We start from the raw sequence: 127984 nt of genomic DNA, 5'->3' as shown, positions 1-127984 counted from the left end.
ACTGTCTACAACTCCTCCGACTTTCGTATCATCCGCAAACTTGCTCACCCAACCTTCTAACCCCTCCTCCAGGTCATTTATAAAAATGACAAACAGCAATGGTCCCAAAACAGATCCTTGCGGAACACCGCTAGTGACGACACTCCAAGATGAACCTTTGCCATCAACTACTACCCTCTGTCTTCTTCCAGCCAGCCAACTCCTAATCCAAACCTCCAACTCACCCTCAATGCCATACCTCCGTATTTTTTGCAGTAGTCTACCATGGGGAACCTTATCAAATGCCTTACTAAAATCCATATACACCACATCTACCGCTTTCCCCTCATCCACCTCCTTAGTCACCTTCTCAAAGAATTCAATAAGGTTTGTGAGGCACGACCTGCCCTTCACAAAACCATGCTGACTATCCTTGATCACATTATTCCTATCCAGATGTTCATAAATCCTATCCCTTACAATTCTCTCTAAGATTTTGCCCACAACAGAAGTGAGACTCACCGGCCTATAGTTACTAGGGTTATCCCTACTCCTCCTCTTGAACAAGGGAACCACATTTGCTAGCCTCCAATCTTCTGGCACTACTCCTGTAGACAACGAGGACATAAAAATCAAGGCCAATGGCTCTGCAATCTCCTCCCTTGCTTCCCAGAGAATCCTAGGATAAATGCCATCAGGCCCAGGGGACTTATCTATTTCCACCCTTTCCAGAATTTCCAACACCTCTTCGCTACATACCTCAAAGCCATCTATTCTACTTAATTGTGACTCAGTACTCACATTGACAACAATGTCCTGTTCCTGATTGAATACTGACGAAAAGTATTCATTCAATCTCTCCCCAATCTCTTCAGCCCCCACACGCAACTTCCCACTACTATCCTTGACTGGACCTATTCCTACCCTAGTCATTCTTTTATTCCTGACATACCTATAGAAAGCCTTAGGGTTTTCCCTAATCCTACCAACGAAGGACCTTTCATGTCCCCTCCTTGCTGCTCTTAGCTCTCTCTTCCGGTCCTTCCTGGCTACCTTATAACTCTCAATCGCCCCAATTGAACCTTCACACCTCATCTTTACATAGGCCGCCCTCTTCCATTTCACAAGGGATTCTGCTTCGGTACTAAGCAGACAACATTTCTGATCCTGCTTACAAAGGATGCTATCTACATCCCTAATTATAGAGTCTCCCATTACTACCACTTCTTTGTTTGCTCCCCGCTCTCAATTGTGATCATTCCGTACCATGTGCAGTGGTCAGTTTGCCTATTCTCCTAATAGTCATTTTTCTCATCGTCACAGGCAGCAAATACCACATATCTGACACTGAGGCTCCTCTAATGCTAAGTTCAGGATCCCTTTACCTACCTGATGTGTAGTCACACACTCCTGTCCCAGAACACTAGCCAAATTTGAAGGACTTAGAGTCATAGAGATGTACAGCATAGAAACAGACCCTTCAGTCCAACCCGTCCTTGCTGACCAGATATCGCAACCCAATCTAGTCCCACTAGCCAGCACCTGGCCCATATCCCTCCAAACCCTTCCTATTCATATACCCATCCAAATGCTTCTTAAATGTTGCAATTGTACCAGCCTCCACCACATCCTCTGGCAGCTCATTCCATACACGTACTACCCTCTGCATGAAAAAGTTGCCCCTTAGGTCTCTTTAATATCTTTCCCCTCTCACCCTAAACCTATGCCCTCTAGTTCTGGACTCCCCGACCCCAGGGAAAAGACTTTGTCTATTTACCCTATCCATGCCCCTCATAATTTTGTAAACCTCTATAAGGTCGCTGCTCGGCTTCCGATGCTCCAGGGAAAACAGCCCCAGCCTGTTCAGCCTCTCCCTGTAGCTCAGATCCTCCAACCCTGGCAACATCCTTGTAAATCTTTTCTGAACCCTTTCAAGTTTCATAACATCTTTCCAATAGGAAGGAGACCAGAATTGCACGCCTAACCAATGTCCTGTACAGCCGCAACATGACCTACTAATTCCTACACTCAATACTCTGACCAATAATGGAAAGCATACCAAAAGCCTTCTTCACTATCCTATCTGCCTGCAACTCCACTTTCAAGGAGCTATGAACCTGTACTCCAAGGTCACTTTGTTCAGCAACACTTCCGAGGGCCTTACCATTAAGCATACAAGTCCTGCTAAAATTTGCGTTCCCAAAATGCAGCACCTCGCATTTGTCTGAATTAAACTCCATCTGCCACTTCTCAGCCCATTGGCTCATCTGGTCCAGATCCTGTTGTAATCTGAGGTAACCCTCTTCGCTGACCACTACACCTCCAATTTTGGTATCATCTGCAAACTTACTAACTGTACCTCTTATGCTTGCATCCAAATCATTTATGTAAATGACAAAAGGTAGAGGGCCCAGCACTGATCATTGTGACACTCCATTGGTCACAGGCCTCCAATCTGAAAAACCACCCTCCACTACCACCCTCTGTCTTCGATCTTTGAGCCAGTTCTGTATCCAAATGGCTAGTTCTCCCTGTATTCCGTGAGATCTAACCTTGCTAATCAGTCTCCCATGGGGAACCTTGTCGAATGCCTTACTGAAGTCCATATAGATCACATCTACTGCTCTGCCCTCATCAATCTTCTTTGTTACTTCTTCAAAAAACTCAATCAAGTTTGTAGGGTCTGACCGCCTCCTGAAACACAGATTGCTAGGCAAAAAGGAGCTCTGTTCCTCCTTTATTCTTGTTTCAAATATACCAAACTGTTCATGTCAAAAGATTTTAAAGACATATTCTGAACGCACATTAACAAAACTTCAGACAACCCTATACCGTCTCAAAACTCAAATATTATACTAAAACTAAGACCTTCCTTTCATAACAATATAAAAATAAATCAAAGTTGAAGCCACACATCACTTCACTAAGGTACCCAAGTTATCAAATATTAATAGCATAACATGAACATTCATCACAAACAACACTCACTAACTGAACCATAGGAGCGGATCCCTCTGTCATACCTTACTTGCGATTCCAGCTCAGTACTCACCCACACAGATATAGTTGCTCCTTGTAGCTGCAATTCCTCGTGCAAACACAGCCTCTGCTGGGAAAAGGAAAAAGGCAAAAAATTGAATTTTCCTCCATCACAGTTTCTTGGGACAGGAACGACCTACTGCAAACAATTGCAGTACATTACATTACATTTCAAATCCATCCAGTGACTGTCAATCCTTCCGTTAGTTCAAAACCTTTTATATCCAATCATTAGGATACTAGGAACTAGTAAAACCAGAGGTGGCATGATAGCTCAGTGGTGAGCACTGTTGCCGCACAGTGCCAGGGATCTAAGTTCAATTATAGCCTCAGGTGAGTGTCTGTGGAGTTTGTACATTCTCCTCATATTTGCATTGGTTTCCTCTGGGTGCTCTGGTTTCCTCCCACAGTCTAAAAATGTACAGATTAGGTGGATTGGCCATGCTAAATTGCCCAGTAGCATCCAGGAATGTGTAGGTTAGGCGGATTAGCCATGGAAAATGCAGGGTTACAGAGATATGGTAAGGGGGGGGTTGTAAGTCTGGGTGGGATGCTCTTCGGAGAATCAGTGTTGGTTTTTTGGGCTGAATGGCCTGCTTCAACACTGTAGGGAATCTGTGATAAGAAAGGAAGATTCAATTGTATTGTTGTAGTATCGTACATTACCTCAAAACATCCCACGTTGTACGATGGAGAAGTGACATTTCAGAGGGGAGTACCGAGGAAACATTGCTCTGGTTGAGAGACAGTATTTTTTTTAAAAATGTCATTTAGGGGATGTAGGTTAGACTGGCAGAGCAAGCATTGTGTGTTATTCACAAATCTATTTGCCCTTGAACTGCTGCACTCCACATGTTGTAGGTTGACCTACAATGTCCTTAGGGAGGGAATTCTAGGAATTTGACCCAGCAACAGTGGAAGAATGGAGACATATTTCCAAGTCAGGATGGGGAATGGCTGGGGGCAGGGAGATGCAGATGGTGGCATTCCAATGTACTTACTGTCCTTGTCGCCCTAGATGGAAGGTACTGTTTAAAGATCTTTGGTGAATTGCTGCAGTACATCTTGTAGCCAGGTCACACTACTGCTTTTGAGGCAATACTGCACTCTTGAAGGTGGAGTCTGTCAACAGCACATAAAAGATTCCAGGGGACTATTTGAAGACGACTCGGGCAATTCAGAAAAACAGAAGAAGCTTATGCCCGAATGCTGCAGAACTTGGAACCAATGCTCAACTGTTCCAATATAATAAGTGCTGTAGCCAAGAGCTTCATTCAGCCCTTCCGTGAGAAATGTATCCAACAACTGAAAATATTGTCAATAAAACCTTGCATAGTGCTCGGCATTGTGATGATGCTGCCCCTTTAACAAGGATGTTGTCCTTGGTTTTTGTTTCAAGAGGGGTTGTAAAGACAGAGGTTCCAATATGTCTGGAATACCTACTTGAAAACAGTGGCAGGGTTGTGGCCAGTTCTCCCAGTTCAGATTTTCTTCTAGTTTGTTTTAGTATTATCTGGGGACCTAGCGAAGCAGCTACTGTGAAAAGAGGTTCTATGCTTCAGCAAAATGATCCCTGACTGACTTTTCTCTGAAATCTTACTGTCTGTAAGAACTATGTTTGAATTTACCTTTTGCCAAGAGGTGTGTTTATGGGATGTTGCAAGGTTTGGAACAGCTTTGTTAAGTTGCGATAGTGTCGTTTGGGTTTTCAACTAAGTTGTTATTCTAAATTCGGTTTCCTTTTGTTTGTGTTTCATCTGTAGTGTTTAAATAAATTGTTTTGCTTCAAGCCAAGTAGTTTGATCATCTGCATCATTCCTGGAATATCCACCTTACATCTGCCTAAAAGAACAAAAAAAGTTAAGGTCTGGACTACCTTCTTAAAATGTTTTGCGGGAGTCTGGCCTAGTCCACAACAGCATAAAGCTTTTACTGGTACCTGTTGGTGCTTCTGGGGTATCCACTGCATGCCAATACACCATGATGGAGCCATCTGACTCATACATCTGTAAAGATATGTGCAGTGAGTTTGCTGGAAACATTTACACATCCATTGCATTAAATATTACATTGCAATGGATCAATCCAACACATAAAAACTGCACAATCACACAATAGCAATGATCAGAATCATGAAGCCTGTTATACGGGATGGCAGTCAGAGAGACACATTGACAAGAAAGAGAGAACAAAAGTTTCAAAGCTAAATTTAATGTACAAGAAGCTTGGTAACCAAAACAACCTATAAAATTCTCTACGACAGAAAGCAGCTGATGTCAAAAATATTGAAAGTTTCAAATGAAGAATTAGATATAATTCTTAGGGCTAAAGGGATCAAAGGGTATAGACAGAAAGCCAGAAGAGGATACTACGTACAATAATCAGCCACGAGCTTATTATAGAATCATACCAGAGATGGGGGGTAAATACCCCAGTGATACAGAGAGCGGGTAAATACACTAGAGAGGAAGGAAGTAAATACCCCAGAGATAGAAGATAAATAACCCAGAGAGTGAGAAAGAGATAGAGGGATAAATACCTCAGAGTGATGGGGGTAAATACCTCAGAGAGAGAGAGAGATAAGGAGATAGAGGGTAAATACCCCAGAAAGAGGGAAAGAGAGGACTAAATACCCCACATAAATAACCCAGAGAGAAAGAGAGAGGGGGTAAATACCTGAGAGAGGGGTAAATACCTGTGAGAGAGAGGTAAATACCCCAGAGAAAGAGAGAAGGTAAATACCCCAGAGAGAGAGGGGGTAATTACACCAGGGAAAGAGAGGCTAAATATTCCAGAGAGAGAGGAATAAAAAACCCTTATAGAGAGAGGGGTAAATACTCCAGACTTAGAGGGTATAAATTCTCCAGATATTGGAGAGACAGGTAAAAAGCCCAGAGATAGAGAGGAGTAAAGTACTAATTATAGATGGAGAGTGGTAAATACTCCAGAGATAGCAAGGGGTAAATGTCCCAGAGTTACAGAGGGATAAATACACCCAAAGTTAAAGAGGGGTGTATCTACTCTTAATAGTGATGAGGGGTAAGTACACCAGAGATTGAGAGATGGGAGTAAATACCTCTTACAAATAGAGGGGTAAATATCCTGAGGCTTAAAGAGGGGTAAATACTCTCTTATAGATAGAGGGGTGTAAATACAACCATTGTGAACAGGAGAGGGGTTAATTACCCCCTTATTGATAGAGAGATGGAATATACTCCCACAGATAAAAAGGGCTAAATACCTCTTAGAGAGGTAAATATCCCCAGAGATAGAGGGGTAAGTGCCCTCTTGTAGAGAGAGTGGTAAACACCCCCAGAGAGTGAGGGTGGTGTAAATACCACAAATAGATAGAGATGTAAATTCCCATCTCCCCCCCCCCCCACCCCGAAGAGAATAACTAACCCTCAGAGACAGTCACCCAAAGCTGGAGTCAAACCCTGGGATTGTGAGACAGCAGTGCTAACCACTGAGCCACCATGCCATCCATACCCCCTCAGATTGATTGACGGGTTCATTTGTGGGCTGTGCATGTTGCTGGCTGAGCCAGCATTAATTCCTGTCTCTGGTTGCCCTTGAGAAGGTGGTGCTGAGCTGCCTTCTTGAACCCAGAGAGATAAATAGGTACATATCCCAGAGCTAGAGAGAGAGAGAGAGAGAGAGACCAAAGGGGTAGCCATGGGCACACGTATGGGCCCCAGCTATGTCTGTCTCTTTGTTGGCTACGTAGAGCAGTTGATCTTCCGTAATTACACCGGCACCACTCCCCACCTCTTCCTCCGCTACATTGATGACTGCATTGGCGCCACCTCGTGCTACCGCGAGGAGGTTGAGCAATTCATCAACTTCACCAACACATTCCACCCTGACCTTAAATTTACCTGGACCATCTCTGACACCTTCCTCCCCTTCCTGGACCTCTCCATCTCCATTAATGACGACCGACTTGACACTGACAATTTTTACAAACCCACCGACTCCCACAGCTACCTGGATTACACCTCTTCCCACCCTACCTCTTGCAAAAATGCCATCCCGTATTCCCAATTCCTCTGCCTCCGCTGGATCTGCTCCCAGGAGGACCAGTCCACCACAGAACACACCAGATGGCCTCCTTCTTTAGAGACCGCAATTTCCCACGTGGTTAAAGATGCCCTTCAACGCATCTCGTCTACATCCCGCACCTCCGCCCTCAGATCCCACCCCTCCAACCATAACAAGGACAGAACGCCCCTGGTCCTCACCTTCCACCTTACCAACCTTCGCATAAACCAAATCATCCGCCGACATTTCTGCCACCTCCAAACAGACCCCACCACCAGGGATATATTTCCCTCCCCACCCCTTTCCGCAAAGGCCGTTCCCTCCGTGACTACCTGGTCAGGTCCACGCCCCCCTACAACCCACCCTCCCATCCTGGCACTTTCTCCTGCCACCGCAGGAACTGTAAAACCTGCGCCCAGACCTCCTCCCTTACCTCTATCCAAAGGCCCTAAAGGAGCCTTCCACATCCATCAAAGTTTTACTTGCACATCCACTAATATCATTTATTGTATCCGTTGCTCCCGATGCAGTCTCCTCTGCATTGGGAAGACTGGGCGCCTCCTAGCAGAGCGCTTTAGGGAACATCTCCGGGACACCCGCGCCAATCAACCACACTGCCCCGTGGCCCAACATTTCAACTCCCCCTCCCACTCTGCCGAGGACATGCAGGTCCTTGGGTAGGGAGGGAAATATATCCCTGGTAGTGGGGTCCGTTTGGAGGTGACAGAAATGTTGGCGGAGGATGCGGTTAATGCGAAGGTTGGTAGGATGGAAGGTGAGGACCAAGGGGGTTCTGTCCTTGTTACAGTTGGAGGGGTGGGGTTTGAGGACGGAGGTGCGGGATGTGGATGAGATGCATTGGAGGGCATCTTTAACCACATAGGAAGGGAAATTGCGATCTGTAAAGAAGGAGGCCATCAGGTGTGTTCCGTGGTGGAACTGGTCCTCCTGGAAGCAGATACAGTGGAAGTGGAAGAATTGGGAATACGGGATAGCATTTTTGCAGGAGGTAGGGTGGGAAGAGGCATAATCCAGGTAGCTGTGGGAGTCGGTGGGATGGTAAAAAATGTCAGTATTAAGTCGGTCGTCGTTGTTGGAGATGGAGAGGTCCGGGAAGGGGAGGGAGGTGTCAGAGGTGTCTATTACTCACTTCTCTCAAGGATATTTACCCTCTCTCTATCTCTGCGGTATCTAAATAGAGGGAAAGAGAGTGAGAAGAGGGCCAATACAAGAGGGAGAGAAGAGGTGGGAAAAATACAAGCGTGAGAGAGAGAGAGGAGAGGGCAGTTCTTGGGGGTATAGGCTGGTGTGATGATGGGGCATTATCAATGAAGTGAGGGGCGGAAGATGTGTGTGTGTGTGTGTGTGTGTGGTACGCACATGAGTACTCGCAGGGGGGCAACACCCACAGACACTGCAATTGGAGAAACTCAGCAGGTCTGGCAACATCTGAAATAAAGAACAGTAAAGCACAGGAATAGGCCCTCCAGACCACAAAATCTGCACCAACGTAGCGCCTTTCTAAATTAAAAACCAAATGCCTCTACGTGGCCTGTATCCTGCTATGCCCAGTGGTGCTGGAAGAGCACAGCAATTCAGGCAGCATCCGAGGACAGGCAAAATCGACGTTTCGGGCAAAAGCCCTTCATCAGGAATAAAGGCAGAGAGCCTGAAGCCCGAAACGTCGACTTTGCCTGTCCTTGGATGCTGCCTGAATTGCTGTGCTCTTCCAGCACCACTGATCCAGAATCTGGTTTCCAGCATCTGCAGTCATTGTTTTTACCTTGTTTTTACCTCCTGCTATGCCCAGCCTATTCATATATCTGTCAATATACCTCTTAAACATTGGATCAAATAATGCCCAAATCTGCAACCTATTTATATCCTGTTGTACCCTCTTTCAATCCATCCTCACTATCTGCAGCCACTCCCCCGCCGCACCCCAAGTATTGTGTTATGTGGAAACTTTACATTTTCTTCTAAATGATGTATACATCATATAACAGGGATCCAGCACTGATTCATGAAAAACATCGCTGGTCACAGATCTCCTTCCACTGCTAATCTCTGACCAAGTTCTGTATTTATCTTACCAGTTCACTATGGATCCCAGGTGACTTCACTTTCTGCATCAGCCTGCCGGGAGGGACCTTGTCAAAGGCCTTACTAAAATCCTTGTAGACGAGATCCACTACCGTGCTCTCATCAATCATCTTTGTTACATTTTCAAACATCTCAATCAAGTTTAGGAGACACGACCTTCCCCATACAAAGCCATGCTACCTATTGCGAATAAGTCCATAATCTTCCAAACGTGAGTAAATCCTATCCCTAAGAATCTTGCCCAATAACATCCCTACCACTGATATAAGGCTCGTCAGCCTGTAACTTCAAGATTATCCCTGTCGCCCTTCTTTAAAAAAAGGAACACCATTGGCTAATCTCTAGTCCTCTGGCATCTCTCTTGTGATTTAAAGATTGCAAATATTTGACACAAAGCCTCAGCAATTTTCTCCCTAGCCTCCCTCAATATTCTGTGACAGATCCCATCAGGTCCTGGGGATGAGTCTATCTTAGTGTTTTTCAAAATACCCAACACTTTTTATTTTGATATGACCCAGTATATCCACATACCCCTCTTTAAAGTCACCATCCACCAAAGGGGCTGCACTGCTGCCTCACAGCACCAAGGACCCAGTGCGTGTATGGAATGAGCTGCCAGAGGAAGTAGTGGAGGCTGGTACAATTGCAACATTTAAGAGGCATCTGAGTGGGTATTTGAATAGCAAAGGTTTAGAGGAATATTGGCCAAGTGCTGGCAAATGGGACTAGATTAGGTTAGGATATCTGGTCAGCATGGACAGGTTGGACAGAAGGACAGAGGTTGGACAGATGCTGTACACCTCTATGACTCTCTAAGTTAAAATCAGCCACCTTAACAACCTGACTGAAAATAACAAATGCTGGAGATCACAGCGGGTCAGACAGCATCCGTGGAGAAAGAGCAAGCTAACATTTCAAATCAAGATGACTCTTCATCAGAGCTAAGTGGGCAGCATTTATAGTATATTTGATATGCTGTTTTTGCTGTAGTTGGCGGGTGGGGTTGCGGAGTGTGGCAGTGGTAGGTGTAGAATGCTGGTAGAGTAAAGATGTTGATAGTTCTGATTAAGTGATCAGAATGTGAGCATGGCAGAACACTGGTGTGTGGAAGTGCCAGACTGGAAAGAGAAGACAGTCCCACTGGGTTGGTGGGGAGCGGAGAGAGGACATGGTGACAAAGAATATAACAAGTAAAGCTAAAAGAATGGGAAGAAATGGGAGTGGGTTCACAACCTGAAGGTGTTGAACTCAGTATTAAGTCCAGAAGGCTGTAAAGTGCCTAGTCTGAAGATGAGATATTGTTCCTTCAGTTTGCACTGTGATTCACTGGAACACTGCAGCATGCTGAGGACAGACAAGTGTGTATGTGACTAGGACACTATGTTAAAATGACATAAATAGGAAGGTCAGGGTCCTGGTTGCACACAGACCAGACGTGTTCTGCAAAGCCATCACCCAGTCTGTGTTTGGTTGCTCCAATGTAGAGTAGGCCACATTGGGTGCAGCAAATACAATACATAAGATTAGAGGAGGTTCGGGTGAAACGCTGCTTCACCTGGAAAGACTGTTTAGGCCCTTGCAAAAGGGAGGAGGTGAAGGGTTGGGGAATTGGAAAGGAGACTGGTGGCGTTGGTGATTGTGGAATGGACTCAGGTGGCCCAGAGAGAATGATCCCTTCAAATGCAGACAGGGGGAGTGTGGGGAAAATGTGTTTGGTTGTGGCGGAATGCTGGAGCTGTCTGAAATGGTGGAGAATGATCCTTTGAATGTGGAGGCTGGTGGGGTGAAAAGTGAGGACAAGGGGTACCTGAGAGTGATGGGAAGGGGCAAAGAGTCCTACAGCATGGAGACAGAGCCTTTGGCCCAAACTGGTCCATGCCAACCAAAATATCCGTCCATGCTAACCTCATTTCCCTGCACTTGGCCCATATCCTTCTAATCCATGTATTTGTCTTTTAAATGTTGTTAATATACCCACCTCAACCACTTCTGCTAGCAGGTCATTCCATGTGCATACCACCCTCTGTTTAAAAACAATGCCCCTAAGGTTCGCTTTTATTCTTTTCTCTAACCTTAGACTGATGCCCTATATTCTGTGATTCCCAACCTTGGGAAAAAGATTGAGTGGATTCACTCTATCCATGCCTCTCATGATCTTATTCGCCTCTCTAAGGTCCCTCCTCAGTCTCCTATGCTGTAAAGAAAAAAGTCCTAACTTGTTCAACCTCTCCATTTAACTCAGACCATTGAGTCCAGGCAACATCCTTGAAAATTTCTTATGCACCCTTTTCCAGTTTAATAACATCCTTCTTATAACAAGGTCATCAAGGGCAGCCTCACCAATGTCCTGTATAGCTGTATCATAACTTCCCAACTTCTATACTCAATGCCCTGACTGATGAAGGCCAGTGTGTCAAAAGCCTTCTTCACTGCCCCGGTCACATGTAACTCCACTTGCAGAGAACTGTGAAACCTGAACTCCATTGTCCACTACACTACCTGTCTGTTCTTCCTCTTAGCCTTATTGAGCTTAGTCTCTAACATCTCAGTCGTTTCACTTGCTGACCTACTGCTCTGATTCCCATCCCCCCACCACAGCAGTTTAAACCCTTCTGAGTGACACGAGCAAAGTTAACTTGAAAGAAAGCAGAGTTAACTTGAAACATTAAACATTAACTCTGCTTTCTTCCCTCAGATACTGCCAGAGCTGCTGAGTTTCTCCAGCAATTTCTGTTTTTGTTTGAGATGTTCAGCATCCGCAGTTCATTGGTTTGTAGGGACAACACCCAGTGGAGAGGAGGGTGCGCTTCCTGGGAGGGTGGTGGAGAAGAGTGAGCCAATACCAGTGAAAAGAAGGAACAATACTAGGTGGGGAGAGTGGGATCATACTCCATTGGCAAATTTGGGGGGCGAAGGTGCATTATCTGAATGAGAGTATGAGCAATTTCCCGGGAGAGAGGGGCAGAGAGTTGAGTAATACCTAGATGACTGCCAGAGGAAATGGTAGATGCAAGCAGTTACTGCCTTTAAAATACATTTGGACAGGTACATGAATAGGAAAGGTTCAGAGTGATATGGAACAAATGCAGGCAAATGGGACTAGTTGAGTTTATGAAAACTTGGTCAACATGGAGGATTTGGACCGAAGAGTCATACAGCTTGGAAACAGACCCTATGACAGTGGACAATACCTGGGGTAGAGAGAAGGTGATACTCCGGAGGGAAGCAATACCTGGGGTAGAGAGGGGCTCAGCAGTGACACAAGGACTGCACACTAAACCAAATCAACCTCATTGTTACTAGATTCGTAACACCAGCAGAAACCTGAACCAACATGCAGCTACAGAGAACAGTAACCTTCTAACTATACTGCCATATACTACAATTTCATTCATTTTTAATACAGACCCCACACCCCACACTGACTTGAATAAGATGCTTTGACCAGTTTGCTCATCCACCCTGCAAACCTTCCCTATGGGCATTGTGGATCTACCTACAGCATGTGGACTGCTGCAGTTCAAGAAGGCAGCTCACCACCACCTTCTCAAGGGCAACTAGGGATGGGTAATAAATGCTGGCCTAGTTAGCAACCACCACGTCCCACAATTGCTTATAAAGAAAATGCTCTCATTCACATAAATTACAAAGACATCAAAGGGAAATGGGCAAAGAGGGAAGACAAATGTAATGTTGGCTTTTATTTTAAGGGCAAAGCGTATAAAAATGTAGTTTTGCTAAAGCGATAGAAAGCACTAGAGTCATACAGCATGGGCACAGGCCCTTTGGTCCAACTCATCCATACCAATCAGGTTTCCTAAACTGAAGTAGTTACATTTGCCTATTCTTGTACCTATGCAAATGTCTTTTAAATAATGAAATTGTTCCTGAATCCACCATTCCCTCTGGCACCTTGTTCCACATACTCACCACCCTCTGCCTGAAAAAGTTGCCCCTACCCCTTCAGGTCTTTGTTAAATCTTGCCACTCTCATCTTAAACCTATACTGTCTCATTTTGGACCCACCGTTGGAATACTGTGAACAGTTTAGGATCCCATATTTAAGGAATGGTATACTAGCATTAGAGGCAGCCCAGAGAAGGTTCACTAGACTAATGTCACATATGGAGGGACTGTCAGAGTAGAAAGGTTTCCCCTTGTGGGACAGTCTAGGAGCAGAGGGTGTAATCTCAGAATAAGGAGTCACACAATGAAGACAGCAGGATTTCTTCTCTCAGAGGGGGAGTGAACCTGTGGAGTTCCTTGTTGCAGAAGGCTGTTGAAGTGGAGTCATTAAGCATATTCAAGGCTGAGCTGCAGGTAATTCTGGGATAACGCTTGTTTCGTCAGCGCGATTTGGCTATACCTTTACCGAAGAACTGGGAACGGTATTTTGGAGAATGCTTACCTCTGTTTGCAGTAGTGTGGTTCCAGAAGGGATTGGTTCACGAGCTTCATTGTGTGCAGCCTCTAATGTCAGCTGCCAACAGAGCAGCTTTCTGTGAGAGGTACTGTACAGAGAGCAGCTTTCTGAGATTTTTTAAAATGTACTATGTAAATTTACTTCTGTTTTGTTAATAAATATGATTTGAACCTTCATTCAGGCTGTGCTATACTTTGTGTTAGACGTTTGGGTGATTTTTGAGCGATCGTGAGAGTTTTGTTTTTGGTGGTCTGCCCCTAACCTCACTTTTCCCATGGGGCGCATTATTTCTATTCAGTGAGGTTTTGCTGGAACGCAACAACGGTTATTGGGGAAAAGCAGGATCTGAGCATTATCAGATCTCCCTGAATAAATGGAAAAGTCGATGTGTGTGGACATTGAAGCATTCTTGGAGGTTTTTAATCAAATTTTTTTTTCTTTCAAACAAAGGGAACGATGTCACGTTCTGCGGCACAGAGGTCTCGTCTAGAGAAAGGCCGGACCGTGTCAGCAGCTGTGAGCACTCCAGCGTCTGTGGTAGAAATCATACCTGGTTGCTTCACGGAAAATGACTGGCTCTCTATGGTTAGCACTGAAGATGCAGAATGTCAAATTGGGGACATCATCGATGACATTGTGAATCAAGTATTGGATGGTTGTTACAGAGTATACATTGAAAAACAGGTAAGGCTGATGGAGGCTAGGGTGAGCGCGGGTCACGGTGTTAATGTGCCTAATGGATAGTCCCTGTGGGATAATCTGTGAGGTGCAGGATGGTGTTAAGGGACTTGGTGGTATAGAAGGGGGTGTGGCGGTGATAGTGATTTGATGTTTGGAGGAACCCAGTGACTTTCAAACTAATGGAGAATGGTCCCAATGTTTGGCTGGGGAGTGAGGATATTCGCAGTGCCTGTCTAGGGAGAGGGGATGGTTAGACCACGTGTTGATGAAGTGGGGATAGTCGCATTGGAGAGAGGAGACTGTCGCAATGTCTGTCCGGGGAGTGAGGATGGTCACAGTGTCTGTCAGGGATTGGGAATGGTTACAGTAACTGGGGAGAGGGGGATGGTCGCAGTGTCTATCTGGGGAATGGAGGATGGTCACAGTGTCTTTCTGGGGAGAGGAAATGGTCGCAGTGGCTGTCTGGGAAGTGAGGATAGTCGCAGTGTCTGTCTGGGGAGAGGGGGATGGTCACAGTGTCTGTCTGGGGAGAGGGGATGGTCACAGTGTCTGTCTGGGGAGAGGGGATGGTCACAGTGTCTGTCTGGGGAGTGAGGATGGTCACAGTGTCAGTCTGGAGAGAGGGGATGGTCACACTGTCTGTCTGGGGAGTGAGGATGGTCACAGTGTCTGTCTGGAGAGAGGGGATGGTCACACTGTCTGTCTGGGGAGTGAGGATGGTCACAGTGTCTGTCTGGAGAGAGGGGATGGTCACAGTGTGTGTCTGGGGAGTGAGGATGGTCACAGTGTCAGTCTGGAGAGAGGGGATGGTCACACTGTCTGTCTGGGGAGTGAGGATGGTCACAGTGTCAGTCTGGGGAGAGGGAATGGTCACAGTGTCTGTCTGGGGTGTGAGGACAGTCGCACTGTCTGTCTGGGGAGTAAGGATGGTCATAGTGTCTGTCTGGGGAGAGGGAATGGTCACACCGTCTGTCTGGGGAGTGAGGATGGTCACAGTGTCTGTCTGGGGAGAGGGAATGGTCACACTGTCTGTCTGGGGAGTGAGGATGGTCACAGTGTCTGTCTGGGGAGAGGGAATGGTCACAGTGTCTGTCTGGGGAGAGGGAATGGTCACACTGTCTGTCTGGGGAGTGAGGATGGTCACAGTGTCTGTCTGGGGAGAGGGAATGGTCACACTGTCTGTCTGGGGAGTGAGGAAGGTCACAGTGTCTGTCTGGGGAGAGGGAATGGTCACACTGTCTGTCTGGGGAGTGAGGATGGTCACAGTGTCTGTCTGGAGAGAGGGGATGGTCACAGTGTCTGTCTGGGGAGTGAGGATGGTCACAGTGTCTGTCTGGAGAGAGGGGATGGTCACAGTGTCTGTCTGGGGAGTGAGGATGGTCACAGTGTCTGTCTGGGGTGTGAGGCTAGTCGCACTGTCTGTCTGGGGAGAGGGGATGGTCACAGTGTCTGGGGAGAGGCGATGGTCACACTGTCTGTCTGGGGAGAGGGGATGGTCACAGTGTCTGTCTGGTGAGAGCGACCCCAGCGAGTTTGGAGGGCCGTTCAATTCAAGTGCTGTCCCCTTGTCTCACTGCCCCATTCATACCGATCCTTCTCATTTCATTGTCCTTTCCTCAGCTGCTGCCATTCACCATCAGTCAGGCGAAGGATGCCATCCTGCGAATTATTGAGTGGCAGTGCCTGATGTATGATCCAGGAGAGCGAAACGTGGCACTGGATCCAAACTGGCAGGAAGATGATGAACCCGTTGCTTATCTCACCGATTCCTGGGCTCAGGGCTCAGTGCCAGTGGTGAGGAAAACTTCAACACCAACTCAGGTGGAACAGGTAGAATAGACCCAGATCAAAGTTGCTGTTCAACAACAATTACATCGTTGTTTTGTTCCTGAACTGACAATGCAAAGAATTTCAGTAAACATGAACATGGAGTTGTTGGGCTGTTGAAACCCAACTGGTTCATTGGTATCTTTTGAGATAGGAATCTCGTGGCTGAAACCTTTAGCTGATCTGGGTCTATGTTATATGTGACTCCGTCCCGGCAGTGTGGTTAAATCTTTACTCTCCTCAGAAATGTTCCTGCAAGGCGTTTACTTGTATGCAAAACCAATACGAGATGTCAGCCATGTCAGTGAGATTTGTATGTGGTGTTTGACTTTCAAAGAATTCCCCTTGAGTTCAACCGATCGTGGAATTAAACTTTGATGTGCTGGAGACTAAAATTATAGCAGCCCATTGGTGGTGTAAGCTGCAGCAAGTTATAGAAGACCCTGCTTTCAGCACCTAGATCTTAATTTGGGAATTTTATCCAAACCCTCATTGCCTCCCTCCTTCTGTTTCTAATATTCCTGCTTCAATTTTTGAAGATCCTTGAACTGGTTTTGTATAATGCAGGCTGCTTAATATGCACAGTCTCTCACATTGCAGGCTTAGCTCAGCATAGCTGATTGTCATTGCTTTTAAAAGACAATGGTCTGGCATGAGGTTTGACTTCAGAGTGAGGGTCCAATTGTGCAGTGTGCCCTGTTGTTTTGAGCATGTATGCAGTGACCTCTCAGTACCTGAAGTTATCATGAACTGGGACAGTTATAGATTCATAGAGTCATAAAGATGTTCAGCACAGAAACAGACCTTTCAAGTCCAACTCATCCATGCCAACCAGATATTCTAAATAAATCTAGTCCCATTTGCCAGCATTTGGCCCATATCCCTCTTAACCCTTCCTATTCATATACTCATCCAGATGCCTTTTAAATGTTTCACTTGTACCAGCCTCTACCACTTCCTCTGGCAGCTCACAGAGTTCAGACTGACCCACCATCCGTCACTCATCAGATCCCCACTCAGCAATATTAACTTCACCCTCTGTGACCCCCCTGCCCCAACTCTCCATGACTCCTTCTCTCCACCCTCAGAAAACTCTGCTCCTAACCTTCAGAACTCCATACACTGAATGCTGTCTTGAGACTCCTATCGACTCTCTCCAAGACTCCCTCAACTCTCAACGTGACTCACTCTGTTCTCCCAGTAACTCCCTCTGCTGTTCCCATGACTCTCTCTGTGAGGGATAGGAAATATTTGCTGTGCCTCGCCAGGACTCCCTCAGTACTGAACCTCCGACAGTGCCGCACTCCCACAGTATTGACCCTTTGACAATGTAGCACTCCCTCAGTACTGACTCTCTGACAGTACAGCACTCCCTCAGTACTGACCCTCTGACAGTGCAGCACTCCTTCAGTACAGACCCTCTGACAATGTAGCACTCCCTCAGTACTGACTCTCTGACAGTACGACACTCCCTCAGTACTGACCCTCTGACAGTGCAGCACTCCCTCAGTACTGACCCTCTGAAAGTGCAGCACTCCCTCAGTACTGACTCTCTGACAGTGAGGCACTCCATCAGTACTGACCCTCTGACAATGTAGCACTCCCTCAGTACTGACTCTCTGACAGTACGACACTCCCTCAGTACTGACCCTCTGACAGTGCGGCACTCCCTCAGTACTGACTCTCTGACAGTGCAGCACTCCCTCAGTACTGACCCTCTGACAGTGCAGCACTCCTTCAGTACTGACCTTCTGACAGTGCGGCACTCCCTCAGTACTGACTCTCTGACAGTACGGCACTCCCTCAATACTGACCCTCTGACAGTGCAGCACTCCCTCAGTACTGACCCTCTGACAATGTAGCACTCCCTCAGTACTGACCCTCTGACAGTGCAGCACTCCTTCAGTACTGACTCTCTGACAGTGCAGCACTCCTTCAGTACTGACTCTCTGACAGTGCGGCACTCCCTCAGTACTGACTCTCTGACAGTGCAGCACTCCTTCAGTACTGACTCTCTGACAGTGCAGCACTCCCTCAGTACTGACTCTCTGACAGTACGGCACTCCCTCAGTACTGACCCACTGACAGTGCAGCACTCCTTCAGTACTGACTCTCTGACCCTCTACATTGCACCTTCTGTTCTGACGTGTCGATAGTGGAACAATCCCTCAATATTGACCCTCTAACACTGAGACACTTCCTCGGTTCTGACCCAGTCCTGACCCTCTGACAGTGAGACACTCCCTCGGTTCTGACCTAGTCCTGACCCTCTGACAGTGAAGAGTTCCATTAGTACTGGTCCTCTAACAGAGCATTGCTCCTCCAGTATTGACCCTCTGACAGTGTATCACTCCCACAGTACTGATCCTCTGACAGTGCGGCACTCCCTCAGAAACAGCCCCCTGACAGTGCACGGCTCCCTCAGTGTTGAACTTCCAACAATGCAGAATTCATTCAGTACTGACATTTGACAGTGTAGAACTCCCACCATCCTCCACTCTGACAGTACGGCACTCCATCAGTACTGACCCTCTGACAGTGCAGCACTCCCTCAGTACTGACCCTCTGACAGTGAGGCACTCCCTCAGTACTGACTCTCTGACAGTGCGGCACTCCCTCAGTACTGACCCTCTGACAGTGCAGCACTCCCTCAGTACTGACCCTCTGACAGTGCAGCACTCCCTCAGTACTGACCCTCTGACAGTGCAGCACTCCCTCAGTATTGACTCTCTGACAGTGCGGCATTCCCTCAGTACTGACCGTCCGACAATGCATCACTCCTTCAGTACTGACCCTCTGACAGTGCAGCACTCCATCAGTACTGTCTCTCTGACAGTACGGCACTCCCTCAATACTGACCCTCCGACAGTACGGCACTCCCACAGTAGTGATCCTCCAATGGTGTGGCACTCCCTCAGTACTGACCCTCTGACAGTGAGGCACTCCCTCAGTACTGACCCTCTGACAGTGAGGCACTCCCTCAGTACTGACTCTCTGACAGTGAGGCACTCCCTCAGTACTGACCGTCCGACAATGCATCACTCCTTCAGTACTGACCCTCTGACAGTGCAGCACTCCATCAGTACTGTCTCTCTGACAGTACGGCACTCCCTCAATACTGACCCTCCGACAGTACGGCACTCCCACAGTAGTGATCCTCCAATGGTGTGGCACTCCCTCAGTACTGACCCTCTGACTGTGAGGCAGTACCTCAGTACTGACCCTCTGACTGTGTGGCACTCCCTCAGTACTGACCCTCTGACTGTGAGGCAGTACCTCAGTAATGACCCTCTGACAGTGTGGCACTCCCTCAGTATTGACCCTCAGATAGTGAGGCACTCCCTCAGTACTAACCCTCTGACAGTGAGGCACTCCCTCAGTACTGACCCTCCAACAGTGCAGGACTCCCTCAGTACTGATCCCCTGATAGTGCAGCACTCCCTCAGTACTGTCTCTCGGACAGTGCAGCACACCGTCAGTACTGACCCTCCAACAGTGCAGCACTCCTTCCGTAATGACCCTCCAACAGTGTAGCAATCCTTCAGTACTGACCCTCCAACAATGTAGCACTCCCTCCTTAATGACCCTCCGACAGTATGGCACTCCTTCAGTACTGATCCTCCGATAGTGCAGCTTACCTCAGTACTGATGCTTCGTGCTGTCTGCTCAAGAATAATGATTACTGATGGCAGTCATATGAAATGACTGGAATTGAGGCAGAGAGATGAAAGTATTTCAACGTCCATATTTGTTTTGAATTAGGAAATCTATGATGAGGCTTCTCGAGATACTATCTGTTTGGTTATGGAGGATCAAGGACACTCTTATGATCAGTTCTTTGGCCGCAATGCTAAATCGGAATGTGGGAGCACTCAGCAGGAAAATGGCGGTGTGCAGCCTCTACCTTCAATCTGCAAAGAGCTAATGGGCTATCACCTGGATTCTGAAAAGGTAATCAAGTGCCAAAACAGAACTCTGTGCTAATTTGCACATTGGTACTGTCAATTCAGTCCTGAAGAATTTTTGACATACTACCTGAACAGTGTGCAAATTAGCATAGGATCAAACAGAGCAAGAATTGAATGCAATGCGCAGAGAGGTGAGCAGAACACTCAGTTCATGTGGCATTGGCATTAGCATCAGAGTGAAGAGAAGCTGTCGATGAGATCCAATTAACAATGTTGTGGGTGGTTTGTGGAGGGAAGGGGAATTTCATAAACCTCAAGTAAAAAGTTAACTCCATAGACTCCAAATGGTATGAAAACTATCAGAGGAAGAAACAAATCATCGAGGGCCGAAGGTACTGCGCTGTCATGTTCAAAGAAATTAACAGTAGTAGCCAGTCAGTGAATTGAGCTATCAGGGAAAATGGTAAAAACTTAAATTTAGTCTATAGAATCATCAGATGTTGGAGCAGAAGGAGGCCAATCAGCCCATTGAGTCTGTACCGCTATTCAGTGAAATCAAGGCTGGTCTGATCACCCTCAACTCCACTTTCCTGACTTTCCCCATAATACTTGATTCCATTCCTGATGAAAAATCTATTTATCGCAGCCTTGAATACACTTAACAAACCAGCCACAACACATCCATGCGGTCACGAATTACACAGCACCTATACATGACCTCACACTGAACTGTGAGCGCAGTAGTGACCTATACACGACCTCACACTGAACTGTGACCGCAACAGTGACCTATACACGACTTCACACTGAACTGTGACCACAACAGTAACCTATGCACGACCTCACACTGAACTGTGACCACAACAGTGACCTATACACGACCTCACAACAAACAGTGACCTATACACGACCTCACACTGAACTGTGACCGCAATAGTGACCTATACACGACCTCACACTGAACTGTGACCGCAACACTGACCTATACACGACTTCACACTGAACTGTGACCGCAATAGTGACCTTACACAACCTCACACTGAACTATGACCTATACATGACCTCACACTGAACTATGACTGCAATAGTGACCTATACACGACCTCACACTGAACTGTGACCGCAATAGTGACCTTACATGACCTCACACTGAACAATGACCTATACATGATCTCACACTGAACTGTGACCGCAATAGTGACCTATTCATGACCTCACACTGAACTGTGACTGCAAGTGACCTATACACGACCTCGCACTGAACTGTGACTGTAACACTGACCTATATACGACTTCACACTGAATTGTGTCCGCAATAGTGACCTATACACAACTTCACACTGAACTGTGACCACAATCGTGACCTTACACGACCTCCCACTGAACAGTGACCTATACAGGACTCACACTACATGACCTCACACTGAACTATGACCGCAATACTGACCTATACACGACCTCACACTGAACTGTGACCGCAATAGTGACCTTACATGACATCACACTGAACAATGACCTATACACGACTTCACACTGAACTGTGACTGCAATAGTGACCTTACACGACCTCACACTGAACAATGACCTATACATGACCTCACACTGAACTGTGACCGCAATAGTGACCTATTCATGACCTCACACTAAACTGTGACTGCAACAGTGACCTATACACGACCTCACACTGAACTGTGACTGTAACACTGACCTATATACGACTTCACACTGAACTGTGACCGCAATAGTGACCTATACACGACTTCACACTCAACTGTGTCCGCAATAGTGACCTATACACAACCGCACACTGAACTGTGACCGCAACAGTGACCTATACACAACCGCACACTGAACTGTAACCGCAATAGTGACCTATACACAACCTCACACTGAACTGTGTCCGCAACAGTGACCTATACACAACCTCACACTGAACTGTGTCCGCAATAGTGACCTATACACAACCTCACACTGAACTGTGTCCGCAATAGTGACCTATACACAACCGCACACTGAACTGTGTCCGCAACAGTGACCTATATACGACCTCACACTGAACTGTGACCGCAATAGTGACCTATACACAACCTCACACTGAACTGTGACCGCAACAGTGACCTATACACAACCTCACACTGAACTGTAACCGCAATAGTGACCTATACACAACCTCACACTGAACTGTGTCCGCAATAGTGACCTATACACAACTACACACTGAACTGTGACTGTAACACTGACCTATACACAACCTCACACTGAACTGTGTCCGCAATAGTGACCTATACACAACCTCACACTGAACTGTGACCGCAACAGTGACCTATACACAACCTCACACTGAACTGTGTCCGCAATAGTGACCTATACACAACCTCACACTGAACTGTGTCCGCAACAGTGACCTATACACAACCTCACACTGAACTGTGGCCGCAACAGTGACCTATACACAACCTCACACTGAACTGTAACCGCAATAATGACCTATACACAACCTCACACTGAACTGTGACCGCAACAGTGACCTATACACAACCTCACACTGAACTGTGTCCGCAATAGTGACCTATACACAACCTCACACTGAACTGTGTCCGCAACAGTGACCTATACACAACCTCACACTGAACTGTGGCCGCAACAGTGACCTATACACAACCTCACACTGAACTGTAACCGCAATAATGACCTATACACAACCTCACACTGAACTGTGACCGCAACAGTGACCTATACACAACCTCACACTGAACTGTGTCCGCAACAGTGACCTATACACAACCTCACACTGAACTGTGTCCGCAATAGTGACCTATACACAACCTCAAACTGAACTGTAACCGCAACAGTGACCTGTACACAACCTCACACTGAACTGTAACCGCAACAGTGACCTATACACAACCTCACACTGAACTGTGTCCGCAACAGTGACCTATACGCAACCGCACACTGAACTGTGACCGCAATAGTGACCTATTCACAACCTCACACTGAACTGTGTCCGCAAGAGTGACCTATACACAACCTCACACTGAACTGTGTCCGCAACAGTGACCTATACACAACCTCACACTGAACTGTGTCCGCAACAGTGACCTATACACAACCGCACACTGAACTGTGACCGCAATAGTGACCTATACACAACCTCACACTGAACTGTGTCCGCAATAGTGACCTATACACAACCTCACACTGAACTGTGTCCGCAATAGTGACCTATACACAACCGCACACTGAACTGTGACCGCAATAGTGACCTATACACAACCTCACACTGAACTGTGTCCGCAATAGTGACCTATACACGACCTCACACTGAACTGTAACCGCAATAGTGACCTATACACAACCTCACACTGAACTGTGGCCGCAACAGTGACCTATACACAACCGCACACTGAACTGTGACCGCAATAGTGACCTATACACAACCTCACACTGAACTGTGTCCGCAATAGTGACCTATACACAACCTCACACTGAACTGTGTCCGCAATAGTGACCTATACACAACCGCACACTGAACTGTGACCGCAATAGTGACCTATACACAACCTCACACTGAACTGTGTCCGCAATATTGACCTATACACGACCTCACACTGAACTGTAACCGCAATAGTGACCTATACACAACCTCACACTGAACTGTGGCCGCAACAGTGACCTATACACAACCTCACACTGAACTGTGTCCGCAATAGTGACCTATACACAACCGCACACTGAACTGTGACCGCAATAGTGACCTATACACAACCTCACACTGAACTGTGTCCGCAATAGTGACCTATACACGACCTCACACTGAACTGTAACCGCAATAGTGACCTATACACAACCTCACACTGAACTGTGGCCGCAACAGTGACCTATACACAACCGCACACTGAACTGTAACCGCAATAGTGACCTATACACAACCTCACACTGAACTGTAACCGCAATAGTGACCTATACACAACCACACACTGAACTGTGTCCGCAATAGTGACCTATACACAACCGCACACTGAACTGTGTCCGCAATAGTGACCTATACACAACCTCACACTGAACTGTGTCCGCAACAGTGACCTATACACAACCTCACACTGAACTGTGTCCGCAACAGTGACCTATACACAACCTCACACTGAACTGTGACCGCAATAGTGACCTATACACAACCGCACACTGAACTGTAACCGCAATAGTGACCTATACACAACCGCACACTGAACTGTGTCCGCAATAGTGACCTATACACAACCGCACACTGAACTGTAACCGCAATAGTGACCTATACACAACCGCACACTGAACTGTAACCGCAATAGTGACCTATACACAACCTCACACTGAACTGTGTCCGCAATAGTGACCTATACACGACCTCACACTGAACTGTAACCGCAATAGTGACCTATACACAACCGCACACTGAACTGTGTCCGCAATAGTGACCTATACACAACCGCACACTGAACTGTGTCCGCAATAGTGACCTATACACAACCTCACACTGAACTGTGTCCGCAACAGTGACCTATACACAACCTCACACTGAACTGTGTCCGCAACAGTGACCTATACACAACCTCACACTGAACTGTGACCGCAATAGTGACCTATACACAACCGCACACTGAACTGTAACCGCAATAGTGACCTATACACAACCGCACACTGAACTGTGACCGCAACAGTGACCTATACACAACCTCACACTGAACTGTAACCGCAATAGTGACCTATACACAACCTCACACTGAACTGTGTCCGCAATAGTGACCTATACACGACCTCACACTGAACTGTAACCGCAATAGTGACCTATACACAACCTCACACTGAACTGTAACCGCAATAGTGACCTATACACAACCGCACACTGAACTGTGTCCGCAATAGTGACCTATACACAACCGCACACTGAACTGTGTCCGCAATAGTGACCTATACACAACCGCACACTGAACTGTGACCGCAACAGTGACCTATACACAACCTCACACTGAACTGTGTCCGCAACAGTGACCTATACACAACCGCACACTGAACTGTGACCGCAACAGTGACCTATACACAACCGCACACTGAACTGTGTCCGCAACAGTGACCTATACACAACCGCACACTGAACTGTGACCGCAACAGTGACCTATACACAACCTCACACTGAACTGTAACCGCAATAGTGACCTATACACAACCGCACACTGAACTGTGTCCGCAATAGTGACCTATACACAACCGCACACTGAACTGTGACCGCAACAGTGACCTATACACAACCGCACACTGAACTGTGTCCGCAATAGTGACCTATACACAACCTCACACTGAACTGTGACCGCAACAGTGACCTATACACAACCGCACACTGAACTGTGACCGCAACAGTGACCTATACACAACCACACACTGAACTGTAACCGCAATAGTGACCTATACACAACCTCACACTGAACTGTGTCCGCAATAGTGACCTATACACAACCGCACACTGAACTGTGTCCGCAACAGTGACCTATACACAACCTCACACTGAACTGTAACCGCAATAGTGACCTATACACAACCGCACACTGAACTGTGTCCGCAATAGTGACCTATACACAACCTCACACTGAACTGTAACCGCAACAGTGACCTATACACAACCTCACACTGAACTGTGTCCGCAACAGTGACCTATACACAACCTCACACTGAACTGTAACCGCAATAGTGACCTATACACAACCTCACACTGAACTGTGTCCGCAATAGTGACCTATACACAACCTCACACTGAACTGTGACCGCAACAGTGACCTATACACAACCTCACACTGAACTGTAACCGCAATAGTGACCTATACACAACCGCACACTGAACTGTAACCGCAATAGTGACCTATACACAACCTCACACTGAACTGTGTCCGCAACAGTGACCTATACACAACCGCACACTGAACTGTAACCGCAATAGTGACCTATACACAACCTCACACTGAACTGTAACCGCAATAGTGACCTATACACAACCTCACACTGAACTGTAACCGCAATAGTGACCTATACACAACCTCACACTGAACTGTAACCGCAATAGTGACCTATACACAACCACACACTGAACTGTGTCCGCAATAGTGACCTATACACAACCTCACACTGAACTGTGACCGCAACAGTGACCTATACACAACCGCACACTGAACTGTGACCGCAACAGTGACATATACACAACCTCACACTGAACTGTAACCGCAATAGTGACCTATACACAACCTCACACTGAACTGTAACCGCAACAGTGACCTATACACAACCGCACACTGAACTGTGTCCGCAATAGTGACCTATACACAACCTCACACTGAACTGTGTCCGCAACAGTGACCTACACACAACCTCACACTGAACTGTAACCGCAACAGTGACCTATACACAACCACACACTGAACTGTGTCCGCAACAGTGACCTATACACAACCGCACACTGAACTGTAACCGCAATAGTGACCTATACACAACCGCACACTGAACTGTGTCCGCAACAGTGACCTATACACAACCTCACACTGAACTGTGACCGCAATAGTGACCTATACACAACCGCACACTGAACTGTGACCGCAATAGTGACCTATACACAACCGCACACTGAACTGTAACCGCAACAGTGACCTATACACAACCGCACACTGAACTGTAACCGCAATACTGACCTATACACAACCGCACACTGAACTGTAACCGCAATAGTGACCTATACACAACCTCACACTGAACTGTAACCGCAATAGTGACCTATACACAACCGCACACTGAACTGTGTCCGCAACAGTGACCTATACACAACCTCACACTGAACTGTAACCGCAACAGTGACCTATACACAACCACACACTGAACTGTGTCCGCAACAGTGACTTATACACAACCTCACACTGAACAGTGACCGCAATAGTGACCTGTACACAACCTCACACTGAACTGTAACCGCAATAGTGACCTATACACAACCGCACACTGAACTGTGTCCGCAATAGTGACCTATACACAACCGCACACTGAACTGTGACCGCAACAGTGACCTATACACAACCGCACACTGAACTGTAACCGCAATAGTGACCTATACACAACCTCACACCGAACTGTGTCCGCAACAGTGACCTACACACAACCTCACACTGAACTGTAACCGCAACAGTGACCTATACACAACCACACACTGAACTGTGTCCGCAACAGTGACCTATACACAACCGCACACTGAACTGTAACCGCAATAGTGACCTATACACAACCGCACACTGAACTGTGTCCGCAACAGTGACCTATACACAACCTCACACTGAACTGTGACCGCAATAGTGACCTATACACAACCGCACACTGAACTGTGACCGCAATAGTGACCTATACACAACCGCACACTGAACTGTAACCGCAACAGTGACCTATACACAACCGCACACTGAACTGTAACCGCAATACTGACCTATACACAACCGCACACTGAACTGTAACCGCAATAGTGACCTATACACAACCTCACACTGAACTGTAACCGCAATAGTGACCTATACACAACCGCACACTGAACTGTGTCCGCAACAGTGACCTATACACAACCTCACACTGAACTGTAACCGCAACAGTGACCTATACACAACCACACACTGAACTGTGTCCGCAACAGTGACCTATACACAACCTCACACTGAACTGTGACCGCAATAGTGACCTGTACACAACCTCACACTGAACTGTAACCGCAATAGTGACCTATACACAACCGCACACTGAACTGTGTCCGCAATAGTGACCTATACACAACCGCACACTGAACTGTGACCGCAACAGTGACCTATACACAACCGCACACTGAACTGTAACCGCAATAGTGACCTATACACAACCGCACACTGAACTGTAACCGCAATAGTGACCTATACACAACCTCACACTGAACTGTAACCGCAATAGTGACCTATACACAACCTCACACTGAACTGTAACCGCAATAGTGACCTATACACAACCTCACACTGAACTGTGTCCGCAACAGTGACCTATACACAACCGCACACTGAACTGTGTCCGCAATAGTGACCTATACACAACCTCACACTGAACTGTAACCGCAATAGTGACCTATACACAACCGCACACTGAACTGTGTCCGCAACAGTGACCTATACACAACCGCACACTGAACTGTGTCCGCAATAGTGACCTATACACAACCTCACACTGAACTGTAACCGCAATAGTGACCTATACACAACCGCACACTGAACTGTGTCCGCAACAGTGACCTATACACAACCGCACACTGAACTGTGTCCGCAATAGTGACCTATACACAACCTCACACTGAACTGTGTCCGCAATAGTGACCTATACACAACCGCACACTGAACTGTAACCGCAATAGTGACCTATACACAACCTCACACTGAACTGTGACCGCAATAGTGACCTATACACAACCGCACACTGAACTGTGTCCGCAATAGTGACCTATACACAACCTCACACTGAACTGTGTCCGCAATAGTGACCTATACACAACCGCACACTGAACTGTAACCGCAATAGTGACCTATACACAACCTCACACTGAACTGTAACCGCAACAGTGACCTATACACAACCGCACACTGAACTGTGTCCGCAACAGTGACCTATACACAACCTCACACTGAACTGTGTCCGCAATAGTGACCTATACACAACCGCACACTGAACTGTGTCCGCAATAGTGACCTATACACAACCTCACACTGAACTGTGTCCGCAACAGTGACCTATACACAACCTCACACTGAACTGTGTCCGCAATAGTGACCTATTCACAACCGCACACTGAACTGTGTCCGCAATAGTGACCTATACACAACCTCACACTGAACTGTGTCCGCAACAGTGACCTATATACGACCTCACACTGAACTGTGTCCGCAATAGTGACCTATACACAACCTCACACTGAACTGTGTCCGCAATAGTGACCTATACACAACCGCACACTGAACTGTGTCCGCAATAGTGACCTATACACAACCACACACTGAACTGTGTCCGCAACAGTGACCTATACACAACCGCACACTGAACTGTAACCGCAATAGTGACCTATACACAACCGCACACTGAACTGTGTCCGCAACAGTGACCTATACACAACCTCACACTGAACTGTGACCGCAATAGTGACCTATACACAACCGCACACTGAACTGTGACCGCAATAGTGACCTATACACAACCGCACACTGAACTGTAACCGCAACAGTGACCTATACACAACCGCACACTGAACTGTAACCGCAATACTGACCTATACACAACCGCACACTGAACTGTAACCGCAATAGTGACCTATACACAACCTCACACTGAACTGTAACCGCAATAGTGACCTATACACAACCGCACACTGAACTGTGTCCGCAACAGTGACCTATACACAACCTCACACTGAACTGTAACCGCAACAGTGACCTATACACAACCACACACTGAACTGTGTCCGCAACAGTGACTTATACACAACCTCACACTGAACAGTGACCGCAATAGTGACCTGTACACAACCTCACACTGAACTGTAACCGCAATAGTGACCTATACACAACCGCACACTGAACTGTGTCCGCAATAGTGACCTATACACAACCGCACACTGAACTGTGACCGCAACAGTGACCTATACACAACCGCACACTGAACTGTAACCGCAATAGTGACCTATACACAACCTCACACTGAACTGTGTCCGCAACAGTGACCTACACACAACCTCACACTGAACTGTAACCGCAACAGTGACCTATACACAACCACACACTGAACTGTGTCCGCAACAGTGACCTATACACAACCGCACACTGAACTGTAACCGCAATAGTGACCTATACACAACCGCACACTGAACTGTGTCCGCAACAGTGACCTATACACAACCTCACACTGAACTGTGACCGCAATAGTGACCTATACACAACCGCACACTGAACTGTGACCGCAATAGTGACCTATACACAACCGCACACTGAACTGTAACCGCAACAGTGACCTATACACAACCGCACACTGAACTGTAACCGCAATACTGACCTATACACAACCGCACACTGAACTGTAACCGCAATAGTGACCTATACACAACCTCACACTGAACTGTAACCGCAATAGTGACCTATACACAACCGCACACTGAACTGTGTCCGCAACAGTGACCTATACACAACCTCACACTGAACTGTAACCGCAACAGTGACCTATACACAACCACACACTGAACTGTGTCCGCAACAGTGACCTATACACAACCTCACACTGAACTGTGACCGCAATAGTGACCTGTACACAACCTCACACTGAACTGTAACCGCAATAGTGACCTATACACAACCGCACACTGAACTGTGTCCGCAATAGTGACCTATACACAACCGCACACTGAACTGTGACCGCAACAGTGACCTATACACAACCGCACACTGAACTGTAACCGCAATAGTGACCTATACACAACCGCACACTGAACTGTAACCGCAATAGTGACCTATACACAACCTCACACTGAACTGTAACCGCAATAGTGACCTATACACAACCTCACACTGAACTGTAACCGCAATAGTGACCTATACACAACCTCACACTGAACTGTGTCCGCAACAGTGACCTATACACAACCGCACACTGAACTGTGTCCGCAATAGTGACCTATACACAACCTCACACTGAACTGTAACCGCAATAGTGACCTATACACAACCGCACACTGAACTGTGTCCGCAACAGTGACCTATACACAACCGCACACTGAACTGTGTCCGCAATAGTGACCTATACACAACCTCACACTGAACTGTAACCGCAATAGTGACCTATACACAACCGCACACTGAACTGTGTCCGCAACAGTGACCTATACACAACCGCACACTGAACTGTGTCCGCAATAGTGACCTATACACAACCTCACACTGAACTGTGTCCGCAATAGTGACCTATACACAACCGCACACTGAACTGTAACCGCAATAGTGACCTATACACAACCTCACACTGAACTGTGACCGCAATAGTGACCTATACACAACCGCACACTGAACTGTGTCCGCAATAGTGACCTATACACAACCTCACACTGAACTGTGTCCGCAATAGTGACCTATACACAACCGCACACTGAACTGTAACCGCAATAGTGACCTATACACAACCTCACACTGAACTGTAACCGCAACAGTGACCTATACACAACCGCACACTGAACTGTGTCCGCAACAGTGACCTATACACAACCTCACACTGAACTGTGTCCGCAATAGTGACCTATACACAACCGCACACTGAACTGTGTCCGCAATAGTGACCTATACACAACCTCACACTGAACTGTGTCCGCAACAGTGACCTATACACAACCTCACACTGAACTGTGTCCGCAATAGTGACCTATTCACAACCGCACACTGAACTGTGTCCGCAATAGTGACCTATACACAACCTCACACTGAACTGTGTCCGCAACAGTGACCTATATACGACCTCACACTGAACTGTGTCCGCAATAGTGACCTATACACAACCTCACACTGAACTGTGTCCGCAATAGTGACCTATACACAACCGCACACTGAACTGTGTCCGCAATAGTGACCTATACACAACCGCACACTGAACTGTAACCGCAATAGTGACCTATACACAACCTCACACTGAACTGTGACCGCAATAGTGACCTATACACAACCTCACACTGAACTGTGTCCGCAATAGTGACCTATACACAACCGCACACTGAACTGTGTCCGCAATAGTGACCTATACACAACCGCACACTGAACTGTGTCCGCAATAGTGACCTATACACAACCACACACTGAACTGTGTCCGCAACAGTGACCTATACACAACCACACACTGAACTGTAACCGCAATAGTGACCTATACACAACCTCACACTGAACTGTGTCCGCAATAGTGACCTATACACAACCTCACACTGAACTGTGTCCGCAATAGTGACCTATACACAACCGCACACTGAACTGTGTCCGCAACAGTGACCTATACACAACCTCACACTGAACTGTGACCGCAATAGTGACCTATACACAACCTCACACTGAACTGTGTCCGCAATAGTGACCTATACACAACCTCACACTGAACTGTGACCGCAATAGTGACCTATACACAACCGCACACTGAACTGTAACCGCAATAGTGACCTATACACAACCGCACACTGAACTGTGTCCGCAATAGTGACCTATACACAACCTCACACTGAACTGTAACCGCAATAGTGACCTATACACAACCGCACACTGAACTGTAACCGCAATAGTGACCTATACACAACCTCACACTGAACTGTGTCCGCAACAGTGACCTATACACAACCTCACACTGAACTGTAACCGCAATAGTGACCTATACACAACCTCACACTGAACTGTGTCCGCAACAGTGACCTATACACAACCGCACACTGAACTGTAACCGCAATAGTGACCTATACACAACCTCACACTGAACTGTGTCCGCAACAGTGACCTATACACAACCTCACACTGAACTGTGTCCGCAACAGTGACCTATACACAACCTCACACTGAACTGTGTCCGCAATAGTGACCTATACACAACCGCACACTGAACTGTGTCCGCAATAGTGACCTATACACAACCTCACACTGAACTGTGTCCGCAATAGTGACCTATACACAACCTCACACTGAACTGTGTCCGCAATAGTGACCTATACACAACCTCACACTGAACTGTGTCCGCAATAGTGACCTATACACAACCTCACACTGAACTGTGTCCGCAATAGTGACCTATACACAACCTCACACTGAACTGTAACCGCAATAGTGACCTATACACAACCGCACACTGAACTGTAACCGCAATAGTGACCTATACACAACCTCACACTGAACTGTGACCGCAATAGTGACCTATACACAACCGCACACTGAACTGTGTCCGCAATAGTGACCTATACACAACCGCACGCTGAACTGTAACCGCAACAGTGACCTATACACAACCTCACACTGAACTGTGACCGCAATAGTGACCTATACACAACCGCACACTGAACTGTGTCCGCAATAGTGACCTATACACAACCTCACACTGAACTGTGTCCGCAATAGTGACCTATACACAACCTCACACTGAACTGTGTCCGCAATAGTGACCTATACACAACCTCACACTGAACTGTAACCGCAATAGTGACCTATACACAACCGCACACTGAACTGTGTCCGCAACAGTGACCTATACACAACCTCACACTGAACTGTGACCGCAATAGTGACCTATACACAACCGCACACTGAACTGTGTCCGCAATAGTGACCTATACACAACCACACACTGAACTGTGACCGCAACAGTGACCTATACACAACCTCACACTGAACTGTGTCCGCAATAGTGACCTATACACAACCTCACACTGAACTGTGTCCGCAATAGTGACCTATACACAACCGCACACTGAACTGTAACCGCAATAGTGACCTATACACAACCTCACACTGAACTGTGTCCGCAATAGTGACCTATACACAACCTCACACTGAACTGTGACCGCAATAGTGACCTATACACAACCTCACACTGAACTGTAACCGCAACAGTGACCTATACACAACCTCACACTGAACTGTGACCGCAATAGTGACCTATACACAACCGCACACTGAACTGTGTCCGCAATAGTGACCTATACACAACCACACACTGAACTGTGACCGCAACAGTGACCTATACACAACCTCACACTGAACTGTGTCCGCAATAGTGACCTATACACAACCTCACACTGAACTGTGTCCGCAATAGTGACCTATACACAACCGCACACTGAACTGTAACCGCAATAGTGACCTATACACAACCTCACACTGAACTGTGACCGCAATAGTGACCTATACACAACCTCACACTGAACTGTGTCCGCAACAGTGACCTATACACAACCTCACACTGAACTGTGTCCGCAATAGTGACCTATACACAACCGCACACTGAACTGTAACCGCAATAGTGACCTATACACAACCTCACACTGAACTGTGTCCGCAACAGTGACCTATACACAACCGCACACTGAACTGTGTCCGCAACAGTGACCTATACACAACCTCACACTGAACTGTGACCGCAATAGTGACCTATACACAACCTCACACTGAACTGTGTCCGCAACAGTGACCTATACACAACCGCACACTGAACTGTGTCCGCAACAGTGACCTATACACAACCTCACACTGAACTGTGTCCGCAACAGTGACCTATACACAACCGCACACTGAACTGTGACCGCAACAGTGACCAATACACAACCTCACACTGAACTGTGACCGCAATAGTGACCTATACACAACCGCACACTGAACTGTAACCGCAATAGTGACCTATACACAACCTCACACTGAACTGTGTCCGCAATAGTGACCTATACACAACCGCACACTGAACTGTCACCGCAATAGTGACCTATACACAACCTCACACTGAACTCTGTCCGCAATAGTGACCTATACACAACCACACACTGAACTGTAACCGCAATAGTGACCTATACACAACTGCACACTGAACTGTGTCCGCAATAGTGACCTATACACAACCGCACACTGAACTGTAACCGCAATAGTGACCTATACACAACCGCACACTGAACTGTGTCCGCAATAGTGACCTATACACAACCTCACACTGAACTGTGTCCGCAATAGTGACCTATACACAACCTCACACTGAACTGTGTCCGCAACAGTGACCTATACACAACCGCACACTGAACTGTAACCGCAATAGTGACCGAAACACAACCGCACACTGAACTGTGTCCGCAATAGTGACCTATACACAACCACACACTGAACTGTGACCGCAACAGTGACCTATACACAACCTCACACTGAACTGTGTCCGCAATAGTGACCTATACACAACCTCACACTGAACTGTGTCCGCAACAGTGACCTATACACAACCGCACACTGAACTGTAACCGCAATAGTGACCTATACACAACCGCACACTGAACTGTGTCCGCAATAGTGACCTATACACAACCTCACACTGAACTGTGTCCGCAATAGTGACCTATACACAACCGCACACTGAACTGTGTCCGCAATAGTGACCTATACACAACCTCACACTGAACTGTGTCCGCAACAGTGACCTATACACAACCGCACACTGAACTGTGTCCGCAATAGTGACCTATACACAACCGCACACTGAACTGTGTCCGCAATAGTGACCTATACACAACCACACACTGAACTGTGACCGCAACAGTGACCTATACACAACCGCACACTGAACTGTGTCCGCAATAGTGACCTATACACAACCGCACACTGAACTGTGTCCGCAATAGTGACCTATACACAACCTCACACTGAACTGTGTCCGCAATAGTGACCTATACACAACCTCACACTGAACTGTGTCCGCAACAGTGACCTATACACAACCGCACACTGAACTGTAACCGCAATAGTGACCTATACACAACCGCACACTGAACTGTGTCCGCAATAGTGACCTATACACAACCGCACACTGAACTGTGTCCGCAATAGTGACCTATACACAACCTCACACTGAACTGTGTCCGCAATAGTGACCTATACACAACCGCACACTGAACTGTGTCCGCAACAGTGACCTATACACAACCTCACACTGAACTGTGTCCGCAATAGTGACCTGTACACAACCTCACACTGAACTGTAACCGCAACAGTGACCTATACACAACCTCACACTGAACTGTGTCCGCAACAGTGACCTATACACAACCGCACACTGAACTGTGACCGCAACAGTGACCTATACACAACCTCACACTGAACTGTGTCCGCAATAGTGACCTATACACAACCTCACACTGAACTGTGTCCGCAACAGTGACCTATACACAACCGCACACTGAACTGTGACCGCAACAGTGACCTGTACACAACCTCACACTGAACTGTGTCCGCAATAGTGACCTATACACAACCTCACACTGAACTGTGTCCGCAATAGTGACCTGTACACAACCTCACACTGAACTGTAACCGCAACAGTGACCTATACACAACCTCACACTGAACTGTGTCCGCAACAGTGACCTATACACAACCGCACACTGAACTGTGACCGCAACAGTGACCTATACACAACCTCACACTGAACTGTGTCCGCAATAGTGACCTATACACAACCTCACACTGAACTGTGTCCGCAACAGTGACCTATACACAACCGCACACTGAACTGTGTCCGCAATAGTGACCTATACACAACCTCACACTGAACTGTGTCCGCAATAGTGACCTATACACAACCGTACACTGAACTGTGACCGCAATAGTGACCTATACACAACCGCACACTGAACTGTGTCCGCAATAGTGACCTATACACAACCTCACACTGAACTGTGTCCGCAACAGTGACCTATACACAACCTCACACTGAACTGTGTCCGCAATAGTGACCTATACACAACCTCACACTGAACTGTGTCCGCAACAGTGACCTATACACAACCGCACACTGAACTGTAACCGCAATAGTGACCTATACACAACCGCACACTGAACTGTGTCCGCAATAGTGACCTATACACAACCGCACACTGAACTGTGTCCGCAATAGTGACCTATACACAACCTCACACTGAACTGTGTCCGCAATAGTGACCTATACACAACCTCACACTGAACTGTGTCCGCAACAGTGACCTATACACAACCTCACACTGAACTGTGTCCGCAACAGTGACCTATACACAACCGCACACTGAACTGTGTCCGCAATAGTGACCTATACACAACCGCACACTGAACTGTGTCCGCAACAGTGACCTATACACAACCTCACACTGAACTGTAACCGCAATAGTGACCTATACACAACCTCACACTGAACTGTGGCCGCAACAGTGACCTGTACACAACCTCACACTGAACTGTAACCGCAATAGTGACCTATACACAACCGCACACTGAACTGTGTCCGCAACAGTGACCTATACACAACCGCACACTGAACTGTGACCGCAACAGTGACCTATACACAACCGCACACTGAACTGTGTCCGCAATAGTGACCTATACACAACCTCACACTGAACTGTGTCCGCAATAGTGACCTATACACAACCTCACACTGAACTGTGTCCGCAACAGTGACCTATACACAACCGCACACTGAACTGTAACCGCAATAGTGACCTATACACAACCGCACACTGAACTGTGTCCGCAATAGTGACCTATACACAACCTCACACTGAACTGTGTCCGCAATAGTGACCTATACACAACCTCACACTGAACTGTGTCCACAACAGTGACCTATACACTACCGCACACTGAACTGTAACCGCAATAGTGACCTATACACAACCGCACACTGAACTGTGTCCGCAATAGTGACCTATACACAACCGCACACTGAACTGTAACCGCAATAGTGACCTATACACAACCACACACTGAACTGTAACCGCAATAGTGACCTATACACAACCTCACACTGAACTGTAACCGCAATAGTGACCTATACACAACCTCACACTGAACTGTAACCGCAATAGTGACCTATACACAACCTCACACTGAACTGTGTCCGCAATAGTGACCTATACACAACCGCACACTGAACTGTGTCCGAAATAGTGACCTATACACAACCTCACACTGAACTGTGTCCGCAACAGTGACCTATACACAACCTCACACTGAACTGTGTCCGCAACAGTGACCTATACACAACCTCACACTGAACTGTGTCCGCAATAGTGACCTATACACAACCTCACACTGAACTGTGTCCGCAATAGTGACCTATACACAACCTCACACTGAACTGTGTCCGCAACAGTGACCTATACACAACCTCACACTGAACTGTGTCCGCAACAGTGACCTATACACAACCGCACACTGAACTGTAACCGCAATAGTGACCTATACACAACCTCACACTGAACTGTGTCCGCAATAGTGACCTATACACAACCTCACACTGAACTGTGTCCGCAATAGTGACCTATACACAACCGCACACTGAACTGTGTCCGCAATAGTGACCTATACACAACCTCACACTGAACTGTGTCCGCAACAGTGACCTATACACAACCGCACACTGAACTGTGACCGCAACAGTGACCTATACACAACCGCACACTGAACTGTGTCCGCAATAGTGACCTATATACAACCTCACACTGAACTGTGTCCGCAATAGTGACCTATACACAACCTCACACTGAACTGTGTCCGCAACAGTGACCTATACACAACCGCACACTGAACTGTAACCGCAATAGTGACCTATACACAACCGCACACAGAACTGTGTCCGCAACACTGACCTATACACAACCGCACACTGAACTGTAACCGCAATAGTGACCTATACACAACCACACACTGAACTGTAACCGCAATAGTGACCTATACACAACCTCACACTGAACTGTAACCGCAATAGTGACCTATACACAACCTCACACTGAACTGTAACCGCAATAGTGACCTATACACAACCTCACACTGAACTGTAACCGCAATAGTGACCTATACACAACCTCACACTGAACTGTGTCCGCAACAGTGACCTATACACAACCGCACACTGAACTGTAACCGCAATAGTGACCTATACACAACCTCACACTGAACTGTAACCGCAATAGTGACCTATACACAACCGCACACTGAACTGTGTCCGCAACAGTGACCTATACACAACCGCACACTGAACTGTAACCGCAATAGTGACCTATACACAACCGCACACTGAACTGTGTCCGCAATAGTGACCTATACACAACCTCACACTGAACTGTAACCGCAATAGTGACCTATACACAACCGCACACTGAACTGTGTCCGCAACAGTGACCTATACACAACCGCACACTGAACTGTGTCCGCAACAGTGACCTATACACAACCGCACACTGAACTGTGACCGCAATAGTGACCTATACACAACCTCACACTGAACTGTGTCCGCAATAGTGACCTATACACAACCTCACACTGAACTGTGTCCGCAACAGTGACCTATACACAACCTCACACTGAACTGTGTCCGCAACAGTGACCTATACACAACCGCACACTGAACTGTGACCGCAATAGTGACCTATACACAACCGCACACTGAACTGTGTCCGCAATAGTGACCTATACACAACCTCACACTGAACTGTGTCCGCAACAGTGACCTATACACAACCTCACACTGAACTGTGACCGCAATAGTGACCTATACACAACCTCACACTGAACTGTGACCGCAACAGTGACCTATACACAACCTCACACTGAACTGTGTCCGCAATAGTGACCTATACACAACCTCACACTGAACTGTGTCCGCAACAGTGACCTATACACAACCGCACACTGAACTGTGACCGCAACAGTGACCTATACACAACCTCACACTGAACTGTGTCCGCAATAGTGACCTATACACAACCTCACACTGAACTGTAACCGCAATAGTGACCTATACACAACCACACACTGAACTGTGTCCGCTATAGTGACCTATACACAACCTCACACTGAACTGTGTCCGCAATAGTGACCTATACACAACCGCACACTGAACTGTGACCGCAATAGTGACCTATACACAACCTCACACTGAACTGTGTCCGCAATAGTGACCTATACACGACCTCACACTGAACTGTAACCGCAATAGTGACCTATACACAACCTCACACTGAACTGTGGCCGCAACAGTGACCTATACACAACCGCACACTGAACTGTAACCGCAATAGTGACCTATACACAACCTCACACTGAACTGTAACCGCAATAGTGACCTATACACAACCACACACTGAACTGTGTCCGCAATAGTGACCTATACACAACCTCACACTGAACTGTGTCCGCAATAGTGACCTATACACAACCGCACACTGAACTGTAACCGCAATAGTGACCTATACACAACCGCACACTGAACTGTAACCGCAACAGTGACCTATACACAACCGCACACTGAACTGTAACCGCAATAGTGACCTATACACAACCTCACACTGAACTGTAACCGCAATAGTGACCTATACACAACCTCACACTGAACTGTGTCCGCAATAGTGACCTATACACAACCGCACACTGAACTGTGTCCGCAACAGTGACCTATACACAACCGCACACTGAACTGTAACCGCAATAGTGACCTATACACAACCGCACACTGAACTGTGACCGCAACAGTGACCTATACACAACCTCACACTGAACTGTAACCGCAATAGTGACCTATACACAACCTCACACTGAACTGTGTCCGCAATAGTGACCTATACACGACCTCACACTGAACTGTAACCGCAATAGTGACCTATACACAACCTCACACTGAACTGTGACCGCAACAGTGACCTATACACAACCGCACACTGAACTGTAACCGCAATAGTGACCTATACACAACCTCACACTGAACTGTGTCCGCAACAGTGACCTATACACAACCTCACACTGAACTGTGTCCGCAACAGTGACCTATACACAACCGCACACTGAACTGTAACCGCAATAGTGACCTATACACAACCTCACACTGAACTGTGTCCGCAACAGTGACCTATACACAACCTCACACTGAACTGTGTCCGCAATAGTGACCTATACACAACCACACACTGAACTGTAACCGCAATAGTGACCTATACACAACCTCACACTGAACTGTGACCGCAACAGTGACCTATACACAACCGCACACTGAACTGTAACCGCAATAGTGACCTATACACAACCTCACACTGAACTGTGTCCGCAACAGTGACCTATACACAACCTCACACTGAACTGTGTCCGCAACAGTGACCTATACACAACCGCACACTGAACTGTAACCGCAATAGTGACCTATACACAACCTCACACTGAACTGTGTCCGCAACAGTGACCTATACACAACCGCACACTGAACTGTAACCGCAATAGTGACCTATACACAACCTCACACTGAACTGTGTCCGCAATAGTGACCTATACACAACCACACACTGAACTGTAACCGCAATAGTGACCTATACACAACCTCACACTGAACTGTGTCCGCAACAGTGACCTATACACAACCTCACACTGAACTGTAACCGCAACAGTGACCGAAACACAACCTCACACTGAACTGTGTCCGCAACAGTGACCTATACACAACCTCACACTGAACTGTGTCCGCAACAGTGACCTATACACAACCGCACACTGAACTGTAACCGCAATAGTGACCTATACACAACCTCACACTGAACTGTGTCCGCAACAGTGACCTATACACAACCTCACACTGAACTGTAACCGCAACAGTGACCGAAACACAACCTCACACTGAACTGTGTCCGCAACAGTGACCTATACACAACCTCACACTGAACTGTAACCGCAACAGTGACCTATACACAACCTCACACTGAACTGTGTCCGCAACAGTGACCTATACACAACCGCACACTGAACTGTGTCCGCAATAGTGACCTATACACAACCTCACACTGAACTGTAACCGCAACAGTGACCGAAACACAACCTCACACTGAACTGTGTCCGCAACAGTGACCTATACAAAACCGCACACTGAACTGTAACCGCAACAGTGACCTATACACAACCTCACACTGAACTGTGTCCGCAACAGTGACCTATACACAACCGCACACTGAACTGTGTCCGCAATAGTGACCTATACACAACCTCACACTGAACTGTAACCGCAATAGTGACCTATACACAACCTCACACTGAACTGTGTCCGCAACAGTGACCTATACACAACCACACACTGAACTGTGTCCGCAATAGTGACCGATACACAACCGCACACTGAACTGTGTCCGCAATAGTGACCTATACACAACCGCACACTGAACTGTGTCCGCAATAGTGACCTATACACAACCTCACACTGAGCTGTGTCCGCAACAGTGACCTATACACAACCGCACACTGAACTGTGACCGCAACAGTGACCTATACACAACCGCACACTGAACTGTAACCGCAATAGTGACCTATACACAACCTCACACTGAACTGTGTCCGCAATAGTGACCTATACACAACCGCACACTGAACTGTGTCCGCAACAGTGACCTATACACAACCACACACTGAACTGTAACCGCAATAGTGACCTATACACAACCACACACTGAACTGTGTCCGCAATAGTGACCTATACACAACCACACACTGAACTGTGACCGCAATAGTGACCTATACACAACCTCACACTGAACTGTGTCCGCAATAGTGACCTATACACAACCGCACACTGAACTGTGACCGCAATAGTGACCTATACACAACCTCACACTGAACTGTGTCCGCAATAGTGACCTATACACGACCTCACACTGAACTGTGTCCGCAATAGTGACCTATACACAACCGCACGCTGAACTGTGTCCGCAATAGTGACCTATACACAACCGCACGCTGAACTGTAACCGCAACAGTGACCTATACACAACCTCACACTGAACTGTGACCGCAATAGTGACCTATACACAACCGCACACTGAACTGTGTCCGCAATAGTGACCTATACACAACCTCACACTGAACTGTGTCCGCAATAGTGACCTATACACAACCTCACACTGAACTGTGTCCGCAATAGTGACCTATACACAACCTCACACTGAACTGTAACCGCAATAGTGACCTATACACAACCGCACACTGAACTGTGTCCGCAACAGTGACCTATACACAACCTCACACTGAACTGTGACCGCAATAGTGACCTATACACAACCGCACACTGAACTGTGTCCGCAATAGTGACCTATACACAACCACACACTGAACTGTGACCGCAACAGTGACCTATACACAACCTCACACTGAACTGTGTCCGCAATAGTGACCTATACACAACCTCACACTGAACTGTGTCCGCAATAGTGACCTATACACAACCGCACACTGAACTGTAACCGCAATAGTGACCTATACACAACCTCACACTGAACTGTGTCCGCAATAGTGACCTATACACAACCTCACACTGAACTGTGACCGCAATAGTGACCTATACACAACCTCACACTGAACTGTAACCGCAACAGTGACCTATACACAACCTCACACTGAACTGTGACCGCAATAGTGACCTATACACAACCGCACACTGAACTGTGTCCGCAATAGTGACCTATACACAACCACACACTGAACTGTGACCGCAACAGTGACCTATACACAACCTCACACTGAACTGTGTCCGCAATAGTGACCTATACACAACCTCACACTGAACTGTGTCCGCAATAGTGACCTATACACAACCGCACACTGAACTGTAACCGCAATAGTGACCTATACACAACCTCACACTGAACTGTGACCGCAATAGTGACCTATACACAACCTCACACTGAACTGTGTCCGCAACAGTGACCTATACACAACCTCACACTGAACTGTGTCCGCAATAGTGACCTATACACAACCGCACACTGAACTGTAACCGCAATAGTGACCTATACACAACCTCACACTGAACTGTGTCCGCAACAGTGACCTATACACAACCGCACACTGAACTGTGTCCGCAACAGTGACCTATACACAACCTCACACTGAACTGTGACCGCAATAGTGACCTATACACAACCTCACACTGAACTGTGTCCGCAACAGTGACCTATACACAACCGCACACTGAACTGTGTCCGCAACAGTGACCTATACACAACCTCACACTGAACTGTGTCCGCAACAGTGACCTATACACAACCTCACACTGAATTGTGACCGCAACAGTGACCTATACACAACCGCACACTGAACTGTGACCGCAACAGTGACCAATACACAACCTCACACTGAACTGTGACCGCAATAGTGACCTATACACAACCGCACACTGAACTGTAACCGCAATAGTGACCTATACACAACCTCACACTGAACTGTGTCCGCAATAGTGACCTATACACAACCGCACACTGAACTGTCACCGCAATAGTGACCTATACACAACCTCACACTGAACTCTGTCCGCAATAGTGACCTATACACAACCACACACTGAACTGTAACCGCAATAGTGACCTATACACAACTGCACACTGAACTGTGTCCGCAATAGTGACCTATACACAACCGCACACTGAACTGTAACCGCAATAGTGACCTATACACAACCGCACACTGAACTGTGTCCGCAATAGTGACCTATACACAACCTCACACTGAACTGTGTCCGCAATAGTGACCTATACACAACCTCACACTGAACTGTGTCCGCAACAGTGACCTATACACAACCGCACACTGAACTGTAACCGCAATAGTGACCGAAACACAACCGCACACTGAACTGTGTCCGCAATAGTGACCTATACACAACCACACACTGAACTGTGACCGCAACAGTGACCTATACACAACCTCACACTGAACTGTGTCCGCAATAGTGACCTATACACAACCTCACACTGAACTGTGTCCGCAACAGTGACCTATACACAACCGCACACTGAACTGTAACCGCAATAGTGACCTATACACAACCGCACACTGAACTGTGTCCGCAATAGTGACCTATACACAACCTCACACTGAACTGTGTCCGCAATAGTGACCTATACACAACCGCACACTGAACTGTGTCCGCAATAGTGACCTATACACAACCTCACACTGAACTGTGTCCGCAACAGTGACCTATACACAACCGCACACTGAACTGTGTCCGCAATAGTGACCTATACACAACCGCACACTGAACTGTGTCCGCAATAGTGACCTATACACAACCACACACTGAACTGTGACCGCAACAGTGACCTATACACAACCGCACACTGAACTGTGTCCGCAATAGTGACCTATACACAACCGCACACTGAACTGTGTCCGCAATAGTGACCTATACACAACCTCACACTGAACTGTGTCCGCAATAGTGACCTATACACAACCTCACACTGAACTGTGTCCGCAACAGTGACCTATACACAACCGCACACTGAACTGTAACCGCAATAGTGACCTATACACAACCGCACACTGAACTGTGTCCGCAATAGTGACCTATACACAACCGCACACTGAACTGTGTCCGCAATAGTGACCTATACACAACCTCACACTGAACTGTGTCCGCAATAGTGACCTATACACAACCGCACACTGAACTGTGTCCGCAACAGTGACCTATACACAACCTCACACTGAACTGTGTCCGCAATAGTGACCTGTACACAACCTCACACTGAACTGTAACCGCAACAGTGACCTATACACAACCTCACACTGAACTGTGTCCGCAACAGTGACCTATACACAACCGCACACTGAACTGTGACCGCAACAGTGACCTATACACAACCTCACACTGAACTGTGTCCGCAATAGTGACCTATACACAACCTCACACTGAACTGTGTCCGCAACAGTGACCTATACACAACCGCACACTGAACTGTGACCGCAACAGTGACCTGTACACAACCTCACACTGAACTGTGTCCGCAATAGTGACCTATACACAACCTCACACTGAACTGTGTCCGCAATAGTGACCTGTACACAACCTCACACTGAACTGTAACCGCAACAGTGACCTATACACAACCTCACACTGAACTGTGTCCGCAACAGTGACCTATACACAACCGCACACTGAACTGTGACCGCAACAGTGACCTATACACAACCTCACACTGAACTGTGTCCGCAATAGTGACCTATACACAACCTCACACTGAACTGTGTCCGCAACAGTGACCTATACACAACCGCACACTGAACTGTGTCCGCAATAGTGACCTATACACAACCTCACACTGAACTGTGTCCGCAATAGTGACCTATACACAACCGCACACTGAACTGTGACCGCAATAGTGACCTATACACAACCGCACACTGAACTGTGTCCGCAATAGTGACCTATACACAACCTCACACTGAACTGTGTCCGCAACAGTGACCTATACACAACCTCACACTGAACTGTGTCCGCAATAGTGACCTATACACAACCTCACACTGAACTGTGTCCGCAACAGTGACCTATACACAACCGCACACTGAACTGTAACCGCAATAGTGACCTATACACAACCGCACACTGAACTGTGTCCGCAATAGTGACCTATACACAACCGCACACTGAACTGTGTCCGCAATAGTGACCTATACACAACCTCACACTGAACTGTGTCCGCAATAGTGACCTATACACAACCTCACACTGAACTGTGTCCGCAACAGTGACCTATACACAACCTCACACTGAACTGTGTCCGCAACAGTGACCTATACACAACCGCACACTGAACTGTGTCCGCAATAGTGACCTATACACAACCGCACACTGAACTGTGTCCGCAACAGTGACCTATACACAACCTCACACTGAACTGTAACCGCAATAGTGACCTATACACAACCTCACACTGAACTGTGGCCGCAACAGTGACCTGTACACAACCTCACACTGAACTGTAACCGCAATAGTGACCTATACACAACCGCACACTGAACTGTGTCCGCAACAGTGACCTATACACAACCGCACACTGAACTGTGACCGCAACAGTGACCTATACACAACCGCACACTGAACTGTGTCCGCAATAGTGACCTATACACAACCTCACACTGAACTGTGTCCGCAATAGTGACCTATACACAACCTCACACTGAACTGTGTCCGCAACAGTGACCTATACACAACCGCACACTGAACTGTAACCGCAATAGTGACCTATACACAACCGCACACTGAACTGTGTCCGCAATAGTGACCTATACACAACCTCACACTGAACTGTGTCCGCAATAGTGACCTATACACAACCTCACACTGAACTGTGTCCACAACAGTGACCTATACACTACCGCACACTGAACTGTAACCGCAATAGTGACCTATACACAACCGCACACTGAACTGTGTCCGCAATAGTGACCTATACACAACCGCACACTGAACTGTAACCGCAATAGTGACCTATACACAACCACACACTGAACTGTAACCGCAATAGTGACCTATACACAACCTCACACTGAACTGTAACCGCAATAGTGACCTATACACAACCTCACACTGAACTGTAACCGCAATAGTGACCTATACACAACCTCACACTGAACTGTGTCCGCAATAGTGACCTATACACAACCGCACACTGAACTGTGTCCGAAATAGTGACCTATACACAACCTCACACTGAACTGTGTCCGCAACAGTGACCTATACACAACCTCACACTGAACTGTGTCCGCAACAGTGACCTATACACAACCTCACACTGAACTGTGTCCGCAATAGTGACCTATACACAACCTCACACTGAACTGTGTCCGCAATAGTGACCTATACACAACCTCACACTGAACTGTGTCCGCAACAGTGACCTATACACAACCTCACACTGAACTGTGTCCGCAACAGTGACCTATACACAACCGCACACTGAACTGTAACCGCAATAGTGACCTATACACAACCTCACACTGAACTGTGTCCGCAATAGTGACCTATACACAACCTCACACTGAACTGTGTCCGCAATAGTGACCTATACACAACCGCACACTGAACTGTGTCCGCAATAGTGACCTATACACAACCTCACACTGAACTGTGTCCGCAACAGTGACCTATACACAACCGCACACTGAACTGTGACCGCAACAGTGACCTATACACAACCGCACACTGAACTGTGTCCGCAATAGTGACCTATATACAACCTCACACTGAACTGTGTCCGCAATAGTGACCTATACACAACCTCACACTGAACTGTGTCCGCAACAGTGACCTATACACAACCGCACACTGAACTGTAACCGCAATAGTGACCTATACACAACCGCACACAGAACTGTGTCCGCAACACTGACCTATACACAACCGCACACTGAACTGTAACCGCAATAGTGACCTATACACAACCACACACTGAACTGTAACCGCAATAGTGACCTATACACAACCTCACACTGAACTGTAACCGCAATAGTGACCTATACACAACCTCACACTGAACTGTAACCGCAATAGTGACCTATACACAACCTCACACTGAACTGTAACCGCAATAGTGACCTATACACAACCTCACACTGAACTGTGTCCGCAACAGTGACCTATACACAACCGCACACTGAACTGTAACCGCAATAGTGACCTATACACAACCTCACACTGAACTGTAACCGCAATAGTGACCTATACACAACCGCACACTGAACTGTGTCCGCAACAGTGACCTATACACAACCGCACACTGAACTGTAACCGCAATAGTGACCTATACACAACCGCACACTGAACTGTGTCCGCAATAGTGACCTATACACAACCTCACACTGAACTGTAACCGCAATAGTGACCTATACACAACCGCACACTGAACTGTGTCCGCAACAGTGACCTATACACAACCGCACACTGAACTGTGTCCGCAACAGTGACCTATACACAACCGCACACTGAACTGTGACCGCAATAGTGACCTATACACAACCTCACACTGAACTGTGTCCGCAATAGTGACCTATACACAACCTCACACTGAACTGTGTCCGCAACAGTGACCTATACACAACCTCACACTGAACTGTGTCCGCAACAGTGACCTATACACAACCGCACACTGAACTGTGACCGCAATAGTGACCTATACACAACCGCACACTGAACTGTGTCCGCAATAGTGACCTATACACAACCTCACACTGAACTGTGTCCGCAACAGTGACCTATACACAACCTCACACTGAACTGTGACCGCAATAGTGACCTATACACAACCTCACACTGAACTGTGACCGCAACAGTGACCTATACACAACCTCACACTGAACTGTGTCCGCAATAGTGACCTATACACAACCTCACACTGAACTGTGTCCGCAACAGTGACCTATACACAACCGCACACTGAACTGTGACCGCAACAGTGACCTATACACAACCTCACACTGAACTGTGTCCGCAATAGTGACCTATACACAACCTCACACTGAACTGTAACCGCAATAGTGACCTATACACAACCACACACTGAACTGTGTCCGCTATAGTGACCTATACACAACCTCACACTGAACTGTGTCCGCAATAGTGACCTATACACAACCGCACACTGAACTGTGACCGCAATAGTGACCTATACACAACCTCACACTGAACTGTGTCCGCAATAGTGACCTATACACGACCTCACACTGAACTGTAACCGCAATAGTGACCTATACACAACCTCACACTGAACTGTGGCCGCAACAGTGACCTATACACAACCGCACACTGAACTGTAACCGCAATAGTGACCTATACACAACCTCACACTGAACTGTAACCGCAATAGTGACCTATACACAACCACACACTGAACTGTGTCCGCAATAGTGACCTATACACAACCTCACACTGAACTGTGTCCGCAATAGTGACCTATACACAACCGCACACTGAACTGTAACCGCAATAGTGACCTATACACAACCGCACACTGAACTGTAACCGCAACAGTGACCTATACACAACCGCACACTGAACTGTAACCGCAATAGTGACCTATACACAACCTCACACTGAACTGTAACCGCAATAGTGACCTATACACAACCTCACACTGAACTGTGTCCGCAATAGTGACCTATACACAACCGCACACTGAACTGTGTCCGCAACAGTGACCTATACACAACCGCACACTGAACTGTAACCGCAATAGTGACCTATACACAACCGCACACTGAACTGTGACCGCAACAGTGACCTATACACAACCTCACACTGAACTGTAACCGCAACAGTGACCTATACACAACCTCACACTGAACTGTAACCGCAATAGTGACCGAAACACAACCTCACACTGAACTGTGTCCGCAACAGTGACCTATACAAAACCGCACACTGAACTGTAACCGCAACAGTGACCTATACACAACCTCACACTGAACTGTGTCCGCAACAGTGACCTATACACAACCGCACACTGAACTGTGTCCGCAATAGTGACCTATACACAACCTCACACTGAACTGTAACCGCAATAGTGACCTATACACAACCTCACACTGAACTGTGTCCGCAACAGTGACCTATACACAACCACACACTGAACTGTGTCCGCAATAGTGACCGATACACAACCGCACACTGAACTGTGTCCGCAATAGTGACCTATACACAACCGCACACTGAACTGTGTCCGCAATAGTGACCTATACACAACCTCACACTGAGCTGTGTCCGCAACAGTGACCTATACACAACCGCACACTGAACTGTGACCGCAACAGTGACCTATACACAACCGCACACTGAACTGTAACCGCAATAGTGACCTATACACAACCTCACACTGAACTGTGTCCGCAATAGTGACCTATACACAACCGCACACTGAACTGTGTCCGCAACAGTGACCTATACACAACCACACACTGAACTGTAACCGCAATAGTGACCTATACACAACCACACACTGAACTGTGTCCGCAATAGTGACCTATACACAACCACACACTGAACTGTGACCGCAATAGTGACCTATACACAACCTCACACTGAACTGTGTCCGCAATAGTGACCTATACACAACCGCACACTGAACTGTGACCGCAATAGTGACCTATACACAACCTCACACTGAACTGTGTCCGCAATAGTGACCTATACACGACCTCACACTGAACTGTAACCGCAATAGTGACCTATACACAACCTCACACTGAACTGTGGCCGCAACAGTGACCTATACACAACCGCACACTGAACTGTAACCGCAATAGTGACCTATACACAACCTCACACTGAACTGTAACCGCAATAGTGACCTATACACAACCACACACTGAACTGTGTCCGCAATAGTGACCTATACACAACCTCACACTGAACTGTGTCCGCAATAGTGACCTATACACAACCGCACACTGAACTGTAACCGCAATAGTGACCTATACACAACCGCACACTGAACTGTAACCGCAATAGTGACCTATACACAACCTCACACTGAACTGTAACCGCAATAGTGACCTATACACAACCTCACACTGAACTGTGTCCGCAATAGTGACCTATACACAACCGCACACTGAACTGTGTCCGCAACAGTGACCTATACACAACCGCACACTGAACTGTAACCGCAATAGTGACCTATACACAACCGCACACTGAACTGTGACCGCAACAGTGACCTATACACAACCTCACACTGAACTGTAACCGCAATAGTGACCTATACACAACCTCACACTGAACTGTGTCCGCAATAGTGACCTATACACGACCTCACACTGAACTGTAACCGCAATAGTGACCTATACACAACCTCACACTGAACTGTGACCGCAACAGTGACCTATACACAACCGCACACTGAACTGTAACCGCAATAGTGACCTATACACAACCTCACACTGAACTGTGTCCGCAACAGTGACCTATACACAACCTCACACTGAACTGTGTCCGCAACAGTGACCTATACACAACCGCACACTGAACTGTAACCGCAATAGTGACCTATACACAACCTCACACTGAACTGTGTCCGCAACAGTGACCTATACACAACCTCACACTAAACTGTGTCCGCAATAGTGACCTATACACAACCACACACTGAACTGTAACCGCAATAGTGACCTATACACAACCTCACACTGAACTGTGACCGCAACAGTGACCTATACACAACAGCACACTGAACTGTAACCGCAATAGTGACCTATACACAACCTCACACTGAACTGTGTCCGCAACAGTGACCTATACACAACCTCACACTGAACTGTGTCCGCAACAGTGACCTATACACAACCGCACACTGAACTGTAACCGCAATAGTGACCTATACACAACCTCACACTGAACTGTGTCCGCAACAGTGACCTATACACAACCGCACACTGAACTGTAACCGCAATAGTGACCTATACACAACCTCACACTGAACTGTGTCCGCAATAGTGACCTATACACAACCACACACTGAACTGTAACCGCAATAGTGACCTATACACAACCTCACACTGAACTGTGTCCGCAACAGTGACCTATACACAACCTCACACTGAACTGTAACCGCAACAGTGACCGAAACACAACCTCACACTGAACTGTGTCCGCAACAGTGACCTATACACAACCTCACACTGAACTGTGTCCGCAACAGTGACCTATACACAACCGCACACTGAACTGTAACCGCAATAGTGACCTATACACAACCTCACACTGAACTGTGTCCGCAACAGTGACCTATACACAACCTCACACTGAACTGTAACCGCAACAGTGACCGAAACACAACCTCACACTGAACTGTGTCCGCAACAGTGACCTATACACAACCTCACACTGAACTGTGTCCGCAACAGTGACCTATACACAACCTCACACTGAACTGTAACCGCAATAGTGACCTATACACAACCTCACACTGAACTGTGTCCGCAACAGTGACCTATACACAACCACACACTGAACTGTGTCCGCAATAGTGACCGATACACAACCGCACACTGAACTGTGTCCGCAATAGTGACCTATACACAACCGCACACTGAACTGTGTCCGCAATAGTGACCTATACACAACCTCACACTGAGCTGTGTCCGCAACAGTGACCTATACACAACCGCACACTGAACTGTGACCGCAACAGTGACCTATACACAACCGCACACTGAACTGTAACCGCAATAGTGACCTATACACAACCTCACACTGAACTGTGTCCGCAATAGTGACCTATACACAACCGCACACTGAACTGTGTCCGCAACAGTAACCTATACACAACCACACACTGAACTGTAACCGCAATAGTGACCTATACACAACCACACACTGAACTGTGTCCGCAATAGTGACCTATACACAACCACACACTGAACTGTGACCGCAATAGTGACCTATACACAACCTCACACTGAACTGTGGCCGCAACAGTGACCTGTACACAACCTCACACTGAACTGTAACCGCAATAGTGACCTATACACAACCGCACACTGAACTGTGTCCGCAACAGTGACCTATACACAACCGCACACTGAACTGTGACCGCAACAGTGACCTATACACAACCGCACACTGAACTGTGTCCGCAATAGTGACCTATACACAACCTCACACTGAACTGTGTCCGCAATAGTGACCTATACACAACCTCACACTGAACTGTGTCCGCAACAGTGACCTATACACAACCGCACACTGAACTGTAACCGCAATAGTGACCTATACACAACCGCACACTGAACTGTGTCCGCAATAGTGACCTATACACAACCTCACACTGAACTGTGTCCGCAATAGTGACCTATACACAACCTCACACTGAACTGTGTCCACAACAGTGACCTATACACTACCGCACACTGAACTGTAACCGCAATAGTGACCTATACACAACCGCACACTGAACTGTGTCCGCAATAGTGACCTATACACAACCGCACACTGAACTGTAACCGCAATAGTGACCTATACACAACCACACACTGAACTGTAACCGCAATAGTGACCTATACACAACCTCACACTGAACTGTAACCGCAATAGTGACCTATACACAACCTCACACTGAACTGTAACCGCAATAGTGACCTATACACAACCTCACACTGAACTGTGTCCGCAATAGTGACCTATACACAACCGCACACTGAACTGTGTCCGAAATAGTGACCTATACACAACCTCACACTGAACTGTGTCCGCAACAGTGACCTATACACAACCTCACACTGAACTGTGTCCGCAACAGTGACCTATACACAACCTCACACTGAACTGTGTCCGCAATAGTGACCTATACACAACCTCACACTGAACTGTGTCCGCAATAGTGACCTATACACAACCTCACACTGAACTGTGTCCGCAACAGTGACCTATACACAACCTCACACTGAACTGTGTCCGCAACAGTGACCTATACACAACCGCACACTGAACTGTAACCGCAATAGTGACCTATACACAACCTCACACTGAACTGTGTCCGCAATAGTGACCTATACACAACCTCACACTGAACTGTGTCCGCAATAGTGACCTATACACAACCTCACACTGAACTGTGTCCGCAACAGTGACCTATACACAACCGCACACTGAACTGTGTCCGCAATAGTGACCTATACACAACCTCACACTGAACTGTGTCCGCAACAGTGACCTATACACAACCGCACACTGAACTGTGACCGCAACAGTGACCTATACACAACCGCACACTGAACTGTGTCCGCAATAGTGACCTATACACAACCTCACACTGAACTGTGTACGCAATAGTGACCTATACACAACCTCACACTGAACTGTGTCCGCAACAGTGACCTATACACAACCGCACACTGAACTGTAACCGCAATAGTGACCTATACACAACCGCACACAGAACTGTGTCCGCAACACTGACCTATACACAACCGCACACTGAACTGTAACCGCAATAGTGACCTATACACAACCACACACTGAACTGTGTCCGCAATAGTGACCTATACACAACCTCACACTGAACTGTAACCGCAATAGTGACCTATACACAACCTCACACTGAACTGTAACCGCAATAGTGACCTATACACAACCTCACACTGAACTGTAACCGCAATAGTGACCTATACACAACCTCACACTGAACTGTGTCCGCAACAGTGACCTATACACAACCGCACACTGAACTGTAACCGCAATAGTGACCTATACACAACCTCACACTGAACTGTAACCGCAATAGTGACCTATACACAACCGCACACTGAACTGTGTCCGCAACAGTGACCTATACACAACCGCACACTGAACTGTAACCGCAATAGTGACCTATACACAACCGCACACTGAACTGTGTCCGCAATAGTGACCTATACACAACCTCACACTGAACTGTAACCGCAATAGTGACCTATACACAACCGCACACTGAACTGTGTCCGCAACAGTGACCTATACACAACCGCACACTGAACTGTGTCCGCAACAGTGACCTATACACAACCGCACACTGAACTGTGACCGAAATAGTGACCTATACACAACCTCACACTGAACTGTGTCCGCAATAGTGACCTATACACAACCTCACACTGAACTGTGTCCGCAACAGTGACCTATACACAACCTCACACTGAACTGTGTCCGCAACAGTGACCTATACACAACCGCACACTGAACTGTGACCGCAATAGTGACCTATACACAACCGCACACTGAACTGTGTCCGCAATAGTGACCTATACACAACCTCACACTGAACTGTGTCCGCAACAGTGACCTATACACAACCTCACACTGAACTGTGACCGCAATAGTGACCTATACACAACCTCACACTGAACTGTGACCGCAACAGTGACCTATACACAACCTCACACTGAACTGTGTCCGCAATAGTGACCTATACACAACCTCACACTGAACTGTGTCCGCAACAGTGACCTATACACAACCGCACACTGAACTGTGACCGCAACAGTGACCTATACACAACCTCACACTGAACTGTGTCCGCAATAGTGACCTATACACAACCTCACACTGAACTGTAACCGCAATAGTGACCTATACACAACCACACACTGAACTGTGTCCGCTATAGTGACCTATACACAACCTCACACTGAACTGTGTCCGCAATAGTGACCTATACACAACCGCACACTGAACTGTGACCGCAATAGTGACCTATACACAACCTCACACTGACCTGTGTCCGCAATAGTGACCTATACACGACCTCACACTGAACTGTAACCGCAATAGTGACCTATACACAACCTCACACTGAACTGTGGCCGCAACAGTGACCTATACACAACCGCACACTGAACTGTAACCGCAATAGTGACCTATACACAACCTCACACTGAACTGTAACCGCAATAGTGACCTATACACAACCACACACTGAACTGTGTCCGCAATAGTGACCTATACACAACCTCACACTGAACTGTGTCCGCAATAGTGACCTATACACAACCGCACACTGAACTGTAACCGCAATAGTGACCTATACACAACCGCACACTGAACTGTAACCGCAACAGTGACCTATACACAACCGCACACTGAACTGTAACCGCAATAGTGACCTATACACAACCTCACACTGAACTGTAACCGCAATAGTGACCTATACACAACCTCACACTGAACTGTGTCCGCAATAGTGACCTATACACAACCGCACACTGAACTGTGTCCGCAACAGTGACCTATACACAACCGCACACTGAACTGTAACCGCAATAGTGACCTATACACAACCGCACACTGAACTGTGACCGCAACAGTGACCTATACACAACCTCACACTGAACTGTAACCGCAATAGTGACCTATACACAACCTCACACTGAACTGTGTCCGCAATAGTGACCTATACACGACCTCACACTGAACTGTAACCGCAATAGTGACCTATACACAACCTCACACTGAACTGTGACCGCAACAGTGACCTATACACAACCGCACACTGAACTGTAACCGCAATAGTGACCTATACACAACCTCACACTGAACTGTGTCCGCAACAGTGACCTATACACAACCTCACACTGAACTGTGTCCGCAACAGTGACCTATACACAACCGCACACTGAACTGTAACCGCAATAGTGACCTATACACAACCTCACACTGAACTGTGTCCGCAACAGTGACCTATACACAACCTCACACTGAACTGTGTCCGCAATAGTGACCTATACACAACCACACACTGAACTGTAACCGCAATAGTGACCTATACACAACCTCACACTGAACTGTGACCGCAACAGTGACCTATACACAACCGCACACTGAACTGTAACCGCAATAGTGACCTATACACAACCTCACACTGAACTGTGTCCGCAACAGTGACCTATACACAACCTCACACTGAACTGTGTCCGCAACAGTGACCTATACACAACCGCACACTGAACTGTAACCGCAATAGTGACCTATACACAACCTCACACTGAACTGTGTCCGCAACAGTGACCTATACACAACCGCACACTGAACTGTAACCGCAATAGTGACCTATACACAACCTCACACTGAACTGTGTCCGCAATAGTGACCTATACACAACCACACACTGAACTGTAACCGCAATAGTGACCTATACACAAACTCACACTGAACTGTGTCCGCAACAGTGACCTATACACAACCTCACACTGAACTGTAACCGCAACAGTGACCGAAACACAACCTCACACTGAACTGTGTCCGCAACAGTGACCTATACACAACCTCACACTGAACTGTGTCCGCAACAGTGACCTATACACAACCGCACACTGAACTGTAACCGCAATAGTGACCTATACACAACCTCACACTGAACTGTGTCCGCAACAGTGACCTATACACAACCTCACACTGAACTGTAACCGCAACAGTGACCGAAACACAACCTCACACTGAACTGTGTCCGCAACAGTGACCTATACACAACCTCACACTGAACTGTGTCCGCAACAGTGACCTATACAAAACCGCACACTGAACTGTAACCGCAACAGTGACCTATACACAACCTCACACTGAACTGTGTCCGCAACAGTGACCTATTCACAACCGCACACTGAACTGTGTCCGCAATAGTGACCTATACACAACCTCACACTGAACTGTAACCGCAATAGTGACCTATACACAACCTCACACTGAACTGTGTCCGCAACAGTGACCTATACACAACCACACACTGAACTGTGTCCGCAATAGTGACCGATACACAACCTCACACTGAACTGTGTCCGCAATAGTGACCTATACACAACCGCACACTGAACTGTGTCCGCAATAGTGACCTATACACAACCTCACACTGAGCTGTGTCCGCAACAGTGACCTATACACAACCGCACACTGAACTGTGACCGCAACAGTGACCTATACACAACCGCACACTGAACTGTAACCGCAATAGTGACCTATACACAACCTCACACTGAACTGTGTCCGCAATAGTGACCTATACACAACCGCACACTGAACTGTGTCCGCAACAGTGACCTATACACAACCACACACTGAACTGTAACCGCAATAGTGACCTATACACAACCACACACTGAACTGTAACCGCAATAGTGACCTATACACAACCTCACACTGAACTGTGACCGCAACAGTGACCTATACACAACCGCACACTGAACTGTAACCGCAATAGTGACCTATACACAACCTCACACTGAACTGTGTCCGCAATAGTGACCTATACACAACCTCACACTGAACTGTGACCGCAACAGTGACCTATACACAACCGCACACTGAACTGTAACCGCAATAGTGACCTATACACAACCTCACACTGAACTGTGTCCGCAATAGTGACCTATACACAACCGCACACTGAACTGTGACCGCAACAGTGACCTATACACAACCTCACACTGAACTGTGTCCGCAATAGTGACCTATACACAACCGCACACTGAACTGTAACCGCAATAGTGACCTATACACAACCTCACACTGAACTGTAACCGCAATAGTGACCTATACACAACCTCACACTGAACTGTGTCCGCAATAGTGACCTATACACAACCGCACACTGAACTGTGTCCGCAACAGTGACCTATACACAACCGCACACTGAACTGTAACCGCAATAGTGACCTATACACAACCGCACACTGAACTGTGACCGCAACAGTGACCTATACACAACCTCACACTGAACTGTGTCCGCAATAGTGACCTATACACAACCGCACACTGAACTGTAACCGCAATAGTGACCTATACACAACCTCACACTGAACTGTAACCGCAATAGTGACCTATACACAACCTCACACTGAACTGTGTCCGCAATAGTGACCTATACACAACCGCACACTGAACTGTGTCCGCAACAGTGACCTATACACAACCGCACACTGAACTGTGTCCGCAACAGTGACCTATACACAACCGCACACTGAACTGTGTCCGCAACAGTGACCTATACACAACCTCACACTGAACTGTAACCGCAACAGTGACCTATACACAACCACACACTGAACTGTGTCCGCAACAGTGACCTATACACAACCTCACACTGAACTGTGTCCGCAACAGTGACCTATACACAACCTCACACTGAACTGTGTCCGCAACAGTGACCTATACACAACCGCACACTGAACTGTGACCGCAATAGTGACCTATACACAACCGCACACTGAACTGTGACCGCAATAGTGACCTATACACAACTTCACACTGAACTGTGTCCGCAACAGTGACCTATACACAACCTCACACTGAACTGTGTCCGCAACACTGACCTATACACAACCTCACACTGAACTGTGTCCGCAACAGTGACCTATACACAACCTCACACTGAACTGTGTCCGCAATAGTGACCTATACACAACCTCACACTGAACTGTGTCCGCAATAGTGACCTATACACAACCTCACACTGAACTGTGTCCGCAATAGTGACCTATACACAACCGCACACTGAACTGTAACCGCAATAGTGACCTATACACAACCTCACACTGAACTGTGTCCGCAATAGTGACCTATACACAACCTCACACTGAACTGTGTCCGCAACAGTGACCTATACACAACCGCACACTGAACTGTAACCGCAATAGTGACCTATACACAACCTCACACTGAACTGTAACCGCAATAGTGACCTATACACAACCTCACACTGAACTGTGTCCGCAATAGTGACCTATACACAACCTCACACTGAACTGTGTCCGCAACAGTGACCTATACACAACTGCACACTGAACTGTGTCCGCAACAGTGACCTTTACACAACCGCACACTGAACTGTAACCGCAATAGTGACCTATACACAACCGCACACTGAACTGTAACCGCAATAGTGACCTATACACAACCTCACACTGAACTGTGTCCGCAACAGTGACCTATACACAACCTCACACTGAACTGTGTCCGCAACAGTGACCTATACACAACCTCACACTGAACTGTGTCCGCAATAGTGACCTATACACAACCGCACACTGAACTGTAACCGCAATAGTGACCTATACACAACCGCACACTGAACTGTGTCCGCAATAGTGACCTATACACAACCTCACACTGAACTGTAACCGCAACAGTGACCTATACACAACCTCACACTGAACTGTAACCGCAATAGTGACCTATACACAACCTCATACTGAACTGTAACCGCAAAAGTGACTTATACACAACCGCACACTGAACTGTAACCGCAATAGTGACCTATACACAACCTCACACTGAACTGTGTCCGCAATAGTGACCTATACACAACCTCACACTGAACTGTAACCGCAACAGTGACCTATACACAACCGCACACTGAACTGTAACCGCAATAGTGACCTATACACAACCTCACACTGAACTGTAACCGCAACAGTGACCTATACACAACCGCACACTGAACTGTGTCCGCAACAGTGACCTATACACAACCTCACACTGAACTGTGACCGCAACAGTGACCTATACACAACCTCACACTGAACTGTGACCGCAACAGTGACCTATACACAACCTCACACTGAACTGTAACCGCAATAGTGACCTATACACAACCTCACACTGAACTGTGTCCGCAACAGTGACCTATACACAACCTCACACTGAACTGTGACCGCAATAGTGACCTATACACAACCTCACACTGAACTGTAACCGCAATAGTGACCTATACACAACCTCACACTGAACTGTGTCCGCAACAGTGACCTATACACAACCGCACACTGAACTGTGTCCGCAACAGTGACCTATACACAACCTCACACTGAACTGTGTCCGCAACAGTGACCTATACACAACCTCACACTGAACTGTGTCCGCAATAGTGACCTATACACAACCGCACACTGAACTGTAACCGCAATAGTGACCTATACACAACCTCACACTGAACTGTGTCCGCAACAGTGACCTATACACAACCTCACACTGAACTGTGTCCGCAACAGTGACCTATACACAACCACACACTGAACTGTGTCCGCAATAGTGACCTATACACAACCTCACACTGAACTGTGACCGCAACAGTGACCTATACACAACCTCACACTGAACTGTGTCCGCAACAGTGACCTATACACAACCACACACTGAACTGTGTCCGCAATAGTGACCTATACACAACCTCACACTGAACTGTGACCGCAATAGTGACCTATACACAACCACACACTGAACTGTGTCCGCAATAGTGACCTATACACAACCTCACACTGAACTGTGTCCGCAATAGTGACCTATACACAACCTCACACTGAACTGTAACCGCAATAGTGACCTATACACAACCTCACACTGAACTGTGTCCGCAACAGTGACCTATACACAACCTCACACTGAACTGTGTCCGCAACAGTGACCTATACACAACCTCACACTGAACTGTGTCCGCAATAGTGACCTATACACAACCTCACACTGAACTGTGTCCGCAATAGTGACCTATACACAACCTCACACTGAACTGTAACCGCAATAGTGACCTATACACAACCTCACACTGAACTGTGTCCGCAATAGTGACCTATACACAACCTCACACTGAACTGTGTCCGCAATAGTGACCTATACACAACCTCACACTGAACTGTGTCCGCAACAGTGACCTCTGCACAACCTCACACTGAACTGTGACCGCAATAGTGACCTATACACAACCACACACTGAACTGTGTCCGGAATAGTGACCTATACACAACCGCACACTGAACTGTGTCCGCAATAGTGACCTATACACAACCACACACTGAACTGTGTCCGCAATAGTGACCTATACACAACCACACACTGAACTGTGTCCGCAATAGTGACCTATACACAACCACTCACTGAACTGTGACCGCAATAGTGACCTATACACAACCACACACTGAACTGTGTCCGCAATAGTGACCTATACACAACCGCACACTGAACTGTGTCCGCAATAGTGACCTATACACAACCTCACACTGAACTGTGACCGCAATAGTGACCTATACACAACCACACACTGAACTGTGCCCGCAATAGTGACCTATACACAACCGCACACTGAACTGTGTCCGCAATAGTGACCTATACACAACCACACACTGAACTGTGTCCGCAATATTGACCTATACACAACCGCACACTGAACTGTGTCCGCAACAGTGACCTATACACAACCACACACTGAACTGTAACCGCAACAGTGACCTATACACAACCACACACTGAACTGTGGCCGCAACAGTGACCTATACACAACCTCACACTGAACTGTGTCCGCAACAGTGACCTATACACAACCTCACACTGAACTGTAACCGCAACAGTGACCTATACACAACCTCACACTGAACTGTGTCCGCAACAGTGACCTATACACAACCTCACACTGAACTGTGTCCGCAATAGTGACCTATACACAACCGCACACTGAACTGTGTCCGCAACAGTGACCTATACACAACCTCACACTGAACTGTGTCCGCAATAGTGACCTATACACAACCTCACACTGAACTGTGACCGCAATAGTGACCTATACACAACCACACACTGAACTGTGTCCGCAATAGTGACCTATACACAACCTCACACTGAACTGTGTCCGCAATAGTGACCTATACACAACCTCACACTGAACTGTAACCGCAATAGTGACCTATACACAACCTCACACTGAACTGTGTCCGCAACAGTGACCTATACACAACCTCACACTGAACTGTGTCCGCAACAGTGACCTATACACAACCTCACACTGAACTGTGTCCGCAATAGTGACCTATACACAACCTCACACTGAACTGTGTCCGCAATAGTGACCTATACACAACCTCACACTGAACTGTAACCGCAATAGTGACCTATACACAACCTCACACTGAACTGTGTCCGCAATAGTGACCTATACACAACCTCACACTGAACTGTGTCCGCAATAGTGACCTATACACAACCTCACACTGAACTGTGTCCGCAACAGTGACCTCTGCACAACCTCACACTGAACTGTGACCGCAATAGTGACCTATACACAACCACACACTGAACTGTGTCCGGAATAGTGACCTATACACAACCGCACACTGAACTGTGTCCGCAATAGTGACCTATACACAACCACACACTGAACTGTGTCCGCAATAGTGACCTATACACAACCACACACTGAACTGTGTCCGCAATAGTGACCTATACACAACCACTCACTGAACTGTGACCGCAATAGTGACCTATACACAACCACACACTGAACTGTGTCCGCAATAGTGACCTATACACAACCGCACACTGAACTGTGTCCGCAATAGTGACCTATACACAACCTCACACTGAACTGTGACCGCAATAGTGACCTATACACAACCACACACTGAACTGTGCCCGCAATAGTGACCTATACACAACCGCACACTGAACTGTGTCCGCAATAGTGACCTATACACAACCACACACTGAACTGTGTCCGCAATATTGACCTATACACAACCGCACACTGAACTGTGTCCGCAACAGTGACCTATACACAACCACACACTGAACTGTAACCGCAACAGTGACCTATACACAACCACACACTGAACTGTGGCCGCAACAGTGACCTATACACAACCTCACACTGAACTGTGTCCGCAACAGTGACCTATACACAACCTCACACTGAACTGTAACCGCAACAGTGACCTATACACAACCTCACACTGAACTGTGTCCGCAACAGTGACCTATACACAACCTCACACTGAACTGTGTCCGCAATAGTGACCTATACACAACCGCACACTGAACTGTGTCCGCAACAGTGACCTATACACAACCTCACACTGAACTGTGTCCGCAATAGTGACCTATACACAACCGCACACTGAACTGTAACCGCAATAGTGACCTATACACAACCGCACACTGAACTGTGTCCGCAATAGTGACCTATACACGACCTCACACTGAACTGTAACCGCAACAGTGACCTATACACAACCGCACACTGAACTGTAACCGCAATAGTGACCTATACACAACCTCACACTGAACTGTGTCCGCAACAGTGACCTATACACAACCGCACACTGAACTGTAACCGCAATAGTGACCTATACACAACCTCACACTGAACTGTGTCCGCAACAGTGACCTATACACAACCTCACACTGAACTGTGTCCGCAACAGTGACCTATACACAACCGCACACTGAACTGAAACCGCAATAGTGACCTATACACAACCTCACACTGAACTGTGTCCGCAACAGTGACCTATACACAACCGCACACTGAACTGTGTCCGCAATAGTGACCTATACACAACCTCACACTGAACTGTGACCGCAACAGTGACCTATACACAACCGCACACTGAACTGTAACCGCAATAGTGACCTATACACAACCTCACACTGAACTGTGTCCGCAACAGTGACCTATACACAACCACACACTGAACTGTGTCCGCAACAGTGACCTATACACAACCGCACACTGAACTGTAACCGCAATAGTGACCTATACACAACCTCACACTGAACTGTAACCGCAATAGTGACCTATACACAACCTCACACTGAACTGTGTCCGCAATAGTGACCTATACACAACCTCACACTGAACTGTGTCCGCAACAGTGACCTATACACAACCTCACACTGAACTGTGTCCGCAATAGTGACCTATACACAACCTCACACTGAACTGTGTCCGCAATAGTGACCTATACACAACCTCACACTGAACTGTAACCGCAATAGTGACCTATACACAACCTCACACTGAACTGTGTCCGCAATAGTGACCTATACACAACCTCACACTGAACTGTGTCCGCAATAGTGACCTATACACAACCTCACACTGAACTGTGTCCGCAACAGTGACCTCTGCACAACCTCACACTGAACTGTGTCCGCAATAGTGACCTATACACAACCGCACACTGAACTGTGTCCGCAACAGTGACCTATACACAACCTCACACTGAACTGTGTCCGCAATAGTGACCTATACACAACCGCACACTGAACTGTAACCGCAATAGTGACCTATACACAACCGCACACTGAACTGTGTCCGCAATAGTGACCTATACACGACCTCACACTGAACTGTAACCGCAATAGTGACCTATACACAACCTCACACTGAACTGTGGCCGCAACAGTGACCTATACACAACCTCACACTGAACTGTAACCGCAACAGTGACCTATACACAACCTCACACTGAACTGTGTCCGCAATAGTGACCTATACACAACCTCACACTGAACTGTGACCGCAACAGTGACCTATACACAACCGCACACTGAACTGTAACCGCAATAGTGACCTATACACAACCTCACACTGAACTGTGTCCGCAACAGTGACCTATACACAACCTCACACTGAACTGTGTCCGCAACAGTGACCTATACACAACCGCACACTGAACTGTAACCGCAATAGTGACCTATACACAACCTCACACTGAACTGTGTCCGCAACAGTGACCTATACACAACCGCACACTGAACTGTGTCCGCAATAGTGACCTATACACAACCTCACACTGAACTGTGACCGCAACAGTGACCTATACACAACCGCACACTGAACTGTAACCGCAATAGTGACCTATACACAACCTCACACTGAACTGTGTCCGCAACAGTGACCTATACACAACCTCACACTGAACTGTGTCCGCAACAGTGACCTATACACAACCGCACACTGAACTGTAACCGCAATAGTGACCTATACACAACCTCACACTGAACTGTGTCCGCAACAGTGACCTATACACAACCTCACACTGAACTGTGTCCGCAACAGTGACCTATACACAACCTCACACTGAACTGTGTCCGCAACAGTGACCTTTACACGACCTCACACTGAACTGTGTCCGCAACAGTGACCTATACACAACCGCACACTGAACTGTGTCCGCAATAGTGACCTACACACAACCTCACACTGAACTGTGTCCGCAACAGTGACCTATACACAACCACACACTGAACTGTAACCGCAATAGTGACCTATACACAACCACACACTGAACTGTAACCGCAATAGTGACCTATACACAACCACACACTGAACTGTAACCGCAACAGTGACCTATACACAACCTCACACTGAACTGTGTCCGCAACAGTGACCTATACACAACCGCACACTGAACTGTAACCGCAACAGTGACCTATACACAACCTCACACTGAACTGTGTCCGCAACAGTGACCTATACACAACCACACACTGAACTGTGTCCGCAATAGTGACCTATACACAACCGCACACTGAACTGTGTCCGCAACAGTGACCTATACACAACCACACACTGAACTGTAACCGCAATAGTGACCTATACACAACCACACACTGAACTGTAACCGCAATAGTGACCTATACACAACCACACACTGAACTGTAACCGCAACAGTGACCTATACACAACCTCACACTGAACTGTGTCCGCAATAGTGACCTATACACAACCTCACACTGAACTGTAACCGCAATAGTGACCTATACACAACCGCACACTGAACTGTAACCGCAATAGTGACCTATACACAACCTCACACTGAACTGTGTCCGCAACAGTGACCTATACACAACCGCACACTGAACTGTAACCGCAACAGTGACCTATACACAACCTCACACTGAACTGTGTCCGCAATAGTGACCTATACACAACCGCACACTGAACTGTGTCCGCAACAGTGACCTATACACAACCTCACACTGAACTGTGTCCGCAACAGTGACCTATACACAACCGCACACTGAACTGTGTCCGCAACAGTGACCTATACACAACCGCACACTGAACTGTGTCCGCAATAGTGACCTATACACAACCTCACACTGAACTGTAACCGCAATAGTGACCTATACACAACCTCACACTGAACTGTAACCGCAACAGTGACCTATACACAACCTCACACTGAACTGTGTCCGCAACAGTGACCTATACACAACCTCACACTGAACTGTGTCCGCAACAGTGACCTATACACAACCTCACACTGAACTGTAACCGCAACAGTGACCTATACACAACCTCACACTGAACTGTAACCGCAACAGTGACCTATACACAACCTCACACTGAACTGTAACCGCAACAGTGACCTATACACAACCTCACACTGAACTGTAACCGCAACAGTGACCTATACACAACCTCACACTGAACTGTGACCGCAATAGTGACCTATACACAACCGCACACTGAACTGTGTCCGCAATAGTGACCTATACACAACCGCACACTGAACTGTAACCGCAATAGTGACCTATACACAACCTCACACTGAACTGTGTCCGCAATAGTGACCTATACACAACCGCACACTGAACTGTGTCCGCAACAGTGACCTATACACAACCACACACTGAACTGTAACCGCAATAGTGACCTATACACAACCTCACACTGAACTGTGTCCGCAATAGTGACCTATACACAACCGCACACTGAACTGTGTCCGCAACAGTGACCTATACACAACCGCACACTGAACTGTGACCGCAATAGTGACCTATACACAACCACACACTGAACTGTGACCGCAATAGTGACCTATACACAACCACACACTGAACTGTGTCCGCAACAGTGACCTATACACAACCTCACACTGAACTGTGTCCGCAACAGTGACCTATACACAACCTCACACTGAACTGTAACCGCAATAGTGATCTATACACAACCACACACTGAACTGTAACCGCAATAGTGACCTATACACAACCTCACACTGAACTGTGTCCGCAATAGTGACCTATACACAACCTCACACTGAACTGTGTCCGCAACAGTGACCTATACACAACCGCACACTGAACTGTGTCCGCAATAGTGACCTATACACAACCACACACTGAACTGTAACCGCAATAGTGATCTATACACAACCACACACTGAACTGTAACCGCAATAGTGACCTATACACAACCTCACACTGAACTGTGTCCGCAACAGTGACCTATACACAACCGCACACTGAACTGTGTCCGCAATAGTGACCTATACACAACCGCACACTGAACTGTGTCCGCAACAGTGACCTATACACAACCTCACACTGAACTGTGTCCGCAACAGTGACCTATACACAACCGCACACTGAACTGTGGCCGCAACAGTGACCTATACACAACCTCACACTGAACTGTAACCGCAACAGTGACCTATACACAACCTCACACTGAACTGTGTCCGCAATAGTGACCTATACACAACCTCACACTGAACTGTGACCGCAACAGTGACCTATACACAACCGCACACTGAACTGTAACCGCAATAGTGACCTATACACAACCTCACACTGAACTGTAACCGCAATAGTGACCTATACACAACCTCACACTGAACTGTGTCCGCAACAGTGACCTATACACAACCGCACACTGAACTGTAACCGCAACAGTGACCTATACACAACCGCACACTGAACTGTAACCGCAATAGTGACCTATACACAACCGCACACTGAACTGTAACCGCAACAGTGACCTATACACAACCTCACACTGAACTGTGTCCGCAATAGTGACCTATACACAACCGCACACTGAACTGTGGCCGCAACAGTGACCTATACACAACCTCACACTGAACTGTAACCGCAACAGTGACCTATACACAACCTCACACTGAACTGTGTCCGCAATAGTGACCTATACACAACCTCACACTGAACTGTGTCCGCAACAGTGACCTATACACAACCTCACACTGAACTGTGTCCGCAACAGTGACCTATACACAACCGCACACTGAACTGTAACCGCAATAGTGACCTATACACAACCTCACACTGAACTGTGTCCGCAACAGTTACCTATACACAACCGCACACTGAACTGTGTCCGCAATAGTGACCTATACACAACCTCACACTGAACTGTGACCGCAACAGTGACCTATACACAACCGCACACTGAACTGTAACCGCAATAGTGACCTATACACAACCTCACACTGAACTGTGTCCGCAATAGTGACCTATACACAACCGCACACTGAACTGTGTCCGCAACAGTGACCTATACACAACCACACACTGAACTGTAACCGCAATAGTGACCTATACACAACCTCACACTGAACTGTGTCCGCAATAGTGACCTATACACAACCGCACACTGAACTGTGTCCGCAACAGTGACCTATACACAACCGCACACTGAACTGTGACCGCAATAGTGACCTATACACAACCACACACTGAACTGTGACCGCAATAGTGACCTATACACAACCACACACTGAACTGTGTCCGCAACAGTGACCTATACACAACCTCACACTGAACTGTGTCCGCAACAGTGACCTATACACAACCTCACACTGAACTGTAACCGCAATAGTGATCTATACACAACCACACACTGAACTGTAACCGCAATAGTGACCTATACACAACCTCACACTGAACTGTGTCCGCAATAGTGACCTATACACAACCTCACACTGAACTGTGTCCGCAACAGTGACCTATACACAACCGCACACTGAACTGTGTCCGCAATAGTGACCTATACACAACCACACACTGAACTGTAACCGCAATAGTGATCTATACACAACCACACACTGAACTGTAACCGCAATAGTGACCTATACACAACCTCACACTGAACTGTGTCCGCAACAGTGACCTATACACAACCGCACACTGAACTGTGTCCGCAATAGTGACCTATACACAACCGCACACTGAACTGTGTCCGCAACAGTGACCTATACACAACCTCACACTGAACTGTGTCCGCAACAGTGACCTATACACAACCGCACACTGAACTGTGGCCGCAACAGTGACCTATACACAACCTCACACTGAACTGTAACCGCAACAGTGACCTATACACAACCTCACACTGAACTGTGTCCGCAATAGTGACCTATACACAACCTCACACTGAACTGTGACCGCAACAGTGACCTATACACAACCGCACACTGAACTGTAACCGCAATAGTGACCTATACACAACCTCACACTGAACTGTGTCCGCAACAGTGACCTATACACAACCTCACACTGAACTGTGTCCGCAACAGTGACCTATACACAACCGCACACTGAACTGTAACCGCAATAGTGACCTATACACAACCTCACACTGAACTGTGTCCGCAACAGTTACCTATACACAACCGCACACTGAACTGTGTCCGCAATAGTGACCTATACACAACCTCACACTGAACTGTGACCGCAACAGTGACCTATACACAACCGCACACTGAACTGTAACCGCAATAGTGACCTATACACAACCTCACACTGAACTATGTCCGCAACAGTGACCTATACACAACCTCACACTGAACTGTGTCCGCAACAGTGACCTATACACAACCGCACACTGAACTGTAACCGCAATAGTGACCTATACACAACCTCACACTGAACTGTGTCCGCAACAGTGACCTATACACAACCTCACACTGAACTGTGTCCGCAACAGTGACCTATACACAACCTCACACTGAACTGTGTCCGCAACAGTGACCTATACACAACCTCACACTGAACTGTGTCCGCAACAGTGACCTATACACAACCTCACACTGAACTGTGTCCGCAACAGTGACCTATACACAACCTCACACTGAACTGTGTCCGCAACAGTGACCTATACACAACCTCACACTGAACTGTGTCCGCAATAGTGACCTATACACAACCTCACACTGAACTGTGTCCGCAACAGTGACCTATACACAACCTCACACTGAACTGTAACCGCAATAGTGACCTATACACAACCTCACACTGAACTGTGTCCGCAACAGTGACCTATACACAACCTCACACTGAACTGTGTCCGCATCAGTGACCTATACACAACCTCACACTGAACTGTGTCCGCAACAGTGACCTATACACAACCTCACACTGAACTGTGTCCGCAATAGTGACCTATACACAACCTCACACTGAACTGTGTCCGCAATAGTGACCTATACACAACCACACACTGAACTGTGTCCGCAATAGTGACCTATACACAACCGCACACTGAACTGTGTCCGCAACAGTGACCTATACACAACCTCACACTGAACTGTGTCCGCAACAGTGACCTATACACAACCTCACACTGAACTGTGACCGCAACAGTGACCTATACACAACCGCACACTGAACTGTAACCGCAATAGTGACCTATACACAACCTCACACTGAACTGTGTCCGCAACAGTGACCTATACACAACCTCACACTGAACTGTGTCCGCAATAGTGACCTATACACAACCGCACACTGAACTGTGACCGCAATAGTGACCTATACACAACCTCACACTGAACTGTGACCGCAATAGTGACCTATACACAACCGCACACTGAACTGTGTCCGCAACAGTGACCTATACACAACCGCACACTGAACTGTGTCCGCAATAGTGACCTATACACAACCACACACTGAACTGTGTCCGCAATAGTGACCTATACACAACCTCACACTGAACGGTAACCGCAACAGTGACCTATACACAACCGCACACTGAACTGTAACCGCAATAGTGACCTATACACAACCTCACACTGAACTGTGTCCGCAATAGTGACGTATACACAACCGCACACTGAACTGTAACCGCAATAGTGACCTATACACAACCTCACACTGAACTGTGTCCGCAACAGTGACCTATACACAACCTCACACTGAACTGTAACCGCAATAGTGACCTATACACAACCGCACACTGAACTGTGTCCGCAATAGTGACCTATACACAACCGCACACTGAACTGTGTCCGCAATAGTGACCTATACACAACCGCACACTGAACTGTGACCGCAATAGTGACCTATACACAACCTCACACTGAACTGTGACCGCAATAGTGACCTATACACAACCGCACACTGAACTGTGACCGCAATAGTGACCTATACACAACCTCACACTGAACTGTGACCGCAATAGTGACCTATACACAACCTCACACTGAACTGTGACCGCAATAGTGACCTATACACAACCGCACACTGAACTGTGTCCGCAACAGTGACCTATACACAACCGCACACTGAACTGTAACCGCAATAGTGACCTATACACAACCTCACACTGAACTGTGTCCGCAATAGTGACCTATACACAACCGCACACTGAACTGTAACCGCAACAGTGACCTATACACAACCGCACACTGAACTGTAACCGCAATAGTGACCTATACACAACCTCACACTGAGCTGTGTCCGCAATAGTGACCTATACACAACCTCACACTGAACTGTGTCCGCAATAGTGACCTATACACAACCGCACACTGAACTGTAACCGCAACAGTGACCTATACACAACCGCACACTGAACTGTGTCCGCAACAGTGACCTATACACAACCTCACACTGAACTGTGTCCGCAATAGTGACCTATACACAACCTCACACTGAACTGTGTCCGCAATAGTGACCTATACACAACCGCACACTGAACTGTAACAGCAATAGTGACCTATACACAACCGCACACTGAACTGTAACCGCAATAGTGACCTATACACAACCTCACACTGAACTGTGTCCGCAATAGTGACCTATACACAACCACACACTGAACTGTGTCCGCAATAGTGACCTATACACAACCGCACACTGAACTGTGTCCGCAACAGTGACCTATACACAACCTCACACTGAACTGTGTCCGCAACAGTGACCTATACACAACCTCACACTGAACTGTGACCGCAACAGTGACCTATACACAACCGCACACTGAACTGTAACCGCAATAGTGACCTATACACAACCTCACACTGAACTGTGTCCGCAACAGTGACCTATACACAACCGCACACTGAACTGTGTCCGCAATAGTGACCTATACACAACCTCACACTGAACTGTGTCCGCAATAGTGACCTATACACAACCGCACACTGAACTGTGACCGCAATAGTGACCTATACACAACCTCACACTGAACTGTGACCGCAATAGTGACCTATACACAACCGCACACTGAACTGTAACCGCAACAGTGACCTATACACAACCTCACACTGAACTGTGGCCGCAACAGTGACCTATACACAACCACACACTGAACTGTGACCGCAATAGTGACCTATACACAACCGCACACTGAACTGTAACCGCAACAGTGACCTATACACAACCGCACACTGAACTGTAACCGCAATAGTGACCTATACACAACCTCACACTGAATTGTGTCCGCAACAGTGACCTATACACAACCGCACACTGAACTGTGTCCGCAATAGTGACATATACACAACCTCACACTGAACTGTGTCCGCAATAGTGACCTATACACAACCGCACACTGAACTGTGTCCGCAATAGTGACATATACACAACCTCACACTGAACTGTGTCCGCAACAGTGACCTATATACGACCTCACACTGAACTGTGTCCGCAACAGTGACCTATACACAACCTCACACTGAACTGTGTCCGCAATAGTGACCTATACACAACCGCACACTGAACTGTGTCCGCAACAGTGACCTATACACAACCTCACACTGAACTGTGTCCGCAATAGTGACCTATACACAACCGCACACTGAACTGTAACCGCAATAGTGACCTATACACAACCTCACACTGAACTGTGACCGCAATAGTGACCTATACACAACCTCACACTGAACTGTGTCCGCAATAGTGACGTATACACAACCGCACACTGAACTGTAACCGCAATAGTGACCTATACACAACCTCACACTGAACTGTGTCCGCAACAGTGACCTATACACAACCTCACACTGAACTGTAACCGCAATAGTGACCTATACACAACCGCACACTGAACTGTGTCCGCAATAGTGACCTATACACAACCGCACACTGAACTGTGTCCGCAATAGTGACCTATACACAACCGCACACTGAACTGTGACCGCAATAGTGACCTATACACAACCTCACACTGAACTGTGACCGCAATAGTGACCTATACACAACCGCACACTGAACTGTGACCGCAATAGTGACCTATACACAACCTCACACTGAACTGTGACCGCAATAGTGACCTATACACAACCTCACACTGAACTGTGACCGCAATAGTGACCTATACACAACCGCACACTGAACTGTGTCCGCAACAGTGACCTATACACAACCGCACACTGAACTGTAACCGCAATAGTGACCTATACACAACCTCACACTGAACTGTGTCCGCAATAGTGACCTATACACAACCGCACACTGAACTGTAACCGCAACAGTGACCTATACACAACCGCACACTGAACTGTAACCGCAATAGTGACCTATACACAACCTCACACTGAGCTGTGTCCGCAATAGTGACCTATACACAACCTCACACTGAACTGTGTCCGCAATAGTGACCTATACACAACCGCACACTGAACTGTAACCGCAACAGTGACCTATACACAACCGCACACTGAACTGTGTCCGCAACAGTGACCTATACACAACCTCACACTGAACTGTGTCCGCAATAGTGACCTATACACAACCTCACACTGAACTGTGTCCGCAATAGTGACCTATACACAACCGCACACTGAACTGTAACCGCAATAGTGACCTATACACAACCGCACACTGAACTGTAACCGCAATAGTGACCTATACACAACCTCACACTGAACTGTGTCCGCAATAGTGACCTATACACAACCACACACTGAACTGTGTCCGCAATAGTGACCTATACACAACCGCACACTGAACTGTGTCCGCAACAGTGACCTATACACAACCTCACACTGAACTGTGTCCGCAACAGTGACCTATACACAACCTCACACTGAACTGTGACCGCAACAGTGACCTATACACAACCGCACACTGAACTGTAACCGCAATAGTGACCTATACACAACCTCACACTGAACTGTGTCCGCAACAGTGACCTATACACAACCGCACACTGAACTGTGTCCGCAATAGTGACCTATACACAACCTCACACTGAACTGTGTCCGCAATAGTGACCTATACACAACCGCACACTGAACTGTGACCGCAATAGTGACCTATACACAACCTCACACTGAACTGTGACCGCAATAGTGACCTATACACAACCGCACACTGAACTGTAACCGCAACAGTGACCTATACACAACCTCACACTGAACTGTGGCCGCAACAGTGACCTATACACAACCACACACTGAACTGTGACCGCAATAGTGACCTATACACAACCGCACACTGAACTGTAACCGCAACAGTGACCTATACACAACCGCACACTGAACTGTAACCGCAATAGTGACCTATACACAACCTCACACTGAATTGTGTCCGCAACAGTGACCTATACACAACCGCACACTGAACTGTGTCCGCAATAGTGACATATACACAACCTCACACTGAACTGTGTCCGCAATAGTGACCTATACACAACCGCACACTGAACTGTGTCCGCAATAGTGACATATACACAACCTCACACTGAACTGTGTCCGCAACAGTGACCTATATACGACCTCACACTGAACTGTGTCCGCAACAGTGACCTATACACAACCTCACACTGAACTGTGTCCGCAATAGTGACCTATACACAACCGCACACTGAACTGTGTCCGCAACAGTGACCTATACACAACCTCACACTGAACTGTGTCCGCAATAGTGACCTATACACAACCGCACACTGAACTGTAACCGCAATAGTGACCTATACACAACCTCACACTGAACTGTGTCCGCAATAGTGACATATACACAACCGCACACTGAACTGTAACCGCAATAGTGACCTATACACAACCGCACACTGAACTGTGTCCGCAATAGTGACATATACACAACCTCACACTGAACTGTGTCCGCAATAGTGACCTATACACAACCTCACACTGAACTGTAACCGCAATAGTGACCTATACACAACCTCACACTGAACTGTGTCCGCAATAGTGACATATACACAACCGCACACTGAACTGTAACCGCAATAGTGACCTATACACAACCTCACACTGAACTGTGTCCGCAACAGTGACCTATACACAACCTCACACTGAACTGTGTCCGCAACAGTGACCTATACACAACCGCACACTGAACTGTGTCCGCAATAGTGACCTATACACAACCGCACACTGAACTGTGACCGCAATAGTGACCTATACACAACCTCACACTGAACTGTGACCGCAATAGTGACCTATACACAACCTCACACTGAACTGTGTCCGCAACAGTGACCTATACACAACCTCACACTGAACTGTGTCCGCAACAGTGACCTATACACAACCGCACACTGAACTGTGTCCGCAATAGTGACCTATACACAACCGCACACTGAACTGTGACCGCAATAGTGACCTATACACAACCTCACACTGAACTGTGACCGCAATAGTGACCTATACACAACCGCACACTGAACTGTGTCCGCAATAGTGACCTATACACAACCGCACACTGAACTGTGACCGCAATAGTGACCTATACACAACCTCACACTGAACTGTGACCGCAATAGTGACCTATACACAACCTCACACTGAACTGTGACCGCAATAGTGACCTATACACAACCGCACACTGAACTGTGACCGCAACAGTGACCTATACACAACCTCACACTGAACTGTAACCGCAATAGTGACCTATACACAACCTCACACTGAACTGTGACCGCAACAGTGACCTATACACAACCGCACACTGAACTGTGTCCGCAACAGTGACCTATACACAACCTCACACTGAACTGTGTCCGCAACAGTGACCTATACACAACCGCACACTGAACTGTAACCGCAATAGTGACCTATACACAACCTCACACTGAACTGTGTCCGCAACAGTGACCTATACACAACCGCACACTGAACTGTAACCGCAATAGTGACCTATACACAACCTCACACTGAGCTGTGTCCGCAACAGTGACCTATACACAACCGCACACTGAACTGTGTCCGCAACAGTGACCTATACACAACCTCACACTGAACTGTGTCCGCAACAGTGACCTATACACAACCGCACACTGAACTGTAACCGCAATAGTGACCTATACACAACAGCACACTGAACTGTGTCCGCAACAGTGACCTATACACAACCGCACACTGAACTGTAACCGCAATAGTGACCTATACACAACCTCACACTGAGCTGTGTCCGCAATAGTGACCTATACACAACCTCACACTGAACTGTGTCCGCAATAGTGACCTATACACAACCGCACACTGAACTGTAACCGTAATAGTGACCTATACACAACCGCACACTGAACTGTAACCGCAATAGTGACCTATACACAACCTCACACTGAACTGTGACCGCAATAGTGACCTATACACAACCTCACACTGAACTGTAACCGCAACAGTGACCTATACACAACCTCACACTGAACTGTAACCGCAATAGTGACCTATACACAACCTCACACTGAACTGTGTCCGCAATAGTGACCTATACACAACCGCACACTGAACTGTAACCGCAATAGTGACCTATACACAACCGCACACTGAACTGTAACCGCAATAGTGACCTATACACAACCTCACACTGAACTGTGTCCGCAATAGTGACCTATACACAACCTCACACTGAACTGTGTCCGCAATAGTGACCTATACACAACCGCACACTGAACTGTAACCGCAACAGTGACCTATACACAACCTCACACTGAACTGTAACCGCAATAGTGACCTATACACAACCGCACACTGAACTGTGTCCGCAATAGTGACCTATACACAACCACACACTGAACTGTAACCGCAATAGTGACCTATACACAACCTCACACTGAACTGTGTCCGCAATAGTGACCTATACACAACCGCACACTGAACTGTAACCGCAATAGTGACCTATACACAACCGCACACTGAACTGTAACCGCAATAGTGACCTATACACAACCGCACACTGAACTGTGTCCGCAATAGTGACCTATACACAACCACACACTGAACTGTAACCGCAATAGTGACCTATACACAACCACACACTGAACTGTGTCCGCAATAGTGACCTATACACAACCACACACTGAACTGTAACCGCAATAGTGACCTATACACAACCACACACTGAACTGTAACCGCAATAGTGACCTATACACAACCACACACTGAACTGTAACCGCAATAGTGACCTATACACAACCACACACTGAACTGTAACCGCAACAGTGACCTATACACAACCACACACTGAACTGTAACCGCAATAGTGACCTATACACAACCTCACACTGAACTGTGTCCGCAACAGTGACCTATACACAACCGCACACTGAACTGTAACCGCAATAGTGACCTATACACAACCTCACACTGAACTGTGTCCGCAACAGTGACCTATACACAACCGCACACTGAACTGTAACCGCAATAGTGACCTATACACAACCTCACACTGAACTGTGACCGCAATAGTGACCTATACACAACCGCACACTGAACTGTGTCCGCAATAGTGACCTATACACAACCTCACACTGAACTGTAACCGCAATAGTGACCTATACACAACCGCACACTGAACTGTAACCGCAACAGTGACCTATACACAACCTCACACTGAACTGTGACCGCAACAGTGACCTATACACAACCTCACTCTGAACTGTGTCCGCAATAGTGACCTATACACAACCTCACACTGAACTGTGACCGCAACAGTGACCTATACACAACCTCACACTGAACTGTGTCCGCAATAGTGACCTATACACAACCTCACACTGAACTGTGCCCGCAACAGTGACCTATACACAACCTCACACTGAACTGTAACCGCAACAGTGACCTATACACAACCTCACACTGAACTGTGACCGCAACAGTGACCTATACACAACCTCACACTGAACTGTGACCGCAACAGTGACCTATACACAACCTCACACTGAACTGTGTCCGCAATAGTGACCTATACACAACCTCACACTGAACTGTGACCGCAACAGTGACCTATACACAACCTCACACTGAACTGTGTCCGCAATAGTGACCTATACACAACCTCACACTGAACTGTAACCGCAACAGTGACCTATACACAACCTCACACTGAACTGTGACCGCAACAGTGACCTATACACAACCTCACACTGAACTGTGTCCGCAATAGTGACCTATACACAACCTCACACTGAACTGTGACCGCAACAGTGACCTATACACAACCTCACACTGAACTGTGTCCGCAATAGTGACCTATACACAACCGCACACTGAACTGTGTCCGCAACAGTGACCTATAAACAACCTCACACTGAACTGTGACCGCAACAGTGACCTATACACAACCTCACACTGAACTGTAACCGCAACAGTGACCTATACACAACCTCACACTGAACTGTAACCGCAATAGTGACCTATACACAACCTCACACTGAACTGTGACCGCAACAGTGACCTATACACAACCTCACACTGAACTGTGTCCGCAATAGTGACCTATACACAACCGCACAATGAACTGTGTCCGCAACACTGACCTATACACAACCTCACACTGAACTGTGACCGCAATAGTGACCTATACACAACCTCACACTGAACTGTGACCGCAACAGTGACCTGTACACAACCGCACACTGAACTGTAACCGCAATAGTGACCTATACACAACCGCACACTGAACTGTAACCGCAATAGTGACCTATACACAACCGCACACTGAACTGTGTCCGCAATAGTGACCTATACACAACCGCACACTGAACTGTGTCCGCAACAGTGACCTATACACAACCTCACACTGAACTGTGTCCGCAACAGTGACCTATACACAACCTCACACTGAACTGTGTCCGCAATAGTGACCTATACACAACCTCACACTGAACTGTGACCACAACAGTGACCTATACACAACCTCACACTGAACTGTGTCCGCAATAGTGACCTATACACAACCTCACACTGAACTGTGTCCGCAACAGTGACCTATACACAACCGCACACTGAACTGTGACCGCAACAGTGACCTATACACAACCTCACACTGAACTGTGTCCGCAACACTGACCTATACACAACCTCACACTGAACTGTGACCGCAATAGTGACCTATACACAACCGCACACTGAACTGTGTCCGCAACACTGACCTATACACAACCTCACACTGAACTGTGTCCGCAATAGTGACCTATACACAACCTCACACTGAACTGTGTCCGCAACACTGACCTATACACAACCTCACACTGAACTGTGTCCGCAATAGTGACCTGTACACAACCGCACACTGAACTGTGTCCGCAACAGTGACCTATACACAACCGCACACTGAACTGTAACCGCAACAGTGACCTATACACAACCGCACACTGAACTGTGTCCGCAACACTGACCTATACACAACCTCACACTGAACTGTAACCGCAATAGTGACCTATACACAACCTCACACTGAACTGTGGCCGCAACAGTGACCTGTACACGACTTCACACTGAACTGTGACTGCAACACTGACCTTTACACGACCTCACATTGAACTGTGACCTCAACAGTGACCTATACACGACTTCACAATAAACTATGACAGCAACAGTGACCTGTACACGACCTCACACTGAACTGTAACCGCAACACTGACCTATACACGACCTCAGACTGAACTGTGACCGCAACAGTGACCTATACACGACTTCACAATAAACTATGACAGCAACAGTGACCTATACACAACTGCACACTGAACTATCAGTAAATGTTGATATTGCCCAGACTGTGAAGCTAGAGGTGGTTTTACAGACTTGGAGAGGTGGTGCAAAAGTCCCCTGACGACAATGCACTTACCAATGCATATGCCCCAATGATTTAACCAATGGAATACCTGGTCCCAGTGATCTCTTTGTTTGCCACATCCATCACCTCAGCACAACGGCTGCTGCTTGCTCTGACGCCTTACATCATTGTTGTTCTGCTAGCTTCCTCCTCAAAGGACAGAATTCATGGTGCCTGATGATGTCTGGCTGGTTGACCTGAATCCTAACATATTGAAGATACTATAATCATTCCAAAGATTTCGGAAAAGCAGTTGATATTCGGAGGAAATGGACCAGAAGCCAAGCTGAAGGAAACCCCAGGAGCAGGGTCTGTCCCTAATGGGAAATAGGGAGTGTGAGAAACCATCGAGAGAGCTGGGACCCACAGTTGGCGTCCCAACTGCGGTTGGCCCAGAGCGGGCATCTTGCAGAATTCCTAGATGTGAGAGGTAATTTCGGTTTAAACTTTAAGATGTGCCTGGACCACAGACTGATCTATAATAAAAGACAAAACTTTTGTTTCTTTTCTAACAACCATTTTATATACTCAAAAGTAGAATAGTTTAAATTGTGCAGAATGCTGACAATTTGTGAGCGATAGTAAAAACAAGCAGGCTCTTGATTGATGAAGCCATTCACACAGCAGGGAAGGATAAGTCCTTGACTGATAAGACTCCAGGATGGGAGAACGACTTGAGACATCTGTTTCAGATTAAAGCCTTTGACTGATAAGACTACAGGGTGAGAAAAACAACAAACTTTGGAGACTCTGGAGCCTTTTGTTGCAGACTTTGTGATAAAAATAATGATGTTTTTAAGAATGTGAACCTCATGGCTTGTTGGAGCCAAGGAGAGGAGGGACTTGTGCTATATATAATGAAGACTTTGTAAGCCTCAGCGCGCCTTTTTTCTTTAAGGGTGCCCGACTCTGCAGACTTGACTTGTTAATAAAACTTTGTTTTCCTGAATTTGTCTAGAGCGATTATTGAGAAGCGATTTTCGTTTCTAACACGAGAGCTGTGTTGGGGACCCAGACCAAGGAAGCTGAACTCTATTTAAGCACTTTACTTTTATTCTTTTGTGAGAAACAAAGCTCATGTATCAATAAATTTCAGTCCGAGTCAAATGCTGAAGCAGCAAACTTTTATTGAAAAGTTCTTGCAAGACCGGTCTAACAAGTAGGCACACCGATCCAAAAATTACTCCACAATTTATACAATTTAATTGAGCCTCTCTTGGTACTTCCCCGTTTACTTAATTGGCCTAGCATATTACGTGTCAAACCTATCACTATTCCTTATTGTGTTCTGCCCCTGCCTAGCTGCGCTCCGCCCTTGTTTACTTCTCCCACTACTTTAAGCCTGGCGACCCTTACTCTTATTTGTTTTATCCCTTATTTGCAGCTAACTTGGCTCGTTCTGATGCCTACGTGGAGGCAATATGCCAAGGTGGCATAATTCAATGTTCTTTCCCTCCTTACCTATTTGTCTGTAACATATTCCATTGTTTGCATGCACGTTTTAGCTAACTCAGCTCTTGGCTGAAAAAATTATACAATTGGGTAAGTTAGTTCATTACCTTGCAGAAGCAATTATGTATTCCCTTTATATAGTTTCATCTTTGTATGCACGTTTTAGCTAACTCAGCTTTTGGCTGAAGCAATTATACAATGGTGTAGGTTAGTTCATCACCTTGCAGAAGCAATTATGGCTGCAGAAACAACACTGCTTTACCTATATCCCACAATTTCATACCTCAAAATTGTGCATCACTTTTCGCTGTTATCTCTCTCAATATACGTGACAAATCATTCATTCAGATTCATTGCCATCTGAGAGGAGAAATTCTTCCTCATCTCTGTGTTTAATGGGCGAAACCATAATTCTGAGTTTATACCCCCTCGTCCTAAATTCTCAAAATGGGAAATGACCTCTCTCCACAGCTCCCTGTCGAGCCTCCGGAGAATCTTAAATAGAAGCCAGGGGCAGGATTATGCCATTCAGCCCCTCAAGCATGCTCCACCCTCCACCAGGATCATGGCTGATCCTCGATCTCAATGCCCACTTTCTCCTTTGATGCCTTTAATATTTAAAGATGTATCTATCTCTCGTTTGAATATTCTCAGTGACCTGGCCTCCTTTAGTAACAAATTCAATAGGTTCATTACCCATTAATTGAAAACATGTTCTCTCTTCTCAGTCCTAAATAGTCTACCCTGTATCCTGAGACTGTGTCCCTGGTTATGGACTTCCCTACAACGGTCTACTCTATCTAGTCCTGTTGGTATTTTCTTCATTTCAATCAAATCCCTTCACATAGTTTTAAACTCTAGTGAATATCGACCCTGTCAAAACAATTTCTCCTCATAAGATGGTCCTGCCATCAGTCTAGTGAACCTCCACTGCCCTCCCTCTAGTACACATGTCATTCAGTCATAGAGATGTACAGCACGGGAACAGACCCTTTGGTCTAATTCATCCATGCCATCTTGATATCCTAAATTAATCTAGTCCCATTTGCCAGCATTTGATCCAAATCCCTCTAACCCTTCCTATTCATACACCCATCCAGATGCCTTTTAAATATTGTAATTATACCAGCCTCCACCACTTCCTCTCACAGCTCATTCTGTACATGCACCACCCTCTGCATGGAAAAGTTGCCACTTTACGTCCCTTTTAAATCTTTCTCCTCTCACCCTAAACCTATGCTCTCTAGTTTTGGACTCGCCTACACTGGGAAAAAAAGACCTTGACTATTCACCCTATCCATGCCCCTCATGATTTTATAAATCTCTATAACGTCATCCCTCAGCCTCCGATGTTCCAGGGAAAACAGTCCCAGCCTATTCAGACTCTCCCTATAGTTCAAACCCTCCAACCCTGGCAACATACTTGTAAATCAAGTTTCACATCTTTCCGAAAGCAGGGAGACCATAACTGAATGCAGTGTTCCATAAGTGGCCTAACCAATGTTTGGTATAGCCACAAGATGACCTCCCAACTCCTATATTCAATTCACTCACCCTTAAAGGCAAGCATACCAAATGCCTTTTTCACTGTCCTGTCTACCTGTGACTCTACATTCAAGGAGCTATGAACCTGCACTTCAAGGTCTCTTTGTTCAACAACACTCCTCAGGACCTTACCATTAAGTGGATAAGTCCTGTTCTGATTTGCCTTTCCAAAATGCAGCACCTCACATTTAGAACAAAGAACAAAGAAAATTTACAGCCCAGGAACAGGCCCTTTGGCCCTCCAAGCCTGAGCCAATCCAAATGTGCTGTCTAAACCTGCCGCCCAATTTCTAAGCATCTTGTATCCCTCTGCTCCCCACCTACTCATGCATCTGTCCAGATACATCTTAAATGAATCTACCGTGCCTGCCTCTATCACCTCTGCTGGAAATGCATTCCAGACACCCACCACCCTCTGTGTGAAGTATTTATCTCAGTTAAACTCCATCTGTCACTCCTCGGTCCATCTGATAAAGGTCCCATTGTACTCTGAGATAACCTTGTTCACTGATCACTGTACCACCAATTTTTGGTGCCATCTGCAAACTTACTAACTATACCTTCTATATTCACATCCAAATCCTTGCGGTACACGACTGGTCACAGGCCTCCAGTCTGAATCCTCCCACCACCACTCTTTATCTGCTACCTGCTAGCCAATTTTGTGTCCAAACGCCTAGCTCTCCCTGGATTCCATGTGATCTAACCTTGTTAACCAGGCTACATTGCAGAACCTTGTGAATGCCTTACTGAAGTCCATAGAGGTCACATCAACCTCTCTGCCCTCGTCAATAACCTTTGTCACTTCAAAAAACTGAATCAAGTTAGTGTGACATGATTTCCCACACACAAAGCCATGTTGACTATCACTCATCATTTAACCTTTAGAGAATCCTTAACTAGGATTCCCAAGTTCCTTTGTGCTTCAGATTTCAGAAGCCTTTCCTCATTTAGAAAATATTCTCCGCCTCTATTTTTCCTACCAAAATGCATAACCCCACACTTTCTCACGTTGTATTGCCTCTGCCACTTCATTGCCCCCTCACCTAGCATGTCCAAGTCCTTCTGCAGCCTCTCTGTTTCCTCAACACTACTTGTCCCTCAACCAATCTTTAAACCATCTGCAAACTCATCAACAATGGCCCTCAGTTCCTTTGTCCATATTGTTATTGTGAAAAGTTGTAGGCCCAACACTGATCCCTGCAGAACTCCAGTAGTCACTGGCTGCAGCCCAAAAAAGACCCCTTTATTCCCACTCTCTGCCTTCTGCCAGGCAGTCAATCCTCTATTCACACCAGTATCTTGTTCCTAACACAATTAGCTCTTACCTTGTTTTGCAGTCTGCTGTGTAGCATCTTGTCAAAGCACTCCACATAGATCACACCCACTGGCTCTTTTGTCTAAATTGCTCATTACCTCCTCAAAGAATTCGAATGGATTTTTCAGGCGTGACTTCCTCTTGATGAAGCCATGCTGACTCCTCCCTATTTTACCATGTAATTCCAAGTACTCTGCACTCTCATTCTTAATGATGGACTCCAAAATCTTACTAACCAGTGGATAGTTTCCTGTCTTCTGCCTCCCCCCACTTCTTAAACAGGGATGTTATATTCTTTCCAGTCACTTTCCAGTCCTCTGCGACCCTCCCTGACTCCAGTGATTTTTTGAAAAATCACCACCAATGATGCCTCTGCAATCTCCTCAACTGGCTCCTTCAACTTTGGGCTGTAGTCCATCTGGTCTGGGTATTTATCTGCCTTCAGATCTTTCAGTTTCCTCAGCACCTTCTCTTTAGTGATAGCCAGTGCACTCCCTTCTGCCTCCTGACTCTCCACCATTTCTTTGTTCTCTATTGCTACTTTATCCAGCCTCATTTTCCGTGGTCCAATGTCCACTTTTGCCTCTCTTAACTTTTAGATATCTAAAAAAAACCTCTTGTAATATTTTTATTACTAGCTAGCTTACTCTCATTTCATTTTCTACCCCAGTATTGATTTTTTTTAGTTCTCCTCTGCTGGCTTTTAAAGACTTCCCAATCCTCTGATTTCCCACTAAACTTCACCACATTGTTTTGCTTTTACTTTTACCTTTGTGAGGTCCCCGGCCTCCCTTTTCAGTTACTTCATCCACCCTTAGTCTGCTTTTTCCTTCCTTGGGATGAATTTCTGCTGTGCCTCCCAAATTACTTTCAGAAACCTCTGCTATTGCTGCTCCACATCATCCCTGCTAGGTGGCCAGCTCCTTCCCAACGACTTTGTAGTTATCTTCACTTAATTGTAATACCGTTACATCTGATTCACTCTTCTCTCTCAGTGCAGGGTGAGTAGTATCATTTCATAGTCACTGCCCCCTTGGGGTTCCTTCACCTCCAGGTCCCTAATCAAGTCTGCCTCATTACACATCATGACATCCAGAATTGCCTGTTCCCTACTGGGTCTACCACAAGCTGCTCCACAATAACATCTTATAGACTTTTCATAAGTTCCTTTTCTTGATATCCTCTACCAACCTGATTTTCCCAGTCCACCTGCGTATTGAAGTCCCTCATGTTTTTTGTAATTGTGCCTTTCTTATATACCTTTTCTATCTCCTGATTTATTTTTCTGCCCCACATCCTGAGGACTTTTAGGACGCCTGTACACAACTCCCACCAGGGCCTTCTCATTAGTTCCTCAACTCTGCCTAAACAGATTCTATACCTTCCAGCTCTATATCATTTCTTGCTATTGATTTAATTTAATTTCTTACTGACAAGATAACTCATCTCCGCTATCCATGTGCCTGTCCTCTCGATAGGATGTGGATCCTTGGATATGCAGTTCCCATCCAGAATCCCGTTGCAGCTATGTCTCTGTAATACAACATCAATTTCAGTCTGCACTATAAGCTCATTTACCTTGTTTCATGTGCATTTAAGTACAACACTATCAGTCTTGTGTTGACTGTCCCTTTCTCATTTTTGTCCCTTATCTGCTGTGCCTGAAGGTAGATTCTATAGAGAGATGGGGAACTTCTTCAACCCAACCCAATCTAGACCCACCTGCCAGCACCCGACCCATATCCCTCCAAACCCTTCCTATTCATATACCCATCCAAATGCCTTTCAAATGTTGCAATTGTACCAGCCTCCACAACATCCTCTGGCAGCTCATTCCATACACATACCACACTCTGTGTGAAAAAGTTGCCCCTTAGGTCTCTTTTATATCTTTCCCCTCTCACCCTAAACCTATGCCCTCTAGTTCTGGACTCCCTGACGCCAGAGAAAAGACTTTGTCTATTTACCCTATCCATGCCCCTCATAATTTTGCAAACCTCTATAAGGTCACCCCCCAGCCTCTGACGCTCCAGGGAAAACAGCCCCAGCCTATTCAGCCTCTCTCTATAGCTCAAATCCTCCAACCTTGGCAACATCCTTGTAAGTCTTTTCTGAACCCTTTCAAGTTTCACAACATCTTTCCGATATAAAGGAGACCAATGTCCTGTACAGCCGCAATATGACTCCCAACTCAATACTCTAACCGATAAAAGAAACTATACCAAACGCCTTCTTCACTATCCTATCTACCTGGAACTCCACTTTCAAGGAGCTATGAACCTGCACTCCAAGGTCTCTTTGTTCAGCAACACTCCCTAGGACCTTACCATTAAGTGTATAAGTCCTGCTAAGATTTGTTTTCCCAAAATGCAGCACCTCGCATTTATCTGAATTAAACTCCATCTGCCACTTCTCAGCCCATTGGCTCATCTGGTCCAGATTCTGTTGTAATCTGAGGTAACCCTCTTCGCTGTCCACTACACCTCCAATTTTGGTGTCATCTGCAAACTTACTAACTGTACCTCTTATCCTCGCATCCAAATCATTTATGTAAATGACAAAAAGTAGAGGACCCAGCATCGATCCTTGTGGCACTCCACTGGTCACAGGCCTCCAGTCTAAAGAACAACCCTCCACCACCACCCTCTGTCTTCTACCTTTGAGTCAGTTGTGTATCCAAATGGCTAGTTCTCCCTGCATTCCATGAGATCTAACCTTGCTAATCAGTCTCCCATGGGGAACCTAGTTGAATGCCTTACTGAAGTCCATATATATATCACGTCTACCGCTCTACCCTTATCAATCCTCTTTGTTACTTGTTCAAAAAACTCAGTCAAGTTTACGAGACATGATTTCCCACACACAAAGCCATGTTGACTATCCCTAATCAGTCCTTGCCTTTCCAAATACATGTACATCCTGTCCCTCAGGATTCCCTCCAACAAGTTGCCCACCACCGACATCAGGTTCACTGGTCTATAGTTCCCTGGATTGTCCTTACCACCTTTCTTAAATAGTGGCACCACGTTAGCCAATCTCCAGTTTTCCGGCACCTCACCTGTGACTATCGATTATACAAATATCTCAGCAGGAGGTCCAGCAATCACTTCTCTAGCTTCCCACAGAGTCCTAGGGTACACCTGATCAGGTCCTGGGGATTTATCCACCTTTAACCGTTTCAAGATATCCAGCACTTTCTCCTCTGTAATCTGGACATTTTGCAAAATGTCACCATCTATTTCTTTACATTCTATATCTTCCATGCCCTTTTCCACAGTAAATACTGATGCAAAATACTCAGTATCTCCCCCATTTTCTGTGGCTCCACACAAAGGCTGCATTGCTGACCTTTGAGGGGCCCTATTCTCTCCCTAGTTACCCCTTTATCCTTAACGTGTTTGTAAAAACCGTTTGGAATCTCCTTAATTCTATTTGCTAAAGCTATCTCATGTCCCCTTTTTGCCCTCGTGATTTCCCTCTTAAGTATACTCCTACTGCCTTTATACTCTTCTAAGGATTCAGTCGGTCTATCCTGTCTATACCTTATAAATGCTTCCTTCTTTTTCTCAATTTCTTTAGTCATCCAGCATTCCCTACACCTACCAGCCTTTGCTTTCACCCTGACAGGAATATACTTTCCCTGGACTCTAGTTATCTCATTTCTGAAGGCTTCCCATTTTCCAGCTGTCCCCTTTACCTTTGAACATCTGCACCCAATCAGCTTTTGAAAGTTCTTGCCTAATACCGTCAAAATTGGCCTGTCTCAAATTCAGAACTTCAACTTTTAGATCTGGTCTATCCTTTTCCATCACTATTTTAACTCTAATAGAATTATGGTCGCTGGCCCCAAAGTGCTCCCCCACCTCAGTCACCTGCCCTGCCTTATTTCCCAAGAGTAGGTCAAGTTTTGCACCTTCTCTAGTAGGTACATCCACATTCTGAATCAGAAAATTTTCTAGTAGGAACTTAACAAATTCCATCTAAACCCTTAACACTATGGCAGTCCCAGTCTATGTTTGGAAAGTTAGAATCCCCTACCATAGCCACCCTAGTATTCATACACATAGCTGAGATCTCCTTACAAGTTTGTTTCTCAATTTCCCTCTGGCTATTATGGGGTCTATAATACCATCCCAATAAGGCAATCATCCCTTTCTTATTTCTCAGTTCCATCCAAATAACATCGCTGGATTTATTTCGGGGAATATCCTCCCTCAGTACAGCTGTAATGCTATCCCTTATCAAAAACGCCACTCCCCCTCCTCTCTTGCTTCCCTTTCTATCCTTCCTGTAGCATTTGCATCCTGGAACATTAAGCTGCCAGTCCTGCCCATCCCTGAGCCATGTTTCTGTAATTGCTATGATATCCCAGTCCCATGTTCCTAACCATGCCCTGAGTTCATCTGCCTTCCCTGTTCGGCCTCTTACATTGAAATAAATGCAGTTTAATTTATTAGTCCTACGTTGTCCCTGCCTGCCCTGACTGTTTGACTCGCTTGTGTTCTTAACTGTACCACTCTCAGATTGATCTCTTTCCTCACTACCTCCCTGTATCCCTCGTTGCATTAGAGCCAGTCTCAATACCAGAAACTTGGCTATTTGTGCTACGTTCCCCTTCGAATCCATCACCCCCTACATTTTCCAAAATAGCATACTTTTTTGAGGGTATAGCCACACTCCTGCACTAGCTGCCTACCTCTCTTACCTTTTCTGCATTAACCCATCTATGTGACTGTGTCTGAGACTTTCCCTCCTTCTTATAACTGCCATCCATCTATTGCTGTTTCAAATTCCTCATTGCTTCTGTCTCTCCAACTGATCCATTCAATCTGATAAGATTCACAACCAACAGCATTTATTGCAGATATAATCCACAGTCACCCGTTTTAAACTCCCACATCTGACAAGAAGCACATATCACTCTAATAAAGGCCATTTAGGCTCCTTCACAATCTACAGACCCAGAAAGTAACACCGTCTTATTCCTCTACAAAACACTGCCCCAGGTTAAATTAATAGTTTTGGCTTATATTTTAAGTTTAATCAAGAGACATATCTCAAAAAACATATAATCAAGAAAGAACCCACTCTACTCACTACTGCAGTCTTTCTGTAGGCCACACTTAAAACAATTCACTTATCTGATTCTGTGCTGTGAACTTCATCCAAATAGTTCCTTCAAGATCAGTTGTGAATTTCACTGTTTGTTAATTTTCCCAGACGCACTCCAATGTCCAGCGATACGTGAATTCAAAGAGCAAAGGCAGTAACTGTGCAGGTACATTGTGATGTCAGTTTCTTTCTCTCTCTGTCTCCTGCACTGACCTCATGCTGTGCTTCCTTTGTCTCTTCTTCTCTTCTTCTCCCTTTTAAAACTGCTGTTGTTTTGACTTTTTTTTACAAAGTTACAAAACAATGCAACAGCATATAAAACAGTAATTGCTGCTCCTGGAATTCGAGGAAATCACCTCCACCTAAAATACCTCAAAAAAGGAGCAGCTGTTACATCCAGAAAGTTTTCCTGTCCTCCATCTTGGATTACCCAGAATCCTCTTTCTTTGTAGATCTTTGTACAGAGAGGAGGAGAACTTCTTCAAGGTAGGCATCTTTGGAAGAGGCTTCGCAGTAAGGTTGAAATCAACTGGGAGACAGTGCAGATGCTGGAGATCAGAGGTGAGAGTGTCTTGCTGGAAAAGTACAGCAGGTCAGGCAGCAGCTGAGGAGCAGGAGAATCGATGTTTCAGGCCAGAGCCCTTCATCAGGAATGATGAAGCCACCCCCTTCATTCCTGATGAAGGACTCTGGCCCGCAGTGTTGATTTTCCTGCTCCTCGAATGCTGCCTGACCTGCTGTGCTTTTCCAGCAACACACTCTCACCTCTGATCTCCAGCATCTGCAGACCTCACTGTCTCCTAGTTGATTTCAACCTTACTGTGTAGCCTTTTCCAAGGTTCCTACCTTGAAGACGTTCCCCATCTCTCTATACAAAGATCTCAGTGAGTCCCTCTCCTCTGCCCTGAAGCTCTTCAGCCACTCCCTCACCACCCGACTCCTGGAGGATGAACACCTTACCTTCTGCCTTGGAACCCTTCAACCCCAGGGCATCACTGTGGACTTCACTAATTTCCTCATTTCCCCTCTCCCCACCTTTCCCCAGTTCCAACCTTCCAGCTCAGCACCATCCTCATGACCTGTCCCATCTGTCCATCTTCCTTCCCAGCTATCCGCTCCACCCTCCTCTCTGACCTATCACCTTTACCCCCACCTCCATCCGACTATTACACTCTCAGCTACCTTCTCCCCAGCCCCACCCCCTCCCATTTATCTCTCCACCCCAGAGATTCCCAGCCTCATTCCTGATGATGGGCTCTGGCCCGAAACGTCGATTTTCCTGCCCCTCGGATGCTGCCTGACCTGCTGTACTTTTCCAGCATCCCACTGTCAACTCTGATCTCCAGCATCTGCAGACCTCACTGTCTCCCTGTAAGCTAAGATTGTTATATTTGGAGCAGAGAAGATTGTGAGGGGTATGATGGATAGAAAGCAGCTGTTCCCCTTAGTTACAGTATCAATAATGAGAGGGAAAATTTTTCAGATCAAGGGCGGGAGGTTTAGAAAGGATTTAAGAAGATGAATTTTCACCCCAGAGGGTGGTGGTCTGGAATACACTACCTGGGGAAGGTAGCTGAGGTGAGAAACCTCACAACCTTTAAAAAGTCCTTTGATGAATGCTTAAAATGCCATAACATTCAAGGCTACAGGACAAGTGCTGGAAAGTGGGATTAGTGATCATAGGTCAGTACAGATTCAAAGGGCTGAAGGGCCATTGTACTGTGAGATCTTCTGACTCTTTGTGTTCCAATCTCATGCTAATAAGTTTTTCGTTTCCTTTGAGTCGAGTGAGAAAAGACAGTGAGTTTGCTTGTGTCTGTGTGTCTCAGAAAAGTAAGGAGTGAATCACATCCAGTGAATGGGTGAAAGTTGCCGAACAGAAACATTTGTGACCTGGTCACTTAAGTAAGAGGTTGAGTGTAATATGTTACCATGGGTTAAGGAATGGTTAATGGAGAGAAAACAGATAATGATTAAACATTTTTTTTTAGGGTTACTAGCTGGGTAACGCAAAGATCAGTGCCAAGCTCTCAGCTATTAATGGCTTGGAAGGAGGAACTGGGTGTAATATATCCAATTTGCTGTCTATACAAAACTAGATGGAGCTCTAAGCTGTGAGGTGGAGGACTAAGAGGCTACAATGGGACAAAGATACATTGCGTGAATGGGCCAAAGATAGCAGATCGATCATAATGTGGGAGAAAATGAGATTGTTTTTCTATTACTCCTACCCAAGCAAATAATGTCAGAACTGTCAAATGTTGATGTTCAGAGGAATTTGTTCTGCAAACCTGCAGCTACAACAATCCTGAGAGTACACAAACCTGCGTGTAGATAAACCTGTGAGTACACAAACCTACGGGTACACAATCCTGCAGGTACACAAAACTGCAGGTACACAAAACTGCGGGTATACAAACCTGCGGGTACGCAAACCTGTGAGTAAAGAAACCTGCACGTACACAAACCCATGGGTATGCAAACCTGTGAGTGAGCAAACCTGCGCGTACACAAACCTGCAAGTACACAGACCTGCAGGTACACAAACCTGCGCGTTCACAAACCTGTGCATACACAAACCTGCGCGTTCACAAACCTGTGCGTACACAAACTTGCAGGTACACAAATCGGCACGCACTAAAATCTGCGGGGACACAAACCTGCGAGTACGCAACCTTGCATGTACACGAACCCATGGGTACACAAAACTGTGGGTACAACAAACAAAATTGAAAATGTAAACAGTATTTGGCCCTTTGTTGTAATTGGGTTAGATTATGAGTAAGAAAGCCTTGCTCTACTCAGGACTTTGGTGATTACTGCTTAGCTTTTTTTTCTCCTCACCAAAAGAATGCTGCACTTTCTTTTGAGAGATGATTAGGTTGACGCTAAACCTACTGAACTCAGGAATCAGAGTGAAAGATTAATTCACTGGAGTTTAGGAGAGGTGAAACATGGTTTTGAGAGACCTTCGAGGAGAAAGTGAGGACTGCAGATGCTGGAGATCAGAGCTGAAAATGTGTTGCTGGAAAAGCGCAGCAGGTCAGGCAGCATCCAAGGAGCAGGAGAATCGACGTTTCGGGCATGAGCCCTTCTTCAGTCTGAAGAAGGGCTCATGCCCGAAACGTCGATTCTCCTGCTCCTTGGATGCTGCCTGACCTGCTGCGCTTTTCCAGCAACACATTTTCAGTTTTGAGAGACCTTAGCAGGGTAGGGGCTGTGGAGAGTCTGGAACAAAAACATATTGTCTCACAGTAAGGAGCAAGATATTTCAGACTGAAGTGAGATGAAATATCTTCACTCAGAGGCTAAGTGTGATTATCTGGAACCTTGTAGCTCAGTTATCAGCAATAATGTGGAGCGGGCTGGAGGCACTGACTGTCTATGTTTTTAATGCTTTTCTGATATCTGATGGGCAGGCATACAGACTTACAAAACAGGAGCAGAAATACACCATTTGGCACCTCGAACCTACTCTATCAGTCATTGTGCCTCTGTTTGAGTTTCAAATTCCACATTCCTAGCTACCTCTGGTTACTCTTCATTCCACAGCATAATATGAATCTGTCCATCCCCAATCTAAACAATATCCTTTGAACCCCATCTTCACAACCTTCTAAGGCAAAGTTCCAATATTGCATAACCCCCTCAGAGAAAAAACATTCTCCTCAGTTCTGTCCTATTTCTGGACTGACGTGTAAGATGAAAAGTCCTTTACACATCCACCGTGTTTAGACTATTCTGAGTGTTCAAACAAGTCACCCCTCCCCCCCCACCCTCCTAAATTCAAGTGAAAACAAGGCCAACCTTTCCCCATAAGACAACCCACTCATTCAGAGAATCAATTTAGAAAACCTCCTCTGACCCCTTTCCTCACTTCTTTCCTTTAAAATGAAGGTGAGGAGGAATGACCTCTCTCAAAAGGTCATGCATCTGTGAAATTCTCTAACCCGGGGAGACCAATCTTCAGCCAAGACTTCTGTAGGACTGTTCAAAACTCAAAATGAAACTTTTTAAAAATCTCCTCCTTTAAGCTATGGATGCTTAAAATAAAATTCCAGAACCTTGCAGGATTGCAAAACAATCTACAAACCGACAAACAAATATCTATTAGTGGTGCCCACAAAGAAACATTAATTCTAAAGGTGAGTCCAAACACTTTAAAAGTTGGTATCACTTGTTTGCAGGAAGCACAAGCTGACTGGTTTATATTTATAAAGGTCTATGATTTATTAAAAGTTCACCCTAACTGCTGAAGAAGCTATTAACTGGTTTTCTTCAAGTTAAGAGAACAGAGAGAGTTCCTGAGCTTGTGGAGATCTTATGTCTTCTCCCTAACCCGTTTGCAGCTGCAAGCTGTTTACCTACCTGGGAACCAATCAGGTGGGCAGAAGGCCTTTGTCATCGATAACTGTTCACTGGCACACAGACCAATCAGCTAGGTTTGCCAGCTCAATCTCCATTTGTACACATCCCTCGGTTCCAATGCATCTGCAAATCCTCAACTACTGCTCGAACCAACAGCTGTTCGGTCTGTCTCCTCTTTAGATTTATTCAATGTCCTGATGTTCACTACACTCTGGGATAGAGACTTTCACAGATTCATGACCTTTTGAACGAAGTTACTCAGCTTTGTTTAAAAATCCCTTGATGACAGTCAGGTTACCTGCTGACCACAAAGTGTCGCAATCCTTCAGCAATCTTTGGTTTTTCGAATTATGCTTTTCCTATTCAGTCCACAATTAAAAATACAGAAGAAGAGAATGACTCGGTATGAGACTAATCCCATTTACGGGCTCTCGGTCCATAGCCTACTATGGACCCTGACATTCTAAGTGCTCATCCAGATGGTTCTACCAGCCTCTGGGTGAAAAATATTCTTTCTTAGATTACCTCAAAATCTCTTCCTCCTCACATATGGCCTCTAGTTCACTCTAATTACATCCGTTCGGTCTATCCTATTTGTCTATAATGTGGAGGAGCCAATGGGTGGACAAAGTTAAAATTCACACAACACCAGGTTATAGTCCAACGGGTTTATTTGGAAGCACTAGCTTTCGGAGCGCTGCTCCTTCACCAGGTAGCATCTGCATAACGAAGGAGCAGCGCTCCGAAAGCTAGTGCTTCCAAATAAACCTGTTGGATTATAACCTGGTGTCGAGAGTGTGTTGCTGGAAAAGCACAGCAGGTCAGGCAGGAATTCCTGATGAAGGGCTCCCACCCGAAATGTTGATTTTCCTGCTCTTCAGACGCTGCCTGACCTGCTGTGCTTTTCCAGCAACACACTCTCAACTCTGATATCTCCAGCATCTGCAGACCTCGCTTTCTCCTATAACTTGGTGTGTCTGTTTGTCTACATAACTGTGAACTGCACCCCCCCCCCCCCCCCATTCTTTCCAAAGCTTTCATATCCTTTTATTTATTATGAACCAGTTTTCTAATCGATGTGTTCAGGAGGATATTATTACACATCTCTGGTGTAGGTAGGACTTGAACCTGGGTCTCCTGAGACACTGTGTCTTCATATCATTCCTAAAGCATGGTGACATATTTGACTACAATTTGGATTGTGTAGTTGAGTATTATTTAAAAAAAAGTGAGTAACCTGTCCATTTCTGGTAACCATTTTGTTCTTGTGTTTTCCCATCAGAAACCTGATGAAGTTATTGAAGCTGAGAAACCCGAGGAATTGGCAATACCAGATGAACCACAAACACAGCCCAAAGTCCTGAAGAAAAGACACAGATATAAGCCCCATCGGGGAGCTCTCAGTTCAACCAAGCTGAAGGACATTACCAAGTCTTTGGCTGAGACAGAAAAGGATTTGTTCCAACAATTCGACTCTCCACCCTGTATTGAAGAGCTCCCTCCCCCTCCCTGTGAGATTTACAGAATGACATCCTATTTCCAGAATGTTCTCAAAATCCAGCACAGTCGACTACCGTTAAACAACAGCGTGACCTTTGATGAGTTTGGGAATGTTACTTCCATTCAAAGGTTGAAGCCGAGCCAATTCCCCAGGAAACAGCTCAGGCCAGTCTTCCAACTGCTCGACGTGGATCTGGAGCTAGAGACACACAGACCATTTGTGAGAGAAGCCCTGAGACCTTTCGTGTTTCGAAGTGGTAACTTTGGGAAGAAGTTCATCCCCGTCAGGTACAAGACGAGGAGAATTTTGCAGAAAATTCCCGGGAATGACAAGGAATTGAGGAGCCTGGGACAGACAGAAGATAGGAGGGTAAAGCTTCACAGCTCGAACAGTGACAGACCAATTGGCAGAGGTGCTGCAGCCCAGCGGCTGCGATTGAGAGAGCCATGTGTTATCTCCACCACTCCAGAGTTCATTGAGTTCATCCCCGATGGGACCTAGGACAGAAACTGTTCAAACTGTGGCCAAAATCCTGAATACGATGAGGAACAGTTAAGCAGATTAAGACCCATCTGCAACAGCCTGGCCAAACCCCCATTCCTGGTTGACAACCTCTCCAAAAGCATTTTACAGTAACTCCCTCGGGCGAATTGTTGAACACAGCCCCTTCCTTCTGTGAACATTCTCTACTCAACATGTCCTCTATGGCTGCCTCTACCTACTGGGTACATTACCCCAGTTGCCTTGATGTTTTGCATGACATAAAATCTGTACCTCTAGCCAATAAAAAAATAAGAATTATGGACAAGATACCTGAATCCCTTCTTGGAATTCTCACAGACAGACAGAGCCGTTCAGGGAACAATCTGCTAACAGTCAGCATCATCACACTATGTAATAGTTACTGTTCTGGTAATGACACCACACTCATTACCAATCCTTTCCTGCTATCACTCTCAACCCATCCCTGGCTCCTTCCATTTGTCCATGGATCAGCATAGTGGAGCTTCTCTACACTGAATCGACACTTCTGCAAATCCAGGACTTTGGAAACAAGCACCCAAACCCTATCAGTCCCTGGATTGTGGGCCATCATATCCACAGTGTTTCTGAATCTCTGAGTAATAAATTAATCCAACACAGCCCTCATGTGGAGAGCTGATGCCTGAGCTTTCCAATCAGTTTGTCTCTTGCAGCAGTTCGACTCTGGATTGATCACTGTGGTGAGGAGAGGCCAAGGTTTCAGTCTCCACTGCTAATTTATACAGGCCCCCGTCCAAATCCCTGGAGCCTGGGAGACTGTTCCTCCCACTGCATCTCAATACTTGAGATGAATTCATGATTATGAAATTGGAGGTCACCAGGTGCTATGGAATCAAGCGATTTCTTTCTTTAGTATTCTGTCTCAAATACAGCATGGGGTTCGTTACACCATAAAGCTATCTCTACACTGTCCACGTTAAACACTCAAAGGACAGGTACAGCACAAGGTTAGATACAGAGTAAAGCTACCTCTACTGTTTTAAACTGAATTGCTACCTCTAAACTGTACCCATCAAACACTCCTGAGACTGGTACAGTAAAATACAGAGTAAAGATCTCACAGGGTTAGATACAGAGTAAAGCTCCCTCTACATTGTCCCCATCAAACACTCCCAGGACAGGGACAGCACGGGGTTAGATACAGAGTAAAGCTCCCTCTACACTGTCCCCATCAAACACTCCCAGGACAGGAACAGTAAAAGGTTAGATACAGAGTAAAGCTCCCTCTCCACTGCCCCCATCAAACATTCCCAGGACAGGGACAGCATGGGGTTACATACAGAGTAAAGCACCTTGTACTCTTTAAACTGAAAGTAAAGCTTCCTTGACACTGTCATCACAGTACTCCTAGAACATGGGGTTAGATACAGAGTAAAGCTCCCACTACACTGTCCCCATCAAACACTCCCAGACAGGGATAGCATGGGGTTAGATACATATCCACTGTTAATTTCCCCCGCCTTGCCCTGCACTTTCCTCTTCAGTTGCTAGTGAATGAAAAAGGGGTAAATTGGTTGGTGGCAGATTAGTGTCAAGAAGTGTAATGGGATTAATTTTGGAAGATGAAACCAGAAAGACAATTAAAAAAAGATACAATTCGGTACGGGGATGCAGGAGCAGAGGGCCTTGGCTGTATAATGTCACCAACATTAAAGGTGGTTTCAGTCCTTAAACCAGGACAGGTGAGCAAACAATATCCTGGGCCTTAACAACAGAGTATCAGAGAAAGAAGAGGATATGGAACCTATATGGGAGAATGAATTGTGCAAACTGAAATATTTGGCTGACTGTTGTAGGGAGCTGCTAGAGTAGTGGTATTGTCGCCAATTAGTAACCAAGAGCTCCAAGTTAATGTCCTGTCAGCATAGGTTCAAATCCCACAACAGTATGTGCTGAGGTTTGAATTCAATGAAGTACTGAATTAAAAATCTGTGATCATGAGACTACTGTTGTTAAAAACCTTTTCATTCAATAATGCTTTATAGAATAAGAGAAATCCACCCTGCGTTAATTGCTGATGGCACTAATTGCCTCTGTCAGAGTTAGTACAGGGCCTGATGTCCATCTTCAGGAAGGTTACCAATTGGTGAATCAGCTCACCTCACGTTCTATCCTCTGCCAAGTGACACACACATGACTTGGAAAAGCATAGCTTGATTAGAGATAATCAGCATGGCTTTGTGAGGGGCAGGTCATGCCTCACAAGCCTTATTGAATTCTTTGAGGATGTGACAAAACACATTGATGAAGGTGAATGTGGTGTATATGGACTTTAGCAAGGCATTTGATAAGGTTCCCTACGGTAGTCTCATTCAGAAAGTAAGAAGGCATGGAATACAGGGAAATCTGGCTGTCTGGATACTTAATTGGCTGGCCCATAGAAAACAGAATAGTTGATGGAAAGTGTTCAGCCTAGAGCTCAGTGACCAGTGGTGTTCTGTAGGGATCAGTTCTGGGACCTCTGCCCATTGTGATTTTTATAAATGACTTGGATGAGGAAGTGTAAGGGTGAGTTAGTAAGTTTGTTGATGACACTAAGGTTGGTGGAATTGTGGGTAGTGTGGAGGGCTGTTGTAGGTTGCAACGGGACATTGACAGGATGCAGAGCTGGGCTGAGAAGTGGCAGATGGCATTCAACCTGGAAAAGTGTGAAGTAATTCATTTTGGAAGGTCAAATTTGAATGCAGCTTACAGGGTTAAAGGCAGGATTCTTGGCAGTGTGGAGAAATAGAGGGATGGTGGGTTCCACATCCATAGATCCTTGACAGTTGCCACTCAAGTTGATAGGGTTATTAAGCAGGCATATCATGTGCTAGCTTTCATTAGCAGGGGGACTGAGTTTAAGAGCTGTGAGATTATATTGCAGCTGTATATAGCCCTGGTTAGACCACATTTGGAATATTGTGTACGGTTCTGATTACTGGTCCCCAATAGAAAAGATGTGAAAGCTTCAGAGAGGGTGCAGAAGAGATTTACCAGGATGCTGCCTGGACTGGAGGGCATGTCTTATGAAGAAAGGTTGAGGGAGCTAGGGCTTTCCTCATTGGAGCAAAGAAGGATGAGAGGTGACTTGAAGGAGGTGTACAAAATGATGAGGCAGAGAGAGAGTGGATAGCCAGAGACTTTTTCAAAGACAGAAATAGTTATTACAAGGGGGCATCATTTTAAGGTGATTGGAGGAAGGTTTAGGGGAAATATCGAGGGCCGAAGGGCCTGTACTGCGCTGTAATGTCAGAGGTAGGTCCTTACACAGAGAGTGGTGGGTGTGTGGAATGCAATGCCAGCTGTAGTAGTAGAGTCAGAGACATTGGTGACATTTAAGCTACTCTTGGATAGGCACATGGAAGATAGGAGAAAAGGAGGACTGCAGGTAGTACAATGTAGGTTCGTTTCATCTTAAAGTAGGATGAAAGGCTGGCACAGCATCGCGGGCCGAAGGGCCTGTACTGTGCTGCACTCTTCTATGTTCCATGAGAGCCAGCATTGTCAATTAAGCACAAAGGCTCAGGTATTTCATTCGGCTGCAGGCGCTAGTTGTTTGGGCTCTCAGCCAAAAATACCTCATTCAGTTCTGAACTACTGCCAGACCTGCTGAGTTTCTCTTGCACGTTCTGTTTTGATTTCAGCTCTCCACAGTATTTTCATTAGAATATATTAAGGAGTTTGGCTGAGAGCCCAGACAGCTATGAGGTGAACGTATTTAGACAAAGCAGCACTTTGGTCTTGTCTGTCAGGCAATGTATATGTTTTGTAAATAGCATCTAAAATTACCAAGTTAACCGACTTGAACTGATTCAAGCTAATATACTAAAACTATTCCTGATGAAGGGCTTTTGCCCGAAACGTCAATTTCGCTGCTCCTTGGATGCTGCCTGAACTGCTGTGCTCTTCCAGCACCACTAATCCAGAATCTGGTTTCCAGCATCTGCAGTCATTGTTTTTACCTACAAGGCTGTGGTCAGGCCACATTTGGAATGTTGTACACAGTTTTGGGCCCCATATCTTAGGAAGGCTGTACTGGCCCTGGAGTTCAGAGGAGGTTCACAAGAATGGTTCCAGAAATGAACAATTTAACATATGAGGAACTTTTGAGAACTCTGGGTCTATACTCGATGGAGTTTAGAAGGATGGGGGTCATCTAATTGGAACTTACAGAATACTGAACAGCCTGGACAGAGTAGATGTTGAGAAGATATTTCCATTGGCAGGAAAGACTAGGACCCGAGTGCACAGCCTTAGAGTAAAGGGAAGACCCTCTAGAATGGAGATAAGGAGAAACGTCTTCAGCCAGAGAGTGGGGAGTCTGTGGAAATCACTGCCACAGAAGGCTGTGGAGGCCAGGTCATTGAGTATATTTAAGACAGAGATTAGATTAGATTACTTACAGTGTGGAAACAGGCCCTTCGGCCCAACAAGTCCACACCGACCCGCCGAAGCGTAACCCACCCATACCCCTACATTTACCCCTTTACCTAACACTATGGGCAATTTAGCATGGCCAATTCACCTGACTTGCACATCTTTGGAGTGTGGGAGGAAACCGGAGCACCCGGAGGAAACCCACACAGACACGGGGAGAATGTGCAAACTCCACACAGTCAGTCGCCTGAGGCGAGATAGATAGGTCCTTGATTATCAAGGGGATAAAGGGTAATGAGGAGAATGGGTTTGAGAAACTTATCAGCCATGATTGGCAGAGCAGACTTGATGGGCTGAATGGCCTAATTTCTGCTCCTATGTCTTATGGTCTTCTGGTAACCCACATCAGCTTACACTTCACTGGGGTAAGGCTGCAGAGCTATATTATGATGTCCTTATTGAGTTCCAACTTGCATTCAGAACCTAATCACAACTTGGGGGCTGCTTTTAAATGTAGAACGGGGTGTCTGTTTGTACTGGTGAGAAACGAACAGAGCAGAAGAAGGGTTCTGACAGAGATTCATACAGCAGTTGAAATGTTATCTCTGTTTCTGTCTGTACAGATGCTGACAGACCAGTCGAGTTTCTCCAGCACTTTGTGATTTGTTTTACATCTCCAGCATTGGCACAGTATTTTGAAGAGGTTTTCCATTGTCTTTGAAAGGTCTCTGACTTATCCAATTCACAACTTACAGCCTCTGCTAAAGAAAGTGGAAGCTGTTTTTCTCAGCTTTGAAGTGGATTACTGCAAATAATTGTGTGACAATACTACAGCTTTTAAAGGTGTACTTTGTCCCTTTTTTATGAAGAAGGGTTGAGACAGAGGTGCTGTGTGATCTGCTCACAGCCAATAAAGTAAACACCTTGTGAGGCCATGCATTTTTAAAAGCTGGAATAATAGAAGCAGCCTGAATGGGTGTGGTCATGCTCCCAGAGAACCAGGATTTTTAGTTTTAGCTTTCAGCAGTTGCTGGGGTCTTGAAGCTGGATGTGGAAGCTCTTACACCTGTCTGTTACAGCTAAAAGCTGGGATTCTCTGGCTGCTGCTCGAGACAATCTATTTTACTGAATTTGCCTTTGCTAAGGGTGTGTTTATAGGATTTACTATATTGGAACAGTTAATTATTAGGAGTTAGTATATATACTACTTTGTTAAACATTTCAATAGAGTTACAGTTAAGTCAGTTCTATTATTTTGTCTATATTTTAACGGTCGTGTAAAAATAAAGTGTGTTTTGCTTGACATCGAGTAGTTTGACCAATCGAATTGCAGCTGGACCACAGCACCTGACCCTCACCTTTAAAATAAGGAAAAGTTAGGGTCTAGGCTATCTTCTTAATATATTTTAAGGGAGTTTGGTCTGGTCTTGAGAGCGAGTTGTTTGGGTGATGCAGACCTGCGGTTTTCTCTCTGTTGTGGAGGTGTCAGTGTTGGACTGGGGTGGACAAAGTTAAAAGTCACACAACACCAGGTTATAGTCCAACAGGTTTATTTGGAAGCACTAGCTTTTGGAGCGCTGCTTCTTCATCAGGTAGCTGTGGGACAGGATCATAAGACACAGAATTTATAGCAAAAGATTACAGTGTCATGCAACTGAAATGATATATTGAGCAAACCTTGATTGATGTTAAGTCTTTACCTTTTAAAATGGGTTGCAGGTTTCGGTTCATTAACATGTCATTCCCAAAACTTCTTTTAAGTCACATTCTCGAGATAAGTTAAGGTTTTATTAAAAAAAAGGTAACGTCTCAGCTCAGGCAATGCATTAAAGGTGTAAGGTTAGAGTCTGTCTGTGTCCCAATCTTAGTCAGACTGGTTCTATTTCCCAAGTAAGAATTTATAAAATGTTTTATATGGATTGACTGCTTGCACGTTATGTGCTTTTTGAGCAAAATAGAATGTATCTGCAAATATAATTCTGTAAATGCAAATTCACCATATAGATTTATATGTGTGTGTGTGCATGAGAGAGAGTGTGAGTGTGTGCGAGTGTGCATGAGACAGTGTGTGTTTTGCATGTGTGCATGCTTGGTAGAGTGTGTATGTGTGAGTGTGATGAAGTATAAGCCTGTAAAAGGTGTGTGCATGGGAGTGAGTCTGGGGGCTGTATGTGTGTGTGTGTGTGTGTGTGTGTGTGAGAGAGGATGTGCGTGAGTGTGTGAGTATGTAAGAGTGTGTGTGTGTGAGAGAGGATGTGTGTGAGTGTGTGAGTATGTAAGAGTGTGTGTGTGTGTGTATGAGAGAGGATGTGTGTGAGTGTGTGAGTATGTAAGAGTGTGTGTGTGTGTATGAGAGAGGATGTGCGTGAGTGTGTGAGTATGTAAGAGTGTGTGTGTGTGTGAGAGGATGTGCGTGAGTGTGTGAGTATGTAAGAGTGTGTGTGTGTATGAGAGAGTGTACAGTGTAGTGGGGTCACCTGTAATGTGACATAACCCAAGGTCCCCATTGAGGCCATTCTGTGTGTTATGATCCTGTCACACAGCTACCTGATGAAGGAGCAGTGCTCCGTACGCTAGTGCTTCCAAATAAAACTTGGACTATAATCTGGTGTTGTATGATTTTTAATGTTTTCTCTCTAGTTTGACCTGAGTTCTCTCTGTCCTGTTCAGAGCCCAAGATCTTCAGCTACCTAACAGCCATTAACAGATTTATGAATGGGCAGAGATCCTAGTTCAAAAACCAATCAGCTTCACTTGTAAACCATCCCTTGGCTCCAGTTCATCTGGGAATTCAAAGCAACACAAGCAAGATCTCTGAAGGGTATCAAATTCCTTCCTTTTAAAATGTGCACGTCTGAAACAGCTCTTTCTCAATTCAGTTCACAGTTTTAAAATGGACAAAAGTTAAAACATGGTCTGGGTGCTGATGTATCTGGTCATATGACCTTTACTCACTTTTCCATTTTTTTCTCAAACCAAATTCTTACATTTTCTTTCAACATGGGGTTATGCAATATCAAATCAAATATGGTTGTCTTATTATGTCTGAGATGGCGCTCATGCTTACTGAGGTATACCTGTGTTAGACTCTGAGTAAACAAAGAACATGAACAATACAGCACAGGAACAGACTCTTCTGCCCTCCAAACCTGGAATGATCCAGCTATTATTGACTTGATAACAGTGACAAGGTTCATGTAGTCATTTATCTGAGGTGATGTTTTTTCTGTAAATCTCTGCAGAGGGAGTGAGAATAATTTGATAAGTCCTTGGAAAATCCATCACATCGCTGAGGAGTTGAATAACACCTAATTCAGTGATGTTTGTGTGTAATTGGAGACTCTAATCCTTGCACCAAGCTTCGAGGTGGTCAGGAATGGACAGACACACGAGACCTGGGCTTAGCCAATCAGTAGTTTTATTTTCCTGAGACAGATAGGCTGTACAGAATTTGACTAAGCTATGTTTCCCTGCACTTCTCAATAAATTAGCAGCAGCTGACATTATGCTAAGAAGACTGAGTTGCCACCAGAGTGAAAATGGAGGAAGATGGGGATTAGTTTATTCATTCATGCCGTAGTGATTCCTCCTGAGAAGGTGGGGGTGAGTTGCCTTCTCGAACTGCTGCAGTCCATGTGCTTTGGGTTGACCCATAATGCCCTTAGAGAGGGAATTCCAGCATTTTAACCCAGCAACATTGAAGGAACGGTGATATATTTCCAAGTCAGGATGGTGAGTGGCTTGGAGGAGAACATGCAGGGAGTGGTATTCCCATGTATCTGCTGCCCTTGACCTTCTCGGTGGAAGTGGTCATGTGTTTGGAAGGTGGTGTCTTGAGAATCTTTGATGAATTTCTGCAGTGCATCTTGTAGATAGTACACACTGAGTGTCAGTGGCGGAGAGTGTAGATGTTTGTAGATGCAGGGCTAATCAAGCGGGCTACTTTGTCCTGGATGGTATCAAGCTTCTTGAGTGTTGTTAGGGCTCCACCCATCCAGGCAACTGGGGTGTATTCCATCACACTCCTGACCTGTGCCTTGGAGAGTCAGGAGGTGAGTTACTCACTGCAGGATTCCTGGCCTCTGACCATTTTTAAAAATTCATTCTCAGGATGTGTGCATCACTGGCCAGGTCAGCATTTTTTGTTCCTCCCTAATTGCCCCACAGGGCAGCTAAACGTCAATCACATTGCTGTGGGTCTGGATTCACATGTAGGTCAGACCACATAAGGATGGCAGTTTCTGTCTCTGAAGGACAGTAGTGAACCAGGCCGGTTTTTATGACAATTGCCGATGGATTCATGGTCATTATTAGTCTGTTAATTCCAGATTTTTATTGAATTTATGGCAGGACTTGAACTGGGTCCCCAGAACATTACATGCATCTCTGGGTTAATAGTTCAGCGATAATAACACTCGGTCATTGTCTCACACGGCCTGCTCTTGTAGCCATTGTATTTATATAGCAAGTCCAATTCAGTTTCTTGATGTTGATTTGGTGGAAACGGTAACACCACTGAAGGTCAAGGGATGATGGTTAAACTCTGTCTTGTTCAAAATGAAATTAAAAATCACACAACACCAGGTTATAGTCGAACAGGTTTGTTTGGAAGCACTAGCTTTCAGAGCGCTGCTCCTTCATCAGGTGATTGTGGAGTATAAGATCAAAAGACACAAAATTTATAACAAAAGATTATAGTGTCAAAAGATTATAGAAGTCAAAATGATATATTGAACAAACCTGGATTGTTAAGTTTTCATCTTTGAGAATGTGTTGCAAGTTTCGGTTCATTAATATGTAAATCCCAGAACTTGCTTTAATTCACATTCTCAAGATAACTTAAGGTTTTATAAACTAAAAGGTAACTTCTCAGACAATGCATTAAAGGTGTGAGGTTAGAGTTTGTCTGTTTCCCAATCTTGAGTCAGAGTGGTTCTATTCCCAAAGTAGGGGTTTTTAAAATGTCATATGGATTGACTGCCTGCAGGTTGTGTGCTTTCTGAGCAAAATATTCTGCAAATGGAATTTCACCCCACAGACGCTCTTTGTCTCTCAGACACACACACTACACCCTCACACTCACACCCATGCACACACCCTCTCACAGGCTTATACTTCGTCACACTCTACCAAGTACGCACACACACAAACACACACTCTCTCACATCCTCTCAGACTCACACACACATACACACAAATGCACATATAAGTCTATGGGGTGAATTTGCACAAAAGCGCACAACCTGCAGGCAGTCAATCCATATAACATTTTATAAATTCCTACTTTGGAAATAGAACCAGTCTGACTCAAGATTGAGATACAGACAGACTCTAACCTCACACCTTTAATGCATTGTCTGACTGAGATGTGACCTTTTTTTATAAAACCATAAGTTATCTTGAGAAAGTGACTTAAAAGAAATTTTGAGATTTACATCTGAATGAACCAAAACCTGCAACCCATTATAAAAGATTGTTATGACACAGGGTAAACCCTTCTGTTAATTTAAACCAGACACAGAAAAGCTCACCTCGCTCATAATCTGTAAAACTGAGTGACAAAGAACTACCAAATCCCACTATTTAAAAAAATTAACAATTTATTATTTAACTACAAGAAAAAGAAAACATTAAACAACAACTATCTTTACTGTAAACCTCCTTTGACTTAATGATTTATCTACCTCCCACTCTACAACAATATACTGATCCGATAAAACACCTGATTAAGATTTACAAAAAATTCAAATTTCAAAACCAGTCAGCTGTGTCGATTCTCCTCTGAATGTTCCACTGCAGATTTTTCTCGGTCTTGGGTCTTCTGCTACACAGATTTCATATGAACAGGTACCTTTCAGAGAGCGATTCTGCAAGCCGACTGTGTTTGTGTGTGCTCTTTGCTGCTCTGGCTAACTGCTCAAAATGCCCGATTTTTATATCCCAAGACATTCGATCGTCTCATTGGTTTGATGTCATCAAAACAATAAAATTCAAATTTGTTTCGACTTTGGTATCTTTAGGCATAATTTAAACCGATTGGTCAAATTCGAATTTGTTGTGTACCAGAGTAACAGCTCAGCTATTTGTTTCACTGCCAAATGTTACATTTTTAATTTTTTTAGCACACTCTGTGCTTGTTAAGTCCTTGCCAGCTTTCACTCTCTCTTAAAGGTAGAGTACACCTACTACTTCATAACAAGATGAAAGACTTAACAGCAATCTAGGTTTGCTCAATATATTGTTTTAATTGCATGACACTGTGATCGTTTGCTATAAATTCTGTGCCTTATGATCCTGCCCCACTAGTTACCTGATGAAAGCTAGTAATTCCAAATAAACCTGTTGGGCTACAACCTGGTGTTGGGTGATTTTTAACTTTGTTAGGAATGGTCATTGTGTGGCACCTATGTGGCATGAATATTAATTGTCCATTTGTCAGCTCAAGGCTAGACAGTGCCCTGGTCTTGCTGCAAAGAGAAGGAATGGAGGGCAGGAGACAGGAGGATTTTGGAGAAATGGAGATTTCTGACAGTGGGGTTAATGCCTGAGGAGATACCTGGAGGAATCATTCACATTGCATTAACTTGACTCTTGTCATTTGCAAGGCCAGTGAATGACTCACTGACTTCCCACAGCTTTTTAGCTAAAGCTTGGTCTTGTGCTGATGGACTGGGCAGAGTGAGGGAGCAGTCACTATCGATGTACTTTCCAGAGACACCATCCATTTCCTTTGATACAGCACAGTAGATGGGACTCACAGCTCCTTCCTCTGAAGACTGGAACAGAAGATCATTTCAGAATGGCAAGCAACAGAAGATCAACAAACCAAATTGCTCAAATATTGAATTCCAAACATCTTTGAGAATAGAAGTATGTATATGAGAATGGAAAGCTATATAGAGCCAAAGATCATACAGCATGGAAACAGACCCTTTGGCCCAACCAGTCCATGCCGACTATGTTTCCCAAACTGAACTAGTCCCATTTGTCAGCATTTGGCTCATATTCCTCTAAAACTTTCCTATTCATTCCCCGTCCAAATATATTTTAAATGTTGTAATTGTATTTACCTCCACCAAAACAGGAGCAGAAATACACCATTTGGCACCTCGAACCTACTCTATCAGTCATTGTGCCTCTGTTTGAGTTTCAAATTCCACATTCCTAGCTACCTCTGGTTACTCTTCATTCCACAGCATAATATGAATCTGTCCATCTCCAATCTAAAAAATATCCTTTGAACCCCATCTTCACAACCTGCTAAGGCAAAGTTCCAATATTGCATAACCCCCTCAGAGAAAAAACATTCTCCTCAGTTCTGTCCTATTTCTGGACTGACGTGTAAGATGAAAAGTCCTTTGCACATCCACCGTGTTTAGACTATTCTGAGTGTTCAAACAAGTCACCCCTCCCCCCCCCCCCCCCCTCCTAAATTCAAGTGAAAACAAGGCCAACCTTTCCCCATAAGACAACCCACTCATTCCGAGAATCAGTTTAGAAAACCTCCTCTGACCCCTTTCCTCACTTCTTTCCTTTAAAATGAAGGTGAGGAGGAATGACCTCTCTCAAAGGGTCATGCATCTGTGAAATTCTCCAACCCGGGGAGACCAATCTTCAGCCAAGACTTCTGTAGGACTGTTCAAAACTCAAAATGAAACTTTTTAAAAATCTCCTTCTTTAAGCTATGGATGCTTAAAATAAAATTCCAGAACCTTGCAGGATTGCAAAACAATCTGCAAACCGACAAACAAAAATCTATTAGTGGTGCCCACACAGAAACATTAATTCTAAAGGTGAATCACAAACACTTTAAAAGTTGGTATCACTTGTTTGCAGGAAGCACAAGCTGACTGGTTTATATTTATAAAGGTCTATGATTTATTAAAAATTCACCCTAACTGCTGAAGAAGCTATTAACTGGTTTTCTTCAAGTTAAGAGAACAGAGAGAGTTCCTGAGCTTGTGGAGATCTTATGTCTTCTCCCTAACCCGTTTGCAGCTGCAAGTGTTTACCTACCTGGGAACCAATCAGGTGGGCAGAAGGCCTTTGTCATCGATAACTGTTCACTGGCACACAGACCAATCAGCTAGGTTTGCCAGCTCAATCTCCATTTGTACACATCCCTTGGTTCCAATGCATCTGCAAATCCTCAACTACTGCTCGAACCAACAGCTGTTCGGTCTGTCTCCTCTTTAGATTTATTCAATGTCCTGATGTTCACTACACTCTGGGATAGAGACTTTCACAGATTCATGACCTTTTGAAAGAAGTTACTCAGCTTTGTTTAAAAATCACTTGATGACAGTCAGGTTATCTGCTGTCCACAAAGTGTCGCAATCCTTCAGCAATCTTTGGTTTTACGAACTATTCTTTTGCTATTCAGTCCACAATTAAAAATACAGAAGAAGAGAATGACTCGGTACGAGACGAATCCCATTTACGGGCTCTCGGTCCATAGCCTACTATGGACCCTGACATTCTAAGTGCTCATCCAGATGGTTCTTAAATGTTGTGAGTGTAGCCGCCTCCACCACACTGTCAGGCAGCGAGTTCCATATTTCTACCAACCTCTGGGTGAAAAATATTCTTTCTTAGATTACCTCAAAATCTCTTCCTCCTCACATATGGCCTCTAGTTCACTCTAATTACATACGTTCGGTCTATCCTATTTGTCTATGATGTGGAGGGGTCCACTGGGTGGACAAAGTTAAAATTCACACAACACCAGGTTATAGTCCAACGGGTTTATTTGGAAGCACTAGCTTTCGGAGCGCTGCTCCTTCACCAGGTAGCATCTGCATAACGAAGGAGCAGCGCTCCGAAAGCTAGTGCTTCCAAATAAACCTGTTGGATTATAACCTGGTGTCGAGAGTGTGTTGCTGGAAAAGCACAGCAGGTCAGGCAGGAATTCCTGATGAAGGGCTCCCACCCAAAATGTCGATTTTCCTGCTCTTCAGATGCTGCCTGACCTGCTGTGCTTTTCCAGCAACACACTCTCAACTCTGATATCTCCAGCATCTGCAGACCTCGCTTTCTCCTATAACTTGGTGTGTCTGTTTGTCTACATTACTATGAACTGCACCCGCCCCATTCTTTCCAAAGCTTTCATATCCTTTTATTTATTATGAACCAGTTTTCTAATCGATGTGTTCAGGAGGATATTATTACACATCTCTGGTGAAGGTAGGACTTGAACCCGGGTCTCCTGAGACACCGTGTCTTCATATCATTCCTAAAGCATGGTGACATATTTGACTACAATTTGGATTGTGTAGTTGAGTATTATTTAAAAAAAGTGAGTAACCTGTCATTTCTGGTAACCATTTTGTTCTTGTGTTTTCCCATCAGAAACCTGATGAAGTTATTGATGCTGAGAAACCCGAGGAATTGGCAATACCAGATGAACCACAAACACAGCCCAAAGTCCTGAAGAAAAGACACAGATATAAGCCCCATCGGGGAGCTCTCAGTTCAGCCAAGCTGAAGGACATTACCAAGTCTTTGGCTGAGACAGAAAAGGATTTGTTCCAACAATTCGACTCTCCACCCTGTATTGAAGAGCTCCCTCCCCCTCCCTGTGAGATTTACAGAATGACATCCTATTTCCAGAATGTTCTCAAAATCCAGCACAGTCGACTACCGTTAAACAACAGCGTGACCTTTGATGAGTTTGGGAATGTTACTTCCATTCAAAGGTTGAAGCCTAGCCAATTCCCCAGGAAACAGCTCAGGCCAGTCTTCCAACTGCTCGACGTGGATCTGGAGCTGGAGACACACAGACCATTTGTGAGAGAAGCCCTGAGACCTTTGGTGTTTCGAAGTGGCAACTTTGGGAAGAAGTTCATCCCCGTCAGGTACAAGACGAGGAGAATCTTGCAGAAAATTCCCGGGAATGACAAGGAATTGAGGAGCCTGGGACAGACAGAAGATAGGAGGGTAAAGCTTCACAGCTCGAACAGTGACAGACCAATTGGCAGAGGTGCTGCAGCCCAGCGGCTGCGATTGAGAGAGCCATGTGTTATCTCCACCACTCCAGAGTTCATTGAGTTCATCCCCGATGGGACCTAGGACAGAAACTGTTCAAACTGTGGCCAAAATCCTGAATACGATGAGGAACAGTTAAGCAGATTAAGACCCATCTGCAACAGCCTGGCCAAACCCCCATTCCTGGTTGACAACCTCTCCAAAAGCATTTTACAGTAACTCCCTCGGGCGAATTGTTGAACACAGCCCCTTCCTTCTGTGAACATTCTCTACTCAACATGTCCTCTATGGCTGCCTCTACCTACTGGGTACATTACCCCAGTTGCCTTGATGTTTTGCATGACATAAAATCTGTACCTCTAGCCAATAAAAAAATAAGAATTATGGACAAGATACCTGAATCCCTTCTTGGAATTCTCACAGACAGACAGAGCCGTTCAGGGAACAATCTGCTAACAGTCAGCATCATCACACTATGTAATAGTTACAGTTCTGGTAATGACACCACACTCATTACCAATCCTTTCCTGCTATCACTCTCAACCCATCCTTGGCTCCTTACATTTGTCCATGGATCAGCATAGTGGAGCTTCTCTACACTGAATCGACACTTCTGCAAATCCAGGACTTTGGAAACAAGCACCCAAACCCTATCAGTCCCTGGATTGGGGGCCATCATATCCACAGTGTTTCTGAATCTCTGAGTAATAAATTAATCCAACACAGCCCTCATGTGGAGAGCTGATGCCTGAGCTTTCCAATCAGTTTGTCTCTTGCAGCAGTTCGACTCTGGATTGATCACTGTGGTGAGGAGAGGCCAAGGTTTCAGTCTCCACTGCTAATTTATACAGGCCCCCGTCCAAATCCCTGGAGCCTGGGAGACTGTTCCTCCCACTGCATCCCAATACTTGAGATGAATTCATGATTATGAAATTGGAGGTCACCAGGTGCTATGGAATCAAGCGATTTCTTTCTTTAGTATTCTGTCTCAAATACAGCATGGGGTTCGTTACACCATAAAGCTATCTCTACACTGTCCACATTAAACACTCAAAGGACAGGTACAGCACAAGGTTAGATACAGAGTAAAGCTACCTCTACTGTTTTAAACTGAATTGCTACCTCTAAACTGTACCCATCAAACACTCCTGAGACTGGTACAGTAAAATACAGAGTAAAGATCTCACGGGGTTAGATACAGAGTAAAGCTCCCTCTATGTTGTCCCCATCAAACACTCCCAGGACAGGGACAGCACAGGGTTAGATACAGAGTAAAGCTCCCTCTACACTGTCCCCATCAAACACTCCCAGGACAGGAACAGTAAAGGGTTAGATACAGAGTAAAGCTCCCTCTCCACTGCCCCCATCAAACATTCCCAGGACAGGGACAGCATGGGGTTACATACAGAGTAAAGCACCTTGTACTCTTTAAACTGAAAGTAAAGCTTCCTTGACACTGTCATCACAGTACTCCTAGAACATGGGGTTAGATACAGAGTAAAGCTCCCACTACACTGTCCCCATCAAACACTCCCAGGACAGGGATAGCATGGGGTTAGATACATATCCACTGTTAATTTCCCCCGCCTTGTTCCCCCGCCTTGCCCTGCACTTTCCTCTTCAGTTGCGAGTGAATGAAAAAGGGGTAAATTGGTTGGTGGCAGATTAGTGTCAAGAAGTGTAATGGGATTAATTTTGGAAGATGAAACCAGAAAGACAATTTAAAAAAGATACAATTCGGTACGGGGATGCAGGAGCAGAGGGCCTTGGCTGTATAATGTCACCAACATTAAAGGTGGTTTCAGTCCTTAAACCAGGACAGGTGAGCAAACAATATCCTGGGCCTTAACAATAGAGTATCAGAGAAAGAAGAGGATATGGAACCTATATGGGAGAATGAATTGTGCAAACTGAAATATTTGGCTGACTGTTGTAGGGAGCTGCTCGAGTAGTGGTATTGTCGCCAATTAGTAACCGAGAGCTCCAAGTTAATGTCCTGTCAGCATAGGTTCAAATCCCACAACAGTATGTGCTGAGGTTTGAATTCAATGAAGTACTGAATTAAAAATCTGTGATCATGAGACTACTGTTGTTTAAAACCTTTTCATTCAATAATGCTTTATAGAATAAGAGAAATCCACCCTGCGTTAATTGCTGATGGCACTAATTGCCTCTGTCAGAGTTAGTACAGGGCCTGATGTCCATCTTCAGGAAGGTTACCAATTGGTGAATCAGCTCACCTCACGTTCTATCCTCTGCCAAGTGACACACACATGACTTGGAAAAGCATAGCTTGATTAAAGATAATCAGCATGGCTTTGTGAGGGGCAGGTCATGCCTCACAAGCCTTATTGAATTCTTTGAGGATGTGACAAAACACATTGATGAAGGTGAATGTGGTGTATATGGACTTTAGCAAGGCATTTGATAAGGTTCCCTACGGTAGTCTCATTCAGAAAGTAAGAAGGCATGGGATACAGGGAAATCTGGCTGTCTGGATACTTAATTGGCTGGCCCATAGAAAACAGAATAGTTGATGGAAAGTGTTCAGCCTAGAGCTCAGTGACCAGTGGTGTTCTGTAGGGATCAGTTCTGGGACCTCTGCTCATTGTGATTTTTATAAATGACTTGGATGAGGAAGTGTAAGGGTGAATTAGTAAGTTTGTTGATGACACTAAGATTGGTGGAATTGTGGGTAGTGTGGAGGGCTGTTGTAGGTTGCAACGGGACATTGACAGGATGCAGAGCTGGGCTGAGAGGTGGCAGATGGCATTCAACCTGGAAAAGTGTGAAGTAATTCATTTTGGAAGGTCAAATTTGAATGCAGCTTACAGGGTTAAAGACAGGATTCTTGGCAGTGTGGAGAAATAGAGGGATGGTGGGTTCCACATCCATAGATCCTTGACAGTTGCCACTCAAGTTGATAGGGTTATTAAGCAGGCATATCATGTGCTAGCTTCCATTAGCAGGGGGACTGAGTTTAAGAGCTGTGAGATTATATTGCAGCTGTATATAGCCCTGGTTAGACCACATTTGGAATATTGTGTACGGTTCTGATTACTGGTCCCCCATAGAAAAGATGTGGAAGCTTCAGAGAGGGTGCAGAAGAGATTTACCAGGATGCTGCCTGGACTGGAGGGCATGTCTTATGAAGAAAGGTTGAGGGAGCTAGGGCTTTCCTCATTGGAGCGAAGAAGGATGAGAGGTGACTTGAAGGAGGTGTACAAAATGATGAGGCAGAGAGAGAGTGGATAGCCAGAGACTTTTTCCAAGACAGAAATAGTTATTACAAGGGGGCATCATTTTAAGGTGATTGGAGGAAGGTTTAGGGGAAATATCGAGGGCCGAAGGGCCTGTACTGCGCTGTAATGTCAGAGGTAGGTCCTTACACAGAGAGAGGTGGGTGTGTGGAATGCAATGCCAGCAGTAGTAGTAGAGTCAGAGACATTGGTGACATTTAAGCTACTCTTGGATAGGCACATGGAAGATAGGAGAAAAGGAGGACTGCAGGTAGTACAATGTAGGTTCGTTTCATCTTAAAGTAGGATGAAAGGCTGGCACAGCATCGAGGGCCGAAGGGCCTGTACTGTGCTGCACTCTTCTATGTTCCATGAGAGCCAGCATTGTCAATTAAGCACAAAGGCTCAGGTATTTCATTCGGCTGCAGGCGCTAGTTGTTTGGGCTCTCAGCCAAAAATACCTCATTCAGTTCTGAACTACTGCCAGACCTGCTGAGTTTCTCTTGCACGTTCTGTTTTGATTTCAGCTCTCCACAGTATTTTCATTAGAATATATTAAGGAGTTTGGCTGAGAGCCCAGACAGCTATGAGGTGAACGTATTTAGACAAAGCAGCACTTTGGTCTTGTCTGTCAGGCAATGTATATGTTTTGTAAATAGCATCTAAAATTACCAAGTTAACCGACTTGAACTGATTCAAGCTAATATACTAAAACTATTCCTGATGAAGGGCTTTTGCCCGAAACGTCGATTTCGCTGCTCCTTGGATGCTGCCTGAACTGCTGTGCTCTTCCAGCACCACTAATCCAGAATCTGGTTTCCAGCATCTGCAGTCATTGTTTTTACCTACAAGGCTGTGGTCAGGCCACATTTGGAATGTTGTACACAGTTTTGGGCCCCATATCTTAGGAAGGCTGTACTGGCCCTGGAGTTCAGAGGAGGTTCACAAGAATGGTTCCAGAAATGAACAATTTAACATATGAGGAACGTTTGAGAACTCTGGGTCTATACTCGATGGAGTTGAGAAGGATGGGGGTCATCTAATTGGAACTTACAGAATACTGAACAGCCTGGACAGAGTAGATGTTGAGAAGATATTTCCATTGGCAGGAAAGACAAGGACCCGAGTGCACAGCCTTAGAGTAAAGGGAAGACCCTCTAGAATGGAGATAAGGAGAAACGTCTTCAGCCAGAGAGTGGGGAGTCTGTGGAATTCACTGCCACAGAAGGCTGTGGAGGCCAGGTCATTGAGTATATTTAAGACAGAGATAGATAGGTCCTTGATTATCAAGGGGATAAAGGGTAATGAGGAGAATGGGTTTGAGAAACTTATCAGCCATGATTGGCAGAGCAGACTTGATGGGCTGAATGGCCTAATTTCTGCTCCTACGTCTTATGGTCTTCTGGTAACCCACGTCTGCTTACACTTCACTGGGGTAAGGCTGCAGACCTATATTATGATGTCCTTATTGAGTTCCAACTTGCATACAGAACTTAATCACAACTTGGGGGCTGCTTTTAAATGCAGAAGGGGGTGTCTGTTTGTACTGGTGAGAAACGAACAGAGCAGAAGAAGAGTTCTGACAGAGATTCATACAGCAGTTGAAATGTTATCTCTGTTTCTGTCTATACAGATGCTGACAGACCAGTCGAGTTTCTCCAGCACTTTGTGATTTGTTTTACATCTCCAGCATTGGCACAGTATTTTGAAGGGGTTTTCCATTGTCTTTGAAAGGTCTCTGACTTCTCCAATTCACAACTTACAGTCTCTGCTAAAAAAAGTGGAAGCTGTTTTTCTCAGCTTTGAAGTGGATTATTGCAAATAATTGTGTGACAATACTACAACTTTTAAAGGTGTACTTTGTCCCTTTTTTATGAAGAAGGGTTGAGACAGAGGTGCTGTGTGATCTGCTCACAGCCAATAAAGTAAACAGCTTGTGAGGCCATGCATTTTTAAAAGCTGGAATAATAGAAGCAGCCTGAATGGGTGTGGTCATGCTCCCAGAGAACCAGGATTTTTAGTTTTAGCTTTCAGCAGTTGCTGGGGTCTTGAAGCTGGATGTGGAAGCTCTTACACCTGTCTGTTACAGCTAAAAGCTGGGATTCTCTGGCTGCTGCTAGAATTATATATGAGATAATCTATTTTACTGAATTTGCCTTTGCTAAGGGTGTGTTTATAGGATTTACTATATTGGAACAGTTAATTATTAGGAGTTAGTATATATACTACTTTGTTAAACATTTCAATAGAGTTACAGTTAAGTCAGTTCTTTTATTTTGTCTATATTTTAACGGTCGTGTAAAAATAAAGTGTGTTTTGCTTGACATCGAGTAGTTTGACCAATCGAATTGCAGCTGGACCACAGCACCTGACACTCACCTTTAAAATAAGGAAAAGTTAGGGTCTAGGCTATCTTCTTAATATATTTTAAGGGAATTTGGTCTGGTCTTGAGAGCGAGTTGTTTGGATGATGCAGACCTGCGGTTTTCTCTCTGTTGTGGAGGTGTCAGTGTTGGACTGGGGTGGACAAAGTTAAAAGTCACACAACACCAGGTTATAGTCCAACAGGTTTATTTGGAAGCACTAGCTTTTGGAGCGACGCTTCTTCATCAGGTAGCTGTGGGACAGGATCATAAGACACAGAATTTATCGCAAAAGATTACAGTGTCATGCAACTGAAATGATATATTGAGCAAACCTTGATTGATGTTAAGTCTTTACCTTTTAAAATGGGTTGCAGGTTTCGCTTCATTAACATGTAATTCCCAAAACTTCTTTTAAGTCACATTCTCGAGATAACTTAAGGTTTTATTAAAAAAAAGGTAACATCTCAGCTCAGGCAATGCATTAAAGGTGTACGGTTAGAGTCTGTCTGTGTCCCAATCTTCATCAGACTGGTTCTATTTCCCAAGTAAGAATTTATAAAATGTTTTATATGGATTGACTGCTTGCACGTTATGTGCTTTTTGAGCAAAATAGAATGTATCTGCAAATATAATTCTGTAAATGCAAATTCACCATATAGATTTATATGTGTGTGTGTGCATGAGAGAGAGTGTGAGTGTGTGTGAGTGTGCATGAGACAGTGTGTGTTTTGCATGTGTGCATGCTTGGTAGAGTGTGTATGTGTGAGTGTGATGAAGTATAAGCCTGTAAAAGGTGTGTGCATGGGAGTGAGTCTGGGGGCTGTGTGTGTGTGTGTGTGTGTGTGAGAGAGGATGTGTGTGAGTGTGTGAGTATGTAAGAGTGTGTGTGTGTGTATGAGAGAGGAAGTGCGTGAGTGTGTGAGTATGTAAGAGTGTGTGTGAGAGGATGTGCGTGAGTGTGTGAGTATGTAAGAGTGTGTGTGTGTGTGAGAGAGGATGTGTGTGAGTGTGTGAGTATGTAAGAGTGTGTGTGTATATGAGAGAGGATGTGTGTGTGTGTGTGAGTATGTAAGAGTGTGTGTGTGTGTGTGTGTGTGTGTGAGAGAGGATGTGCGTGAGTGTGTGAGTATGTAAGAGTGTGTGTGTATATGAGAGAGGATGTGTGTGAGTGTGTGAGTATGTAAGAGTGTGTGTGTATATGAGAGAGGATGTGCGTGAGTGTGTGAGTATGTAAGAGTGTGTGTGTGTGTGTATGAGAGAGGATGTGCGTGAGTGTGTGAGTATGTAAGAGTGTGTGTGTGTGTGTGTGTGTGTGTGAGAGAGGATGTGCGTGAGTGTGTGAGTATGTAAGAGTGTGTGTGTATATGAGAGAGGATGTGTGTGAGTGTGTGAGTATGTAAGAGTGTGTGTGTGAGAGAGGATGTGTGTGAGTGTGTGAGTATGTAAGAGTGTGTGTGTGTATGAGAGAGGATGTGCGTGAGTGTGTGAGTATGTAAGAGTGTGTGTGTGTGTATGAGAGAGGATGTGTGTGAGTGTGTGAGTATGTAAGAGTGTGTGTGTGTGTATGAGAGAGGATGTGTGTGAGTGTGTGAGTATGTAAGAGTGTGTGTGTGTGTGAGAGAGGATGTGCGTGAGTGTGTGAGTGTGTAAGAGTGTGTGTGTGTGTGAGAGAGGATGTGTGTGAGTGTGTGAGTATGTAAGAGTGTGTGTGTGTATGAGAGAGGATGTGCGTGAATGTGTGAGTATGTAAGAGTGTGTGTGTATGAGAGAGGATGTGTGTGTGTGTGTGAGTATGTAAGAGTGTGTGTGTGTGAGAGAGGATGTGTGTGAGTGTGTGAGTATGTAAGAGTGTGTGTGTATATGAGAGAGGATGTGCGTGAGTGTGTGAGTATGTAAGAGTGTGTGTGTATGAGAGAGGATGTGCGTGAGTGTGTGAGTATGTAAGAGTGTGTGTGTATATGAGAGAGGATGTGTGTGTGTGTGTGAGTATGTAAGAGTGTGTGTGTGTATGAGAGAGGATGTGTGTGAGTGTGTGAGTATGTAAGAGTGTGTGTGTATGAGAGAGGATGTGTGTGAGTGTGAGTATGTAAGAGTGTGTGTGTATATGAGAGAGGATGTGCGTGAGTGTGTGAGTATGTAAGAGTGTGTGTGTATATGAGAGAGGATGTGCGTGAGTGTGTGAGTATGTAAGAGTGTGTGTGTGTATGAGAGAGGATGTGTGTGAGTGTGTGAGTATGTAAGAGTGTGTGTGTGTATGAGAGAGGATGTGCGTGAGTGTGTGAGTGTGTAAGAGTGTGTGTGTGTGTGAGAGAGGATGTGTGTGAGTGTGTGAGTATGTAAGAGTGTGTGTGTGTGTGAGAGAGGATGTGCGTGAGTGTGTGAGTGTGTAAGAGTGTGTGTGTGTGTGAGAGAGGATGTGTGTGAGTGTGTGAGTATGTAAGAGTGTGTGTGTGTATGAGAGAGGATGTGCGTGAATGTGTGAGTATGTAAGAGTGTGTGTGTATGAGAGAGGATGTGTGTGAGTGTGTGAGTATGTAAGAGTGTGTGTGTATATGAGAGAGGATGTGCGTGAGTGTGTGAGTATGTAAGAGTGTGTGTGTATGAGAGAGGATGTGCGTGAGTGTGTGAGTATGTAAGAGTGTGTGTGTATATGAGAGAGGATGTGTGTGTGTGTGTGAGTATGTAAGAGTGTGTGTGTGTATGAGAGAGGATGTGTGTGAGTGTGTGAGTATGTAAGAGTGTGTGTGTATGAGAGAGGATGTGTGTGAGTGTGAGTATGTAAGAGTGTGTGTGTGTATGAGAGAGGATGTGTGTGAGTGTGTGAGTATGTAAGAGTGTGTGTGTATATGAGAGAGGATGTGCGTGAGTGTGTGAGTATGTAAGAGTGTGTGTGTGTATGAGAGAGGATGTGCGTGAGTGTGTGAGTATGTAAGAGTGTGTGTGTATATGAGAGAGGATGTGTGTGTGTGTGTGAGTATGTAAGAGTGTGTGTGTGTATGAGAGAGGATGTGTGTGTGTGTGTGAGTATGTAAGAGTGTGTGTGTGTATGAGAGAGGATGTGTGTGAGTGTGTGAGTATGTAAGAGTGTGTGTGTGTATGAGAGAGGATGTGCGTGAGTGTGTGAGTATGTAAGAGTGTGTGTGTATATGAGAGAGGATGTGTGTGTGTGTGTGAGTATGTAAGAGTGTGTGTGTGTATGAGAGAGGATGTGCGTGTGTGTGTGAGTATGTAAGTGTGTGTGTGAGAGTGGGAGTGGGAGCAGCGGCGAAGGTAAAAGTGAACCCGGGAGACTACAGCAAAGGTAAGACAGTTTGTTTTAAAATTGCTTACCTGTAGCGGGCAGCGGTGTGTTTTTTTACTCTCTCTCCACAGAAAGAGCGGGAGCAGCAGAGGAAGTGACGGCAAGCAGAGGGGCAGCCGGGAAGGAAAAGTGAGTATATAAGTCAGGAAGGCGGCTAAACCCGAGATTCTACACCTGTAGTATCTCCCACCCACCCTCCTCCTCTAACCTTCTTAACTACTCTTTTTCTTTTAAGGTAAGGATTTTTATTTCTTTACCAGGGACTAGTTAAAAATTTACTCTGTTTTTTTTTGTGTGTGTATACATCAAGTCCTTATTTAGGGTAAAAAAAAACTATAGCAGAGAGGTATCAGAAGGTATTCTAATTCATACTTGTACAAAGTAACTAATTAACTAACTAAGCAGAGATGGCTGGGCAGGTGATGTGTTGTTGCTGTATGATGTGGGAGCTGGCTGATCCCATTGTGAACGGCAGTGACCACATCTGCAGCAAGTGTTGGTTGCTGGAAGAACTCCGGATCAGAGTTGATGATCTGGAAGCTGAGCTTCAAACACTGCGGCACATCCAGGAGGGGGAGAGTTACCTGGATGCTTTGTTTCAGGAGGCAGTCACACCTGGGAGGTTAAGTAATTCACATTCAGCTAGTGATCAGGCACAAAAGAGTGTGACTGTAAGTGAGGCAGGTAGGGGGAACCGGAGTTCAGGAGTGGAGGAGCCTCAGCCCTTGACCTTGTCCAACAGGTACGAGATTCTTGCTCCCTGTTCGGATGAGGAAAAGGGCTCTGGACAGGATGAGCCAACTGACCAAGGCACCATGGTCCAGAAGGCCATTCAAGAGGGGGGAGCTAATAGACAAGTAGTGGTTATAGGGGATTCTATAATTAGGGGGACAGATAGTATCCTTTGCAAGCCGGATCGGGAGTCTCGCATGGTGTGTTGCCTGCCCGGTGCCAGGGTGCGAGACATCTCCGACCGTCTTGAAAGGATATTGGAGCGGGAGGGGGAGGATCCAGTTGTTGTGGTCCACGTTGGTACCAACAACATAGGCAAGACTAGGGTGGAGGACCTGTTTGGGCATTATGAAGCACTAGGCAGGAAATTGAAGCACAGGTCCTCAAGGGTCATAATCTCCGGATTACTGCCCGAGCCACGTGCCAATTGGCATAGGGACAAGAAAATTAGGCAAGTAAACACGTGGCTAAGGGATTGGTGTGGGAAAGAGGGATTCCACTTCATGGGGCATTGGCATCAGTTTTGGAACAGGGGGGATCTGTACCGTTGGGACGGTCTCCACCTGAACCGATCAGGTACCAATGTTCTAGCAAAGAGGATAAATAGGGTGGTCAGTAGGACTTTAAACTTCTGAGTTGGGGGGAAGGGAAAGTGGAAGCAACAGGGAGTATGGAGGTAAATGGCAAGATTAGCAGCAGGATAGAATGTTTCCAGGCGGATTTAAAATTGAGGCAGACTGAGAATGCAGTAAAAAGCAAGGATAACTTAGGACATATGACTTCCAACATCTCTAATGATAAGGAAGTTAGCATTAAGGCACTTTACCTGAATGCTCGTAGCATACATAACAAAGCCGATGAACTAATGGCACAGATAATAGTGAATGATTATGATGTAGTAGGCATCACAGAGACTTGGTTACAGGGGGGTCAGGACTGGCAGTTAAACCTCCATGGTTTTTCAACTTATCGAAAAGACAGAGAGGTGGGCAGAGGGGGTGGGGTTGCCTTGTTAGTTAAGAACAAAATTAAATCTATGGTATTGAATGACATAGCGTCGGATGATGTGGAGTCTGTGTGGGTGGAATTGAGGAACCACAAAGGCAAAAAAAACATAATTGGAGTTGTGTATAGACCTCCTAACAGTGGTCAGGACCAGGGACGCAACATGTACCGGGAAATAGAGAAGGCATGTCAGAAAGGCAAGGTTACATTGATCATGGGAGACTTCAATATGCAGGTGGACTGGGTAAATAATGTTGTTAGTGGATCTAAAGAAAGGGAATTCATGGAATGCTTACAGGATGGCTTTTTGGAACAGCTTGTCATGGAGCCCACAAGAGAGCAGGCTATTCTGGACCTAGTGCTTTGCAATGAACCAGACTCTATAAAAGATCTTAAAGTAAGGGAACCCTTAGGAAGTAGCGACCATAATATGATAGAGTTCAGTCTGGAGTTTGAAAGGGAGAAGGCAAAATCGGATGTAATGGTGTTACAGTTGAATAAAGGTAATTATGAGGGCATGAGAGAGGAACTGACTAAAATAGACTGGAAGCAGAGGCTAACCGGGAAGACAGTAGAGCAAAAATGGCAGGAGTTTGTAGGTATAATTGAGGACACTGTACAGAGGTTCATTCCCAAGAAAAGAAAGATTAACCGGGGAGGGATTAGACAACCTTGGCTGACAAAGGAAGTCAGGAAATGTATTAAAGAAAAAGAGAGATCCTATAAAGTGGCTAAGAACAGTGGGAAATCAGAAGATTGGGAGGGATACAAAAGCAAACAGAGGATAACAAAGAGTGTAATAAGAAAGGAGAGGATCAAATATGAAGGTAGGCTAGCCAGTAATATTAGAAATAATAGTAAAAGTTTCTTTCAGTACATAAGAAACAAACGACAGGCAAAAGTAGACATTGGGCCACTTCAAACTGATGCAGGAAGCCTAGTGATGGGAGATAAGGAAATAGCAGGAGAACTTAACAAGTACTTTGCGTCAGTCTTCACAGTGGAAGACATGAGTAATATCCCAAAAATTAAAGGGTGTCACGGGGCTGAGTTGAGTATGGTTGCCATTACGAAAGAGATAGTGATAGAAAAGTTAAAAAGTCTTAAAATTGATAAATCTCCTGGCCCCGATGGGATACACCCTAGAGTTCTGAGAGAGGTGGCTGAGGAAATAGCAGAGGCATTGGTTGAGATCTTTCAAGAGTCACTGGAGTCAGGAAAGGTCCCGGATGATTGGAAGATGGCTGTTGTAACCCCCTTGTTCAAGAAAGGATCAAGGCAAAAGATGGAAAATTATAGGCCAATCAGCTTAACCTCGGTTGTTGGTAAAATTCTAGAATCCATCATTAAGGATGAGGTTTCTAAATTCTTGGAAGAGCAGAGTCTGATTAGAACAAGTCAACATGGATTTAGTAAAGGGAGGTCATGCCTGACAAACCTGTTGGAATTTTTTGAAGAGGTAACAAGTAGGTTAGACCAGGGAAACCCAGTGGATGTGGTCTATCTAGACTTTCAAAAGGCCTTTGATAAGGTGCCACACGGGAGGCTGCTGAGCAAGGTGAGGGCCCATGGTGTTCGAGGTGAGCTGCTGGGATGGATTGAGGATTGGCTGTCTAACAGAAGGCAGAGAGTTGGGATAAAAGGTTCTTTTTCAGAATGGCAGCCGGTGACGAGCGGTGTCCCGCAGGGTTCGGTGCTGGGGCCACAGCTGTTCGCATTTATATTAACGATTTGGATGAGGGAACCGGGGGCATTCTAGCGAAGTTTGCCGATGATACGAAGTTAGGTGGACAGGCAGGTAGTACTGAGGAAGTGGGGCGGCTGCAGAAGGATCTTGACAGGTTGGGAGAGTGGTCCAGGAAATGGCTGATGGAATTTAACGTGAGCAAGTGCGAGGTCTTGCACTTTGGCAAAAAGAATAAAAGCATAGACTACTTTCTAAATGGTGAGAAAATTAATAAAGCCAAAGCACAAAGGGATCTGGGAGTGCTAGTCCAGGATTCTCTAAAGGTAAACATGCAGGTTGAGTCCGTGATTAAGAAAGCGAATGCAATGTTGTCTCTTATCTCAAGAGGGTTGGAATATAAAAGCAGAGATGTACTACTAAGACTTTATAAAGCTCTGGTTAGGCCCCATTTGGAGTACTGTGTCCAGTTTTGGTCCCCACACCTCAGGAAGGACATACTGGCACTGGAACGTGTCCAGCGGAGATTCACACGGATGATCCCTGGAATGACAGGTCTAACATATGAGGAACGGCTGAGGATACTGGGATTGTATTCGTTGGAGTTTAGAAGATTAAGGGGAGACTTAATAGAGACGTACAAAATAATACATGGCTTGGAAAAGGTGGATGCTAGGAAATTGTTTCAGTTAAACGAGGAGACTAGGACCCGTGGACACAGCCTTAGAATTAGAGGGGGTCATTTCAGAACAGAAATGCGGAGGTATTTCTTCAGCCAGAGAGTGGTGGGCCTGTGGAATTCATTGCCACGGAGTGCAGTGGAAGCCGGGACGCTAAATGTCTTCAAGGCCGAGATTGATAGATTCTTGTTGTCTTGAGGAATTAAGGGCTACGGGGAGAACGCTGGTAAGTGGAGCTGAAATGCGCATCAGCCATGATTGAATGGCGGAGTGGACTTGATGGGCCGAATGGCCTTACTTCCACTCCTATGTCTTATGGTCTTATGGAGAGAGGATGTGCGTGAGTGTGTGAGTATGTAAGAGTGTGTGTGTGAGAGAGGATGTGTGTGAGTGTGTAAGAGTGTGTGTGTGAGAGGATGTGCGTGAGTGTGTGAGTATGTAAGAGTGTGTGTGTGTGTGAGAGGATGTGCGTGAGTGTGTGAGTATGTAAGAGTGTGTGTGTATGAGAGAGGATGTGCGTGAGTGTGTGAGTATGTAAGAGTGTGTGTGTGTGTATGAGAGAGGATGTGCGTGAGTGTGTGAGTATGTAAGAGTGCGTGAGTGTGTGAGTATGTAAGAGTGTGTGTGTGTGTATGAGAGAGTGTACAGTGTCGTGGGGTCACCTGTAATGGACATAACCCAAGGTCCCCATTGAGGCCATTCTGTGTGTTATGATCCTGTCACACAGCTACCTGATGAAGGAGCAGTGCTCCGTACGCTAGTGCTTCCAAATAAAACTTGGACTATAATCTGGTGTTGTATGATTTTTAATGTTTTCTCTCTAGTTTGACCTCAGTTCTCTCTGTCCTGTTCAGAGCCCAAGATCTTCAGCTACCTAACAGCCATTAACAGATTTATGAATGGGCAGAGATCCTAGTTCACAAACCAATCAGCTTCACTTGTAAACCATCCCTTGGCTCCAGTTCATCTGGGAATTCAAAGCAACACAAGCAAGATCTCTGAAGGGTATCAAATTCCTTCCTTTTAAAATGTGCACGTCTGAAACAGCTCTTTCTTAATTCAGTTCACAGTTTTAAAATGGACAAAAGTTAAAAGATGGTCTGGGTGCTGATGTATCTGGTCATATGACCTTTACTCACTTTTCCATTTTTTTCTCAAACCGAATCCTTACATTTTCTTTCAACATGGGGTTATGCAATATCAAATCAAATATGGTTGTCTTATTATGTCTGAGATGGCGCTCATGCTTACTGAGGTATACCTGTGTTAGACTCTGAGTAAACAAAGAACATGAACAATACAGCACAGGAACAGACTCTTCTGCCCTCCAAACCTGGAATGATCCAGCTATTATTGACTTGATAAAAGTGACAAGGTTCATGTAGTCATTTATCTGAGGTGATGTTTTTTCTGTAAATCTCTGCAGAGGGAGTGAGAATAATTTGATAGGTCCTTGGAAAATCCATCACATCGCTGAGGAGTTGAATAACACCTAATTCAGTGATGTTTGTGTGTAATTGGAGACTCTAATCCTTGCACCAAGCTTCCAGGTGGTCAGGAATGGACAGACACACGAGACCTGGGCTTAGCCAATCAGTAGTTTTATTTTCCTGAGACAGATCGGCTGTACAGAATTTAACTGAGCTATGTTTCCCTGCACTTCTCAATAAATTAGCAGCAGCTGACATTATGCTAAGAAGACTGAGTTGCCACCAGAGTGAAAATGGAGGAAGATGGGGATTAGTTTATTCATTCATGCCGCAGTGATTCCTCCTGAGAAGGTGGGGGTGAGTTGCCTTCTTGAACTGCTGCAGTCCATGTGCTTTGGGTTGACCCATAATGCCCTTAGAGAGGGAATTCCAGCATTTTAACCCAGCAACATTGAAGGAACGGTGATATATTTCCAAGTCAGGATGGTGAGTGGCTTGGAGGAGAACATGCAGGGAGTGGTATTCCCATGTATCTGCTGCCCTTGTCCTTCTAGGTGGAAGTGGTCGTGTGTTTGGAAGGTGGTGTCTTGAGAATCTTTGGTGAATTTCTGCAGTGCATCTTGTAGATAGTACACACTGAGTGTCAGTGGCGGAGAGTGTAGATGTTTGTAGATGCAGGGCTAATCATGCTTTGTCCTGGATGGTATCAAGCTTCTTGAGTGTTGTTAGGGCTACACCCATCCAGGCAACTGGGGAGTATTCCATCACACTCCTGACCTGTGCCTTGGAGAGTCAGGAGGTGAGTTACTCACTGCAGGATTCCTGGCCTCTGACCATTTTTAAAAATTCATTCTCAGGATGTGTGCATCACTGGCCAGGTCAGCATTTTTTATTCCTCCCTAATTGCCCCACAGGGCAGTTAAACGTCAATCACATTGCTGTGGGTCTGGATTCACATGTAGGTCAGACCACATAAGGATGGCAGTTTCTGTCTCTGAAGGACAGTAGTGAACCAGGCCGGTTTTTATGACAATTGCCAATGGATTCATGGTCATTATTAGTCTGTTAATTCCAGAGTTTTATTGAATTTATGGCAGGACTTGAACTGGGTCCCCAGAACATTACATGCATCTCTGGGTTAATAGTTCAGCGATAATAACACTAGGTCATTGTCTCACACGGCCTGCTCTTGCAGCCAGTGTATTTATATAGCAAGTCCAATTCAGTTTCTTGATGTTGATTTGGTGGAAACGGTAACACCACTGAAGGTCAAGGGATGATGGTTAAACTCTGTCTTGTTCAAAATGAAATTAAAATTCACACAACACCAGGTTATAGTCGAACAGGTTTGTTTGGAAGCACTAGCTTTCAGAGCGCTGCTCCTTCATCAGGTGATTGTGGAGTATACGATCAAAAGACACAAAATTTATAACAAAAGATTATAGTGTCAAAAGATTATAGAAGTCAAAATGATATATTGAACAAACCTGGATTGTTAAGTTTTCATCTTTGAGAATGTGTTGCAAGTTTCGGTTCATTAATATGTAAATCCCAGAACTTGCTTTAATTCACATTCTCAAGATAACTTAAGGTTTTATAAACTAAAAGGTAACTTCTCAGACAATGCATTAAAGGTGTGACGTGAGAGTTTGTCTGTTTCCCAATCTTGAGTCAGACTGGTTCTATTCCCAAAGTAGGAGTTTATAAAATGTTATATGGATTGACTGCCTGCAGGTTGTGTGCTTTTTGAGCAAAATGGAATGAAACTGCAAATATAATTCTGTAAATGCAAATTCATCCCATAGACTCATATGTGCATTTGTGTGTATGCATGTGTGAGTCTGAGTGCATGTGAGAGAGTGTGTGTTTGTGTGTGTGCATGCTTGGTAGAGTGTGACGAAGTATAAGCCTGTGAGAGGGTGTGTGCATGGGTGTGAGTGTGAGGGTGTAGTGTGTGTGTCTGAGAGACAAAGAGCATCTATGGGGTGAAATTCCATTTGCAGAATATTTTGCTCAAAAAGCGCACAACCTGCAGGCAGTCAATCCATATAACATTTTATAAATTCCTACTTTGGGAATAGAACCAGTCTGACTCAAGATTGAGATACAGACAGACTCTAACCTCACACCTTTAATGCATTGTCTGACTGAGATGTGACCTTTTTTTATAAAACCATAAGTTATCTTGAGAAGGTGACTTAAAAGAAATTTTGAGATTTACATCTTAATGAACCAAAACCTGCAACCCATTATAAAAGATTGTTATGACACAAGGTAAACCCTTCTGTTAATTTAAACCAGACACAGAAAAGCTCACCTCGCTCATAATCTGTAAAACTGAGTGACAAAGAACTACCAAATCCCACTAGTTAAAAAAATTAACAATTTATTATTTAACTACAAGAAAAAGAAAACATTAAACAAC

The 127984-nt window shown here is 45.8% G+C and overlaps 2 pseudogenes; both read left to right on the top strand.

The window, feature by feature from the left end:
• Window positions 1–14041: 14041 nt before the first annotated feature.
• On the top strand, window positions 14042–96966 carry LOC148152273 (uncharacterized; annotated as a pseudogene).
• Window positions 96967–104188: 7222 nt separating this feature from the next.
• LOC148152272 (uncharacterized) lies at window positions 104189–111341 on the top strand (annotated as a pseudogene).
• Window positions 111342–127984: the final 16643 nt, after the last annotated feature.

The sequence above is a fragment of the Chiloscyllium plagiosum genome, unplaced genomic scaffold (genome assembly GCF_037043375.1).
Source record: "Chiloscyllium plagiosum isolate Xiang-an unplaced genomic scaffold, Cpla_swu_hap1 HiC_scaffold_1, whole genome shotgun sequence".
NCBI lineage: Eukaryota > Metazoa > Chordata > Chondrichthyes > Orectolobiformes > Hemiscylliidae > Chiloscyllium > Chiloscyllium plagiosum.
This window is presented reverse-complemented; position numbering and strand designations above follow the sequence as displayed.